Raw genomic sequence first — 135,905 nt, 5'->3', positions numbered from 1 at the left:
CAAAAGCCCGAACCATGGTAAATATAAAACACGTGCCAAACAAACAGGCGAGGACAGTTAGATATGTCTTGTTCTTCTGATCCTCTGGGGGTAGCTTTGCAAGAAACGAGAGCCACAAGTCTGGAGCAACTATGACAGCTGAAACAAATAACATTAAAATATAGTAGTTGCTGTGAAATGTATCATGTGATCATTTAGATTTATTTAGTTTGGAGACTACTCATCCAGGTTAGCTCTTACTATCAGTGCAGGTTAATGGTATTTTTGCAAGTGTCGCAAAATATGAGCTAAGAGTAGGTAGCCAGCCCTTTAATATCTTGTACGAAACTTTACCTTTGATCTCAGGAACTAGTGGAGGCGAGGCAAACGCGAGAGACGAGACATCAGCCCCTCGTCTCGCGCGTTAATCTCTTCTCGCGTTTTCTTCGTGTTTGCTTCGTTCCTGTTCGCAAAATATTGCATCTGTTTTTAAGGCTATTAGCAAGGTTTTTGGGCAGTTTAACTCCCAGGTCTCTCTTCCTCTTGCTTAGTGTTGGTTCAAAATGAAAGTTGTTATTGAGTGCTCTGCACGAAGTAGCAACAAGATGGTTCTGTTCCCTCTTGTAGCTTGACTTTGAGCCAATGACTCAGCTATGATAACAATTGGCTTACGTAAAGAGACATAAACCAACCATTCCAGTTATCATCAAAGGATGCGCTTCACTTCTGAAGTAGTCCCAATACAGCTTGGATGTCACAATTCCGATTGTACGATCCTCCTTTGCCATCTCTAAACCCTTGGCGTCAGCATCTTTGTGTTTCTCTGTATTCTTCCAGACAAAGGTATCAGATGTTTCTTCTTTGTCCTTCAGAGCTGCTGTATAGGGCGAGTCAACACTGGAACTCATTACACCTTCTTCGTACAGCTCAATATAGTGTCCCCTGTCCAGGTCACGCCCTTTGTACAACACAATTACTTCATCAGCATTTCCCATATGCTGTTGCTGATGAGAGGTTAACAGAGCAATTTTGTCACCCAACACTCCTCTGATGCACTTGTTAAAGATATGTTGGCCAACTTTAAAATCGACAGCAATTACTGGATCATCCATTAGATACATATCTCCGTCAGCATAAACTACACGAGCTAAACTTACTCTTGCCTGTTGTCCTCCACTCAGAAGCTCGCCGCGTTGTCCAACAACCGTTTAGTCACCAACCGGTAACCGCTGAGAGTCTTCTTTCAGAGCACAGTCGTCGATTGTTCTTTATTATTTGGACTCATCGAAGGGCTGGCCAAACAGAATGTTTTCTTTTATCGTTCCAGTGAACGCCCAAGCAGTCTAAGGCAAGTAAACGACATTGCCTTGAAAATTAATCGGCAATTTCGCCAGCAATCGCTAGGAGCAGAGTAGCCTTACCACTTCCAACTGGGCCGGTGATGACTTTTAAACTCTTTGAAGGTGCAACAAAGTTAATATACTGAAGAATAAATTCATCTTCACGGTGATTCTTTGCGCAGGTTAGATTTTACACACATAGATTGATTGGCCCTAATTCTGTCGCTGTATAAGCGAGGGAAACTTTCTCCATAATTTTCTTTTCTTTATTTTGCGTAACCTCCACTTTGTTTTTTGGAGGTACCCTTCCCTTGTTGTCGATCTTCTTTGCTTTCAGCAGCCTGGAAGGCTTCCGAAAAATTTTCTAAAAGAAGAAATTCTTCAATTCTTCCAAGTGAAACGTATGCATCGTACGTTCCCATGAAACCATCAAATCCAAGATGTCACAAGTTTTCAGAACACTCATAAACAACAGCAGCACAAAAACATTAGCGGGTGTGAGGGTGTGGCCTGTAAGCACCATAGTAATTACTGACACACAGAGTAGCTAATGGCGTTGCACTGTACAACAAGGCATCGATACTTGACTGAATGGTTGTCCTCTTCGAAATTACGCTGATTTCATTTCTGATGATAAACGTTCATGACACATCATGTTTGTATATTCATAGCGTTTCTCGTTCTCAATGTATTCTCTATTTTATAATTTTAATTAGGGAAGCGCAAGAAAAGCGTCTCCCTTCGATAGTAGATCCCATTGTCCACTTCATCATAGAAGTGCTTGTCTACCGCGACTTTACTACCACGTATAAAAAGCATGAGACAAGTAAATGCGAGTTAGACTGGATGACATGTTGTACCAAATATCATTGTTTTTAGCAGATCAGTCCTCCCGCTGTAAGTATTGGTAATGGGACTAAGTGGATTTGATAATGTTTCCATTCGTTTATCACGAGTATTATTACAGACTGAATTGGACGACGTGAAATCGTCTTATTACCCATTAATCATGGAATTATGATTTCCGAGAAAAGAAGAATAGCCAGGTTATGAAAGAAAGGGAAATCTGCTTTAAAAGAAACCAAGGTTGTGATTTGTTGACTTAAACCACAACTTTGAAAGTAATTGGCGTATCGAACTATCTGAAAACAAAATATCCGATGCCAAACTTTCCAATAACAAACTGTCCTATAATATCTTGGCAAATGAATCAGCGGAAAATACGAGACACTCTTTCGTTATAAAAAGAGGCATTATGGTTTAATGCAGCTTAAACCTCTAAATTGCCTCGAATGAACATGATCATTTACCTTACCTCCGTACGTGTTTTATCTCTCGCCGATATTCGTCCTCCCACGCATGCGTTTTGACCGCGCGAATCCCGGAAACTACTTGATTCATTAGGGAGATTCGCTGATCAGACACTGTAGCTGTGCGCAAGCGCAGTTTAGCACTAGCATAGGACAAGACAGCAAAGTATGGCACAAGAGCACACAGGAGGAACACACCCGTGACAGCCTGCCAACCAATCAGATGGAAGGTAAGAAATATTGCCCCCATAAGCTGTGCGACTGAAAAAATTGCTAAGAAAGAAAACTTGACTGTCTCTTCTTCCATTCTTTTAACATCATTGGACATCAGATCGAATGAGCGTCCTGCAATGAATTTCAGTAAAGTCTGCTTGCTGAGAAGAAGCGTCTTAAAGAAACTAAGGGTTTGCGTCATAGGAGAAATATATTTCAAAAACCATATGAATTAAACTCTAACACTGAAAATATCTGTGACCGCGTTTTGAAATGCAGTGAGATTCCAAAGAGTAACCGAGCCTTTACCAAAAAATCTTACAATGCGTCAAAATCAGTCGACAACCCAGGCGCCACTTTGAATTTGATCAGCAGTGCGGCCGTTTGACTGAGAATTGTGAAAGTAATAAGGTACTTTTATCATCTCGTGCCGACCTAGTTGAGCAAGTAGCGATTAACTATAGCAGTGAAAAGCGCGTTCAGGTTATATTACTGAGTTATTGTGCCCACTATGCTTTCCGAAGGAGGGCCGCAAGCACTTTGTTGCGGTGTTGTGTAAGTCAACAAACCTTCCCCCAAGCCCTTCGTGGGTTTTTCAAAATGGCGGACTATCGTGATGGACCCATGTGACCGTCCGGACCGTCTGTTTATTCGCGGTCTCACCTCTGCACTTCGACATCGCTATCGATTTGAACATTAAGGCTATGTCGTCAAACTTTCTCACATGTGCATTTCATTCTTAACATATCTAACATATTCTCTGAAGAAGAATGTTAATTGAAAGGAAAAATGGAAAAAGAAAAGAAAAGACCCAAAAAGACAAAAATTAAAGTTGATGCGGCTAGGGCTCGAACCCTATACCTCGAAACGAGTACGTACTTCCTTTACGCAAGTCCTCCTTTTGTCAAAATTTTGACCTAGATAAGAGCTGTTCATGAACTCTCTACATTTTACACCACACTGCGTTTTTACTGCAATACTCTACAACTATTTAACAGTAGGCACGTGTAGTCATGGACTCCCTGTTTTTATAAATAGGGGCGTCTGACCAAGGTGAAATTTTGAGGCGTTCAAAGACAATTTTCAAACGTTCAGGTCACTCTTTGGAGCATCTCTAAATATACCATTTGACAGTGGGATAAAGTTAATATGGTTTATGGAGCAAACTTCTCCGTTATATTACTTTGTTTTCTCGTTTGTTGGTGGGCAGGATTGCTTGAGTTTTATAGTTCTCTCGTAAAGGCAGCAATTAGTAATCATGTTTATTACCCTCTCCGCACGCTTATGAAAAACTGCTTTTAAAAGGGAAGGGGACGGCCATACACAGGCTAAGCTTAAAAAGATTTTGTTCCGTAAAGGCGAAATGATGCAGTTTGGATTGTGATTGATAGGTAGAACTCAACCGCACCAATCAGAAACTCCGTTCGTGGGCGAGTGGAAATCTCTAAAAGAACAAAAAACAGTGAGCTCGGGCAGGCGTAATATCTACCCCTTTCCCCTCTCCATCCATTTGACCGTCGCTCACAATCTTAGGTCAAATATCAAATTTCTTTCTCTCCTCAGCCTTCCCCTGCTGTAAAAATCAAAGATGGCAGCTATAATTTTGACCGAGAAAATACGGAGCACTTGTTCGGCAAAACCACGTCTGCCCTGCAAGGTAAATCGCTCGATGACTTGAGTTGATTGCAGTCGGTTAAGGTTTCTGGAAAACAGTTATTTTAGATCGGATAGGTAAAGGTTTTTAAGAGTGTTTGGTTTCGTTTATTTAGTCTAGGCTAACAGCAACGTACACCTAAGTTGGCCCTACGACAAATGGATAGAATACTCTTTGGGATTGTGCCTACCTTGTGGTATATCAGTCCCCTTATAGCGCTTGCTACTTTGATCCCCACGACTTCATATTTGTATAAAGGCTGATAGTTTCTAAAGAAACTGTTTGGGGCTGCGTCGGTGGGGGTAACGAAATAATTTGGATGTATCAACAAAGTTGAAATGGTAAATTGGCCACCGTAACGATTACAAAAGCTGACGTTTCGAGCGTTAGCCCTTCGTCGGAGAGCCAACGCTCGAAACGTCAGCTTTTGTAATCGTTACGGTGTAATCGTTACGTTAGCCCTTCCGACGAATGGCTAACGCTCGAAACGTCAGCTTTTGTAATCGTTACGGTGGCCATTTTACCATTTCAACTTTGTTGATATATCCAAATTACTTCATATCTGTAGTCTGCATGGTGCATACTGAGACCACTGAGACACGTAGCAAATGCGCAGGCGTAGAGACGATAAGTATTCTCTGCCTCGGCTGACATAAGCATAGAGATGAAATACCCGAGAGCTAGTGGAAAGAGAAGGCGACACAATGAAAAACAGCATCTCCCCCGTCAAAATGATGATGACATCCTTGACAGAAAGGATATCAAACATGCTTTTCCAAAGCTTGGGCCTTTTCCCATTGATCTTACAATGATGTTTCGTGCTTTCCCAGCTTGTTTGAAGCTTTTCGGTGACAAAACGGGCAGAGTTCTCGTCTGACAAGGGTAAAAAGTCACTTTGATCCAAAGGTCTTTGACTGCCCTCCTTAAGGACTACGTTCATCCAACGAAAAGAAGAGAAGAGGCAAAACTAGCTTCTTGATCGTCATCGGCGGAGATTTTATTGTAACCGCCTTTTGGTGCCATCGCTTGAGACCTACAAAATATTTAGGAAATGTTCTCATATATTACTAGCCTGTTCAAAGCAGCGGTAAAATGTCTGAGCACGTGTTTTCAGAGTTTCAGAACCAATTCTCCCCCCTCCCTCATGCTCGCCCTCTCTACCCCGCCCCATTTACAAATTTCTTGGAACGTTTCATTTTCTTGGCATGTTTTACGTGACATCAGTTGTATTTCTTGTTTTCCTTTATTTGTTGCGTGGGAATTTCGCCCGCGGCCGGCTACAACAGATCCCCTTGCGCATGCCCAAAGTTTCACCACTCTGTTAGCCTTTTCAGTTCCAGGCTCCCAGGCAGTTATGTGGGGAAACGGCGTTTAGCTAATTCCTCATTCCAAGTAAAGTTCCCTCAATTTTTTTCGCCTGCCTGCTTTTCTACCTGGCTCATTGATCCAAGAACTTGTTGCGCACTTATCGGTTACAGAAGTAAATCCTAGAAAAACAAATTTAGAATTACAATGGTAGACGGAGGGTACACGCCGATGACATAAAAGTATGTTTCAGTGTTCTCCAAGGTTCACTTTTTTGAACGAACACCATTCACTACTTAAAAACATTTTATGAAAGTACGCGCGCTCTCATTGGTCGATAGGTGTGTTTAGGTGGGGGTATGTAAACGCTTTTGTGACGTTACGCCTCCTGTGTTTTCTGAGGAATATTTTATAGAAGCAATATTGGGCTGAAAGAATTCTCGACAGCTATGCAAACGTTCGACGATCTCTTGACTTACCTGATGTAACATCCTTGCAAATGTACGTCTTCGGAAACTGACCACATAAACACGAGGATTCCGTCGGTCAATTGTGGTATTGATTGCAAATCGTAAATATTGGTGTCATTGAATTTGAATATTAAAATTATATATGTGTACTGTGGTTTCATGAAATGTATGAAAGCGATCTTCGCAGTAATTAACCCTACACCCTACTTATGTAGTAGTGAAAATCAGGCCTGAAAAAAATTCAGGTCCGAACAGGGCTTGAACTCGTGACCTCTGCGATACAGGTTCTACCAACTGAGTGAACAAGCCAGTTGGGAGTTGGTCATTATGTTGGTTCGTATTAGGACCTATTAGTCCCGTCGAAGTGATAAATCAATGCATTTTGATACATGAAAATCATATATATGCACTGCGGTTTCATGAAATGTATGAAAGCGATCCTCGCAGTGATGAACCCTACTCATGTAATAGTGGAAATAAGGCCTGAAAAAAACTCATGCCCGTACAGGATTTGAATCGTTATCGATAAACGAACCAATAGGTATCGTATACGAATAATCTCCCAACAGACAATGAATCCCCATTACAATTCACGCTATCTCGCTGCCACCAAAGAAGTTTACTCAAACGCGTCAAGATGCAAATAACTCAATTTTTATTTTACAACTGTGATGCAACGCAATCAGAGTGCGCACACCGCCTGGGCTTTTGTATATGTGTAAGAGCCGATTGTCTGGAGGCAAAGTTGACCCCTGACAGAGAACTTTTTACTATGTTTTTTGGGTAGTCTTGCCTAGCTTGAGGCGTCGTTTGAATTTCAAAAGGCTCTCTTCAAATGTTTCTTTGGAAGAGTGAGTTCTAGGAGATCTTATTGCTTCGCCTTTAAAGAAACCATATTTTACGCCTAAAATCTCACTTCATATCAGTCTCGTATTTCATTTCCATGACAACCCGTATCGAAGCGGATGATTATCAAAATTAATAATAATTGGCCACGAACGACGTCATACTTCACAGCGTGTAAGTATCAATGCCGTAAAAATCCGCATAGTATCGCGTCAGTAATTTTGCTACTTATGGCGCGCCTTCGTCATATTCCATTTCACAGTTGCGTGCTTTGTTGCCAAGCCTTTGAACAGGAATGAGGCTAAGGGTGACCTTGCTATAATACAAACGTTGAAGGTTTTCTAATCATGCTAATTAGATTCTGATCTCTATTACAACAATGTCACTTTCAGCCTCACTCCAAATTAAAGGCTTGGCGACCAAGTACACCATTATAAAATGGCCGATTTGTGAAATGTAGTGTCCCTCACAGTAGAACCTTTACTGTTTTTATTTTACATAAATGACCTGTCAAATCGCTTACTTTTTTCAAAACCTGGAATATGTCACCAGTTTAAAGTTTGAAAATGCTGACTTAAAGTGTATTGATAATTGTTTTAAATGCCATTTAAATAGAATCTACCTGTGGCTGGCTGCGAATAAACTTATACTTAACTTAACAAAGACCGAATTTGTGTTAATTGCATCCGGGCAGAGGCTATCAGGTATCACTGAAATGTCTTGTCTCACGATAAATGACCATCCAGTGAAACAGTTTCCCTCCACAAAATCGCTGGAGGTACATATTGATCACAACTTAAGCGCAGAGTTTTTGTAAAAGATTGCCTCTAACTATGTTGGTGCATGACAGCAATAAAACGATTTTCGCCGTTAGCCGTAAATTGGTCACAATTCTTTTAAGCGTAAGCCATGTTAGTACCAGCTCTTGGTTGTGTGGTTTGATAGTTTGTTGATCCTATGGTATAAAAACGGGAGAGATAAAAATTTTCTTCGATATAGAATTGAGAAATAATGAATGTGATTTCTCTGCACTCCTTCATGGAGGTCACACAATACTATATTTGACCAATTTTGTACCGATACTGGGACTAAAAAAATAAATAAATAATCGACATGTCATCTGTCTATATCTATATTTAAATATATATATATATATATATATATATATATATATATTATATAACTAACTGCAGACAGTACTGTTTCGGCCTTCTGGGCCTCATCAGTGCAGTGTTGATGCTAGGATGGGGGAGAACCGATATGGTCACCCCATAACACGAGAATTTTATTCGATAAAGTTCATTGTAGAAATCTATACGCTTTATTTTCACGTGTGAAAAAAGCCTATACAGCCAATCAGAATGGCGTACAGCTCTTTCACGTGTCGAAGTATAACCAATCGAATTCAGTGCTCGAAAGAACTACACGGGCACTCGCTTGCTCGTGCTCGCAAAATTTTTGCAACTGCTCGCATGGTCGTATTCTCAATTTAAAGTACTCGCAAAATTTGGCCTTTGCTCGAATTGCTTTATTGATATCGTACTTAGATTAAAAAAAACCTTTGTAAGTGCAGTTTTCCTCACTGATTGACTCACTCACTGACGCACTGACTCACTGACTCACTCACTGACTCACTGACTCACTGTTGACTCACTGACTGACTGACTCACTGTTGACTCACTGACTGACTGACTCACTGACTCACTAAATCACTGACTCACTCACTGACTCACTTACTCACTCACTGACTCACAGACTGACTCACTCACTGACTCACTGACTGACTCACTGACTCACTCACTGACTCCCTGATTCACTCACTGACTCACTGACTGACTCACTGACTCACTGACGCGCTTACTCACTGACTCACTCACTGACTCACTGACTCACTCACTGACTCACTGACTGACTCACTGAATCAATCACTGACTCACTCACTAGCTCACTGACTCACTCACTGACTCACTGACTCACTGAATCTCTGACTCACTGACTGACTCACTGACTCACTGACTCACTGACTCACTTACTCACTGACTCGCTGACTCACTCACTGACTCACTCACTGACTCACTCACTGACTCACTCACTGACTCACTCACTGACTCACTCACTGACTCACTCACTGACTCACTGACTCACTGACTCACTGACTCACTGACTCACTGACTCACTGACTCACTGACTCACTCACTGACTCACTCACTGACTGACTCACTGAGTCACTGAATCACCGACTCACAGACTGACTCACTGACTCCCTCACTGACTCACTGACTCACTGACTCACTGACTCACTGACTCACTGACTCACTGACTCACTGACTCACTGACTCACTAACTCACTGACTCACTCACCTACCCACTCACTCACCCATTCACCCACTCATTCATTCACTCCCTCCCAATTCCAATCCAACTTAGAAACAATTAACAAGGCTATCCCCACTTCTCTAGTTGATCGTTACTAAATCCTATCTCATAATCCTCTTTTATTTCTCTTGTTTCATCTGTTTACAATTATAAGGAAGTTGGTACAGCTTCTCTAGTTGATCGAGGGAGTTGTAAATCATTTTTCATGCTACAAGAACGTGCAGATCTTTGATAAAGTATGTTTTCTTTACCGCTGAAATGCAGTATGAATATAATTGCTCGTAATCTAGCGTTGACTGATTAAAAAATGGTAAACACCACAGCGTACACTATTGAGTTATGGTGCACGCGGGAGGTTGCTAAGCACGAAAGAAGCGTAAGAGTCGCTCGAGGCGATAGCCGAGAGTGACTCTAGCTTCTTGAGAGCTTAGCAAACCTCTCAAGTGCATCAATAACTCAATAGTGTACGCTGTGGTGTTTACCATTTGTTTTATAACATAACATTGATACATTGTAGCTAAAGAGTTCCCTTTTATTCAACAAATCTTACACGACCAGAAAAAACAAGCGCGCGCGGAAAAATAGTCTTTGCATTTGCTCACGTCACCAGCGTACACCCATGGGCAAATGGGGGACGCTAAATTGACCAATCAGAGCGCGCGCTTTACTTTGGTTGTGTTATAATACTTTATGACATCACACTCTAGCCTTCTCACAACAGAAGGTACAGGTTGGCTTTTTTCAGTTCAAGGAATAGCATTTGGACTTGTAAATCATCTTTTTAAGATTCTTCACATACTTCTTCCCCTAGAGAAATTTATGTGGTACTTCTAAAACTTAAAAAATCTTTAATTCGTATGTTTGACGTCACAATCATTTGCTAGTAAGCTCAAGTTACAGTATATTAGTAGTATAATAACTGGATTAGATGTAAATATTTATCGAGCTGTTGAACTCCGAAAAATACGATTTTTCGGGAAGATTTCTTTTTGTACTAAGACTTGTGGAATAAGTCAATTCCCTCAAACTGCTGGTCGTCCATTTCTCCTTTCGATATTTTTCTTCACGAAATGACTCCACGGGTGGCAAAAATTTGACAATGGAGAACAGCAAGGTAATTAAGCGTGGCCTTAATGAAACTTTTTTTCTTACCCTATTTGCTGCTATTTTTCAGGATGAGTGCTTTAGTTTGAATTCGTTTGTGTGAACGGTTCAGTAGTACTTCTCACACACAGGTGCATGCAGGTGGCCCATAACTGCGATTTAGAATTACAGTTGCTAAATCATAATTATTGAAACACACACAAAAACTAGGCTCTGTATGTACACGAATCAGCAAAGAAAGCGTGTGTTGAAGTGAAGTCGAAAAAATTTCCAGATGAAACGCAAGCTCAGGAATCTTCTAATTTGCTGCTATTGTTTGTCAATGGCAACTACTTCATCTTTCGCCATGTGCTCCTATATGCACATCTGTCGTTTTCAAACGAAGCAAACTGTTTTTAGACAACTGTCACTTGTTCGATAGTCTTAAAAAATTGCAAAAAAGTTCTCTGCGATAAAATTAGCTTTCCGAAGGAAACACCAGCAAGCTTCTTCTGTAATTAATTATTTATCTACGTGCTCTGAGATAGCTTTTTACGTAAACCGCGATAGCGAAGCTGGTTTTATTTTCCAAGCCCTAAGGGAAATAACCATCAGCTTTACTACCTTGGGTGTAAGTAGCAACATAGCCTGTTGCAGTCTTCAGCATATCTCTGGAGTACGAAATTACGACATTTATTATAAATCGGTAGACTTGATGCTTTTGAAACGCAAGATTGTTTTAACTTTTGAAGTACTGTGTTTGCTAGTAACATACTTGTTTACATTTCTAATTGTTAACATATTTCTTCGAGCCGTCTTCCAAATTTCCAAGGGAGAATACCACATTATTAATTTATTGCTCACAGCCGTCAAACACAGGGCAGGTGTTTCGCTGATGATTTTCACATCCAGTGTTTTTCGGCCTTTACTGGAATATTTTCGGTGATTCGTTGCGAATAAAACACTCGTCACAATCTGAAATCAGATAACGTGTACTTTTGAGGGTTTTTTTTTTCTTGCATTAAAGCTTGTAAGAGAGTCAAAGATGTTGGATCCAACCGTTTAATAATTCATAGCCATATTTATCATTATCCTGCCCAGCGATATGAATAACTTTCCCCCTATCACGGGTAGTTAAATAATATAACAGCGGGATGTATAAGTTCTACCACCAGACCTATTGTATTCCTTCTCGGCCACGTTGCTAAAAGCTTGCATCAAAGTTTTTTAAAACACGAGCAGTTTTTTAAAAATCGAAACGAAATTTCTGCGCTAAATCTCTGGATTTCTTTTACTTAGCTCGACGTTTTCTTTTTTATACATCCCGGACAATAAAACACTAACTAATGCAGGAAACTGGATCTTTGCAGAAGTCAAAACAATTTCGAATTAATGGGCTTCCTTTTCAACTTCGCTAAATGCATCACTCGGCGTGTGGTACAGAAAATTGCCCGTCCGTGTTCTTTACCCGGTGGACAGTTTGTCGCCGACGATCTTTTGTTATTTACACGCAATCCCTCCTCCTTATTCTAGTAATTGTTAGATGAATTTCAAGATAGTTCCTTCCTCAGCATGACGCCGTAGTCTCAATACATCGAATTGAATTCATTTCCTAAATGATCTGTGCGTGTGGGCGACTTAGGGATGTCTTATATCCGCAATGCTTCGAATCGTATCCTCAATTTCCGTTATTTTCCTACTTTTTTTGAAATGGAACCTTGGGTCGAGCCATAAAAATGTTACTTTGGGTTGTGATAGAAATAACTCATTTAGATTTATGGACCGCAAATCGCGCATTTGCAAATTGGAGAGCGATAACATTCGTTTCAAAACTGCACCTGGCAAATCTTTAAAATTCTGTCATGATGCAAGTTTCGATTCCTTGCCATATATGTCACTTGCAATGGTGAAAGCTCAAGTGCCGCACACAAGAAAGACTATCGTTGCCAGACTTTCCGAAGAAACAGCTTTCCGCTCTGATGAGGAAAGTCATGTTAAATTTTACACCGAGTTTAACCGTTTCGATTTAGATCTATTCGTGTATAAATATCATATGTTCTTATCTTCTTATTGATTTCTTCGGAATGTGCGCGCGAAACAAATATTAGAATAATGTTTAATTGATTTACGAATAAGTCGCTCTGTGCTCTGCCCCTATATGACGTCATCTAGTTTGTAGTCAAATATCTTCGCTATAATAAAAATTTTTTGTCTTCTTCATAATTCAGCAGCATAACCATAAAAAGAAAAAAAAAAAAATTAGCGTTTTTTTCTCTCTTCATGATTAAATTTGATTATCATCAGTTTCGCAATTTATTTTAGTTCAGTCAGAATGCCATGGTGTCGAGTTGAAGGAAACAGAGCGCGCCTTCTTTCTGATCAGGCGTAAGTCAAAACATACAGAGAGGTCCTCTATAGCTAAGTGCTCCCCTCTCTGCAGACGCCGTTTTCCCGTTATTGACAGAATAATAAGTAAATTTGTAGCCCGGTATAACGACTGACTATATTACATAACATACATATTAGGTACACTGTCGCCGCTCAATTTTTAATACAGGCTACAGTTGAAAAGTTGTCCCTTTTTGCATCACAAACCGATTTCTATGATGTCTAATGAGCGTCTAATGAAATGACACGAAAATATAAATTTACCGCACCTACTTATTCACTACTAGGATGTGCGGTTCCCGACTGCAGTATCCGAGAAAGAAAACCACTTTTTTTATTTGAATAAATTCCCTTTCCTTTTGGCACATTTAGTTCAGTTTTAAAGGTGAGAAACCGTCGACCTTAGGTTATCACCTGCCTTGTTAGCAGGCGCCATATGCCAAACCAGCCACAACATAACTTAAATTATTTCACTATGGCTTCCTGACAAAGTACTAACGCTTTTTAAAGTAACGGACACGGTCGATTGGAAAACGAAAAAAAAGATGAAAGACAGAAAAAAAAAGCTTAGAACGGTTAAAGCTCAGAAGAGATAAAGGGACGACCGCAAACATTTGCAAATTATGTAGGACTTTAAACATCAGTCAGACATCTTTCCGCCTGCCTACGAGCGACAGCTGAGTTGAATAGATTTTAGCTGTTGTCGCCTTGACTGAGTTTGATAAGTTTGCAATTAGGCTCGAAATCGGCATAAATTTTGCAATTTGACCAGCTAAATGACCATTCCAAATATGCACTTGTCAGTTTTGTTTCAAGCGCGATATTCCACAATATCCCAAGCCTGGGTTTATATGTTTTGTTGGCGAACCTCGCTATTGAACCTGGCAAAACAAACTTTTTTCAGCTTCTCTAGTTTATATGACAACACGGACACAGCAGAGCACAAAAATTAAAAACTGTCAAAAGTCGACCTCAAAAAGAGTATGTCTTGAGAAAATCATACAAATGGTTCTCTCAGGGCCAAACTAGGAAGATAAATAGCTGCCGGATATTACCTTTGGGAGTAAAATATGAGGTATAAATATTGCGGCGCTAATTACTTTTTATGATTGGGGGTTTCGAGTGTGGCGGTTCTCTACGTATTTCTTTTGATTTCCGCCAAAAAATCAGCAACATAAATACAAAAGATTAAAATAAAAACTATTTTAAACGATAAGATTGTAAAAAGATTAGTGCCAAAGGCGCGATCTTTGTCAGCTTTCGAGTTTTGATTTTTTCCTATTTTGCTAGCGATAAAAAATATACTTTTTTTATGCCCACGCACTCTTGCAGCTATATGCATATACAATTCGGGCTCCTACAGATTCACCGTCATTGTCTTGTTTGTTTTTTCAGCGCAGATTTTTGTTTTTGCACAGTACACTGGCGTTAAAATGAGGTCCAGGATAATCTTGTATTGTTCGTTGTTTATAACCAACGAGTTATCAATAATTTCAGAGGTATAAGTTTTTGAATGGCGAATTACCAATTCGGAGAAAAGCCCGTGTGGAATACAATGGTTTTGCGTTATCTGGTAAATTATATTTTCTTCACTGCCTGAACAAACGCTTTTTATTGGTGCAAACAGCTGCACAAAGACTATGATCGACAAGAACATTTTAACTGTTAAATCGTCAGTTAGTAGGGTATTGTGTTCTTTCGCCAAAGCAATCTGCGACTGAATAGGAAACCCCCTCAAAAGATCGAAAGCTGTTTCATCAAGACAGGGAAACATTTTGACACAAACGCGCGCGGACAGAATAAAGAGCGCTTCAAATTTCAGATCCAGTCTTGACTTTGCAGACAGAACTCGCAAGCTGTTTGCAGCTTAGGGGTTAATTTATTTGAACAGAATGCTGCTCTTAGCTTTTTCCTCTTTGTGAACCTAAACCGCGATAAATTCTATTTTTTCAGATTTTCCAAACAAAATAACCCAGCGCTGTTTGCTGTAGTCGTCACTTTGTGGAATTCTGCTTGATCAAAGAATCATTGCACACGTTAGAGTGTGCCCTCTTTTGTTTTTCAATCCAATTTTTGATTACTGTAACGAAAACTCTTCACCTTTTCTTTATACCTTCCACTTGTATATTTTTTCGATATTGCACCTCGCGTTTAAATGAATTTTAATCTCATAAATACAACCTTTAAACGGACTTTATGAAAAAAAAAGCCAAACTAGTGGGTTTCTTGCCTAATCTAAAACTGAAGCCAATTGTGGATTTTTTTTTCTGAGCTAATTTACCCGGCCGTCGGAAGAGAAAACTGCGATAACAGGAGAGCATTTTGTCAACAATTTCCTCTTTCCTTTGATGTTGACGTAAACGGAACCGTGTTTGGTCCATTTTTTCTCGTTAGAATGAATAGGAAAGTAGAGACATATCACTAACGCTGGGTCAATTTCCGTTTGATTCTTAAAGAGGAAAAGTTATTATTAAAACACAGGATGTAAGCAGTAATGTAGTTTTGTTCTAAAAAATTGTGTTCCATGTCTAATTATGTGGTCCTCACGGCAAAAAAAACTAAGTGGTTCCCCTTTAATTTTTGTTTTTATCGCCCTAATCCCATACTTTGGCTCGGTATCAAATTCAAACTAGCCACCGGGTGTTTCGTAACCAAGCAGAACTCAGAAGTAAAAAAAAAAAAAATAATAATAAAATTCGGCGTAGAAAAAGAGAAATTAATTTTCAATTCTGCCGACGAAAGTAAAGGAGCCTTTAAAGAGATCAAAAGATTGGTGTTGTTGAGTCGACAATCATTTACCGCTTTTTATTGTGTTTTCTACTTATATACGAAAACTAAAATTGCTCCGGATATCCTGTTTTTTTTGCAGAATTGAAACAGCTGGCCTTAATACACGATGGACTTATTTTTGTTTTGAAAAGCCTCAAGTAATTATATGTAATATTTAATTTATCTATTCTTCGCAACGTTAATAACGCTGTTTTTTTATCTTCGCTCGCAGACTTTAATTGGAAAAAAGCTTTTACGCTCGCGTGGCTTCTTTGAAATTGCAGAATTGCACCACGGTGGCGCAAAGGGCTATAACAGTTTGAACGAAGGGGTAAACGTTTTATTTCCCCTGCGCCGGTGAAATGAATTGTCCGTGCTGACACTGTGTCATGTGACAATTCGTTGGGGAGCAGCTGCACAAATTTTGAAAGTCTTATGGGAATCTGCACCTGCTAGTTTGGAAAATAAATACTTCATCAATAACTTTATGAAAGACATCACGGGCGACCCGAATAAAGTGCTTTAGGGCGGATATGTCCAACTTAAAACAAACAAGATTCGTCTTTGCAATTTATTGCGTAAATGTTAAAAAGCACGCTTTAGAGGTGGGCTGTCCTAGCAGCTTCTTTTTTTTGTCTGATCCGCGCGCGCGCGCTTTGCAGACAGATCGTACACCGCTTTTAAGTTTCTTTCTTTTTTTTTTCTATTAGTTTCAGTTCGAAGCAGCTTTCACCGCCCATACACTAATGACGTTCTTGTCGAGTTCACATCAACGGTGTTATCAAACGCGAAAGAACTGAACAGATATCAAAATTGTCTTTTCCGGAAGGCTTTCTTATCCATTCGGCGGCACGTGTAAGGAAAGAAGACATTTTCCCAAACAACTCGTAAACAATTGAGCAGATGTCCGCTGGACTCGAGCGCGAAGTGAAATTGATGGTCGCTAATGCCTGTCCAAATTTAAAAGTGAGCCATTCAGTGAATAGAGGAAATTGTAAATGATTTACGAGAGACTTCGGAAGAGAGATGTTGCAAGAGGGAAAATAAAATCTGTCCTTTTGCAATATCGGCGGCGATGTTTTTTCAATTTTGTCAAACCAATATTCAAAGCAAACAGTACAGCTTAATTTTGACAGAAATATTTAGCGAATTGTGAACTCAGCTGTGTTTGACGTTGCACTGGAAACAGGCTTGTGCAAATCTAGCAGAGATGCGATAAGTTAGCCAAAAGGCAAAGCTTTTATACAAATTTAGTGCTTGTCTGTACAGGTGCAGCCTGTATTTATCATAACAATAGAGCCGATATAAATGTAAAACAAAAATTGATAGCGGGAAATTTTTCATAATTAATTGAAGTATGGCAGCGGAAGCCAAGGCTCGGCAGCGAAATTAGTCATTCAGAGATGCTGCTGCTCTCTGAACGCAGGTAGGTTCTCAAAGATCGATTTGAATCCCTGTAGCTAAACTTTTGGAGTGCCGAACAAGTTTCGAAGCGAAAATAGGCGCCAGGGAAAACTCCGCATCTTTCGCAAGTCTGGAATCTCGTTTGAACGCGCGTCATTGACGTAACACGAGGTCGAGGCTTAATCACAAATGCGATAGCTGGTGTACGGAGCGACTGTGTTGTCGTCGAATGTCCCATGTTTTACTTTGTGTGATCGCGCCGCAGAAATTCCCCATCTTATATGGGACATGGGTGAATGTGGGATGGAAGCATCAGGGATAAATTTGCTCTGAAAGGGCTCGCGTAATGGATGAATTCAACTTCTCAAACGGAGATGTCGTGTTGGCCGAATGGGAAGACAAACTGTTTTACGCGAAAATTCAGAAAATTGACCGAGTTTCTGGAAAGTGTAGTCTAATCTTCGACGATGATTCTGTTGAGGAATGTCCGTTTTCCAAGATTCACAGTGGTTCGTCTTAATTCTTGCACTCTTATTTCTCTATTCAATCAAGGAGAATGTAGCATTTATATCGATAGAATCCGGCCAAGGTTTCTTCATGTATGACACACAGAGTTCTCGGATTTGTTCTCGGTGTCTTCATGTGGGAAGCAATTAGCGAGTTTTTATTTTCTGTCCTGATAAAACTTCCTTCGCGTAATGTTGTAGGAAAAGCGTAATTGGATTTCTTTGTCCTCGCTAACACTTCTCTCTGATTCCTCGCAGTGACAGAAACGACGGCAGAAATTGTATGTATTATTTGCAAAGACGGAACTTCGCTGAGACCAAACGAGATCGTGTTATGTGACAAGTGTGGAATCGGTAAGTACTTCTTCCGTGTATTCTACTTTCTATTTTGTGTTAGCGCATCTCTGAAACGGAAGGGAAGTCAGCTTTCGCAGTATTTTAATCGCTCTCTTGTCCGTACATGTGTGTTATGTGGTGAAGAAAGGACGGCCATTAAACTTCACGTAAATTCCACCTGCTGCTGGAAGCTCTGTTGTTGTGAAGGAAGAGGACAGGTCGCCGTGCAACGTGGATTCGTTTCAACAATGAGAACACAAAAGAGTACAACTTGATCTTCCAGTCTTTACTTGGTTGAAGCGCTTTTCAGCGAACTAAGTCATCTGAGGGTACAAATTATTCAGACTAAACAGAAGTGAATGTTTTCATTTCTTGATAATGACTCGCCAATTCTTTTTTTCTGCATTATTGTAGCCACAAGTACAGGGGATGTTCAGTTAGAAATAAAAGCTACATTTATTCCCTTTCCCTCGCAAAGGAAAAAATAAATGAAATAAAATGGTGAACTGATGTTCTGATAAAATTAAAATAGCAGATGAGATAAAAATTGATACAGGTCTTCTTTTATTTATGTGATTGTATTGATTTCCAAAATAAGAATATTGACGTCGATTCGCAAGTGGTTTTAGTCAAAGTTGTTCAAAAGAACAGATTATTCATTATGGTTACCAAGGGAAAGTGTCAGCGTTCCATACAGAATTCAAGTGAACGACTGTTGCTTCGAAACCAAATGTCTGAGTTATTCTAGCTGACACGATGTACAAACTTGAATGTCTTTCATTTTGCATTGAACATCGGGAGCAGTTTTTAGGGCGAAAGCTTCTTCGAAATACTGAACTTGTCACTAGCCGTGGAATTCATTATTAGGCAGATGTAGTCCATCACCTACTCAGATGATTAAAACACTAGTTTTAGAGTATTTATATTTCGTTTTCGCTAATGGATGTTGTGGTTGTCTCAAATGTCATCTGAAAGTCTTGGCGCGCAAAGAGATTAAAGCTTGGAATGATAAACAAATGTTTTAGTTTCGTCGGAAGTGATCGACTATTCGATCAGAATCTTGAAATTATTTATCGTTAGTGCAAATATGATTCAGGAAAAGTAAAATGAATTTTAACCTTGTATTTTCTTAACGGTATTAAGAAAAACTTACCAAACTTTGTGTTTGTTTAACTCTTATTGATCTTTGTAAAATCTTTGCGGATCTGAACTTTTTGATGTAATTATACCGTATTCAGCAATATTTTAGCTATGCACTTATCGCGCACAGTTTCTCTTGTTCTGTGGATTCATCGTTGTTCTTCTGTTTTCTTGGAACTGTACAAAGTCTCTAACAATCGCTGAAAAGAGCCTTGGGCACTATTTAGACATCTAATTTTTGAGTGCCAACTAAATGCATCGACTTGTTTGGAACCTCTAGGCCTCATGTCTTGTATAGCGTATTTTATCGCAGCTTCTTGGATGTTACATACTAAATACTCAACAAGCTTTTTGCCAATTTTAACATCTGTTTTTCTATTTTTTAACTTTGTTGTACATATTTTAATAGGATCCAGGGATGGGTTGAGATATTTATGCAAAAAGTTCAGATCAACTGGCCTGTTTTTCAACAAGATTTTTATCAACAGAAAGGTTCATTTTCTCACTCTGTAGTATTGGGAGGTGGTCTTCTCTGAACTGGAGAGCCATTGCTCTCACTTTCAATTGTTATCACTCCAAAGGTGATGATGTTGATAAGCTATTTTTGGTTAATTTTCTTGTTAGTGCAACCAGCCACTATGGCAATAGTTCCTAGCACTTAGATATCTGTTCTGAAAATAAATCAAAATGAAAAATATCCACAGGTAGAAAAAAGGTTTTCATAACACATACATTTTGACTGATAATGTTAGTATGGATTGTTGTAAATTTAGAATTTTTCCAGTAGTTGTCATCAAATGCTACTTTTATTTGGGTGGGATTTTTTTTTATTTTAAGTCCTCTTCTGTTCTGTGAAGAACTTTAATGTACCAGCTGTGAAAAAAAATCAATTTGTTACAAAAATATGGCCTTTAAAGTGCTGTATTCTTTATCTGCATACTTCAAAGGCTCAAAAACTCAAAGGGACTGTATGTAGCCAGCAGATGTACTTAACTTGATACCAGTTTTCAAACACTTGTGTCACTTTGACTGCTTTCGTGAAGTTTCTCCTTAAGTATGACTTCTCAAAGTATCATGTTTCTTCTAGGTCATTAAAGAAAATGCTATTATTTTGCAAGTGATGTTGCAAACCACCCTTAAACAAGCTCTTCTGTAATATTTACTTCACCTACCTTGAAGCCATTTTTCTATTGCTCTGACTCCTTTTTCAAGGGATTAAAAAACTTCAGCACACCAAGAACTCTCAGTTTGAACGAAAGCTAAGTTGAACTTTAATTAATTTTTTTTCTGAGTATCTATATTAGAAAAGGTTATTTGAAAATAGCTTTATTCTCATAGACCTTCTGGAGCCAGAGCAAAAAATTGCTTGAAGCGTGCACTGTTTATAAGCCATCCAAGTGTTTTGACTTCAGTAGTGCCAGGTTTTTAGTGTAATTACCATAATTTCTTTTCTTAAAAGTGTTGCATGCTTGTGAACTAGGCAGGCACTAACATTTAAGTACCTGAACAGTATCATGGTAACATATGATTGGTAGTTTCTCCCACTGTTATGGAACATAATGCTTTTACAAGATTCATCAATCAGACAGCAGGTGTCAGCATGGATTAACATGTCCTTTTTACGCAAGCAATAAGGAACCTAATTTCTGATTAATTCTCCCGAGTAAAGGACGCATCCTAAATTCACTTTCTGTTGGGTGTTAAGGATTACATATTTCATTGACATCTTGTCCCCTAGATGAATATTTATTGTCTCAATTTGTTTTTTCTCCATCCTTTAATTGTCATGTTTGGGCTTTGTTGGTCATTTGAGAAGGTCACTTGAAAATTTAAGTGCTGTAAAAGTCTTGAATATTTATAGTGAACCAAAACAGTAAGAGCCCAAACACTGGCTGTATTTTCATCCTCTGGGGTTTTTTGATAGTAGCTGACTCTGGCTTAAATAGTCTGTTTTGGTTTTTACAAGGAACTGTGACCCTCTGAGCAGATCTCTGTAGCACATGGGTGTTTAAGCAACAAACAGGATAAAACTTGATTTTGTTACAATGTTTCATCACACATCATAAGGTGGAGTCTGAAGTTTCTTATGTTGGCTCTTTTGTATTTTGTGCCCTACCATGTTGATGTTTGTGGCTCTCATGTGCTAGGTGTGTCTTGTGAGTGTCTGATTTTAACAGCACATGGAAAAGTTCTGCAATGTATCTCTTCAATGTCATTTCTACATCACACTTTCATCACAGGATTATTGGTTTCATCTGTTTCAGTTTCTCTGTCATGTAAGTCTTTCTTGATGTTTAATTTTTCCAAAATATCTTATGTCCAGGGTTCACATGTCGAAGTTGATAAACATCAAAATATATTTACATATTTGCTTTGTCTGATGGTCAAGGAAAACAAGTCCGAATATTCAATCTTAGTACAAGTTATTGAAGTAGAATTGTCTCCAAATGGCATGGGTTTTTATAAAGTGCTCTTACTCCATTTTTAGTCAAAGCTCAACTAAGGCTGAAGGGCATATACATGTAGTTGTATTACAAATATTAGAACTATGTTTGGCTATGCTGTTTTTTTGTCTGTGAATAAAATCTTGTGGTCTTCTTTCATTAAATATTTGATTGAGATTTTTATTCGATGGATTAATATTTAAGGCACAATTCAAGAGATTATGAATGACATTCTACTTCTTGGGTGGAAATGTTTATGTCAAGCCTTGATAACTTGTGATTGGTTACTCTCAATGTATTTTCACCTCAAAGTTGGAAGCCGTAAGTTCAGGTTAGCTTCTAATTAAAAAAGATGTACTTTTTTAGAGTCAACTAAAAACCTGATGTTAGGAAAGGATTCATGTAATATTTCATCTGACAGTGTTATGAGAAAGTTCATGTGCTGGTTTCAGCTAGTGTTGTACCGTACTGGCATGCTCAAGTTACTGGCCGATATCCTTCACAGTCATAAAAATGATAACCAAAATTTTTTGTCCATCTGGATGAATATGCAAAAGAGCTGGGGGGAGGGGGGAGAGGGGAGCGGAGGGGGAGGGAGAGGGGGAAGGGGAGGGGAGAGAGACAGGGGTGGGCATGTATATTTGTTACTTTCTCATTCAGGGTCCTTAACCTTATTACGATCATATTTACTCCACGATATTAATCCTTCATACCCTAAAATCAGTATCCATTTTCTCCTTACTGTTCTCTATACATTTCCTGTGGTGCTGACAAGGAGAGTTTATTTAACAATCAAAGCTTCTTGGGTTGCCGATCATTTCCTTTATTCTCGCGATCTTGATGAATGATTCAGCCTTATTACTGTAAGGAGAAATTAGATGTTGGTCACTATTATGGTTTAAAAGTTAAGCTAACCAGCTGTGAAAGAGTAAGTCATATATACATGACGCACTTTTGTACACACATGCAGTTTTTCTAGTCTGATTGATATAACTACTCAATATATTTGAAACTCTTGCAAGTTTTCAAGTTGTTCTTAGCATACTGCAGGTTTGGAACAAAGATTTTTAAGTTGCTGATAAGCATTTAAATGAATAGATTGCCGTAAATAATTCAAAGTTTCTCAAACTGGTTCTGTTGAGCAGCATAGGTGATACCTGTTAGGTGACCATGTTATATTTTTAGACCAAGAGCAGATTTTGGATGCAAATCTTTCTGTTCAATAGCAAGGTGTGAAAGGTTAACAAAAACAGTAAACTAAATGTCTTTAAGAATTTATAGACACCTGCAGTGACCACGTGTTATTCATAATTAAACGTAACATTTCTTTTCATGTATTGTTGAGAAAAGCAAGAAGAGGATTTTTCCCGGTGTTAGCGAATGTGTAGTCAAGTTGTTTGAAGTAACCTTTCATATGTTGCCATGTATAAAATGTGCAAATCAAGGGAACAGGGCAAAAATCTGAAGATTGACGACGATACCTGTCTTTACTGCTAAATTATCGGCGTCTGATTTCTGCTGTAAGAGAATTTTGGATGACGTCAGAAGGAGAAGTCTTAGGTTTCTGCCAGATTTGAAACTTGACGTGTATCAAACATATGTCCACAGATCTTACACTGAAATGTTCAGGATCAAAGTACTTTGATACTCGCCTTAATACTACGGCGTTTGAGTTAATATCGAGAAATGTATCAGTCCATATGACGTCATATGCATATTTTCCTAAACTTGACAAAGTCATCACGTGGAAGAAAATACTGAAGATACTGCCAAGGTGTTTGTATTTTTCCCTAATTATCCTCAAATTACCTTTATCGTGGCTTGTAGGACGAGGCTATGAGAACTAGCGTGGTGACTGAGTGACTTCAGAGTCACCCTCACTCGAATGGTCGTGTGATGCTTCTGTCAGCGATTTCTTTTGCATTTCTTTTGCATTACGGGAAAGGTTTTTGGTGTCGCATTAAACGAACAGCACCCTCGCTCATCCGCGTCCTGGGCGGTTTTTTTTAATTCGAAATTTAAAGTATGAATGTTGTTTTCGAGTACTTTTAAAACGCAAAATATGATGCTGCACATGAAATATATATGAAGTGCTTTGCATCATTTCTCTAAGTTTTTTTTTTTGTGGAATTTAAGTGCCACAAGATTTATCGATATCTAATGTGAAGGAATCGGAAAAATGTTTTCGTGTAAACCTGACGAATCTCAACACGCCACAAACGGTGAATTTGGTATCCGGAAAGATCTCTCGCAAACCTACGCGATAGTCTTTAAGTTCCGTAGCGCGAAAGTGTTCAAGAGAGATGAGGGGAAGATTGGCGCACTCTCCATCCCCCTCACCCCTCCCTTCTACGGAAATTTCAACACGCCACAAACGGTGAATCTGGTATCCGAAAAGATCTCTCGCAAACCTACGCGATAGTCTTTAAGTTCCGTAGCGCGAAAGTGTTCAAGAGAGATAAGGGGAAGATTGGCGTACTCTCCATCCCCCCCACCACCCCTCCCTTCTACGCAACAAAGCCACTATCGCTTACTTTTTTAACTTGAAGCTACTACTACGAAGGGTACTCAGCGCTTATGTCTATCATCCTTAAATGGTTGTAAGTCAAGCCAGTCTTGTGAATAGTTTACAGGGGAGGGTCGTGCGACTGGCGGTCCAAATTCTGGCGGAAATTTAACAGAAAATGCGTCAAAGGGTCAACTCGCTGTCGGTTATTTTATAATCTCACTGTCGCAAAATTAGTTTGACTCAACAGTAAACCTTCCGTCTCGGATGAAGTCCGTCGTCTGAGAACAGGCTTAAATTACGGCTCAACGCAAACTTAGTTTTAAGCTAGTTGCGTTAGGGTCGTTGACCATAGACTTGACCTTCTTTTTATCGCGTTCATGAATTATTGAATTACGAGGAAATGTCCCTTGTTAATTGACTGTAATGGAAATACGTTCAAAGGCAATTTTGTTTTTATGGCTAGAATCTTCTTAATGGGGGTAAAAGGAGCAGTGCATTTTGAAAGGTTTTGAGTGGACGATGGTTTGACACTCAGAGAAAAAGACGCCATATAGAAGCTTTTTCTCTTACTGTACAGGACTAAAGTTTGGAGCCCGCTTAATCGCACCTGGAAGTTTACAGATCCCTTTTCACAGGAACGCTTTATAAAAGAAAAAAAACTTGGTTGCATACACTAAGAATGATTCTTTGCACTGGTTAATTTGCCTTCGACTGCTCTGTTGAATGAAACAGTTTCGGTAACTGAATGATTTCATCTTTGTACACTGGATGACGTCTCAAGGCTCGGTGTTGAGGATTTTCGCCAGGTGAAAAGCTGTTGTGTTCTTTTGTTTGACAAAACACAAGCACGACGCGCGGTGAACCTGTCCTTTTGTGGTGCTAGGAGGAACACAAAGAAACTTATTGCTACTAAGCGCGTTGGCTATTCATTTTGTTGTCAACTGACCAGCGCGCGCGTTGTTCAACAAAAGTCACCCCTTGTGAAAGACAGACCACGATAACCGTGATACTGTCTTTGTGCTCACGCATTCAAGGGAATTAAAGTTCTTTTGGAGCAGTACCGTTGGCATGGTTATTCACCCAGAAGAAGACTATTTTCACACAGACGTTTGCTATAGTGTCGTGGTTTTCTTTGAGGGGCTCAGCTGCACAGATAAACAACGACTACAGTTCAATTTAACCAAAGACCCACATACTCTGGCCGAATCATTGAATCAAAAGGTTGGCTAAAGTTTCCTTCCTATTTTCGTCGTTTTGTTTTTGTTTAAATTGAGTGTCGTTAGAAAATCTCTCTAATCGGCGGCGTTGCTCTCGTTCAACAATATTCGTGTTTTGTTGGTCTTCCTGGATCTGAAGCAGTGCTTTCAGATGTTTGCAGTTATTAGCTTTGTACGCTTATACTTTACTCCAAGGTTGTTAGCTGTTTGCAAAGAAAGCGGCACTGAATTCGGCTGTTTTCTTGTCGAAGTCGCAGAGGAATCGGAAATTTTCATATAGATTCGACCAGAATAACGCTAAATCAGGTATACCGTATACATTTGGTTAAGAATGCAGGAAAGCGCGTTTTCACACAGATATTTTCTTTTTCGTTTTTGGTAGCAAAGTGTATTAGCAATATCTTCCTCAAATTTCTCAGATATGTTTGCATAAGCGCCATGCCGTTTTGTTGCCAAACATGTGACGCGAATGTTGACAATGACTTATCGATCGCTATAACAGGTCATTTTTTTGACAGTTAGAATAATATCTTATGGACAAGGGTTTGTGCCTTTAACTGGTCCATAGCTACCCATTACTCTTACACAGTGCTTAAATGTGAAAATTTTAGTTTTGATTTTGAACTAAAGGCCTTCACGATTGCGACTTTCGCGTTATGCGTTTACGGTCTTCCTTCTATTTATTTACATTTAAGTGGGAAATATTTTAGCTGCTGTAGATGATGTTTTTAAAAATATACCTGCCCTCCTTGTTACAGTTTCAGCCGAATATGTCTAGTAACAGACAGACAGTAAAAAGCAGGTTGTAAATGCACATGGTATAATTAAATGCAATCTTTCCTCATGTTTCAAGCTACTTGGTAATGGTGATGGTTAGCCAAAAAAAATTAACCGGAATGACAAGTGAAAACATACTTACCAAACCGATTCATGTCGTAAACAAGAAACTAAACATGGGAACGTGTTTGCCAAGCAGCCATTTTACAGGCCAAGCATAAACTTAAGTAAGATAGCTCATTTACGCTTTTTTTCCGATAACGATCGCGATTTGTAGCCCAAACAATCTTGTTTGTGTTTTTTTCCTCTCTCTTTCCGCTCTGTACACGATAGCTGTACTTGATTTAACAGGGTAGCGTGTCAAGAGACCATGTTCTGATGATATTTCCTTGGGCTTATACAATCATGCCAGTGGATAACTTAATCAACTTTGTGGACACACGCTCCTTGAAAGAGGTTCCGAATTGATACAATTATGGCTGTTATCTGGTACATGTTTGCTGTGACTCTTAACTTTTGGAACCAATGCGAACATTTTACAGGCCTGAATTAATTTCAGGCTTTATTTTCACTACCGCTCATAGTGTTTGTTACTGCGAACATCGCTTTGATATTCATTTTTTTTTCTTTGGTTTCGGAGACGGAGCTCTCCCCTTTTTTTTTTTTTTTTTTTGCGTCATTAAGAACTGTTTGCATGAGGTTCAAAATTGGCAAAGAAATGCATATTTTTGTCATCTGTTTGCACCCCTTTGTGATCAGAAAACAACCAAGGTGAGCAACATTCCACGAGAGAGGATTGTGTTGCTACCCAACGGACCTAGCGACGGAACTTAGCGCGTTACTAAGATACAATCACGTACTAATAGAAAAAAAAAAACAATGATTTAGCAGTGAAAAGGTTGTTGAAATCAAATGATATTAGAGTTTGCGTGTTTAAAAATATACTTACCATTTTTTTCTTTTCGATCTCGAACGCTTCGAGTACGTTTCTTTTGTGTTATGAGAGGGGGGGGGAAAGGCTGATTAAAATGTTTTGGTCACGTGTACTTTCTAAATTATCTCTGTGATCTGAAGGGAGAAAGTCCATTCTTTACAAAGAAAGCTCTCGTCGTCTGACTTAAATAGATATCTTTCCAGCTGGGAATATTAACCAGATTAGTCAGAGGTTTTAATTTTTTTTTTTGACCGAAATATTACGTCAAACTTGTTAAACGTGCTTCACCTTGCTACACCAATTGGGTCAAGCTTGTTGAGCTGGTTTAACCATGACGTCAAAGTAGGGAAACTAGCCAACTATGTTTTCCAGTAGGCCGAACCGTTAAAGGACTCGCCGTAACTCACAAACCGTTTGGAAACAAGAAGCATTGCCTGACACTGTTGAGTTAATTCAATGCAATTAATTTTGTTTTTATTCTTCGGGTGGTTTCAAATCAACTAGTCTGTTTAAAAAGAAAGTTGAAGGAGCCAGGCTAAATTTTCTAGGTTCGTTTGTAATCTGTCTTCATCTTTTTTATCCTTAACCCCTCTTTCTGCCCTCTTGGGGTTTTGCTGTCTCTCCTACATTTCTCCGCATGTCACCGAAATTATATTTTTTATGAAATAAATTCTGTGAATAAATAAATCTCCCTCTTGGAAATCTTGATCGCTTTCCAGTGTAAGAACAGGCAAATTTTCTTGGTGGCCGGAATAAAATAAAAACACCTTTTTCACCGAAGATTTTTCAGAATAGTAGGAAATCCCTCAGACTTTTTTTTCGTAACTAAAGAAGGTCACTGCACAATATGCTTCATTTCGTAAGCTAGGTCGAATAAAACGTTTTGTTTTAGTCAGCTGTGTTGCCGCAAACTAAAGGACCGAGGCGCTTACGGGATAAATTCAACTCTATGTGAAAGGAACATGCTTGTTCCATTCCATTATGTTTTCAGAAAAATCTTAGGGTTTCTTTTTGTGGGAAATTCTCTTCAGTTTAGTCGCCCAAAGTGCCCTGCCTTACGTCACCTTTGATCTGTTGCAGCTCGAGTTTTGCGAATCAAAATTTATCCAAACATTTACGGCGACCGACAGTTTATTGGCGTTGTGTACCCAATGCATACATGCATGTAATGGCGAAGGATTTCACAATAAAAGCTTTCAAAAAGGGACTCTAAAGATACATCCCACACGGAGCTTTGAATAATAAACAATGAACGATAACGAACGTGAAATCCAAAATCATGGTTCTTCGTAATCTACAATACAATTTGGTTTTTTTTTTCTTGTCTTGGAGAGAAGAAACGTTGAGGATGGTAGCGTTTAATGCCAATAGTAGTAATAATGATAAAAATAAGATAAGAGTGATGGTAATCATTTTCGTTATTTTTTTTGTGATCGTCATTAATAACGATAATATTAACTCTAATAATATTAATGACAAATGACAAATTTCGTAATGTAACATTCATTCCTGTTATAGCCCACAGGTCATTAAATGGCCTAAAGTTCTTTAGTGATCACTTTCGGTGTGAAAGATAAAGATTTCTTTGTCAAGTGTGTTCATTTTTTTTCATGTAAGTTCGACAGACCTGGTGATAAATTTCATGTCAAATTCGTCCGGTCTTGTTTTTTCCAAACGGATGATCTTAGTCTGAATTTTCCGGTTTCATTGGCAGTTCCTCCGAAGTGAATATGAAATTTAGCTATTATCCTATCAAATATCGTCTCACTTAAGGTGTCAATTTAACTTTTTTTTTCCGTTTTCAATGCTATGTTTACTAATTGATTTTAGGGTGTTTTGCATCAGGCTCTCAGATTTTTAAGTTGTGCTGTTGCGTTCATTTTCCTCTTTTAATTCTTCTTTCTGTGAGGGTGTTTAACCAAACAAGGACACACCTTGTTTTGTGCAAACTTTGCTTCTCGGTGTAAATTAAAGAAGCGTTGTGTGGCTAAAGTGGGGCTGTAAAACTCTTAATTTATCTTGTGTGTGCTTGAAGTCAAGCTAAAGTTTACATAGCTCGCCAAGCGGGGAAATATTTAATATTTCTGTCAAAGAGAAAGTGACAGCACGCACGTTCTTTGTCGGAAATAAATGACAGTTTGGAGGCAGGTGAAATGGCGGCTGAAGTTTTGTATGAACAGACTCTTTTCTTGTAATGTTTACGCCTAATCATGGAGAACAGTTTTTTCAATTTTTTCTTCCTTTGTGAAAAACAAACAAAAGCTGAGAAGTTGTGGAGATGTGGTGCCAGATGGCAGCAGAGAAAGTCGCAGTTAGCGAGCTCGCAGTGGGAGTGTGTTGTTATTACTTTACTTATAAACTTCTTTTCTTCAAGAAGAGACACACAGACCTTAAAAAACAAAGGCACACTGGGGATTCTCTTCTGAATTAACATTCTTTGTTGAAATTTCTTGCTTATCGATTCCTCGCGAGACTTTTTATTCCGGTTTGAGAGTGCGTAACTACTGTTTTCTGTGGTCCACAATTTTGCCCGTTACTCACTCGAAATTTTGTCTTTTTGAGCATTTTCCGGGAAGGTTATTATAGAATAGGATCAAATTGATTCCTAAATCTGTTTACCGTTAGTGAAGCAGTAATCTTTCTTATCTTTAACCATACAAGCGTCATTTTTGAATATTATATTTCAAGGCTATAAAAAGGTTATCTATCATAACTTGAAAAAGATTCAATCACCTCGAATGAGCGGAAGTCTAAAATGGCTGTTAGTTTTTAGCAATTTTTCACCTTGGTGGCTAATTTATCCTGGTGGGAGGGAATTCCTTGTTGTTGGTTCAGGGAGAATTCTACAAATTTGCTTTATATGCCGTTGATGGACAAGTTCTTCTGCTTTTGAAAGAGTCATGGCCCATGTTGGTTAAACTGAGAGATGCTTGATGATCACGTAACTGTGTGAAATGATCGCGAGGCCAGGCCGGCGGGCGGGCAGTCGGGCGCTGTAGACATTTCATGAGTTTGAATTAAATTTTGCACTTTTGTAGTCACGGCTGACATTCAACGGAAACGAGTTTCGCAGCCAATTTCCTGTGTTTTAGTTGTTCGTTGATCTGTAAGCGAGCACCTGACAAAGGGGCACAAACACAGGTGAAACTGATTGGTTCAGTTGTGTGTGTTGTGTTGTGTTGTTATTACCATGTATTACTGAGAATTCCTCGCTTCCTTGACAGCTCATAAGAAGTCTACTCTCTTTCCCTTCATTTTATCTGTTTCTCCTGCAAACACTTCACTTTTGGAATAATTGCCGCTGTTTACTCAGTTCTAGCCCCGCCATTGTTCTGCAAATGGCCATTAATTGAACGAAATTATCTTCAAGCGAAAGTTGGTTTGCTGTTTCTTCAGCTGCCTCTCCAGTGCTGTGTTGTTCGCATCGCAGACGACGCTTCTTCTTTCCCAGACTTCGACACGTAAGGACCAAACAATATTCAATCGCTTTTATGATCGCGCAACATTGGACAGAAATTTCCAAGTGAGTTTGAAACTGAAAACATACGGAACTCGCTGCAAAAGTAGGGTTTTTTAGATCAATTTTTGCCGCTCTTGTCTGTCTAGTATTTTTTTCGTGTATACGCGAAAAAAAAGTTAGCTATAATTTATTCTTCTCTTTACTTTTGCCTCTAGCTCATCAGCTTTGCCCAAAGCGCGATGTTCGCCGCTATTTCGACCCGGAAACTAAGTTTCGGATTCAAGGTTCGATACCTTATAGCGAGGAGTTGCGCTGTTAATTTGTGTCGTTTGTATATTTTTCAGAACATTGATAATACTGCACTTTTTCTCCCACGTGGTTTCGTATATTTCGCCGCTTTTGGCTAGATTTTGTTTTGTCGTTCGAACAAGGTGCGGAAAGATGAAATGCGAAGCACGAGTGTAAGTACCTCTCGCCTAGAGTTTCTCGGCGACGAGCAAACATAACGAAGCGGAAGGGTCACTCCACGATAGCGTGAATACGCACCTATATTTGAAAAAATTGTTCAGCCAAGATGGCGGGCAGTATGTGTCTGTTGAATGCAGGTGGTGTTGAAGCGAAACAACTGGTTTCAGCTAACATCTTAGCCTTTGTGGATCAGCTTCGTTCGCTTCAACGTTCAACAAGTTCTCTGTTAGGTTGTTGAATGTACATTGTGGGGCAACTACGAAATTTTAGTTTTTCGTGTCTTGTTTTGACGTAGTCTGGCCGCAAAAACAATAACTTTTCTCTTAGTCTATCACGGTTGAATTTTTTTTCCGTGTTTTGATCGATATGACTTTTCACCGACCGCAGATGCATTCAAAGTAGGTTTACAAAAGTTGATTGATCGCACGAAAGTTAGAATTGATTCTCACTTTTGAAACTAAATTTTAGAGAGTAAACGTTAAATTGTTGCCAACAAGAAGTGATTAAATGAAAGGTTCCTAAACGGAATTACACCTTGGACACTTGAAGGTCAAATTCAATTTAAGTGAATTCCAGGTTTTATATTTTTAATTTTTGTATTACTTTCAGGCTACCATCAAGAGTGCCACCACCCCGCTATACCAGCAGAAGCTTTAGAGTTTGATGCGCCCTGGATGTGCGTGTATTGTACAATCGGCGCATTTTGTCCATACCTGGAGAATCCATTTGAATCCAAACCTGCTAGGAAAGGAGTCAGAAAGACCAGAATCCACACGGTAAAACGATCATGCTTTATAGTGGCAATAATCAGCTAATTTACCTAACGTAACTAGCTGCAATGTTCGTTTTCAATAATTTCGTTTTACTTTCCGGAGTCGCAAGATTAGTATAGTTGATTGATTTCGAAAGACTCGTTCTCGCAGCCGGATATTAAATGTGTTAGCGAATCATATTATATAGAAGAAAAACAAACAGTGCCTTTCTAGCCCACAAAAGATACCTATCTTTCTTGGCGCAGGTTAAATTTTCACCTAAGGTTGCAAGGATGCCTAATAAACTTTATTATTATCATTATTATTATTATTATTATTATTATTATTATTATTATGCAATATACACGTTTGGATGCTAGTGAGCTAAGCAAGATAGGGCGGAAATTCGTAACCTATCTGCATGACAGGACTGTTAACTATAATAATATCTAATACTACTTAAATATAAATGATCAATATAAATCGATAAAAGTGTCAATTGGCCCAATACTAAGATAATTTTTTTTTTTTTATTTTTTTTATTTTTTTATTTATTATTATTATTATTATTATTATTATGATTATTTTTTAATGTTGTTTATTTATCGTGTTTTTTTTCTAACATGTTTGAAATCCTGTCAATTTCTCAGTGGAGAATTGGCACCATGGTAACCGACACGTAAATTGTTACGGGCTGCAAGTAAGATTTCCTCCTCAGTGTTTCTTGACGACATCGTCAGAAAAAAAAAAAAAGAAAACAGATAGCAATGAAGAAATTCTCGCTTTTCATTGCTTTCTCTCCCTAATACATGTAAAACAAAATAGCGGTCGTTTGATAGATGCTAAATTACAGTTAAAAGTAATTGCTTTACAGCCAGCACCCAGTTGCTACGTCTACTCTTTTGTAGCAAATTTGGTGGAATGCCTTCCATAACGACTCAACATCGCGCTGATATAAGAGGGCAAACTGAACACGCCATAACACTTCACGCTTCGTTCAGGGAAGAAAACTATTTGGAATTAGTTTCCGGTTTTTGTATCAACATTAAGGCAGATGTTACCACCGGTGCCATGGGAACACAGTTAAGTTGCTTCTAAAAGCGCACAAAAGTTTTCACAACGCCAAGAAATGTGACAACCATACCTGACTCCAATGTAAACACAGATTTTCTCTCTACAGTCCTCGTGGATTTGTATCAACAGTTCTTATACGAATTTGACTGTCGATCAGCGAAGTTTATTTTGTTATCTGTGTATTTGCCTTTTTTCTTTTGATTTTATCATTGATAAAATGTTGAGTTATTAATCTCTGTGATAGTCAATGTTTACATTTTGAGACGAATCGTGGGCTAAGTAACGATATTTCCGTGAAGATATTCAATCAATACGTACATTCGACCATCAGAGTTTGATAAGCACGGCCTTGTGTTGTGTGTTCCATTTTAAATCACTCTTCAGGTATCCTTGACTTTTATTTCAACGACTTGGCCTCATTAGTGAATCCTCTTATATTTTGAATGGCCTTTTAATTTGCGGTCTGAATTATATCACCGTAATATCACTTCGGGATCGGTATAAGTCTGTTCCAACGTGCCGCAGTGAACTATACCAAAAGCATTTCGCAATAATCCGTAATTTCTTCTGTAGGTACAATACATCGAATAGAAACATTTTATCAAAACTCAGTTCCGTTTTGACGGAATCGCGAAAATAAGAACCACTGTGGCCAGAAAAATAAATAAATCCTTATACAATCTTTAGCAGAGGTCCAATATTAATACAGTCAGCCTGATATAAGCTTGATGTCTTTGTTGTTAGTTACCAGCAAATGTAACGAAATGATGTTGAGCCTCTGTATACCTTTATCGTATGTTGAGCCTCTGTAGGTCATTACTGTATTTTTGTCCTAGAGCTGTCAATGTGAAAATGCCTGCCACACTTTTTTTCGGTTTATCGCTTGTATTTTGGTCAAATATTGTAATTTTTTAGAAAAATTTTTAGTTAAATTTTGGCTGAAATCGCTCTAATTTTTTCAATGGTCTTTCGTTGCGTCGATGCATACTTGGTCGTGTTGCAAAGGCTCAGTTTCATTCACTTCATAAATATTTTACAAGTTTATTTATTTACTTTTTTATTCAGTCGGCCATCCATTATTTATTCGCTTTTTGTATTGATTTATTTGTTTGTCGACTGTGTTAGTTCTCGTTATTGACTTCGTGAAACAGAAAGGTGTTCCCAAAGAAACGTGATTGTGCGTGCCCACGCGTGGTCAACGCGGGATCACGCATGCTGCAGGAATTACGTCAATAGCATTACTTTCTGAGAAGAAAAGTTGAAGTAGCTTTGGAGGGCTGACAATCCTTTAGCCTGAGGGCTCTGAAGAAGGTTAATTTTAGTTCAAAGGGATTATATTTGATGTGGACATTAGACGGTCGTGAAAATTAATCCTTAGACGAATTTTGCCAAAGTATGTTGGATCAATCGGTCCGCCACTTAGTGAAGTTAAAATCGCCGCCCATCTAATCACGAAACGTCGCGACTGAATTAGAAAGTGAGTTGAACAGAAAGTGAAGAAAAGAGAGTGAACCACAGACTGGCTGATACTCGTCTGAAAGTTTCCTGAAACAACTACAAAAAGTAAGGTATTATTTCTTCATTCTACCCATAGTTGTGGAGATAAGTATTTCGATCAGAAATTTCCTTGCCTTGAAAGAATCGCTTTTTTTTTGTAAGCGACTGCCTGTTGAGTTCTTGTTTTGTTTAAACGGAAGAAAGAATTATTCTAATGCAAGCATCAGCGCAGAGGACATTCCATATACAGGAAATCGAAATTATTCGAAATAACACACTGAAGCGATTAGATTTCTGGTGGAAAACTAGATATCGAAGGTTGCTTTAGTCTGGAAACTAGAGCTTCTTCCCTAAGACTTAGTCTCCGATGAATTACATCGTATTGATTGTGGCTAATACCAAGTTCCTTGAATGCTTTTTACGGATCTCTGTAGATTCGCTGAACGTGTTCGTGCGGGGTACCAAATTAAACTCTTTGTGTTTGGAGGACGGTCGATAAATCACTTAGCATTCAACTTTACTTTGCGAATAATTTATAGCCAGAGGATCGGCTCAGTAGGCCAATACATCCCGGAAGAAGGTCAATATATGATATGTTATGTGCGGCGCCACGATTCTGCTCTGCGGAGGTCTATTTAAGGCAACTATACACACAAGTTGAAGGGTCATTTGACCCCGTACGTGATGTGTTGTGTGTTGGAGTGCTTTCAACTTTCATGGATTCAGTTTAGTAGCTTTCGCTGAATAGCCCTTAAGCGTGTTCTGGGCGAGTCACGTTCACTTGGCTACGAGAACAATAGATGGAACAAAGGATAGAAATATGTTACGTAAGATTAGACAAGAACACAATCGCTTGCTTTTGTCTGATCTGTCTGATTCTTGTTTATTTTCTGCATAAGCTGGTCGTTGCCGGGTTTTAGCTGTTGCTCTCCTGTGTTATGCCATGACAGAGGTTTTAAAAATAGATTAGTTAGAAACTGTCAGTAATTGTTTGTTGAAAGGTTTGACCCATGGTTTAATGTTCCGCTAGAGCGCGCTGGAAGACGCTCTTGTTGTTCCACGTCATCTCTCAAAACGAAAAAGTAGTCCTAATAGCTGAAGGATAATCATCTTATATTTGAACAAATATGACTCGGCATACCAGCCGGATATGTTATTTACCACTGAATGTATATCAGTGCATGAACACGGGCCGATCTTGAGGCGAAAACGCTGCCGAATATTGCGGTATTGTTGATAAATAATTGAAGTGGATGGTATCCGCTTACTGTATTTGTTCTACACGCCAGTATTGCGCTATTAAGCCCCACTGATAGTGCGTGTTTTTACGCAATGTAAGTAATCTATAGTGGGTCGAAAAATAGCCATTTCCTGATGGTCGACTTGAGCGAAGCGCGTTTGATAAAATGGAACCCATTCAAGAACAGGATATCGTTGTGCAGGATTTGCTGCTGTTGTGGTAAATTGACCGCGTTTAAGGTAATACAGTTGTGAACCAGTTTGTGGTGTTTGGAGTTTCTTCGTTTTATTTAACGGCGCCAGTAGCTTGATATCGGTATATTCCTGAAACAAGAAACGTGATATTGATAATACGGCATCTCAAGTGGCACTTGATAGTGATATTGATCGAGGGCACAAACTGGGTATTGAAGGCTGCCATTACTGATAGAGGCAGTCGTGAATTAAATAGTTGTGTTTTCTATTATAATACTTAATCTAAAAAACAACATTGTGTCGTGTCACTCGGCAGAGCTTTTCGGTATCTTATGGCTGTGGGAAGATTAGTCTTTAAATCTTGTAAGGGCGAGATTTTGTGGCTGTTTTTAACAAGATTTTGACCGGTTAGGCAGCAGTAACATGTTGTTTGCCCGAAATTTCTTTCATCACAGCACGCTAAGTCAGGTAAAAACTTTGTGTTTAAGACTGACTAACTGTGAGTCGTCGGGAAGTGACTCAGCAGTAACTAGGCGCAACAGATAAATATTTCGTACTAAATGGAAATACAGTCTGAGTGGTTTTCTTTAATTTTTTTACAGCTTAAGTCCGGAGAATCGTGCGTGAGCTCAGGAAATTCAACAGAAGACGAGAAAGATTTGCCCGCAAGGGAGAGTATTAAGGCAAGCGAGGTGGTCTCGCGCGGGATGTCGAGCTATTACTTTTCCTCGCACATGCATCCACGCGAAGGAGCTAAGGTACGAGGGAGGCCAACGTTCGGTCACAAGTCCAAATCATCCGGTGGGGATAAACGCGCGCGAGGGAACAGCAAACCCGCCGCGCGCTCGGGTGTGCGGGAACGTGACCAGTATTCGGATAGAAACTCTGAATTTGACTCAAATCAGCAACGGAAAAGCTCGCATCATTACCAGAGACATGGTAACGACTTGCCCGCCCGGCATTCAGGACGTTATGGTTCCCCTGTACGGAATGTAAGGCTTTTGGAGGATTCTGAGGGAAGGAAACTGTCACCGGCTAGAGAACAGGGAAGCAAACGATACCAACAAACCGAGGAGAATAAAGCAGCCAAAGTGATATCTTCTCACAGGCGCGATGCGCCGCGGGAAAAACAAAGACTAACCCAGGATTTGGCACGACAGAAGAGATTATTAAGCGAAGATATTGCTCGGGCAGAACTGTTGCAACGTGAACAACTTACCAAAAAATTTGTAGATATATTTGACAACAGGAAAGAAAGTGTTGGAACGGAATTAGCAGCCGTTGAAACGGATGGCGAGAAAGCTTCGACAGAAAACATTCACGATCAGATTTGTAACGAAGGAGAGAATGATTGCAATCATGGAATGTATGAACGGTGTTACGGAGACCACTCCCCCGAGTACAATAGTGAACATGATAGCGACGATGTTTGTAAACTTTCAGGCGAGCGAGAGTCTTTGTTTGATAGATTCTTGCGTAGAGGACCTGTGCAGGAAATGAAAAATATCGAGTTTGTGAATGAGAGTAAAGTTGAGGTAAAAGGATTGCGTTACAAGAATAACTTGTTGGAAAACTCTTCGTCTGGTGGGAGGCAGTGTGAGGCAGATACCATCACCAACTCTGAAGTTAGAAATACGCTTGAACTCCAGCTTGAAAACGTCTCTGATGACGACGAGCTACCTTTCAGTGATGCTGATAAGGAAGAAACTCTTTTGGAAAACAGAAAGGTTTCTACCAATGGACTCAACTCAAATGGCGGAAGTCCAACGTTTGCGGAGAACACGAGCCCGGTCGAAAATGGATTAAATTCAACGTCTGAAATAAAATGTAACGGCTTAGAGGAAAAACGCGACTCGGTAGATTCGCCATTGAAAACTGACTTAATCAACAATCTTGGCTACGCGCCTTGCGAATGCTCAAGCGAAGGAGGAACTTCGAACTGTGATGACAAAGCTATTGATGGCAGCTTTGCATATGACAACATAGAATGTCTACCGCCTGACGACCCAGATCACAGCAGTATCAAAAGTTCAAAAATTGCGCGCCTTATGGAGGAGCCCGATATGCAGTGCGAGCATTCCACTAAGAATGTTCACGATTGTGAGGAAAACGAAACTCTTGAAGTTTCCTCCTGTGGCGCTTTCAACAAAAATGACGATGAAAATGGCGATGAAAATGACGATGAAAATGACATAAAAAATGGCGACACTGATGCATGGATCGGTCGCGTGAGATCATCGGAAATAAATGTTACAAAGTCGAATGAATCGAGTGAAAAAGAATGGCATGAAAACGAGTTTAACAGCGAAGAATTAGCTCAGAAGGCAGAAACCTCTGATCAGCAAATCATAGATGAAAACGCTGAAGTCATGGAAATGGAAGGCTCTGTGAAACAAGAAAAAGAAACGGAGCAGAACGGTTCGTTCAGTACCGAACAAAACTCTGAGAATGTTACCAACGAATCTGAACTTTCAAACGTGGAGGGTATGTCGGATGCGGGTGAGCTCAGTGAACCAGAAAATCTAACCCCACCGGCCCGCGGGAAAATAAAGAAGAAGAAAAGGAAGAAGTCGAAAACTAACAAGAACGTGCATAAGCTAGTTTCCCATAACCCACGGCGGAAAGCCAAAGGAGGGAAAGCTCGCTCTGCTGTTAAAGACGCTTCAACGAGTAAGAGCGTTAAACAAGTTGATTCAGAAAGCGACGATGATGCATCACAGAATAAAAACAGAGATGCATGCCAAATAACAGTGCAAGCGGAGGAAGATAAAGGGCTTGTGAGAGAGACTCCAAACATGGATGATGACTTTATGACCTCAGGAGGCTCCCCGACCCACCCCTCTCTGGACAACGAAACCGAGTCGGCCAGCTTCAAAGAAAGTTGTCAGGTTGAAGAAAATGATGATAACAAACGGTGCAGCGATGGGCGATCGCTGTCGCCGAACGAAGAACGCTTTAGCGCAGACGCTTCAGAAGAAATCTTTGCCGTGGGGACTGCTGGTTCAGATAATTGCGATAGCGCTCATGAAGCGAGCGCCCTTTCAGACTCACAAAGAAGTTCAGTGGAGGCAAGTGGAAGGAAAGACATAGGAAGGAAGGAAAAAAGAATCGGAAAGACCAAAAGAAAAAGTGACGAGAAAGACAAAGATAGAGAAAGATCAACTCCACCTCATCTTATCAGTCAAAACCGATACGCACGTGATCTGCCGAGGCATAACTGGCTTGTGGAACGGCTGCTGCAACAGAACAAACTGTGCGCTGAGGATACTGTGCAGTCTGCAAAAGATGCAAAGGAGGAGCAAGGCAACGAAGGTAACCAAATCATCAGAGAGAACGAGCTCTCTCCTTCTGGCGAAAACGAGAACGCTGTAGATAAAGACATCGTGAGAACGTCGCCGGTTCAGTTATCGCCCGAAAAACCCGAAAAACCAGAAAACCGTAGCGCATTTTCTCCAAAACAACTCAGCGATCATGAAGATCCCACAACTTCACCGAAGGACGACTTTCAAAATGAACTTCGTCAGAGTTTCTTGCGAAGAAAATTTCCACCAAATGTACCTAAAACGTTGCCTCGACTTAAACCATCCTCACCTGAATCCACCGGCGGAAACGAAAGTGGTTTTAAACCAACGGATAACAAGCCCCCCCCACCTCCATTGAAACACACCTTACCGTCTAAGGAAGCTTCTGGTTTGGAGCCTTTACCAAAGCTCCGAAAGATTGTACCTGAAAAAGAAGTTTTCCACGAACCGCTCCAGGATAAAGAGGGATTGACGTCAGGGACCCCAAGAAATAGCGAACCAGCTTCGACTGAAACAGAGCAACAGCGTAAGGTTATCAGCCCCATCGAGATTCTCGACGATGATGATGAGAAAAAGAAACGTGGACTGGAAGAAACACGAGAGGTTAGTCATAGCTCAAAATCAAGCTATGAGCAGTCCAGCACCAAACATAACGATTCAAGCCAAAAGGAAGGACACAAATCACCTCCAAAATCAATAAGCAGTTCTCCCCCTGATAAAGCAGTGCCTTACTCTTCGCTAAAGAAGCCTTTTGGTGCTGTGACTCCTACCATTCCTGGAAGTATGAAGGAGAAATTCAGCCGCCCTATGCACGTGCCACCCCATCGCGCCGCCATTTTGATTCCTGTTGTCCCGATGCATGATGGGAATGGCATGCCTATTTCACCAGGTCTCGGTCCAACCTCGCCCCATTTAAAGAGTTACTCACCCAGAACGTTCACACCGCATCTTCTAACCCACAGTGGAGCCATACCTGGGCCTGGAATGTTTGGTGGTCCTTTGTCACAGGCAGGTCGATACCCCGCAACCAACTGTGGACACCACATGCACGGAAACATGAAGTCAGGAATACCTTGTAAGCGGGACGTGAACTGCCCTTTCCATGGCAACAGCCCTAGAGGTATGCACTTGGACATTCCTGGTCATCATGGCCCAGTGCGCGCCTTTGGCCCTCACAGCCACGACCATTTGTCTGCAGTTATGTCACGTGATCGTCGTGAGTGCGACAAAAGCCAATGCCGACAACCAGAATTTCAGGCGTACCAGCCGGATAAGCAGTCCCCACCCGATAGAGACACTCTAGGGGACAAAGCAAACCTCCAGACACCCAAAGTGGTAAAGCCCATTGCGCATGTCCCAGGAAAGCGCCCTCCACTGATGCTGTCCCATCTTCAGCAAATTGGGAAGCATTCCCCTGCAAGTCTGAGAGAACTTGAAACTTTACATGACGATAAAGTCCGCCGCTTCGGAAGCGATCACTTGCTTTCTCCCCATCAACTCCAGAAGTCACCTGAAAGATCTCCCAGGGAACGCGTGGTACCTCACATGACCTCACTGTACGAGCGGAGACCCCTCCATCAGCCTCTCACTTTGTCTGATCTAAATCGCAGAAGAGAAGAAGAAATGTTACGGATAAAGATTGACGAAGGCGTCAAGGTGCATCCAGGGGAACTTGTTGTCTCTGGCCTCACTTCTCCTTCCCGCGGACCGGCCAAGTTTACAACCCCTCCGCATTCAAAGGATTCTACCTTAATCTCTCCCGGGCGGGGACCGAGCTCGACTTCCATTTCGCCAGTAGACAAGAGGGATCAGGCCGTTTCATTGAGACGTCTAGTAGACGAAAGGAAGCCTGGCTCTATCACGGGTGAATTTATCAAGCCTGGACCTCCACGTCTTCGACCATTGGATGAAGCAGATGTAAGAGTGTCCTCTGATAGGCAGAGGCGTGAGGAGTTGAGTAGAGGATATTCGTCACCATTGCTAAGGATGCATTCAGCCAAAGAAGCAAGCCCTCGAGATGTAGAAATCTTAGAACATGCTGGTCGACTGGAGAGAGAGCGAAACGCCGATTCTTCGCACGGCAATTCTAGCATCACAAACCCAGGCCTTCGACTGTTGGATGAAAAAGTGAGACAAACTAGTAATAAAGAAGAACGTGCAAGAGAAGGCCTCAGTCCCGAAATGGAACACAGGCTCCGCTTAGAGCAATCAGGAGAGCTCAAGGCAAGAGGCACAAATTTAGAGCTGTTTCAACTCAAAGAAAAAGACCCAAGAATGGATTTGAGAGACAAAGAAGGCACCAGGATACCTGTCTCCGAACGAGAGCGCCCTGAAGACCTCTTACTACTCCGTGCTGGAGATAGTGGGAAGAGGTCGAGAATGCCATTTAATATCTCGCCTCCTCTCCGTCAGAAAGCTTATCCAGACAGACCATTTCCGATGTCTTCTTCTGTCCAAGGAAGGATGGACCCTAGAGTGGATCCCCGGATGGCAGCTCTACATGAGTTAGAGATGCATAGGCGTGGTGAAGCAGTCAGAGGGTCGGAAACGTCTCATCGCGAGCTTCTCAGTCGGATGGCTTCATCCTTGCCTATGAGTAAGGGCGGATCCCAGAGTGCAAAGTCCGTTTTTGTCCGACCAGATGGTTCGTTGGAGCGACGGGGGCCCGAATCCATTCGATTGCCCTCCGATATTCACATGTATTCCCCACCCAGTTCCCTTGTTTCTCGGGAATATGGTCTCGTGATGAACTCACGTCAAGCCATGGAACGTCTGGCTGCTGCAGCTGGGAAGCCTGCGGGTCTCTTAGCAGAGGTTGGTAAGAATGTGCCACCTCACATCAGACAGGTGAGTGCAATAATAAGAGAGCAAATCTACCTTGCAAATCTAAATGTCATGTATACATTATATAGTTGAAAAAAAAAAAAAACAAAAAAAAACAACAACAACAAATAAACAAAAGCTGATTATTATGAGTATAATGTAGATCATCGTTTCAAAAATTTTCCTGATTTCAGATTTGAATTAGTCAAGTGAAAATGTACTTTTAAGGTAACCGCGATAGTTTCCACCTATCAAAAGTCCTTGGAACAGTCCATAGCCACAGTAGCTTTACAGGCAATAGAAACGTTTGAACTGTTGGACGGTGTATTAATTAGATCTATTATTTGCCACTACCTTGATAGGACATTGAACGCGAGAGAGAGCGGGAAAGACAACGACTGAGTCTGGAGCAAATCGAGGCCAACAGAAGACTTCTTCATGCAGAGCTCAAAGACAAAGTTAACCCTCTTGTGTTCAGCAAAGAACATCAACTGAGAATGGAACAAAAGCGAGATCACTTGGACGCAATGAGAGCGCGTGAGAAACGAATCACAGATCACGAACGCCTTCTCTTCATGGAAAGAATCGCAGAGGAGAGAAAACGAAGATTCAGTGAAATCGACTGTCAAGGTGGAATTATTATGCGGCATCCTTCTCCCCCACAGTTCAGTCACGTATCGGATCGCGAGGAGTACGAGAGAGTGAAAAGACTGAAACTCATGGAACGTTCAATTTCTCCGTCCGCTCAACATTCCAAGCACTTGAGCTCCAGTGCAAATGTGCTTAATCTTGAAAGGAAAGACCGACCTGAGATCGCGAGTCCCAAAAACCTTATAGGGAACTCTTCTCAAGTAAGAGACAAACTGAGTGAAGCTGGTGACGTCAGAGTCAGTCGTCCTCTGGAAAATGAACATTTGAGAAAAGCGGCAAACAGTGCGATGTTTGAACGGGATTCTCTGTGGCATCGCAATCGTGACCAAGCAGTGAGACCTAGTCAAGCAGTTATTGATCGTAAAAGAGCTGAAGCGCACATGAATGCTCCTTTACAGGGGCTCATGGCCTCCAAGGCAGGTCCCCTGACATCTCAACGGGAGGAAAATAAAGGCACCGGGAAGGCGGAACATGATGGAGTTAACCGCTGCTCAGTGTGCAAGCGTGAAGCGTCGTTCCTGTGTTCTGGCTGTCAGGCGGCTTGGTACTGCAGCTCAGAGTGTCAGGTAAGAAAGCTAATCACGCCTTTGATTTTAGTATCAAAATTAGCGTGTTGGTTCTCTTCGCAATATAATTAGTAATACATTTTCCAAAAAGCAATTCATTAGAATCGTTCCAGATTCCGGAAGGTCTGAGGTTCGCCTGTTGTAAGGAACATCTTCCTTTCTTACTGAGTAATGTTATTCAACCCAAAATTTTAGTGTTTGCATTATTGATCTAATTAACAAATAGATTCCATATTGCCGCGCGTCTGCGCAGTAATAGATCCCATAAGACTGATGTTCTTACCTCGTTTTGACGTTTACTGTAATCTTACCTCGTTTTGACGTTTACTGTAATCTGTTACTGTATAGACAAACGACCTATTATAGCTTTATGATGAAGGAGCAAAATGCTCTGAATTATGTCGTCCTTTATGCCTCTGTCCTCCAGAGTAAGAAGGAAGAACCAATCAAGAAGCGCGTATAATTCAGCTTATCTTATAAAATAGAATAGTGGCATGCAGTTAGCTTATGAAAAATAATATTTTTAAACTTGCAGCTCTCCGCGTGGGGAACACACAACAGGGAATGTAACCAAAATAAACGTCCGTAGTTCACTTCAAGCTCCATATCTTTTCATCGTACCTCCTTTGCACGACTCAACACATGGTGTTTTGAACATTATTGCGCCGGACAGTTCAGCTTAAACGATTGTTAAATATATATATATATTTACAGCACCTTGTTAGTCTTAAAAAGAATGTGTTGACGAAAACTGGCTGAAATAATGGTTGGTTAACATACACGAAGAAATGCAGTGAGTTGAAGTGTTGATATAAGCCTCATATCAGTGACAAGTCGAGGCCTGTGAGCAGGCCGTCATTATGAGCGCTTTAGCACGAGTGTTATCTTCTCCCGCGGGAATGTATGAGATCTGGAGCCACGCCAGCTGGCGAGATGACAGCAAAGGCTCAGGCACTAGTGCTAGACTTCCAGTAAGCCTACCCCTGACTCGTCTCAAGTCTTCCAGCAGGCGCAGAAACGCGCGACCTCCAGCGCTGATAATGAGGGCCTGGCCGTAAGCTAAAGAATTTTAAACCGAGTTTCAGCGACGGCACAAAAGAAGATGACATGAATATAAAAAGGATTTAATTAACAGTTTAGGCTTAGTGCAAACCTACTATCTTGGGTAGTCAAGGCTTATGGCTGTTTCTGAATTGCGTTGAAAGAATGACGTATAAACCGTTCTCTAGACACAGATTTCTAACCTTACAGGCGGTTTCCGTTTATGAAGACAATGTTTTTTTCATTCATTCTTTCTTCCAAGCCCATGTGTTGTATATAGCTTTTTTTACCGAAAAAAAAGAAACGAATTTGGGTTTCTATTTAACCCATAAGATGGCGGCCACAAGTTAGCGCTGAAGATGTTAACTTGGGGGAAAACTTCATAAATTTGTTCACGCGAAATTCACGGCGAGTGAGATTTCCTTAGATTTTATTCATCTAAAAATTAGTAAAAAGTAACTCTACGTTGAAAACGAAGAAGGAAATACGATTTGTTCAAAGAAATGTAATCGGTAGCTTCACCTTCATCACGTCTTTCGCGGAGTTTTATTAGTCATACAAACGTAGTACGTATTAGTATCCTTGGAAATGTCCCCACAATCTCGTTCGCAGACGTCTATTGCTGTATCACGCAACGTGTCACGCAACTTAGAGGAACTTTGCGTGAGAAACCAAGGATTGGCTGCGTAGGAGACAGGAATTGCTAGTAAGGACCGCTCCTCTGGCGTCTTGAATATTGGTGTAAACTAAAATTTAAAACGAATTTCAAATCTTTAATTTAATTTATGTCAGACATCTATTTATGTATGTAAATCTTAAATTATGTTGGATTAGAAGTGTAGAGTTTTTGTAAAATGTATTTATTTCTGGATATAAATCTGTGTCCATGTATAAAGAAAAAAGATAAATGTCGTTTTAAGAAATAAAATGCTTTGCATTTAAAGCATGGTTTGTCAAGAGATTTCTAGCAATCATACATCAACGTAGACCTTAGATCCTTCGAGCACCCTGACTGGTTAAGAACTTACTGTTCCTTTGTTAAACCGAACTCGTGACTCACTTTTTTCGTGTTTTTCCAACATTCCGCGTGGGTTGTTACGCCGGTGAACTAATAGAGAGTGCGTTTCTTATTGCTTAATTAGATTTCTCCAGATGCCACGTGTTCTTTGAAAACTTTCTTTCTTAATTGGGCTTTTTCAGTAGCGTAATGTAAATTTTGATAGCGCTTCGGTCACGGTATGACAATAACTTCTGATTTGTTTTCTTTAATTGAAAGCTCCGTCAGTGAAAACGAGAGAAATCTTTCAAGGTTTTACGTCCACATCAAGAAACTATATCACAGTCAGGAAATCTGTTCTTTCATCATATGCTTGGTCCAGTTGTAGCTTTCGAGGGATGCATTTTCCTTTATTAATCTTATATGTTCCATTGTTTCTCTGTTTCACTGCTCCACTTCTCCATTGCTACACTGTTCCACTCACTGCTCCACTGCTCCATTGCTCCACTGTTCCAATGTTCCACTGTTCCAATGTTCCACTGTTCTACTGTTCTACTGTTCTACTGTTCTACTGTTCCACTGTTCTGCTGTCTCACTGTTCTTCTCTTCCACTGTTCCACTGTTCTACTGTTCTACTGTTCCACTGTTCTATTCTTTCACTGTTCCACTGTTCTACTGTTCCACTGTTCCATTGTTTCACTGTTTCTCTCTTTTACTGTTCCACTGTTCATAATTCACTTTTGCATCGTCCTCTTAACTTTAAGGAACCCTGGGTGAATAACAAACTGAATTCAAAATTTTAGATGCCTGACTACCAAAATAATCAACAACAGGAACATCAACAACAAAGACAATGGAAGAGGACCTGCATATCTACATCTCATACTCGTTTTGCAAAGAATATTGCATGGCCACGCGTGGATATACACTTTGTCCTTGAAAAGATAAATCGTTCGAATGAACGTGTACATGTAATGCTCTGTATATTTTGAAAATATATATTCATAAAATATTTAGGTACTCCTTCATCGCCTCCCTAGACAGTGTAGTTGTTGACATTTTTTGAGAGTGCTTTTGAAAGAACTCTTCCTTGAGTCACTGGGATCTCCACCAGTTTTGATAGTGGGTACATGGTGAAATCCTTCATACATGCATCAATACAGAAGAACATATGGGAATACATGGTCATTTGCATTCATTAACATACATTATTTTTTTTTCTGGTCTGATTTTCGCTATTGCATAAATAGCGCTCTCTACTGCGAGAATCTTGTATTATACGTATACATTAAGGATTACACCAAAGTACTTACCGTTTGGATGGCTTTATGTCCGATGACCGCAAGCTGCGATTTACGTGACCTGGCGTCGACCGTGACGAAAAATCGATCAATCGTGACCCACAATTCTCTTCGAACGCGGGTTCGACGGTCACAGTATAACGTACGTGCTTAGAATGTCTTGTAAAGCATGCGATGAGTTGTTTGACATTCCTCCACATGTGTAAGGCTTCCACCATTACAAATCTCTCTTGGCCATGAGTGTGCTATTTACGGAGGAGGAAGTACAGCAGACAATCGAATTCTTGCGTCGATTTGTGGCGCTTCGACCCGACGCTTTCGGAGAGGACGAACCGCTACCATTTCGAGTTACCCCTCTATCAATTTCTATCAATGAATTGGAAGGAGAGAGCATTGAATGGTGCACGCAGTACCTCGATAAAAGGTAAGGGCTGTCTAAGATCCTAGTAGATTGATAATTGAGCCATTTTGGCGTGAGATAGCTGTGTTTACTTTCGAGTGGAAACTGTCCTTCGTGTTGTGTGTGTTTACATATAGGTTTGAATACTGCAACGGGGATTGGAATTCAAAAACCTTCTGTTTGAAAAATTAAAATGATTTATGACCCCTGTCGTTTTGTAAAGAAAGAAACACTTTTCACGCTTGAGATTGGTTTGTGTGATTGTGGTCTCGGACGAAAAGAAACCAAAGAATTTGATTTAACAAGCTTGGACGGTAATAGAATTTATTTTTTAAAGCGATTTTCTGCCCGAGGTGGGATAAGCTCGTTCAGCAAAGTTAATTGCATCAATATTGTTTTATTTTGAGCGTGTTTTGAGCAAAATTGCTTCATTATGTTTAAAGTAACAGGTTTGAGTGCGTGTACGTGTAATAAGTTTACCATCGCCTCAAAGTTCAAAACGTGTCATTCTATCGCCAATATTTTGGTTGTCAACGTAAGTCGCCGATATCTTTCAGATATAGACAGTATATGAGTTACAGATCGGACAGTCTATATTTATCATGGGTGGGTGTTGATATTATCTTTTCGATAAAAGCTAGGTCAAACGAAAAAAAATCATTAAAAGAATATTGCAGGGTCAGGGCGCTTTATTATTGTACGAGAATTTTCAAAGCGTACGGTACAGTTAAAAGTTTATGATTACACGTACATCGTTTCGAAGGAAAAATAATTTCTACTTGACTAAAATATCAGCACATATTTGTTGCATACTGAATAAACGTAAATTCAAGTCATTCTTATTTTAGTTGCCATCACTACCCTGCTGAGAGAAAACCTGTATTTGATCATATTTTTCTGACAGAAGAAAGACAACTTTTTATTTTTTTTAAAACAAAAGCTTGAGCTTAAAAACCAATGCCTAGACTTTGATAAGAATGAGGTGACTGTATTAAGAGCTGTTCTATAGTCCAAGGGTCAATAAAAGAAATTTTATTTGCTTATTCGTAATAAGACTTGCATGTAAATATGCTTAAAGGTAAATTGGTAAAAAGTCCAGGGCTGTGGTCTAACAACACCCAGTGGTCCCTGGTGCCTTACTTTTGCTCTTGGGTGACTCAGGAATCTTAGTTTTTTTCATAAAAAGCATATGCTGGGCACCCTGGATTTCACAGTTTTGGAGCACTGGGCTCCCTTCAATTTTTCTAAGAGCACAGCCTTGAAGTCTCTAACCCTTTCATACTAGCAAAACATACCTGGTGTAACTGAATTAAATTCAGAAACAAAAAACTGAAAAACAGGTATCAGGTAACTGTTAACATTTCTTTTCATTGTGTGCTGTAAAGTAGAGACAACGTCGTACCATTGAAGACTGAAGGTTTTAATAACAGGATTCGTACATATACAAGTACAAAAGTGATATACAAAAATGAATAAATAAGCTATATTAGCCATTAGACACAAAAGATGTACATGAAACTACACTGTATTTAAACTTAAATTATGCAGATTCCAAGTTTGCACCTGCCATAATTAAAGAGAGTTCTATGCTTGAAGTATTTTAATCACATGTTGCATCTACGGGATATATACGGTATATGTGCAACTTTTAAAGTTGACAAACTTTGGTTCAAGCGGCTTCAGTGATGCTAGCAAGTCAGCATGAAGTGACCAAGAGTATTGTGACTTGTGGGGTGCCTCTGTCCCTCCCTCCCTCCCTTTGCTTCTTTCCTCCTCCCAGACAGGTTTCCCAAGTAGTTTGTTGGTACACATCCATACATGTACTCCAGGGTGGAGAGGCTTAGCAACAATATGGTATCTTGCTTAAAAACATAGCATGGTGACCAGGCTAAGGTTTAGGCCAGTACCTTGTGAGCTATTTAAGAGTCTATTCATCCATATGAATTCTAACTCAGTTCTCTGACTATGATGTTTTCTTTTAAGTGGAGCTCCTGAAGCTGTTGCTGCACTTATAACTCGTGCAGCCATTAATAAAATCAGCGCAAAAGATCTTTCCATTTACAAGCAAGATGAGGGAGAAGATGCTTGTGAGTAGATACAGGATGCATGTGCTCCTACTTTATTATAGTCAACCTGTATTACTTGTAAGTGATCAGTTGTTAAAGTCCTAAAATGGTTTCCCCTTAACCCTTTAAATCCCAGAAGTGATTAGCCCGTAACTTCTCCCTATAATATCCATACATGATCCTACAAACAGGTAATGAGAATACTTAAACTTATCAGGTAGAAGTTGTTACCTTGATTGAACACCAAATTCTCATGATTAATTTACAAGGAAATGTGTAGCAGCTAGAGGGGAGAATTAACTATCAAATCTTGGGAGTTAGAGGGTTGGATACTGTAATTTCTACTTTTACTAAGTGGTCATGGTCACCTTTGACTGAGTCCCAACAGCCTATTTGTGACCTTCTTTGGGAAAATGTACACCAACGATATTCCGTTAGATGGTCTAGACCGTTAGCTATCCGTTAGTCATCCATTAGATAAATAAACGAAAACCGTTAGAGGCATTAGTCAATTCGTTAGCATCTTATCCATAACCGTTAGAGCATTAGTTGAATTTGTTAGAGCGTAAGTTGAATTCGTTAGAGTGTCAGTTGAATCCGTTAGAGCATTAGTTGGATTCGTTAGAGCGTTAGTTGAATTCGTTAGAACGTTAGTTGTATCTGCTAGAACATTAGCTCTATCCATTAGAGGGGTTTTGCAGTCCGTTACTCGTATCCGTTAGTGACGTTAGTAAATCTGTTAGTATCCTGATCTTTACTTGTTGGAGCGTGAGTCGTATGTATAAAGCATAAGCCGATGTATAATTGATTTTTTTCTCTCTTACCCTCTTGTTATATGGACTGTTGCATGAACTGACTAAAAAGTTCAATGTAGGATTCAGCTAGGGAACATTAATACCTTGCCGAGCTGTGTTGATGAAAATTCTTGATATTTGGTGTGCTCATGGCCTTCAGATCTATCGAAGTTAAACACTATTATTTTATTTTTGTGGAAGAGATTAAAAAATTATCCACGCTCTGTTCGCAATGTTTTCGTTCTTGGCTCCAGGCTTCCTTAAGGTTGTTACCCTGGTAACGGATAAATTCCAACTTAAAAAACACCAAGCTTTCAAAATTCTTGATTTAAAACTCGAAGTTCTCAGTATACCGAACGATATTCTTCAGCCAGGCAAAAGTTACAGTAAATTGTATGGAATAGAACTTCGATTAAAAGAAACTCGATATAATGAAATTCTCGTTATAACGAACGCAATTGAGGATCCCAAACGTAATATAACAAAAAATTATACCCCGGTTTAATAAAGTAGAAACGTGTATGGTGAATGCATTCGCAATTGCCGGATACTCTGTTTGGCAAATGCTGGCAGGTCACGTACGGAAATTTTCAGAATTCTCAGCACAGAAATCATCATTGTTGCAAAAAGTACGGTCTCTAGAATTATACGGTGCTCTAAGGAAAAGGAAGAAGGACTGCAAAAAGAAGACCGGTGCAGATGTCCATCGGATGTCCATAGCAGTTGTTTTGCAGAACGTTGATTTGCCCGTCTGAAGAAGACTTGATTCGCCTGATCATTGGTGATTTTCACAATCGTCAAAGCGGACTCTTTCTGCGTTAAAATCCTTCAGCCAGTTACCTGTTTTCAAAAAGACTTTGCAACACCATTTTACACTTCCTTGCTCCGTACTTTTTTCGATCGACTGCTTGTACCATTTTGGTGAACCATAAGGAGGAAAGTGAAACAGGCGGACCAACCATTAGTGCAGCAGGACAAACCGTTAAGACGTAGGGACAAAGCGTTAGAATGTTTGGATTAACCATTAGAGCTTTAGGACAAACCGGTAGAGCGTTAGGACAAATCGTTTGAGCGTTACGACAAACTGTTAAAGAGTTAGGACAAATCGTTTGAGCATTAGGACAAACCGTTAGAGTGTTAGGACAAATCGTTTGAGCGTAAGGACAAACCGTTAGAGTGTTAGGACAAATCATTTGAGCGTTAGGACAAACCGTTAGAGTGTTAGGACAAATCGTTTGAGCGTTAGGATAAACTGTTTCAGCATTAGGACAAACCGTTAGAACGTCTGAAAAGCCGTTAGCTATCCGTTAGTTTTCTAACGTTTAACGGAATATTGTTAGTGTACGTTTTCCCAAAGAAGGTCACATTTGTTTTGTTTTCACCTGTACTGAATGGTCACTTAAGTGGAGCCACCAAATTAAACCAAAAATATTCTCTCAAGGCACTTCACTTGAGTTCAATTGTCAGATTATCTTTCTTCTCAGGACTTTTAGGATAAAATGGTATCTCTTTTCAAGTGTTTGACCCCTATTCTGTGGAATCTGTATTTAGTGGTCAACCTGTATTAAGTGATCACCCCTCCATTTCCTGAGGGTGACCAGGGCTTGACACTAACTTTTCAACTTACTAGCCAAGCGGTTGGGAACAACTTAGATGTTACAACCATTTTTGTTTGTTTATTTGCCAAATTAGCTAGTGGAAACCAAAAACCACTGGCCAAAACTGAATTTCTTCTAGTCTGTGGCTAGTTGGCTACTGTTAGTGTTGAACCCTGGTGACTGCTTAATTCAGGTTTGACTGTATAGCAAATTTATGCAGGTGTGTTAACCCTTTCACTCACAAGATCAGAGTATCACTTCTCTTCACTGTGCTCCGTACCATTCTTACAATTTTGGCTTTGAGAATTTGGGGTCAAATTAAACAATATAATCCCAAATTTTTATTTTCCTTTCTTCTCTTCGAAAATGTATAAATATTATAAGAGATTTTAATTTTTGGTCACCCATGTTAGTAAAAGCATCAAGGAAGTATTAATAGTAACAGGAGAAAAGTAACAGGTGATTTTTCTCCATGTATCAGTTAACCCTAACAGTCCCAGCAACCAAGACACAATTTCTCTGGATCAATATGTCACTATCTGTGCAACTGTGAACCCCCCTCCCCTCCCCTAGTCCAACAACAGTCACCTGATAACAAGTGAGGGTTTTAGTTGGGTTAGGGAGGGGTAGGTAGTGACATTGATCCAGTTTTGCTTTCAGTATCAACACACTGTCAGGTAGGCACAAGAGGAGAAGAAAGAAAAATATGAAAAAAGTCCAAGCTTAATTATCTGAATTTCTGCTGCTTCAACTTCAACCAGAAGCATGATTACATAATTCTGCCTGAAGTGAATATAATGAGGTACGTACCCTGGTCCGAGAGGTTCTCTTCTCTCTAAAAAAAAAATAGGATAAATCTCTTCTCGCTAAGAAACTTGGCACCAAGCGGTGACAATGAGCTGCGAAGCAGTGAGCAGTCGAGAGAACCTCTGGTGGAGACTGTTGAGAACCTCACTTTGGTGCATTCAGCTGTTTTTGACAGCTGATCAAATCTATCACTTTTCAACAGCCAATAGGAAATGTCAGTATCAAATGTTGTCGGCATTTAGCGCTGATTTTTTTAGGGAGAAGAGCTTTATCCTATTTTTTTTTTTTAGAGAGAAGAGAATCTCTGGGACCAGGGTAATAATGAGGAACAGTTGTTATCTAATGGATGGTGCAGATATGTAACCTTTCAATGTTTTGTCTTTTTTTGGTAGTACTGGACTCCTCCAGAATTGCCCGAGATGCTATAAATAAAGTTATAGAAGTTTGTAGGCAATGGAACAGTGAGCCACCCTCCTTTCAAAAGTCAAAGATGAAGTATGAATCATGTGCACATGCCATTAAGAACACCAGAAGAAAAATGGAGGACAGGCATGTTATCTTGCCTGAATTTAACAGTCTCTTTGGATTTCCACAGGTAATTTTGTACTCTTAAGATTGTGCTGAGGATGTCATTGAAATTTGTTCCTCTGTTTCCCCTAAGCTTTTATGAATCCTTTACACTTCAGAGTATGCAAGTTCTCTACACTGTTTTCTGTTATTTCCTATTGTTAAGAAGAAAATTTGTCTAACCGTCAACATAATTTTTAAGTTTACGATCCTTTCCTTTATTCTCAAGACATGAGTAATACTGTTGTAGAAACACAGGAGCTTATCTCTTTTGATGGCAAAAGGGTAAATAATATTTCTGATCCATGACCTGATTTGAATGGTTGTTAAACCTGTCATTCTCAGTAGAGATGAAATAAAACTTTCTCCCTACATTATCAATGCATTTTCCAGCAGAAAGGAGATGAGAAGAAGGAAGTACACAACCTAAAGGAAATTGAAATGATATCTTTCACTGACCTTGCCTCCCTGAATGTTAATATCGTGATTTGAGATTTCTTTTTTTGTCTTTTAATAAGGACTGCAGCAATCAAGCATTTTTCGCTGTATATGATGGTCACAGTGGAGTTGATGCTTCCAATTTCTCTGCTACTCACCTTCACTGTCATCTTGCAAGGAACAAAAACCTTGCTACTGATCCCAGACTGGCTTTGAAAGAAGCATTTGAAGAGACAGATGAGTGCTTTGTAGCAAAGGCAAAAAGAGAGGTAACATTTCTAGTCTGACAACAACAAACATATGAAACATATGAGTGAACTGCGGTTATGAGACGTATATGAGAACGATTCTTCGCAGTAAAGCACTCATATACATTTCTAGTCTGGCTGTGACTTCACTTTATTGCTGGTCAATATGAAATTTTTCTCCTCATTTTCAACTCCGTATTTTTACTGTTTGCTACGCTCATTTGTTAGATACCAAGTTGAACACAAGAAGAGAATTAATTAGCTATGCACACCTTTGTGTTATTCTCTATTTAATTGCCAATGTTTTACTTGTTTGCTTGTTCTGAAATTAGAACTTAAGGGATGCTGTGTGGTGAAAAAGATTATTTAGTATTGGAGCTTAAAAGTATGGTTTGTGTTTGTAAGTGCATCGTCCAAATCAGGATTTCTCCAGTTTCCAGAAAATTCCCCCCTGCCCCCCACCACACACACAAACATGAAATTGGTGCTCAGGTGCAGGATTTCAGGTTTTAGGAGTATGTAGGACTACCGGTATTTTATGAAAACTCATGGGTAACTTGGCTAAGCAAAGGGAGATCACCTCCTAAATTTTAAAAGTGTTCTTTGCAGTATATCCATATAAATAAAAACTTCTCTTCATAATGTAAAATAATATGGCCAAGCAAGCAGTTTAAGAGAATGACACCAGCTGCATTGTATTGTGTTGCCAATATTCATTAAATTTGTAGACCTTAACCAAGGATAACGTGGTGCTTTCTTAACAAATTTTAAGTTTGTCTCTTTTAACTCCAAAACTTTTAGGGTCTTCGAAGTGGTTCTACTGGCGTAGCTGTATTTATAAAGGGTGAATCACTTTATGTTGCATGGTTAGGAGATTCACAGGTCGTACTGTGTAAAGCTGGACAGCACCATCTCCTCATGGATCCCCATAAACCAAATAGAGAGGTATGGTGTAACACTAGTAACTTGGTTGAGTAGATAGACAGTGGGCTCATTTGTTGCAAAAATATAAACTGCTTTCTAAGGCCTGGTTCAGATGCTGCTCCCCTCATGTGTGAAACCTAATTCAATCAGGTTCGACTTGTTGATCCAGTACCAAATTTTCTGAAGTAATGTTCTAAGAACTAAATGGCAGACAGTAAGAAGAATTACATGTACAACTGTGATCTTGTGAGTGAAAGGGTTAATAAGCAAGAGTGGTTTGGTGGAAGTTCTCCTCTGTGTTTTCTAGCACAGCAACTAGTGTGGACTATATTCAGCAACATGTTTAAGTTTTTGAAATTGTTATTTTTTACTTTTTTGGATACAAATGTTTACAAAAAAGATAAATTTCTTCTAGGATGAAAGACAGCGTATTGAAGCTCTTGGAGGTTGTGTTGTGTTCTTTGGTGCTTGGCGAGTAAATGGAAGTCTTTCAGTCTCAAGAGCTATTGGTGATGCTGAGCACAAGCCTTACATCAGTGGAGAGCCAGACACAGAGGAATTGGATCTTGAAGGTAACATACATTATTACACGACTCGGGCAGTCAGAGGGCCAATAACTAAAATTAACCAATCAAAATGCTCTATTGCCGGTCAATATTCTCTCAGTATTGGACTGGGCACCATCCCGAATGGTCCCGAATGGTCCCGAATGATACTGCACTTGTGTCCCTTTGAACTTCAGTCGTATAATAATTCTCTTATTAACCAAGCTTGCTCGGGACCGTACTGGAAGAATATCGGCCCTCAGTCTTTTTTGTACGAACCGAGCTGCACTCAGTCTGTACTGTCAAGACCTCAGGCTGATATTCTCCCAGTACGGCCCTCACGCTTGGTTAATAGGCTATATGTATTTCCTCAAATAAGTGCCTTGGGGGCTTATTTAAAATTTCAGCCAAAGAGGGGGGCTAATCAGAGGGAGGTGCTTTATTCTTGTCCATGATCTTCGATCCTGTTTTTAGTTATTTAATAGATCTACTTATTATTTGTATTCTTACAGAAATTATGTTTTATTTCTAATTGTACATACATGTACACGTTTTAACGAGAACTTCTGTACTCCTAGGTGTCACGTGTTTAAATAAAGGATTGATTGATTGATTGATTGAGAGGGGTGCCACATAATTGTTCTCCTGTACAGTAGAATCTTGATTTAACGAACCTCTATATAATGAAGTCCCCGGTTTAACAAATGATACTTTTCAGCCCGGCTAAAGTTACGGTAAAATGTATGCGACAGAACCTTGATATAATGAATCTCCATATAACGAAATTCTCATCATAATGAACACAATACAGGAGCCCAAGCATATACAGATACCCTGCTATGACTAACAAATGTCAACATGTGACAGACCAACAATCAAAATCCTCATTGGATTAACAACTCTAGTACAGTAGGCAGAACAGTGCAGTACTATACAGTAGTGGTCTGTTGTTTTAATGCTGGACACACTGTTCATGTTCATTATGATATTTGACGAGTCAGGCACAAAAGAATGGAAATTTCTGTGCTCCTTCTCTTCAATGAAAGATGCACTTTAATGCAAGACAAAATGTGAGACAGTTAGAAAAGTTTTTTTGGTTAAGCATCTTGATTAGCAATTTTAATTGTAGAGTAAAGATTGACAAAAAATGAGGCAATTTCATTGGAAGAATTTTTGATTGGGTATCGCGATGAGCAATTTTGGGAGTAAAGTAAGGTGGTTTTCTCTTGTTTAAGTTAGTTTTCTGTTCGGTTGTGCTATTCATTAACCTTTTCATTAAGACATTTGACAAGCCAGTCGCAATTGTTAAAATTTTGTTGAATTGTTTAGTTTCTGGTGCTGTAGCTATGTACAGATCTGTACAGTGTACTGTAGCTTCAAAGAGACTAAAGCACAACATCACACACACATACACACACACACACACACACACACACACACACACACACACAAAAGAGACAATTATTTACCATACCTCGAATAACGAGCATTTTGCTTTTTTTTTCTGTAAATTCATTAAATTGAGGTTTTTGGTATAACAAACCCTTGACATAACAAACCAGTTTCCCCAGTCCCTTGGCACTTCATTAAATTGAGCTTCCACTGTATTGATTCAGCTGTATTTTAAGCTTAAACAGTTCAAATTAAATTGGCAATAAAAACTGCTTTTCCTTGTTTCCCTGCTATTTAAGATCCTATCAAATACCCTTTCTCCTAGTGAAGCAGTCATACAGTAGTCAAGTAGGTCATTCCTCTAGTAAGCCCTCTCCCCACCCCCCCTAAAAATTGTTTGTAACAAAACAGACCCTTGAGATGCTGAAAAGGGAGAATGTTAATAGGACAAGTGTCTTAAAAGAAAAACTTGGTGCAAGGTATTGTTAGTGTTAAATAACATGTTCATATTACTAGCACTCCATTGTATCTTGAAATCTTTACTCTTTTAACTTTCTGCACAGGTGATGAAGATTTCCTAATCTTAGCCTGTGATGGATTGTGGGATGTAATTAAACCATCTGAGGCTGTGAATGCTGTGTGTCAGTATCTTGCTGAAGGGGGAGATAGAGCATCTGTAGCAAAGTGTCTTGTGGATGGTGCTAAAGATGCAGGCTCTAATGACAACATTTCGGTAGTTGTTGTCTTCTTAGACTCTCACAAGAAAGATGTCTGTGAACAAGAAGTTTGTGACAGTGTTTCCAGGTTATCATCAAGCAGTGCAGATCAACACGTGCCTTTTACCAAGAATGGTAGTAATTCTTCTGAAAATGGCACCAACCAAGAAACTAATTGTGGAGACTTGGGTGAAAAATCATCAGCACTACCTTGTAAACTCTCACCAAAATCACTCAAGAAATCCTGTGAACCATCATCTAAATCTGCTGAGGATGGAGGTCCAATAAAAGAAGAGAATTCTCCAATGACATGATATTAAATCAGCTCTACAAACCACATCAGTCGCCTTTCATTCTCTTTTATAAAATATTTTTTAAAGAGAAATTTTTATAACATCAAATTTTTGAAGATATGACTACAATTCCTACAAAAAAAAAAGTTTTCACCATAAAACAGTGGTGGCCAATTTCTATCAACTATGCCAGTGCTTTAAGTCACTTTATGTGTTAATGAATGTAAAAGAAAAATGAAATGCTCAGTCATCTGTAGGAAAGAGGTTCATCGAGGCTGAGAAAAATGTTTTTAAGAACTTATTTATTAATTTATTAGAGATGCTCCCTTGAAATACAGTTGGACAGACTCAAAGTTTTTTTGCTGTAAGTTGAAGTGAACAAAATTGTGGTAATCCAATTTTGACCAGGGAATATGACTTATTAGTCCCTTTTAGACATCACAACTGTTTTGCAAGAGATCTGCAACATGATTTCAAGACAACTTCAAACAATGAATTCTCATAGATCCATCTCCACTTTCATTATTTGCATGTTGTTTAAAAGCTTGTAACAATCACCAAACTTTGTGTGTAGCAGTGCTTATAATTGACAAATATTGTGGATTAATTAGTGCATTCATTGAAATGCAACTTATTGAAGGTGCATTAAGAGGGAATCACCTTCATGACAGCAAATCATATAGAATAATGTTAAACATTAATTACCATGTATTGTTGTTAATGCAAGTTAACCATATGTAAAGTTAAGCCATGTGTAAAGAAATATCTGTTAATAATTTTTTTGTAATTAAAAACTGTTTACAGTAAATTAGCCCTTTGGCCCCTGACAGTGACCAGCATCTAATTTCTCCTTACAATATCACCCCTGAAACACACTTTAAGGTCCTGAGAATAAAGAACATGATCATTAACTAAAGAAGCTGTAGATTGTTAAACAAATTCTCCTTGTTAGTACCTTAGGAAATGTATGGAGAATTTGCACACTGATGTTAGGGAGTGAAGGGTCAAGTAAACAGAACATTGTTAGATTATGATTACAATGGACGAGGAATTTTTAGTAAAATATTTTATCAATGTTATTAACTGAGAAGCAAGATATTTAACTGATGCATATTACTATAATACATTTTAAACTTATATGGAAAGGTATGATCTGTGGTGTGTGAGATCATTCTGTGACTTTGATTAATGTTGGGTAGAAAAGTGGCAATTTTATATGATTCACATGACTGGATATCAAAAATTATTCCTATAACTCTTGGAGTAATCAGCATCTTATTTCTGCCTTGAGATCACGACAATGAAGTAAATTATCATCAACCCAAGAAGCTTTGTTTGTGAACGAAATTCTCCTTGTCAGCTGTCACGAAGCTAAGAGAAGATTCCTGTTCTCCACTTAAAACACTTTATTACTCATCTTAAACTTCTGAAAACCTCACAAAATCTTACGATCTCGAACCTTACTCATAGTAGCCGATTACGTCATACCATTTCTAAAATACTATTTTTAGCAGTACGAACATTGTAGACGCTAATGATATATCCTTAAAATAAGTCAATAGAATGTTCCGGAATATGGAGAAGTTTCTAGCACAGCTTATAAAAATAGCGATGTGGTAAATCAATGTTCTAAATTGTTCCCTTGATTTCTGGAAACTTCGTCACACAGTACCTGAGGAAATGTTTAGAGAACAGTTGGGAGAGTATGGATACCGATGTTACGGTGTAAAGGGTTAATAAGACTTACCAGAATTTGAGATATTTTCACCCTTTATGAGGAATTTTTTTTAAAGAAAAACAAGCATCATAAACGGCCCGCATCCTCAAATGTGATACATCTACCGAAAAATGTAATGTATCAGGATACTACTCGAGTTGTTATTTAAGCGTTAAAAGGTTTGGAAAAAGAACACATTAAAGTTTTTACTTTTGTATTTTACCTAGCCATAACCCACCCATTAATTTATGCGTGATCTTATTGACTACACTATATTACGTGGCGCAAAATCACCGGGCAGTTATCACGCATTTTAACCCACCATTAATTTTGGCGCGATTTTATTGGTCACTTTACGTCACGTGGTGCAAAATCATAGGACAGTTATCACGCAATAATCCACGTCGACATTTGTCCTCCGATTTTTTCCGTGAAAAAAAAAACATAGTCAACACAAGAGTTTCAACTTTTCCGTTCTCCTATTTACATGGAAGGAAACCAAACTGTTTTTTTTTTGCTTGCTTGCTTGCGTCAATCACGCGCATTCGCCATCAGATCACCACTGGCTTTTTTACTGTGTTAACGCGCAGTTTAATTGCGATGTGAAAATTAATGGGAGGGTTATAAAATATATAGATCCCATTCTGGCTTGCTGGTATGTCGGCTGATAATGTCCTTGGCTGAGAGATTGTCATCAAAATTTCATTTATGCCCTCGAAGCTTCGCTTGTCGGCCAAATATTCATTTTTCGGACAATCTCTCAGCCGCGGACATTATCAGCCGACATACCAGCCGCCCGGAGGGGTTTATTTACTAAACAACACCTGTTTACGTCGATATTTGTCCTCCGATATTTGTCCCCTTTTCTCCCCTGCCCCCGGGACTATAAGGTTCGGATGGCAGAAAGATTACACAACCATTCTCTTCTCCCGTCCTATCAGGGGCCCGCCCTTTTTGGAAATTTCAGCCTCTAGAAATTCAGTTTAAGTTAACAAAGCGACGATAAAATAATGGCGATGTAATTATGACGTCAGCCAAATAGACTGATGCTCTTCTATCACGAGCACACACTCGTGGTCACTCGGGGTCAGTAGTGTGTACTTTTTTCACGCTTGGTCAAGCGTAAACATTACTTATGCAATACACATATAACCACAGTTTCTGCTCCGTTTCCCCCAAATAAATAAAGCTCTCAAAAAACGCGCGTTCAGTAAATAAATGGACCGGCTTTACTTTGCAATCGGTGGTTGGTTACATGTAGTTGAACTGAGTAACGCAAATGATAAACTGCTCGTAAGTTGCTTTTCAGCGTGTAATTGTAAGTAGCAGTTTTGTATTTTGGCTTTTCTTTTTTAAGAAAGATTGATTTCATTTCGAGCGTTGCCAATGAAGATGAATTCTTAAGCTAATAAAATAGTTTGAAAGTTCTTAAAACCATCGAACTGACTTCATATCTTCTGCATCAAAACAAAAAGACACCGCGACGCTCGCTTAGATCCTCGATTCCAAGCTGCGATCGGGCAGAGAACAGATTCAAAATTGGCGCGAAATAAATTCATCCGAAACTTATCATTCAACCGCAAACATACAGTACAAAGAAGCCCTATCGTTTATCTAATGATATGCGGTATTTAGAGAGCGGTCTCTACAAGATTGGTGCGGAGTCTGAAAAGTTTTCTTGCTCTTGGTAAGTTTATCAGCATCACCATATCATTTAGGAGCGCTCACCAATGAAGATTACAGTCGTATACAACAATCAAAGGTTGATTAGCGCCCCGAAAGCTTAGCGTCCTTGGTTTGTGCGGTTTTTGCAAACTGAAGACACTTCACTGACAAAGTGCATCCCAACACTAGCAGGACAGGGATATCTGTGGTATGTCAAAGAAACCTCAGGAAAGGCTAAATGTAATTATCATCGCATTTTTTTGTTTCAAATTATTGCAACGCTCTGGAGGTTAAGAGTTTTTGCGAGTTCTTACAAGGCAAACTTAGAGCGAATTTTTCTTTCATTTTATTTATTATTTCTGCTATTCACACATAAAATTAGTTTGACGGCTATTTAAGGTTCAGTCTACTATATTCAGGGAAAAATGTGGACAGGATTTTAGACTATAAATGAATGATTTGCCGGACTCAGTTATCTAGAAACGAAAAGAGCCTGTGGAGCGGGAAAATTCGGATAACAAAACTTGTTTACTAATGAAATTCGTGCTCCGGTACACTCTCCATCGAACAGATTTGCAAACAGCATTTCCAAATTATTTCTAACTAAGCAACTAACGTTTTCTTACTTACTGGAAAATAGAAAAGAACGCAACGAATATTTTGCGCTGACAGTACAACGGTCAACGGCGGCGAAGACACTTGTATGGACTCATACTATGAGCTTAATTGTCCCGCCAAAAATATTTAAACATTTTTCATGTCATCGGTCTCGAAAAGCTCGAGTGTTGTTACGAACTCGGTGTTCGCCCTCATTTTAAAAGTGGAGCAAGCGTTTTCAAATTAATTTATTTTGAACTGTGTTTTCAAAATTCTCAGGTCTTCCTTCATGCAGCCTTGAGAAGACAGGGCCCTAGGTAAGATCAAGATTCAACAATAATAATACCAATATTACGATTTGTAATATATTCTAAAAGTAACTTAATCTCGAGCTTAGGATCATTTAGGTTCGTTGTCGGCGAAATTGCTCGACAACCATATCGCAAACATGGAGCCCAAGTGACCCTGGGAGCTCGAGATTACAAGTGACTAAATTTCGAAATTGTTATGAACAAGTAGTTAGTGTTCAAAGACGAAAAATCGTCGAGGATTTGCAGTAACGTTCGAGAATTTTCTAGCCTTCTTGAGTTTTAAGTCTTCTATTTAATTTATGAAATATTTCACAGAAAACACAGAAGGCTTGACGTCACAACCGTGTTTACGTACTCTCACCAGTAAACACTCTTTTATCTAATGGCAACACCCATTATCAATAGGAAGAGAATCCTACGTTTTGATTGGCTACTCGAGCGGGCAAGATGGGCTCATGTTGCCTGCTTTAATCCTGCTCAATGAAAAAAAAAAAAAAAAAAAAAAAAAATGAGAAAGACGTGAAATAAACGTGTAACTTCGTAATTTTTGAACAATGTCGGCGCTGGAGTCGTCAAAAGCGACAGTGACAATCAAAACAAAGGAAACATGAACGGTCCTTGTTGGTTTATCGTTCTACAACAATTGGCTTTCTTTCCCATACATACATACATACATACATACGTTAGTTGACCACTCCCTATGGGGGCTTTTCAGGGCCAATTCCCACCCATCCCACCCCAGGGGAGAACATCCACAACACAGTAATCTCGTGCGTGGGAAATTAACGTCTCCTACCCCTAACCCTGCAGGAGACGGGGCCTACGGTTTATTCGTCCTTGTCCGAGAAGACTAGAATATCTATCCATTTCTTGATTATAGAAAGGTAGCAAATTTTCCTCAGTTATTTTAAGACCATGGGTATCGCTCCGGCCGGGGCTCGAACCCTCGACCTCCCGCACAACACAATCCGGCGCTCTAACCGATTGAGCTAACCGGGAGGCTCTAGAAATAAGTTATTCTTAATTTCATCAAAGCGAAATATTTTTGCTCTTTAACGAATCCTTTATTGACCAAGCTTGTTCGGTCAAGATGGCTAGACTTAAGCCTCATTCTTTTTTTCACGCCCTCGTTTTTATGCTCGAATTCGTCTCGGTTCGTAAAAACGCAACAGAGAACTCGGCTACTATCTAGCCATCCTGGCCTCCCGCTCGATCAATAATACAACTGTATCGACCAATGAGAGCGCGCGTACAGTCTTAAATGTTTTTTTAAGAAATGAATAGTGTTCAATTCCAAAGCTGAGCCTTGGCGGAACTTGAAAAGGATTTTGGCAAAATGTTGTTCACCCGCTATTTTGTCTTCATCGAAAGGGATGGTCTCGATTTCTCTATCGAGATGGAACAGGCTTACAACTGTCAAGTTACCTGTATCGGTTATTTGGGGCGGAAATTCCAACGGGGAAATTACAACAATCACCACTGCTACGATTGATGATGCACACAATGAAGTAACAACTTGGAGAAAAAACACTTTCTTAGTTCCATACGGTAAAAATGGTCGCGACTTTATCGACTAGTTAACGAAGCACATCGACGACTGGAACAATGGATCCTCTATGCAACACCTTGCACTAAAAGCCGCTATTGTTCTTCTCGCTGTTGCGCTACAAAAGCCTGGTCAGAGATCGAAAGCAAAGGAACATCAAGAATGTCTTGAGAAACGAGTAATACTGTGGAGAAATGGCGAGATTGAGTCCCTATTACGCGAGGGGGGAATAATCCAACGGCGCTTATCAAAGTCGAACAAGAATGATCCATCAAATAAAGCGCGCATTTTTGCAAAGTTGGTCATGGAGGGCCAGATTAATTCGGCCCTGCGATATGTCAGTCAGGATTATAGCGGAGGAGTATTACCGCTGACGAGCGATGTTGTGAGAGAACTGAGAGAAAAACACCCTGATGCGCAGAGGGCCAAGCTAGGGTCGATGTTGTTTGGGCCTGTGGAAGATATACCTGACTTGGTGTTTCAAGGAATTAATGGAGAGTTTGTGAGAGAAGCTGCATTAAGAACTAAGGGGTCTGGCGGCCCCTCGAGTGTGGACGCCAATGGCTTCAAGAGGATCTTGGCATGCAAGTCTTTTAAGAGATCAAGTATCAACCTATGTGAGTCTATAGCTACACTCACAAGAAGACTGGGCACGGAATTTGTTGATCCGCTGACCATTGAACCTATCGTGGCCACTCGCCTTATTCTGCTTGACAAGGGTAACGGTGAGGTGACAAGGGTAACGGTGAGGTGCGCCCGATTGGTGTGGGCGCGGTGATTAGAAGAATAATTGGCAAATGCGTCACAAGAGTCACAAAACAAGATGTGATCAACGCTAGTGGGGCCATGCAGATCTGCGCAGGTCAGAGGAGCGGCGAGGAAGCCGCAATACATGCCATGCGCAATATCTTTGAAGGCGATGAAACTGATGCCGCCTTACTAGTTGACGCCTCTAACGCCTTCAATTCACTAAACAGAGCGGCCGCGCTTAATAACATCGGAGTGCTATGCCCATTGATCGCCATCTATGTAACTAACACTCATCGAGTTCCTACGCGCCTTTTTGTGGTTGGTGGTAGTGAGCTTAAATCTGCAGAAGGAACCACACAGGGAGACCCCTTAGCTATGTCAATGTATGCAATTAGTCTACAACCGTTAATGTCGTTACTTCAAAATCGAAGCACTGCAAAACAATGCTGGTTCGCAGATTACGTTACTGGAGCAGGATCCCTGGAAGAGGTTAAGCAATGGTGGGATGAGTTGAGAGAGGCTGGTCCGACCCTTGGATACTATTCTAACTCCAAGAAATGCTGGCTTGTTGTTAAGCCGGAAAAGGAAGGCCACGCGAAGGAAATGTTTGCAGGGACTGGTATCAACATCACCACCGAGGGACGCAAACACCTTGGTGCTGCTCTGGGCTCTCGGTCCTATCTTGAGCAATATGTGGATAGCAAGGTAGATGAGTGGGTGAAAGAAATGACGAGGTTGACGGAGTTTGCAAGATCTCAGCCACAAGCTAGTTACGCTGCATTCACATTTGGAATTCGACACTGGTGGACGTACTTTATGAGAACACTGCCGGATATTGAGAACCTACTGCAGCCCTCAGAGCATGCAATCTCGGATGTACTTATACCGTCGCTCATAGAACGTAACTGTTCTGAAGAAGAGCGTAGTCTGGTAGCATTACCAGTGCGTATGGGAGGCCTTGGGCTCATTAATCCATCTGATACTGCGGATGCGGAGTATTCAGTGTCTGTTAGGGTAAGCGCTCCACTTGTAAGCAAAATAGAGGCGCGATCCCATGAGACCCCAGAAGAGGCCGAGATACAACGACTGGTATACGTCACCCGGAAATAAAAGGATGGTACACTAAAAGAAAAGCTCGAGGAGGTGAAGGCCTTATTACCAGGCAAGACACAGAGAGCCGTATACCTGGCCTGTGAAAAAGGCGCATCCAACTGGCTTACAGTTATTCCTCTCAAAGACATGGATTTTGATCTCAACAAGCGTGAATTTCGGGACGCTGTGAGGCTTCGATATGATTGGCCAATACTCGACAATCCATCAGTATGTGTTTGTGGGAGCTTGTTCACAATGGATTACGCGATGATCTGCCAGCGTGGAGGCTTAGTCATTCAGCGTCACAATGAAATACGCGATGTACAGGCCGAGCTACTCGACATGGTTTGTTACGATGTGCAGGTGGAACCGGCCTTACAACCTATTACAGGCGAAGAATTTCCCAGAGGGACTAATCAAGCCCCTGACGCACGCCTCGACGTCTACTGTAGGGCTTTCTGGGAGCGACAGAGGGCTGCTTTTTTCGATATAAGGGTGTGTCATCCAAACGCAGACTCATTCAGAGATCTTAGCCCCAAGCAGATTTACAGGATTCATGAAAATGAAAAGAAGCGAAAATACAACTCCCGTGTAACAGAAGTAGAGCAAGGCACTTTCACCCCACTGGTATTTACAATGACGGGGGGGATGGCAGACGAATGCCTGAGGTACCACTCAAGATTAGCCGAGCTATTATCTGCCAAAAAAGCAAGAGAGCTACGCCACAACAATTTCATGGGCCAGAGCGAAAGTGTCCTTTGCAATTTTGCGGAGCGCGCTCCTATGTCTAAGGGGATCTAGAACCCTGAGAAGGAGGAACTTAGACATTAAAGACAGGGATCTGGAAGTAGAGAAGGGTCGAGCAAGACTTCCTTAAACTCATCAGTTATAAATTATTTTTATTGTTTTTATAGTAAGTTTTTCTTATTTTTTTGCGTTGAACTTTTGCAGACTTTACATTTCCTTTGTCAAGAGACTTAAAATTACTATCATTAATTGTTATCACTATAATCATTTTTATTATCATCATTTTTATCATCTTTATTATTATCGAAAAGCTCGAGAAGTAAACGTAGACGAGGTGTGTTTTTCTCAGATGGACATTTTAAAGTGTTTTTCGATTTTTAGGGTTTTTATCTACGTTTGGTAAATACTTTTGGTGACTTTAAATAAGGCTTACAAAGTGGTGAAACATTGAGCATGCGCAAAGAATCAGTTTTTGGCGGCCGCGTGCAAATTTCCCGCGCAAAGAAACCGCGACGTACTGTCTTGTGAGTTGTGAAACCCTGGGAATGCATGCGTAGACGTTTTACTATTGCGTTGAAAAAACTAGTTAGGAATGAGAATATTTTCTAAATATTTTATAGGTTTAAGTGATGACATCAAAAGGCGGTTACAGGAAAATATCCGGTGGTGACGACAACAAAGTCAGTTTTGCATCTGCTCTCTTTTTTCGTTGGATGAACGGAGTTCTTAAGCAAGGCAGTCAAAGACCTTTGGATCAAAATGACTTTTTACCATTGTCAGACGAGAACTCTGGCCGCTTTGTTACCGACAAGCTTCGAACAAGCTGGGAAGGCAAAAAACATCATTGCAAGATAAAAGGAAAAAGGCCTAAACTTTGGAAAAGCGTGTTTGATATGCTTTCTGTCAAAGATGTCATCATTATTTTGACAAGCAATATGTTGTGTACAACTTCACGTTTTCTCTTTCCATTGTTTCTCGGGTATTTCGTTTCTATGCTTATTTCAGCTGAAGCAAACAATACTTACCTGATCTACGCCTGCGCATTAGCTTTGTGTCTCAATGGTTTGATCGGTGGTCTTGGTCTACACCAGCAAGACTACAGATGTGAAGTGTTGGGGATCAAAATAGGCAGCGCCCTGAGGGGACTGGTGTACCACAAGGTAAGCAGGCTGATCCCTAAAGAGTATTCTATTCCTTTGTGGTGGGGTTATTAATTTATCTATCCAATCTGAAATTATAATTTTCCAGGAAACTTAACCATTTGCAATCAACTTGTGCTATAGTGAGACCTAGAAGGAGAGGATCATTGAACATGATTACTGGTTGCTGCTTCTACGAGACAACTGTAGAACTCGAGCGATCCTTCCCACCAACAAACAAGCAAATTAACAAACACTAACTCAGTCTACAGTTGATGGCATTTTCAAATGGTTGATGGTATATTCAGAATTGTAAACTCTTACGGCTTTCGAGCTTCCAAAATGTAACCTTATCATTGGAAAATTTTCTTCAAAAGTGTGTTGATAAATCTCCATGGTCAGATACAACGCGCCTGACACAAAACTTTTCTTCTATAGCTATCGCACAGAATAATTATTTAAGTCAAGAATAGCTTTATGTGTAGCTCCTTCTTGTTCGGGTAGATTCCCTTGTGATGAAAAAAGGAGAATGTTATTTTCATATGTCACTTGTGAACGGCCACCCTGCTAAGCGAGATTCAAACTGGCGACTGAGTTGTCGCATTATGGACACATTTGAAGATACTTTAGTAAAATTTCGATTATTCTCGTCTCGAAACACGGTTATGGCTATATTAAATGGCGGAGATTAAAATCTTATAGGTTTTGGCTCTTCAATGTCAAATCTTCACTCTCTTTCAGACACTTCTTCTCAGCAAACAGGTGTTACTGGAATTCACTGCAGGACGCTTATTTGACCTGATATCTAATGATGTTAAGAGAATGGAAGAAGAGACAGTCAAGTTTTTTTTCTTGACACCTTTTGCAGTCCTGTCGTATGCAGGAACAACATTCCTTATATACAATCTGATTGGTTGGCAGGCTACAGCGGGAGTGTTTCTCCTGTGTATTCTCATGCCATACTTTGCCGTCTTGTCCTATGGTAATGCTAAGCTGCGCTTGCGCACAGCTAAAATGTCCGATCAGCGAATCTCCCTTATGAATCAAGTAGTTTCCGGAGTCCGCGCAGTGAAAACGCATGCGTGGGAGGAAGAATATCAGCGAAAAATAGAAGATATACGAAGGTAAGGTAAATGACCATGTTCGGTCGGAGGTGGACTCCAACAACCATGCGGTGTGAGCCGCATTAAATATATATGCCTGAACTCATTTAAACTTACTTGTCATATCTCTCAGTTAGAACGCGCGCTATGATTGGTCGATTTAAGCGTCGATCAACTTGAAGCTTCAACATTCCCCTCAGGCAACCCCCCGGGTATTTGACCTTTTCAACATCGGTTCGTTTAAACTCCTCCCCCTCCCCCACCAGGCTAATGAACGGGGGCTGAATTTCAAAATGGCTGTTTTTCATTGTTACCGAGGAAGGAATTTTTGCTGTCATATTCTAATGGGAACTGGCTGTTTATCTTGACATAAGTTATCAAGAACTAAGTGTCAAAAAACACGCAAAGTTTTCTCTATTTACAGAATGGCGTCAACAACAGAGTGAATCTGCAACAGATTTCGAAAGCACTTGAGCAGTTATACTAAAACAATCATTCGCCTCAGGCTCACTGAATGTTTTTAATAATTCCCTTGACTTTGTCCGAGGGATTTTCAAATGTATTCACTTCACTTTCGTAATATTTGTTAAATCATAACTGATAGAACATTTCATTGAGCCAAACTCGTCTTCCGTGCTGCCTTATTTTTCATACATGGTGCTGGGGTCATGGGAGAATGGCACTTGCATGACGAAATGGACGATGAGAAATTTTTCAAAGGAAGGGTACACTTCTTGCGCTTTCACCTCATCAATATTTGATAGTAGAGAAGATTGGGGACAAGTAGGTTCGAGAGAATGCCCACATAACTTGCAATTATCTTTCTTCCGCTTCAGGAATGAAATCAGCGTCATTTCGAAGAGGACAACCATTCAGTCAAGTCTTGACGCCTTGTTGTACAGTGCGACGCCATTAGCTACTCTGGTGTCGGTAATTACTATGGTGCTCACAGGCCAGACCCTCACACCTGCTAATGTTTTTATGCTGCTGTCGTTTATGGGTGTTCTAAAACTTGCTGGCATGTTTAATTTGACAAATGGTTTCATGAGAACATATGACGCATACGTTTCACTTGAAAGAATCGAAGAATTCCTTCTTTTAGAAAATTTATCGGAGGCCTCGAAGGGTGATGAAAATAAGGAACACCAACAAAAGGTCGAGAGTACCTCCATTAAACAAAGTAGCGGATACTCAAAAAAAGAAGCCGAAAATATGAAGAACATTTCATCCTCTTTTGAAGTAACAGAACTAGGGCCAACTGATCTATGTGTGTCAAAGTTAACCTGCGCAAAAAGCCATCGTGAACATGAATTTATTCTTCAGGATATCAACTTTGTTGCACCTTTAAAGAGTTTAACAGTAATCACCGGGCCGGTTGGAAGTGGTAAGTCCACTCTACTCTCAGCGATCGCTGGTGAAATTTCCAACAGTAGTGGGACGATTTTGTATCGAGGCAATGTCATTTACTTGCCTCAGACTGCTTGGGTGTTCTCGGGAACAATAAAAGAAAACATTCTGTTTGGCCAGCCCTACGCAGAGTTCAAGTACGAAAGAATAATCGACGTCTGTGCTCTTAAAGAAGACTTTCAGCGATTACCTGATGGTGACCAAACAGTTGTTGGAGAACGCGGCGAGGTTCTGAGTGGAGGACAACAGGCAAGAGTAAGTTTAGCTCGTACAGTTTATGCTGAGGGAGATGTTTATCTGTTGGATGACCCACTGAGTGCTGTCGATTTTAAAGTTGGGCAACACATCTTTAACAAGTGCATCAAAGATCTACTGGCTGATAAAACTGTTCTGTTAACCTCTCATCAGCAACAGCACATGGAAAATGCCGATGAAGTGATTGTGTTGTACAGAGGGCGGGTACTGGATAAGGGACGCTTTATTGAGCTGTACGAAAAAGGTGTACTTAGTTCAACTGTTGACCCGCTCTATAAAGCAGCTCTGAAGGACAAAACAGAATCATTGGCGACGTTTACCTGGGAAAATACTGAGAAACACGTCGATGCTGAAAAATGCCAGAAAACACATTCTCTGCCTAATGAAGCGAAGAGTTTGGAGATAGCAAAGGAAGATCGTACAATTGGAGTTGTCACATCCAAGCTGTATTGGAACTACTTCAGAAGTGGAGCACATCCTTTGATGATAACTGGAATGGTTGTTTTAATTCTCATTACTCAAGGTAAACTTATTGTTACACTGAGTTACTAGCCTTGGGTCAGGCCCTAAAAGGGAATACAGCCGTATTTTTCTTATTATGTGCAAAGCATTCGATTGCAACTATCAATTTAAACAACAGTATGCGTTAATAATAAAAAATGGAAATTAACTTGCATTAAAACCTTCCTTAAAGTCTGCAAAATAAGCGTCTTTTTTCGCGGTTTTCTGCAGTGCAGGAACGAGCGTGAGACACGCACGAGGACAATGCGAAGGATGAGAGACGTGCGATTGGAGAAGCACGTGTTTAGCCGTTCTCGTTTGCCTCATGCTCGGCTTGCGCTTACCTCCACTCACCTCAAAAACAAGAAAGAGCCGGCTGTTATGTTGGCTACCTTACTAGCATTAAACTTTCGAGGGCAGATTTCTTTTAATGTAAACCATGGTTAACCTATTCATCTATCCACACATATTCAATTATTACATCCTAATGGTGTTTCTTTCAGCCATCATTGTTGCTCCGGACGTGTGGCTCTCGTTTCTTGCAAGGCTAATCCCAGAAGATCAGAAGAACAAGACTTATTTATCTGTCTTCGCCTGTCTGGTTGGCGCGTGTTTTATATTTACTATTATTCGGGCTTATGGATTCCTCCTACTTTCTCTAAAGTGCGCCGAGCGTCTTCACGATAAAATGGTTGTGGCCCTTTTACAAGCACCTGTCCTGTTCTTTGATTGTAATCCAGTGGGAAGAATCCTAAATCGCTTCTCGAATGATATTGGCTGCGTGGATGAGTTATTACCCAAAACATTCCTGGCAGCAATGCAGATGCTTTTGATGACATTTGCCCAAATTCTGGTAACAGTTGCCACAAATGTTTGGCTCGTGTTTCTCGTTGTTCCAATTTCCGCGCTGGTCGTTGTTCTTTCCAATTATTACTTGAAAACGGCCAGAGAACTAAAGAGGCTGGAGTCGATATCTCGTAGCCCGGTGTTCGCTCACTTTTCGGAGACTCTGGTTGGACTGGACACGATTCGTACAAGAGGAAGACAGACAGATTTTGTGGACACACTATACAGGTACGTTAGAAACATAGACTCAGGATGTGCTGCAAGAGCTGATTAATGTAAAGAGCACGGATGAGTTCTTATTGACACTATTTCCAACTTACATCGCCAGAATTTTGTCGTGTCTTTTGAGATTCTTACTGACTTTTGCCGAGACACTGGGTGACACTTCCGAGACATCGAGTGAACCTTTCCTTGCGGGAGTTTTTCGGAGAGTTGCGCTTTTTTTGAAAGGAAGGGAGAGGAATTTGTAGGAAGGCTCCATTCTATTATCAGGCGTATTTCTCTTCTATGAGAGCTAACTGTGATAAATACGCCTCCCTCCAGATATCAAGATGTTCATAATCAGGCATACATTATGGTGATGGCCAGCGGTAGATGGCTCGGTACACGTTTGGATTGTCTCAGTTCCCTGTTTGTTGGTGCAGTTGCTCTGGCTGCAGTCTTGGTATCTCAAGATGCCGGTAAGCTCAAGATTCTTAGTAACGTTTTTGAGTCTTATTATTTATCACGAATCTGTATGGTCGTGTATTAACACAGCATGCACTATTGAATAACGATAACACAGGTAAGACTATGCGCCCACTGTCATTGGTTGATAGGTGTGTACGGGTCAGAGTTGGGACATTTTTAGATTCGCAATAGTGCTTGGGAAATATTTTATGAAAGTAAATTGATGGAGGACTTTTTCCGTGTCTAAATAGCGTCATCTAAACCTGAAAGTGATTGGAAGAGTAGTGAATCTGGAAGTTATGCAAACCCATGTGGCAGTCATAACCTATCCACGGGTGGTTTTCAAACATGACAGAAAGTCGTGTGGCTTAGGAGCTCATTAAACTTTCACGTGTCTTTTATGATTCACCAGTAAATTTAGGTTGTCAACCTTAAAACAAAGAGCTAGTATATTATACTACTAATAATAATAATAATAGTAATAATAATAATAATAGTAATAATAATGATAATAATAGTAATAATAATAATAATTGTAATAATAATAATAATAATAATAATGTAGAGATGAAATAAACAATTCCTAATATAAGAGAAAAATCGAGTTTCCAGATGGGATTTGAACCCACGACCCTCACGGAGGGTCGTGGGTTCAAATCCCATCTGGAAACTCGATTTTTCTCTTATATTAGGAATTGTTTATTTCATCTCTACATGCTCACTTTGGGGGCTGGTTGGCTGCATGTGATGCTTTAATGCATGTGATGCTTTGATGTGACAGCGTGATGCTGTTAGTGAGCTTCTATGCGCTAGCTGATGTTTGGCTGTGTAGCCGCGTGATGCGGTTCCAGTCAATACCCACTAATTGACCCTTGCTCACCAGAGAGTCTCCTGTAGCTCAGTGGTTAGAGAATCCGGCTAGATCACGGAGGGTCGTGGGTTCAAATCCCATCTGGAAACTCGATTTTTCTCTAATAATAATAATAATAATAATAATAATAATAATAAAAGGGTTTCTATCTTTGCCATTAACTGACTGCCAGACTGGTCTGGAATTGATAGGATAAAAGTCTACTTTTCTTTTCAGCTTCTGCAGGTCTCGCTCTTGTTTACGTCATCCAAACTCTGAGCATCACTCAATACGCAGTTAGAAAAACCTCTGAAATGGAAAACTACATGACCTCAGTTGAACGAGTTGTGACCTACACCAAACTCGACGGGGAGCCTGGATACGGGGAAGAACGACAACCCCCAAAAGACTGGCCTCAGAGAGGAAGTATTATATTCAGAGATGTATCTCTGACTTACTATCCGGGGGGACCTCAAGTGCTGAAGCAAATCAATCTTAGCATTAAAGGGGGAGAAAAGATCGGAGTTGCTGGCCGTACGGGAGCTGGAAAGTCATCTTTTGTGGCAGCTCTTATGCGCATGCCTGATGCTGATGGAAATATAATCATTGACGATGTTCCAGTTAACGAGATAAGCCTCCAACAAGCCCGACGAGGTATCTCGGTTCTTGGCCAAAGCCCCGTTCTTTTTAGTGGATCGTTGAGAAAAAATCTCGACATCTTGAACAAGTTTCACGAAGCTGAATTATGGCAGGCTTTGGAGGATGTGCAACTGAAAGATTTTGTTGAGAGACTTGAGGCCAAGCTCGATCACGAACTACTGGAACATGGCGCTAATATCAGTGTCGGAGAGCGGCAGTTAATTTGCTTGGCTCGTGTGCTGCTACAACGAAGTAAAATAGTTGTCTTGGACGAGCCAACTGCGCATGTAGACCCAAACACAGAGCAGACGATATGGAATGTAGTGCGAGATAAACTGAAGGAGTCAACTGTCATCACCATAGCTCATCGTTTGAACACGATAAGAGACTGCCACAAGATTTTGCTGTTGAAAGATGGAAAAGTTGATGGTTTTGACAAATTTGATTCAATGGTAAAAAGTAACTGAGATGCGCTCTAAGGCGAAAGACCTCAATTGACAAGTCACATCTGATCCTGAAGAGGTCAAAAGATTGAAAGTTTAAAGAGCTTGCAGAGCTCTAATTCTGCACGTTATGTAAAAGAATAAAATTTTCTGCTTCTTGTTCGGTTTTTGTTCCTGTAGAGTATTCATAGGTCAAGTGAACGCTCTCATTCCTCTAATTCAACTGTACTTTATTCAATGATCAAGACAATATATTTCCAGTACAACACTAGTCATCAGTTATTTTATTTTTACTTAGGATAGTAGATTTACGGCATGATTGGAAGTTACTTAAAGTGGTAACGCTATATTACCATATGTAACGCAATACACCACAGCATCGTGTTTCTAGGTGTCACGCAACATCTATTTATCCGTGAGTCTGTTCAGTAATTGATCACAGATAAAGTCATTATATGGTAAGAAGAAAAAATGCGGCACACTAAAATCACTGCTCTCTTACCATTCTTTGACGCCCTCTGTGATGTTTTATTGAACTTACCCACCGTGACGTAGAATCTGTTTGCTTTATATTGTGACGATAGGTTTTCGGCTACAACTGAGCTCTCACAGGACGGGCAACAGCAACGGGGGAGAACTCGCTCGGTAGAGACAACTTAGTAATGTGGACGGAAACTCGTCAGATTTCCTGGTACACGGAGATCTACTTCAAGCGAGCTTGTACGAACGTCAAAGACTGACACAGCGTTTGGTTCCGCAATAGTTGATTATTCGATCATAGCACCAACCGACATGACCTCTAGCATGCACGACTTCGAAATAGAATGTGTAATCGCAGGATGTAATCGTGGGATGTAATCGAAAAGATTTTTGAAAAGGAGTGGAGGGGGGTGTCCACGACCAGAGAGTAACAGTTTGTCATATCAAAATTCACGTCGGGTATAGAGTTAATCTTCTCGGTTGAGCAGAAAGAATGAAAGGAGATACAGACCTACGAGACAACTGCATAGATGAGATAAATTTCCCCGGATTGAAAGGTTCGGCTGACAGGTAGCAGGAAGATTACACAACCATTCCCTTCTCGACTCTCCCGTAGTATCAGGGGCGCGCCTTTTTGGAAATTCAGCCTCTGGCAATTCAGTTTAAGTGAACAAAGCGACGATAAAATAGTGGCGATGTAGTCATGACGTCATCCAAATATACTGATGCCTTTCTATCACTAGCAGTCACTCGTGGTCAGTGGTGTGTACTTGTTTCACGCTTGGTCAAGCGTTAACATTACCAGAGAATAAATAAGGCTCTCAAAAAACGCGCGTTCAGTAAGTAAATAAACCAGCTTTACTTCGCAATCGCTGGTTGGTTACATGTAGTTGAACTGAGTAACGCAAATGATGAACTTTTGTTAAGTTGCTATTAGTGTGTAATTGTAAGTAGCAGTTCCGTATTTTGGCGTTTTTTTTTGTAAGAAAGATTGGTTTCATTTCGAGCGTTGCGAATTAATATTAATTATTTCTTAAGTAATGTTTAAAGAAAGAGCAGCAGTGTTTTATCCAAAAAAAAAAAGAAGCACGAGGCGGAGCCGAGTGTTTTTAGATCCGATAAAGCACGTGCTGCAAGTTTTTTGAACGGCTTCAAAAACCCTTGCCTCTCTAGAGGTTTAGATAAAAGTGAGAAAAACACGTGCTGCGAGTTTCTTGAACGGCTTCAAAAACTAATTCCTCTCTGGAGATTAAGATAAAGGTGACATGAATGCATTAAAGCTTAATTATATTCGGGTGGTAAAAGTGCTCCATGTTCGGCTACTTTTAAAGTTTCAGAGAGCTTTTACTTGAAATGCTGCATAAATGCGTGTTTCGAGAACCAAAAAGTTATTACTTTTGTATTTTACCTAGCCATGACCCACCCATTAATTTATGCGTGATCTTATTGACTACACTATGTAGCGTGGTGCAAAATCACCGGGCAGTTATCAATCATTATAGTTCAACACTAAATTTTCTCCGGTTCTTATTGGTTTGAATCGATCACGTGACGCGATGGTGTTCATCTGTGGAGAGACACTATCAGCCCATAGTGCCCGCACGCGGAAAATACCCAGATGGATAGTGCCCGTCCGCGGAAAATACCTGGATTGATGGTACTCATCTGTGAAAAGTTTTGAATAGTTTGACGGCCGCGAAGTTAGGCAGATCGGAAAAACAGTGACTTTTCAATTCTGACAGGTATAACGTATTATTTAGCCAATGTACGGTTGCGAATTATTGACATTTGTGACAAGCTGTAGGCGCGGAAGAAAATTTAGTGGTGAACAATAAAAACAATAGAGTATTTATGTCTCGGAACTATCGGTCTGATAGTTGCCTCTTGGAAATTTAATGTTCTTAAAACAAGTATATTTGCCCGAGAAGCGAAGCTTCGAGGGCAAATATTTGTTTTAAGAACATCAAATTTCCGCGGGGCAACTATCAACCGATAGTTCCTCGACAGAAACACTCTCTTGTTTAAATAACACCTGTTTACGTCGATATTTGTCCTCCGATTATTTCTGTCGAAAAGAAAAAAAAAAGCCAGCTCAAGACTTTCACATTTTTATCCTTATTACTTAACATGCAGGAAAAACCGACTCGTTTTGATGGGTCCAGTGCTCTGGCTGGAAAGTAAAAACAGTTACTTAAAATTTGCTGACAGCCGCCTTGAGGGACAAATTCACTGTGTATTTGGTACAGCTCTTTACAGCAATTATAGAGACCTCTAAGCTTGAGGCCCAATTAAGAAGAGGGGTGTTGGGCCGTATCCCGTAAATTCCGATTCGATTTTCTAAAATCTCTATTTTAATTATCCCGTACCCCGATAACCCATAATAGGGAGCCTCAAGCCTTACCTTGGGGGAGGGGGTTGTCGAGATTAAGGGTCCAAGACCAGAGAGTAATAGGTTGTCATATGAAAATTCTCGTCCGGTATAGATTTAATCTTCTCGGATGAGCAGAAAGAATGAAAGGAGATACTGCATCGGATGAGTTAAGTTCCATGTAAGATGAATAACTTTGCTGTAGTCTCATTCAAACATATTAACTTAAAGAAGGGACTATAAGGTTCGGATAACTACAAGGTTCGATGGCAGGAAGATTACACAACCATTCCCTTCTCCCGTCCTATCAGGGACCCGCCCTTTTGGGAAACTTCAGCCTCTGGAAATTTAGTTTAAGTTAACAAAGCGACGATAAAATAATGGCGATGTAACTATGACGTCAGCCAAATATACTGATGCTCTCCTATCACGAGCACACACTCGTGGTCACTCGGGGTCAGTAGTGTGTACTTTTTTCACGCTTGGTCAAGTGTAAACATTGCTTAATATGCAATATACATATAACCGCAGTTTCTGCTCCGTTTCCCCCGCATAAATAAAGCTCTCAAAAAAAACGCGCGTTCAGTAAGTAAATGGCCGGCTTTACTTTGCAATCGCTGGTTGGTTATAGGTAGTTGAACTGAGTTACGCAAATGATAAACTGCTCGTAAGTTGCTTTTCAGTGTGTAATTGTAAGTAGCAGTTTTATGTATTGGCTTTTCTTTTTGTAAGAAAGATTGATTTCATTTCGAGCGTTGCCAACGAATATTAATTCTTAAGCTAATAAAATAGTTTGAAAGTTCTTAAAACCATCGCGCTGACTTCATATCTTCTGCATCAAAACAAAAAGACACGTGGCTATTTCACACTATTGTGTGCGTCGCTCAGTTATAAAGATGTCATCTTCGATTCCAAGCTTCGATCGACCAGAGATGAGATTCAAAATTGGCGCGAAATAAATTCATCCGAAACTTATCATTCAACCGCAAACATACAGTACAAAGAAGCCCTATCATTTATCTAATGATATGCGGTATTTAGAGAGCGGTCTCTACAAGATTGATGCGGAGTCTGCAAAGTTTTCTTGCTCTTGGTAAGTTTATCATCATCACCATATCATTTAAGAGCGCTCGCCAATGAAGATTATAGTCGTATACAGCAATCAAAGGTTGATTAGCGTCCCGAAAGCTTAGTATCCTTGGTTTGTACGGTTTTTGTAAACTGAAGAGCGCTCGCCAATGAAGATTATAGTCGTATACAGCAATCAAAGGTTGATTAGCGCCCCGAAAGCTTAGTGTCCTTGGTTTGTACGTTTTTTGTAAACTGAAGACACTTGACCTTCACTGTCAAAGTGCATCCCAACACTAGCAGGACAGGGATATCTATGGTATGTCAAAGAAACCTCAGGAAAGGCTAAATGTAATTATCATCGCATTTTTTGTTTCAAATTATTCCAACGCTCTGGGGGTTAAGAGTTATTGCGAGCTCTTACAAGGCAAACTTAGAGCGAATAAAATTAGTTTGACGCTATTTAAGGTTCAGTCTACTATATTCGGGGAAAAATGTGGACAGGATTTCAGACTTTTAATGAATGATTTACCGGACTTATTTAGAAACGAAAAGAGTCTATGGAGAGGGAAAATTCATGCTCTGATACACTCTCCATCGAACGAATTTGCAAACAGCATTTACAAAGTATCTCTAAATAAGCAACCAACGTTTTCCTACTTACTGGAAAATAGAAAAAAACGCAACGAATATTTTGTGCTCACACTACAACGGTCAACGGCGGCGAGGACACTTTTATGGACTCATACTATGAGCTTAATTGTCCCGCCAAAAATATTCAAACATTTTTCATGTCATCGGTCTCGAAAAGCCCGATATTATACAGAAAACACAGAAGGTTGACGTCACAACCGTGTTTACGTACTCTCACAAGTAAACACTCTTTTATGTAATTTCGATGGCAGCACCCGTGGGCAATAGGAAGAGAATCCTACGTTTTGATCGGCTACTCGAGCGGGCAAGATGGGATCACGTTGCCTGCTTTGATCCTGCTTATTGAAAAAAAACAAAGAAAATGAAAAAGACGTGAAATAAAGGTGTAACTTCGTAATTTTTGAACAATGTCGGCGCTGGAGTCGTCAAAAGCGGCAGTGACAATCAAAACAAATAAAAAATAAACGGTCCTTATTGGTTTATTATCCTGAAACAGTTGGCTTTCTTTCCCAGCTCTAGAAATAAGTCATATTGATTTCATCAAAGCGAAATATTTTTGCTCTTTAACGAATCCTTTATTAACCAAGCTTGTTCGGTCAAGATGGCTAGACTTTAGCCTCATTCTTTTTTCCCCTCGTTTTTACGCTCGACTTCGTCTCGGTTCGTAAAAACGCAAAAGAGCACTCGGCTACCATGAATACCCATCCCTCCCGCTCGATCAATAATACAACTGTATCGACCAATGAGAGCGCGCGTACAATCTTAAATGCTTTTTTAAGAGGTGAATAGTGTTCAATTCCAAAGCTGAGGCTTGGCGGATCTTGAAAAAGATTTTGGCCAAAGGTTGTTCTCCCGCTATTTTGTCTCCATTGAAAGGGATGGTCTCGATTTCTCTATCGAGCTGGAACAGGCTAACAAAGAGGTAAAACGTTGAGCATGCGCAAAGAATCAGTTTTTGGCGGCCGCGTGCAAATTTCCCACGCAAAGAAACCGCGACTAACCGACTTGTGACTTCTGAGACCCTGGAAATGGGGCATGCGTAGACGTTTTACTATTGCGTTGAAAAAGCTAGTTATGAATGAGAATATTTTCTAAATTTTGTCTAAATATTTTATAGGTTTAACTTAAGTGATGACATCAAAAGGCGGTTACAGGAAAATCTCCGGTGATGACGACAACGAAGTCAGTTTTGCATCTGCTCTTTTTTTTCGTTGGATGAACGGAGTTCTTAAGGAGGGCAGTCAAAGAGCTTTGGATCAAAATGACTTTTTACCATTGTCAGACGAGAACTCTGGCCGTTTTGTCACCGACAAGCTTCGAACAAGCTGGGAAAGCAGGAAACGTCATTGCAAGATAAAAGGAAAATGGCCCAAACTTTGGAAAAGCGTGTTTGATATGCTTTCTGTCAAAGATGTAATCATCATTTTGACGGGAAATATATTGTATACAACTTCGCTCCTCCTGTTTCCACTGTTTCTCGGGTATTTCGTTTCTATGCTTATGTCAGCTGAGGCAGAGAATACTTACCTGTTCTACGCCTGCGCATTAGCTATGTCTCTCAATGGTTTGATCGGTGGTCTTGGTATGCACCAGCAAGACTACAGATGTGAAGTGTTGGGGATCAAAATAGGCAGCGCCCTGAGGGGACTGGTGTACCACAAGGTAAGCACGATCCTAAACAATATTCTATTCCTTTGTGGTGGGGTCAATAATTTATCTATCCGAACTAAAATTATATTTTTTCAGGAACCCTAACCATTTGCAATCATCTTATGACATAGTGAGACCTAGAAGGAGAGGATCATTGAACATGATTACTGGTTGCTGTTTCTACGAGAGAACTGTAGAACTCATACGATCCTACCCATCAACAAACAAACTATTAAAAAACAGTAACTTAGTCTATAGTTGATGGAAAAGTATACTCCAAGACCATAAACTTTTTTATTCAATCATGAAAAAGTATATTCAGAATTGTAGACTCTTACGGCTTTCGAACCTCCAAAAGTAACCTTATTATTCGAAAATTTTGTTCAAAAGTGTGCTGATAAATCTCCATGGTCAGATACAACGCGCCTGACACAAAACATTTCTTCTATAGCTATCGCACAGAATAATTATTTAAGTCAAGAATGCCTTTTTGTGTAACTCCTTGTTCAGGTAGATTCCCTTGTGATGAAAAAAGGAGAATGTTACTTTCATACGTCACTTGTGAACGGCCACCCTGCTAAGCGAGATTCAAACTGGCGACTGAGTTGTAGCATTATGGACACATTTGAGGATACTTTGGTAAAAGTTCGATTATTCTCGTCTCAAAACGCGGTTATGGCTATATTAAATGACAGAGATTAAAATCTAATAGGTTTTGACACTTTAATGTCAAATCTTCACTCTCTTTCAGACACTTCTTCTCAGCAAACAGGTGTTACTGGAATTCACTGCAGGACGCGTATTTGACCTAATATCTAATGATGTTAAGAGAATGGAAGAAGAGACAGTCAATTTTTTTTTCTTTACACCTTTCGCAGTCCTTTTGTATGCAGGAATTCCAATCCTTATATACAATCTGATTGGTTGGCAGGCCACTACGGGTGTGTTCCTCCTGTGTATTCTCATGCCATACTTTGCCGTCTTGTCCTACGCTAATGCTAAGCTGCGCTTGCGCACAGCTACAGTGTCCGATCAGCGAATCTCCCTTATGAATCAAGTAGTTTCCGGAGTCCGCGCAGTCAAATCGCATGCGTGGGAGGACGAATATCGGCGAAAAATAGAAGATATACGAAGGTAAGGTAAATGACCATGTTCGGTCGGAGGTGGACTCCAACAACCATGCGGTTTAAGCCGCGTTAAATATATATGCCTGAACTCATTTCAACTTACTTGTCATACCTCTCAGTTAGAACGCGCGCTATGATTGGTCGATTTAAGCGTCGATCAACTCTGGGTATTTGACCTTTTGAACATCGGTTCGTTCAAACTCCTCCCCCTCTCCCACCAGGCTAATGAACAGGCGCTAAATTTCAAAATGGGTTTTTTTCATTGTTACCGAGGAGGGAATTTCTGTTGTCACATTCTAGTGGAAACTGGCTGTTTATCTTGACATAAGTAATCAAGAATTATGTATAAAAAACACGCAAAGTTTTCTTTATTTACAGAATAACGTCAACAACAGAGTGAATTTGCAACAGATTTTGAAAGGACTTGAGCAGTTATACTAAAACAATCATTCGCCTCAGGCTCACTGAATGTTTTTAATAATTCCCTTGACTTTTTCGAAGGGATTTTCGAATGTATTCACTTCACTTTCGCAATAATTGTTAAATCATAACTGATAGAACATTTCATTGTGCCAAATTCGTCTTCCGTGTTGCCTTATTTTTCATACATGGTGCTGGGGTCATAGGAGAATTGCACTTCCATGACGAAGTGGACGATGGGAAATTTTTCAAAGGAAGGGTACACTTCTCGCGCACTTATCTCATTAATATTTTATATTATTAAAAACTGGATCATTGGATAATGCAATTCAAGTCTTTTTATTGGCTTAGCCATTATGGTATATGAGCCAATATACCATAATCTACAAATATGGTCAGCGTACGCGTCAGCTTAAAATCAAATTAAAGGGAACTAAAAAAGTCGTTTTCTTCCTACAAAATAATGATTTTTTGAGAGCGTTTTTAACAAACAATTATTATATGACTGTGTCTCACAAGGACTGGGAACTACAGAATTCACGAATTTGATTGGCTGAAATCAATATTAAAGGCGGTCTAGATTTTCCCATCTAGACCGGTTTAGAAATAAAGGGTACAAAGAATATAAAAAACTGGCACATCAGTTACAGCCATATAATAAACATCTTATTAACCGAGCTAGGTCGGTCTGTAATGGGAGAATCTTGACCTAGGTCGCTGATACAGATCTCACTGCATTCGGTCTGTACTGGCGACCTCGGTCAAGATTCTCCCATACAGACCTCCCGCTCGGTTAATAAGGACTAAGTAGAGAAGATTGGGGACGAGTATGTTCGAGAGAATGCCCACATAACTTTCGATGATCTTTTTTCTTCAGAAATGAAATCAGCGTCATTTCGAAGAGGACAACCATTCAGTCAAGTCTTGATGCCTTGTTGTACAGTGCAACGCCATTAGCTACTTTGGTGTCAGTGATTACTATGGTGCTTACAGGCCAGACCCTCACACCCGCTAATGTTTTTATGCTATTGTCGTTTATCGGTGTTCTAAATCTTTATGGCATGTTTAATTTGACAAATGGTTTCCTGGGAACATATGACGCATACGTTTCACTTGAAAGAATCGAAGAATTCCTTCTTTTAGAAAATTTATCGGAAGCTTCGGAGGATGATGAAAATAAAGAACACCGACAGAAGGCAGAGAGTACCTCCACTAAACAAAGTAGCGAAAATATGAAGAACATTTCACCCTCTTGTGAAGTAACAGAATTAAGGCCAACTGATCTATGTGTGTCAAAGTTAACCTGCCCAAAAAGCCACCGTGAAAATGAATTTATTCTTCAGGATATCAACTTTGTTGCACCTTCAAAGAGTTTAACAGTAATTACCGGGCCGGTTGGAAGTGGTAAGTCTACTCTACTCTCAGCGATCGCTGGTGAAATTTCCAACAGTAGTGGGACGATTTTGTATCGAGGCAATGTCATTTACTTGCCTCAGACTGCTTGGGTGTTCTCGGGAACAATAAAAGAAAACATTCTATTTGGCCAGCCCTACGCGGAGTCCAAGTACGAAAGAATAATCGACGTCTGTGCTCTGAAAGACGACTTTCAGCGGTTACCAGATGGTGACCAAACAGTTGTTGGAGAACGCGGCGAGGTTCTGAGTGGAGGACAACAGGCAAGAGTAAGTTTAGCTCGTGCAGTTTATGCTGAGGGAGATTTTTATCTGTTGGATGACCCACTAAGTGCTGTCGATTTTAAAGTTGGGCAACACATCTTCAACAAGTGCATCAAAAATCTACTGGCTGATAAAATCGTTCTGTTAACCTCTCATCAGCAACAGCACATGGAAAATGCCGATGAAGTGATTGTGTTGTACAAAGGGCTGGTACTGGATAAGGGACGCTTTATTGAGCTGTATGAAAAAGGTGCAATTAGTTCAACTGTTGACCCGCTCTATAAAGCAGCTCTGAAGGACAAAACAGAATCATCGGCGACGTTTACCTGGGAAAATACTGAGAAACACGTCGATGCTGAAAAATGCCAGAAAACACTTTCTCTGCCCAATGAAGCGAAGAGTTTGGAGATAGCAAAGGAGGATCGTACAATCGGAGTTGTGACATCCAAGCTGTATTGGAACTACTTCAGAAGTGGAGCACATCCTTTGATGATAACTGGAATGGTTGTTTTATTTCTCATTACTCAAGGTAAACTTATTGTTAGACTGAGTTACTAGCCTTGAATCAGGCCCTAAAAGGGAATACAGCCGTATTTTTCTTATTACGTGCAAAACATTCGATTGCAACTATCGTTTTAAACAACAGTATGCATTAATAATAAAAAATGGAAATTAACTTTCATTAAAACCTTGCTTAAAATCTGCAAAATAAGCGGCTTTTTTCGCGCTTTTCTGTAGTGCAGGAACGAGCGTGAGGCACGCACGAGGACAATGCGAAGAATGAGAGACGTGCGATTGGAGACGCACGTGTTTAGCCGTTCTCGTTTGCCTCATGCTCGGCTTGCGCTTACCTCCACTCACCTCAAAAACAAGAAAGAGCCGGCTGTTTTGTTGGCTACCTTACTAGCATTAAACTTTCGAGGGCAGTTTTCTTTTAATATATACCATGGGTAACCTATTCATCTATCCACACATATTGCAGTGCTTACAGAAATATCCTCAACCTGCAAATAGAAATATTTAATCTAGGCGGGTAGTGTATAAACAATGTTCAGTTAAATGATGACATACAAATACATTACAATTACTACATCCTAGTGGTGTTTCTTTCAGTCATCATAGTTGCTCCGGACGTGTGGCTCTCGTTTCTTGCAAGGCTAATCCCAGAAGATCAGAAGAACAAGACTTATTTATCTGTGTTCGCCGGTCTGGTTGGCGCGTGTTTTATATTTACTATTATTCGGGCTTATGGATTCCTCCTACTTTCTCTAAAGTGCGCCAAGCGTCTTCATGATAAAATGGTTGTGGCCATTTTACAAGCACCTGTCCTGTTCTTTGATTGTAATCCAGTGGGAAGAATCCTAAATCGCTTCTCGAATGATATTGGCTGCGTGGATGAGTTATTACCCAAAACATTCCTGGCGGCAATGCAGATGCTTTTGATGACATTTGCCCAAATTCTGGTAACAGTTGCCGCAAATGTTTGGCTCGTGTTTCTCGTTGTTCCAATTTCCGTGCTGGTCGTTTTTCTTTCCAGTTATTACTTGAAAACGGCCAGAGAACTAAAGAGGCTGGAGTCGATATCTCGTAGCCCGGTGTTCGCTCACTTTTCGGAGACTCTGGTAGGACTGGACACGGTTCGTACAAGGGGAAGACAGACAGATTTTGTGGACACACTATACAGGTACGTTAGAAACATTGATATTGAGGATGTGTTGCAAGAGCTGATTAATGTAAAAAGCACGGATGAGTTGTTATTGACACTATTTCCAACTTACATCGCCAAACTTTTGTCGTGTCTTTTGAGATTCTTACTGACTTTTGCCGAGACACTGGGTGACACTGCCGAGATATCGAGTGAACCTTTCCTTGGGGGAGTTTTTTCGGAGAGTTGCGCTTTTTTTGAAACGAAGGTAGAGGAAGTTGTAGGAAGGCTCCATTCTATTATCAGGCGTATTTGTCTTCTATGAGAACTAACTGTCATAAACACTCGTCCCTACAGATACCAAGATGTTCACAATCAGGCATACATTATGGTGATGGCCAGCGGTAGATGGCTCGGTACACGTTTGGATTGTCTCACTTGCCTGTTTGTTGGTGCAGTTGCTCTGGCTGCAGTCTTGGTATCTCAAGATGCCGGTAAGCTGAAGATTCTTATTAACGTTTTTGAGTCTTATTATTTATCACTAATCTGTATAGTCGTGTATTAACACAGCATGCACTACCAAATAATGATAACCCAGGTAAGACTATACGCGCACTGTCATTGGTCGATAGGTGTGTACGGGTCAGAGTTGGGACATTTTTAGATTCGTGATAATTCTTGGGAAATATTTTATGAAAGTAAATTAATGGAGGACTTTTTCCGTGTCTAAATAGCCTCATCTAAACATGAAATTGTTTGAAAGAGTAGTGTATGTGGAAGTTATGCAAACCCATGTGGCAGTCATAACCTATCCACGGGTGGTTTTTAAACACGACAGAAAGTCGTGTGGCTTAGGAGCTCATCAAACTTTCACGTGTCTTTTATGACTCACCAGTGAAATTTAGGTTGTCAACCTTAAAACAAAGAGCTGGTATATAATAATAGTAATGGTAATAATAATAATAATAATAATAATAATAATAATAAAAGGGTTTCTATCTTTGCCATTAACTGACAGCCAGACTGGTATGGAATTGATAGAATAAAAGTCTACTTTTCTTTTCAGCTTCTGCAGGTCTCGCTCTTGTTTACGTCATCCAAACTCTGAGCATCACTCAATACACAGTTAGAAAAACCTCTGAAATGGAAAACTACATGACCTCAGTTGAACGAGTTATGACCTACACCAAACTCGACGGGGAGCCTGGATACGGGGAAGAGCGACAACCCCCAAAAGACTGGCCTCAGAGAGGAAGTATTATATTCAGAGATGTATCTCTGACTTACTATCCGGGGGGACCTCAAGTGCTGAAGAAAATCAATCTTAGCATCAAAGGAGGAGAAAAGATTGGAGTTGCCGGCCGCACGGGAGCAGGGAAGTCCTCTTTTGTGGCAGCTGTTATGCGCATGCCTGATGCTGATGGAGATATAATCATTGACGATGTTCCAGTTAACGAGATAAGCCTTCAACAAGCCCGACGAGGTATCTCGGTTCTTGGCCAAAGCCCCGTTCTTTTTAGTGGATCGTTGAGAAAAAATCTCGACATCTTGAACAAGTTTCACGACGCTGAATTATGGCAGGCTTTGGAGGATGTGCAACTGAAAGATTTTGTTGAGAGACTTGAGGCCAAGCTCGATCACGAACTACTGGAACATGGCGCTAATGTCAGTGTCGGAGAGCGGCAGTTAATTTGCTTGGCTCGTGTGCTGCTACAACGAAGTAAAATAGTCGTCTTGGACGAACCAACTGCGCATGTAGACCCAGACACAGAGCAGACGATATGGAATGTAGTGCGGGACAAACTGAAGGAGTCAACTGTCATCACTATAGCTCATCGTTTGAACACGATAAGAGACTGCCACAAGATTATGCTCTTGAAAGATGGAAAAGTTGATGGATTTGACAAATTTGATTTAATGGTAAAAAATAACTGAGATGCGCTCTAAGGTGAAAGACCTCCGTTGACAAGTCACATCTGATCCTGAAGAGGTCAAAAGATTGAAAAGTTTATAGAGCTTGCAGAGCTCTAATTCTGCACATTGTGTAAAAGAATAAAATTTTCTGCTTGTTGTTCGGTTTTGGCTCCTGTAGAGTATTCATAGGTCAAGTGAACACTGTTATTCGTGTTATTCAACTGTACTTTATTCAATGATCAAGACAATATATTTCCAGTACAACACTAGTTATCAGTTATTTTATTTTTCCTAAGGATAGTAGATTTACGGCATGATTGGAAGTTACTTGAAGTGGTAACGCTATATTACCATATGTAACGCAATACACCACAGCATCCTGTTTCTAGGTGTTACGCAACATCCATTTATCCGTGAGTCTGTTCAGTAATTGATCACAGATAAAGTCATTATATGGTAAGAAGAAAAAATGCGGCACACTAAAATCACTGCTTTCTTACCATACTTTGACGCCCTCTGTGATGTTTTATTGAACTTACCCACCGTGACGTAGAATCTGTTTGCTTTATATTGTGACGATAGGTTTTCGGCTACAACTGAGCTCTCGCAGGTAAGGCAGCAGCAACGGGGGAGAACTCGCTCGGTAGAGACAACTTAGTAATGTGGACGGAAACTCGTCAGATTTCCTGGTACACGGAAATCTACTTCAAGCGAGCTTGTACGAACATCAAAGACTGACACAGCGTTTGGTTCCGCAATAGTTGATTATTCGGTCATAGCACCAACCGACATGACCTCTAGCATGCACAACTTCGAAATAGAATGTGTAATCGCAGGATGTAATCGTGGGATGTAATCGAAAAGATTTTTGAAAGGGAGGGGAGGGGGGGGTGTCCACGACCAGAGAGTAACAGGTTGTCATATCAAAATTCACGTCGGGTATAGAGTTAATCTTCTCGGTTGAGCAGAAAGAATGAAAGGAGATACAGACCTACGAGACAACTGCATAGATGAGATAAATTTCCCCGGATTGAAAGGTTCGACTGACAGGTAGTAGGAAGATTACACAACCATTCCCCTCTCGATTCTCCCGTAGTATCAGGGGCGCGCCTTTTTGAAAATTCAGCCTCTGGCAATTCAGTTTAAGTGAACAAAGCGACAATAAAATAGTGGCGATGTAGTCATGACGTCAGCCAAATATACTGATGCCTTTCTATCACTAGCAGTCACTCGTGGTCAGTAGTGTGTACTTTTTTCACGCTTGGTCAAGTGTGAACATTACCAGAAAATAAATAAGGCTCTCAAAAAACGCGCGTTCAGTAAGTAAATAAACCAGCTTTACTTCGCAATCGCTGGTTGGTTACATGTAGTTGAACTGAGTAACGCAAATGATGAACTTTTGTTAAGTTGCTTCTCAGTGTGTAATTGTAAGTAGCAGTTCCGTATTTTGGCGTTTTTTTTGTAAGAAAGATTGGTTTCATTTCGAGCGTTGCGAATTAATATTAATTATATCTTAAGTAATGTTTAAAAAAAGAGCAGCAGTGTTTTATCGGGTTTAAAAAAAAAAAAAACATGAGGCGGAGCCGAGTGTTTTTAGATCCGATAAAGCACTTGCTGCAAGTTTTTGAACGGCTTCAAAAACCCTTGCCTCTCTAGAGGTTTAGATAAAAGTGAGAAAAACACGTGCTGCGAGTTTCTTGAACGGCTTCAAAAACTAATTCCTCTCTAAAGATTACGATAAAGGTGACAAGAATGCATTAAAGGTTAATTATATTCAGGTAGTAAAAGTGCTCCATGTTCGGCTGCTTTTAAAGTTTCAGAGAGCTTTTACATGAAATGCTGCATAAACGCGTGTTTCGAGAACCAAAAAGTGCCGAGGAAGAGAAGGAGTGCTTAGATAGTTGTATTCGAAAGTCTACGCGGCATGCCACAAAGTGGGCTTACAAAATGTTTGGCGAGTGGCAAAGTTCAAGAAGAAATAAAGACGCTAACTTTGGTTGACAAAGTTTGTCGCAGAGGTGTGTAGAAAGTATGGAGAGCGCTTTTCTCCTAGAAGTTTGTATAGTATCTGCTGTGTATTGCAGCGTCATTTCGAAGACTCCAATGGAAGAGAAGCCATTAAAATTTTATGCTTTTGAAGATTTTTTTCATTAGATCGTTTATTAAGTCTTACTTGTAGAGGATTACTCACCATGATGTCCTCCCCATTTTTTCGGCGCATGGGACTGAAATCAGAGTCGTCAGGTCTAAAGAGTCATGCACGTGCTGTTTTGGCGATGTTTTGATAGGCTGTTAGCCTCATTTATTATTAACGAATTTTTGAAGCTATTAAATAATTTGAAAGTCCCTAAAACCATCGAACTGACTTGATGTCTTGTGCATCAAAATAAAAAGGTGAGTGGCTATCAAAGTGTTTTTTTTCCACATCATTGTGCGCGTTGCTCACTTGTAAAGATTTCAGCCTCGATTCTAAGCTGCGATCGGGCTGAGAAGAGATTCAAAACTGGCGCGAAATAAATTCATCCGAGATGAGTTTAATGAGATTAATGAGTTTAGTGATATATCACAATGATATATTACAATATTACAAAAAAAATTACAATATTACAATATTACCATATTCCAAAAAAAAAATAAAATAAAAATAAATATGCACTGCCCTCAGTTAGTAAAGGCTAGTCGAGGCGGGCCGTGTTTAATACGTATATTATAAAATATAAAATAAAAAGATTTACAGAGCAAGAGATTAAAAATTCTAGACAAATTAGAACTGCATTAATACATTTAAGATACGGGAAGAAAACAGAACAAGCTGGGGTCTTATAGTTGTGCTGTTAAGGTAGATAAATCAATATAATCGTTATATTTTTCGGGTCTCTGGAGGAGGAAATCATGAATTTTACTCTTAAAGTTGTATTTTGATAGCTGGCGCACTTCACAAGACAAGCTATTCCAGATTCTAACACCATTTCTTGAAAATGCCCTTTTTTGTATATCTAATCTTGAACTTTCAACAAAATAGTCGCCTCTTGAAGATGATCTTGTCTTATGGGGATGAATATTAGCTTGATAAGTGAATAAGTTAGAGATGTTAGAAGGTGACAAATTATTGGATATGTCATGTATCATGATGGCAACTGATTTAAAGTAAAGCATATTCAAAAGAAGAAAACGAGAAGAAACAAAAAACGGGATTGCATGAGATCTGTAGTCATCAAAGTACATTAAGCGAAGGGCTCGTTTTAGAAGGATTAGAATTTTATCTCTCTGAATTTTTGCAGCTTGACCCCACGCGACTATGCCATAGAACAAATAGGGTTGGATAAGTGACCCGTAAATGTGGTTTAGAGTACTAAACCAAATTGAAACGTATCATTCAACCGCAAACATACAGTACAAAGAAGCCCTATCGCTTATGTAATGATACGCGGTATTTAGAGAGCGGTCTCTATGAGATTGCTGAGGAGTCTGCTAGGTTTTTTTGCTCTTATGGTAAGTTTATCATCATCCCCATTTTATTTAAGAGCACTCGCCATAGTGAAGAATGTATTCGTATACAGCAATCAAAGGGATTAATTAGCGTGCCTAAGGTTCGGGGTCCTTGGTTTGTTTAGTTTTTGTAAATTGAAGACAGTTCACTCTCAAAGTGCATCCCAACACAAGGGAGGACAGTGACATCTATGGTATGTCAAAGAAACCTCAGAAAAGGCTAAATGTAATTATCATTGCATTTTTGTTTCAAATTACTGCAATGCTTTAGAGGTTAAGAGTCATTGCGCATTCTTGCAAGGCAAACTTAGAGCGAATAAAATTAGCTTGACGGCTATTTAATCATATTTAAGGTTCAGTCTAATATTTCGAGGAAAAATGTGGACAGGATTTCAGACTTTTAGTAAAAAGTTTGCCAAACTTATTTAGAAACGAAAAGAGTCTATCGAGCAGGCAAATTCAGATAAAAAGCAAAATTCGAAAATTTGAATACATATTCACAAATAAAATTCATGCTCTGGTACATTCTCTGCAGGACAATTTTGCAAACAGCATTTCCAAATTATTTCTGATAAGCAACCAACGTTTTTTTATCAAACTGGAAATTAGAGAAAAAAAGGCAACGAATATTTTGCGTTCGCACCGCGACGGTCAACGGCGGCGAAGACACACATATGGACTTATACTATCAGCTTAATTATCCTGCCAAAAATATTCAAAAATTTTGTGTGTCATCAATTTCGTAAAACTCGAGCTTTGTTATCAACTCGGTGTCCATCCCCATTTTAAAAGTGAAGCAAGCGTTTTTAAATCCACTCATTTTGAACTGCGTTTTCAAAACCCTCAGGTCTCCCTTCATGCAGTCTTGAGAAGACAGGGCCTCAGGCGACATCAAAATTCAACAACAATAACACCAATATTACGATTTGCAACTTATTCTAAAAATTCCGAAAATATACTGACTAAGTGTGTTGTAGAAGGATGTAGCAACGTGGGAAATTTGCAAGAGGGTATCGCGCTTCATACATTCCTCATACCACACACCTAGTCGGGATATTTCGGACAATATCGACGACAACCGTCCTAAACAAGTGAAAATGTGTGAAATGCAGACTTTCGTGTTTTGACGTCACATTACCCGCTAGAGCCAGTCCTCTTTAAACTCGGTCGTGGGGTAAGATGGCGGCCGATTTTCCGTATTTTGACTGGGCACAGAAAATTAAAGATTTGAGCAAATTAAAAAGTTTTTGCACAGAAATACTCCAAAAAAAAAAAAAGCTTAATTCGTTAAGCCAAAAAAAAGTTTTGGGTTTAGGTGCACTTTAATCTCGAGCCCAGAGTCATTTGGGCTTGTCGGCGAAATTACTTGACGACCATATCGCAAACAAGGATCACTATCCAGCCACCCCGGCCTCCCTCTTGATCAATAATACAAATGTATCGACCAATGAGAGCGTGTACGTACAATCTTAAATGTTTTTTAAGAGGTGAATAGTGTTTAATTCCAAAGGTAAACCTTAGCTGACTTTGAAAAAGTCATTTTCCCATATAACCGCCAAATGTTGTAGACCCGCTATTTTGTCTCCATCGAGAAGGATGGTCTCGATGTCTAACAAAGTGGTGAAACGTTGAGCATGAGCAAAGAATCAGTTTTTTGGCGGCCGCGTGCAAATTTACCGCGCAAAGAAACCGCGACTTACTGACTTAGGAGTATGTTTATAACTCTTAGATCACAACTTGGTTCTGAAACCTTGGAAATGCACGCGCAGACGTTTGACCCCTGCTCTGAACAGGCTAAAAATGAATGAGAATATTTTCTAAATATTTTATAGGTTTAAGTGATGACGTCAAAAGGCGGTTACTGGAAAATGTCCGGTGATGACGATGAAGAAGTCAGTTTTGCATCTGCTCTTTTATTTCGTTGGATGAACGGAGTTCTTGAGCAAGACAGTCAAAGACCTTTGGATTAAAATGACTTTTTACCGTTGTCAGACGAGAACTCTGGCCATTTTGTCACCGACAAGCTACGAAAAAGCTGGGAAAGCGAGAAACATTATTGCAAGATAAATGGGAAAAGGCTTAAACTTTGGAAAGGCGTGTTTGATATGCTTTCTGTCAAAGATGTCATCATTATTTTGACAAGGAATATGTTGTGTATAACTTATCGCCTTCTCTTTCCACTGTTTCTCGGGTATTTCATTTCCATGCTTACGTCAGCTGAGGCAGAGAGTACTTACCTGATCTACACCTGTGCATCAGCTTTGTGTCTCATGGTTTGATCTGGTTACTCTATAGTAGTATACATTGAACCCTAATACGCAACAGTTACTTCCATACGTCACTGGAAAACGGCCGCCCTGCTGAGCAAGATTAAAACTGGCGACTGAGTTGTCGCATTATGGACACATTTGAAGATACCTCGGTAAAAGTTCGATTATTCTCGTCTCTAAAAGCGAATATAGCTATCTTAACTGGCGGAAATTTAAAATCTGATAGGTTTTGAAATAGACTTACTCTTCAATGTCAAATCTTCACTCTCTTGCAGACGCTTCTTCTCAGCACGCAGGTGTCACTGGAATTCACTGCAGGACGCTTATTTAACCTGATATCTAATGATGTTAAGAGAATGGAAGAAGAGACAGTCAAGTTTTTTTTCTTGACACCTTTCGGAGTCCTTTCGCGTGCAGGAACAACATTCCTTATATACAATCTGATTGGCTGGCAGGCTACTACGGGTGTGTTCTTCCTGTGTATTCTCATTCCATACTTTGCCGTCTTGTCCTATGCTAATGCTAAGCTGCGCTTGCGCACAGCTACAATGTCCGATCAGCGAATCGCCCTAATAAATCAAGTAGTCTCTGTGATCCGCGCAGCCAAAACGCATGCGCCGGAGGACGAATATCGGCGAAAAGTAGAAGAAATACGAAGGTAAGGCGAATGATCATGTTCAGTCAGAGGTGGACTCCAAGAACTGGGTGTTGTAAGCTACATGAAATATATGGATGAACTCATTTTCACTTACTTATCATATCTCTCAGTTAGAACGCGCACTATGATTGGTCGATTTAAGCGCTGATCAACTCGAAGCTTCAACATTCCCCTCGGGCAACCCCCGGGCATTTGACGTTTTGAACATTTGTTCGTTCAAACGAATGTTCCTAAGCTAATGAACGGGCGCTGAATATGAAAATAGCTGTTTCGCGTTTTTTTTCAGTGTTACTGAGGAAGGAATTTTTGCTGTTATATTCGAGTGGAAACTGGCTGTATATCTTGACATAAGTAATCAAGAAAATTGTATAAAAAAACACACAAAGTTTTCTTTATTTACAGAATGGTGTTAACAACAGAGTCAATTTGCAACAGAATTCGAAAGAACCTGAGCAGTGATACTAAAACAATCATTCGCCTCTGGCTCACTAACTGTTTTTAATAATTCCATTGACCTCGTTTTGGGGATTTTTAAATGTATTCACTTCGTCTTTGAAATAATTGTTTAATCATAATTGGTAGAACATTTCATTGAGTCTAACTCTTCTTCAGTGCTGCCTTGTTTTTCATACATGGTGCTGGAGTCGCAAGAGACTAGCACTTCCATGACGAAGTGGACGATGGGAAATTTTTCAAAGGAAGGGTACACTTCTTTGATTGTCCGTGCGCAACATTGAAGCATTCCTTTTCAGCCAATTAGTTGGTCAAAATGTTGGAAAGAAGATTGTCAGAGAGACAATAAACTTGTGAAGATACCTCTTGCACAATATATTGGTTTTATGTTTTGTTTTAGAATGTGTCGATTGCGATTGGCTCCGATGAAATAATCGGAAAGGAGTGTTCTTTTGTCTTCTTTTCAGTTAGGTTACTGGAGATATCTACTGTTTGCCTACCTTAGAAATCCAAGCATAAATGGGCGCGAATTGGCCGCCCGAAACTAGAAACTGTATGTGGGGTAATGTCTGCCTATGTTCGCACCTCAGCAACTGCCACTTCAACGATACAGTCGTCAACAAATGTGGCATCTGTCACATTCCCACCTTGCGGAATAGCTTGAACGGCTCCTTTGTCGCTGCTGAGCTCTACCGGCAGGTCTCCAGACTTAAAATCGTTCCTTCGTCCCACCAACAAGTCCACTTTGGTGGAATCTTATTTCGTGAAGACGGCCGGTGGAAAAGCCCCTGCCGTGTCGTTGTTTGTTTCCTCCCAAAGTGTCCTTTGTCCAACGGACGATAATTCTCCACAAATTTTTTCAAAGGACTTTCAGTCTCGGGGTTGATCTCTTCTGTTTGCATTTTCAAACTCCATGCTGCTCTGAGGGACATGATAGTAGGATTTTTCATGAGTAAAATACTTGGTTTCCCATTTAGTTACTCTCTTCAACGACTCCTTGGTAATGATTCCAGAGTCTTGGGAATACTTAGATGCGGTGAAGGTCTCATGCCTTAAAATGGGAAGCTGCGAAAAGATTCTCCACAACTGTTGTGTGTAATGTGCACAATCCAATGTCTTCGAGATAATCGTTATTGATTGAGCTATGCTGTTGTGAAGGCGGCGCATTCCTTCTTCGAGATGTTTAATTGAGACTTGAGTTTTATTAGAGATATTTCCTTCAGGGTCGTTGGTTGCTGTGGTTTCCTTTATACTGCGCCGCTGTTTCACCTTATAAACGGTCTTTAAGATGTTGTCATTTACACACAATACTTAGTCTACGGCATCTTGAAGAGAAATGTGTGCTTCCTCCATGCTTTGGACCCTGATATCAAATTGTTATGGAGACATCCAAGGACTTGTAAGAACGACACAGCACCACTGAGTCTCGATGATAGTTTCATGCAACCTGTAGCAACATCCCATACGGATAGAGTCTTCTCTATAGATAAGATGCCATGAACTTGCGCAAAGAACAAGTTTTATCCGTTCCACCACTTGCTCCTTTCTGACAATCGCCCATCAAGGCGACGTTTTCTCAGAAGGACAGAAGAACTTTACCTTTCGATCTGCCGAGCTAGTAAACGCTATCCCGTCTTAAAATTCACAAGTTCTTTTGATTTCTTTACAAATTTCCTCCGAGTTATTCTTTAGAAATAGGTCAGTTAGCTTGAAAGGTTGCAAACGTAAAGACCAGTCTCGACCGACTGCTGCAAAGTAAGCTCTCTGTGTGAGAACGTTCATAGATATGACATTCGAAATAGGAATGCAGCTTCTGTGACGCTCAAATGCCGTTTCCGAATCAATTCGATAAAAGCTTACAACAGCCTTTAAAATACCAGCATTGACTTCTATAACGTAAGTTGACGATCGAGTTGAGTATCAAAGATCATATAACCGACATGTTACACATGACCGTGATGTGGATGATCCATGCGGTAATTATTAACGAAATATAACACTCTGGCGTACTTCTACTGATATGTAATATGAAAAACTAAATCAAATGTCCTTATTTCACATCCAGATTTTAGGATATTTAGGGCGATGCGGTCTTTTGTCAGCTATCAGTAAAAGCCCACCACAAATGTCACTTGCCAGTTAGATTTTCAGCGATTTTTCAGTTGTCAGTTAAAATTTTGGCCATTTGTCAGTTGTCAGTTAACCCCATCTAGACCCTCTGTAGTATTAAATTATGAAATAAGTGAGACTATACGCGCACTCTCATTGGTCGACAGGTGTGTACAGATGAGAGTTAGGGTATTTTAGATTCGCGATAAATCTTAGGAATTATTTTGTGAAAGCCAAGCAATAGAGGACTTTTTCCGCGCCTAAATAGCCTCATCTAAACACTAGAGTGTCTGGGAGAGTAGTGTACTCGAAAGTTATGCAAACCCATATGGCAGTCAAAACCTATCCACGGGTAGTTTTTAAACACGACAGAAACGTGAGGGGCACCTGGGCGGCTCAGGAGCTCAGCAAACTTTCACTTGTCTTCGCAAGTGAAATTTTGGTTGTTAACTTTAAGAAGACTAAAGCAAAGAACTGGTATATAATAATAATAATAATAATAATAATAATAATAATAATATTAATAATAACAATAATAATAATAATAATGGAAACTTTATTTGTGTTTTTAAATGTACAATTGTAAATCTCACTACGTATAGGCAATTTATAAATGCTGCTTGAGATTTGATTATTCAACACACACGCACACAAAAAAGCAAAACAAACCAAAACAAAACAAAAATCAAAATTGCATTAAGTCTGGGTTGTCCCAATTCTTATTTTTGCAACAAAAGTTGTAATATGTTGCTCTAATGACTATAGATATCATTTTCTTGATTATGTAAAGTTGCTGCTTTTTGTCAATGCCAATGTTATTCATCATGTTTAAGAACATAGAGCATTCATCGGAGAAAACGCCAAGGGAGCTCATGGAGAGATTTACAAATTTCGCACATCTGAAAGTTCTACTCATTTCGTTAATCAAGTTCCGATATTTTTCTTTTTTACGCACTGGATCGTTGTTTAGGTTAGATTCGAAACCAACTGTTAATTCTAGAACATATAGGCACTTGGACTGGATTAGGAAAGATAAGATCTGGACGATAATTTTCCCCAGTTATTATTGAGGGATTCAGAAAACCATTAACATCTGCATAGAGTGAGGAGTAAACATTAATTACAGGTTGAAGTGACTTGGCAATGAAGTTAAGGATTGAGTCGTGTCTCCAGGTAAAGCCATCAAGGCATTGTTGACAACTAGTGACAGCATGAAGGAGTGATTCAGGATTAAGGCAAAAGGAGCAATCAGAACTTTGTGATAATCCCCGTCTTACCATATTCTTATGTGTAGAAAAAGAGTTTTTGATGTAGCGGGTGGTGAAATTGTAAACTATGATGTTCTTTGGTAGATAAGACTGGGTTTACATAATAGAGTTTACAGATGACAATTAATACTTGATGACATTTGAGAAGAAGAAACCTTGAGATGTTAGGTGGTGTTGGAGTTTATCCTCTTGATTAGAACGGAAATCTTTAAGAACTTCCTTAGTGGATTTGTACACATCATATTGAATATAAGTGTGATAGCTTGACGATTTCCAGAGAGCTTTTAAGGAATCATTTGGTGTCTCTTTTAATGAATTTAGGAGAAGTGACTGGTACTGAGTAAATTTAATAGAAGGAGGACAAATATTAAGACCAAATTTATTGCGTTCTAGGAAAACATTGTTCAGTGTTCCAGATATCGGAATATCAAGCCATTTTCGGATATAGCCATTCACTACAGAGTCGAGATGTTGCGCTATCCAGGTTTTGGATATATTGGCTATGGTGAAATGCCATGAAAATTTTGATAGGACATAGCGGCTGTACAGAAGAAGTTTGCGTTTAGAATGCAGTGGCTTTAGAGTCATTCATCAAGTTTTATACAAGAAAGGACAAATCAGTAATGATAATAATAATGACTCAATACGAAGCTAGAAAAAGACCTCTGAAGTAAAAAACTAGATGATGTCAGTTGAACAAGTTATGACCTACACCGAACTCGACCGGGAGCCTAGATACGAGGAAGAGCGACAACCCCCAAAAGACTGGCCTCGGAGAGGAAGTATTGTATTCAGAGATCTCTGACTTACTATCCGGGGGGACCTCAAGTGCTGAAGAAAATTTATCTTAGCATCAAAGGAGGAGAAAAGATCAGAGATGCTGGCCGCACAAGAGCTGGGAAGTCATCTTTTGCGGGGAGAAAAGATCAGAGATGCTGGCCGCACAGGAGCTGGTAAGTCATCTTTTGCGGAAAAATGAAATACTTTATGATCTCTTGCGGAGTTCTAATTCTGTACATCGTGGAAAAGGATGAAATTTGTTGCTTGTAGTTCAGTTTTGATAGAGTCATTATATGGAAATAAGAAAAAATTCGGCACGCTAAAACCCCTACTGTTCTTACCACAGTTTTATCTAACTGACCTACTGTAACGTAGAATCTGTTTGCTTTATATTGTAACGATAGGTTTTTCGGCTACAACTGAACTCTCGCAGGAAAGGCAACAACAACGGGGGAAAACTAGCGCGGTAGAGACAACTTGGCAGCGGAAACGGAAACTGGTCAGGTTTTCCTGGTACAGGTAGATCTACTTCAAGCGAGCTTGTACGGACGCCAAGGAGAACACAGAGCTTGGTTCCACACTAGTTGATTATTCAATCATGCCTACAACCGACATGACCTCTACTATACACTACTTCGCAATAGAATGTGTAATCGCAGGATGAAATCGCGGAACGTAATCAAAAAAGCTTTACAAAGTACCTGCTTTGGTACGAACTGGTTTGAAAATTACAATATCTGAATAAGACATAGAAAAGAGTAAAAAAAATGCCTCTTTGAAGTTAGGCGATTCCTACCTAAATACTCCATCGGTTTCCCACGACGGAATGAATTTCAAAATCAAGAAAGCGGATGCAGTATACTCAAGGCCAATAAGAAAAACAAACCGCCGAGGCAGGTTGCCCGGTCTTTCTGCCAAGCGTAACCTTGTCGATCAAGTTACAACTCGCTATGTAAACATATCAAGGTGGAGTTAACTGCCTAGCCGGGTTCACGTTTATGCTACATTTCAAAGCGCCTCAACAACCTTCAGAAACTTCACCCCGGGACCCCGGGGGTGTAAGATTGTATGTAAACGCGGGCTATTTTTTAACCACGGCTAAGCGGTTTACCAAACCTACCTGGGGCCACCACCCTCATGTAAACAGACCTTTAATTAAATAACTTAGACATACCAAAAGGTAGCACCAATGGCATCAGGAGTGCCCTAGTTCACGCAAATTCGCGTCTAGTTTTTCCAAAAAAAAAAAAAAAAAATCAAATGAGTAAAACCAATCCTCTATAAAACCCAAGAGTGTGTTCTTTTGGGATCCAGCTAGATCATGACTTTTGAAGCAAGATCAGTCGGATCCTGTTGCAACAAACATGGGAGCGGTATTTAGTATCAGCAGGAGCCCATTACCCGGAGCTTCCATCTCAGTTGTACCCTTGAGTCAACCCTGTCCCGTATATTTTTATTTTTAGAACTGAGATATTTGCGGGGGTTCTTTAAACTTTCGGCGCTTTCCGCCATTACTGAAATAATTTCGTGCGGCCTGCAAGTGACATAATAGAGACGCAACACAATAGAGACGACAGCTCTCTTATGATTGGCTATTATAAAAACACCCGCGAAAACCGCCGTGGGAGGTGCTTAGGTGCTTCTAAAAATAGAAAGATACGGGACATGGTTGGCTCAGAGGGTCAGTAAGGAAGATGGAAGCTCCGGGTAAATGGGCTCCTGTTATCAGGTACTGTAAGAATGGGCGTGAAATGTTAGCGTGTGCTAGAGTGGGATATACTCGAGCAGTAATTTGGAAACTTGAACAAAAACATCATTGCCGCTTCGTGTGGGGCAATTTTTGCTTTTAGAGGAAGTCGGTAAATTAGAAATTGGTCCACAATTAATAAACAGAGAGAAGTCACCAGAATTAAAAAGAAGAATAACTTGTATTGTTTTCATTTGATCAGAACGCATTAGGGATAAATGTAGGTTAATGGTTGAGTAGATCTTTTGTTTTTTTGACGACATTCGTGGTAATTTGCACATAGCCTGAAGCAGCTCCGGGGTGGAAATCATCACAGGAATCTATTTATTTGGAGTGCTGTCTAACAAAGTTTGATGTGAAGTCTCGGCAAAGTTTGCCTTCTTCTGGTAAGCTCATCTGCATTATAATTCTATTTTTAAGAGTGCACCCAAAATGGAAAACTAACGGGACTGGCTCTTGTTAATCAATATTTATTTCAAAGCACGCTAGTTGTCCAGCTGTAATGTTTGCTTTCTTACAAATTACATACCAAAATGGTTTGGATGACTCCGGAGACAATTTTCTTATGCGGTTGCTTTCGTGGTTTTTGCTTTCTCGCTACCACTTGTAGAACTTCTACTCGGTATGTTTAAGTAAATCATGATAGATCAACTAATTACAAGTTTTTTCTTATACATTCATCGCGCGAAAATTGCCAATGCGAAACGAAGTTTGGCAAGATTTCTGCGCAGCCCCAGAGTTCATTATGCATACAGTTCTCGAAAAAAGACATCAACAGCGAAAACGATAGTTTCGGCTTAGTTTTAAAAAAAGTATGGGGAAATGTTTTACAATGAGAATTTCACCATGTATTTGCATGATTTGTAGACGACAGTGTTTTTGTTCAATCAGCACGTAGTAACAGGGAATAATGAAAACTATACATCCTACACGCATCGAATAGTAGACTGTTCGTAAACATTTCAGCCGCGCTTTGCAAAAATATTTGAAGGTCCCAAACACAATCGCTTCCCTTTGGTGCGAAAATATGCTTGTACTTTGTCCTTGAGCATTCCGCTACCTGTTATAAATTGTCACGAATAGAAATTTGAATTAATTTGCCTGAAACGAAAAAGAATACATGGAGCGGAACCGTGATTCAGATAACAACCGGGGTGGAAAATTTGTCACGAACCATTAATTTAAGTCATGCAGTGGTCCATTCTACATCGGACAAAATTTGTAGAAAGCATTTCCAAGATATTTCTGTATAAGTAATGAACGTTTTCCTACCAAACTGGAAAATAAGTTAAAACGAAACGAATGTTTTCCGCTCACAGTACAACGGTCAACGGCGGTAGAGACACATGAAAGGGCCTGAATCATGTGCATAACATGAGCTTAATTAAATCGTTAAAAAAATTCAAAGAGCATTGATGTTATCGTTTTCAAAAAGCTCCGTTTGCATCTCCGCGTTTTCCGTTCCCAGAGTTTTAGAATTCATTCATTTTAAAATGTTTTGTCGAACTCTCAGGTCCCCTTTCATTCGGCGTGAAGACAGGGCCCTGGGGAAAAGCAGGAATGATCAAAAGTAACACCAATATGATAATCTGCAATTTTATTTTATGAGTGACTTAATTTCGGAATTGTTGTGAACATGTAATCAGTGTACGAAGACGTAAGTCTGTAAGGTCTTTGCAGCGGATAAGTTGATACGCAATCGAGGGTTTGCTTTCGAGAATTTTCCATCCCGCTTACATAAAATGGCTCATCCTCGGTGTGAAGGTCACGAGTGACGTAAAACAAAGACAACAAAACATTATAAACAATAGCGTACAGTGGGGTTATATGGTACTCTTGCCAAATATTTCGCAGAAAGCACCGAAGACGTAACATCACAACCGTGTTTACCTACTCTTATCTAAACAAGCCTATCGGACGATGAGAGCGCACTTATTATCTTAAATATTCTTAAGAGATATATAGCGTTCATTCCGAAACTAAGCCTTAGCGGAATAGGTGGTTTGCAACCAATCTCTAGAGACACAGGTAACAATGGTGAAAGGAACAAATGCTGGTGGACGAACAAAAGAAGCTAATGAGATATCCATTGTTTACGTCCACCAACATGGCAGCCATGACGTAACGTGTAAACTACCTATACATTAGGAATTGATTTTTGTAATAATTTTTCTTAAATCTATGACAAGTTCTTGGTCAAAGGAGACAAGTAGGAAAGCGAGCTGGCGAAAAATTGTGGAAACTTCATTCTGAATGAAAATTGGTTCCCTAACGCTTTCTCATGTAACTGCAAGATATTGTACATCTTTCAATTGGTCTCCACCGAGAGGATCCCAGAACTCAGCAAGCTAACCCAGCATGCGCAAGGGGATCAATTTTTGCCAGCCGCGCGCAAATTTCCCGCGCAAAAATTTTAACATAAACAATGGTACCAACTGCTGTCACCCAAAATATGTCAAGAAAATTAAACGTTCATAGAAATCTGTAAAAATGGAAAATTTTGGGTAAAGAAAACTCGATGCTTTCCAAGCATAAAGGTTATTTAATAAGGGATATCCTGATTATTTACCATTTTGTTTTAAGTATCGATAAAGTCAAAAACGGCTGTACAAAATACAGTGACTTACTGGTTTCTAGGTGGGTTTATAATTCTCAGATGACAACTCGATTCTGAAGTCTTGAAAATACATGCACAGACGTTTGAACTGCGTTGGACAGGCTAACAACGAATGGGAACATTTTTCAAAGCGATGACATCAAAAGGTGTTTACAGGAAAATCTCCGGTGATGACGACAACGAAGTCAGTTTTGCATCTGCTCTTTTTTTTCGTTGGATGAACGGAGTTCTTAAGGAGGGCAGTCAAAGACCTTTGGATCAAAATGACTTTTTACCATTGTCAGACGAGAACTCTGGCCGTTTTGTCACCGACAAGCTTCGAACAAGCTGGGAAAGCAGGAAACGTCATTGCAAGATAAAAGGAAAAGGGCCCAAACTTTGGAAAAGCGTGTTTGATATGCTTTCTGTCAAAGATGTAATCATCATTTTGACGGGAAATATATTGTATACAACTTCTCTTCTCCTGTTTCCACTGTTTCTCGGGTATTTTGTTTCTATGCTTATGTCAGCTGAGGCAGAGAATACTTACCTGTTCTACGCCTGCGCATTAGCTATGTGTCTCAATGGTTTGATCGGTGGTCTTGGTATGCACCAGCAAGACTACAGATGTGAAGTGTTGGGGATCAAAATAGGCAGCGCTCTGAGGGGACTGGTGTACCACAAGGTAAGCACGATCCTAAACAATTTTCTATTCTTTTTTAACATAATGATCATAATACGTATCGTCTGATTGGCTCGGGATTCATAAGCTTTCCTTGTATCCTCCCAACATCCCGCGTGGGGACTGGTGTACAACAAGATAAGCACGATCCTAAAGAGCATTCTATTCTTTTGTCGTAAAGTTAATAAACCTTTATCTATCCGATCTAAAACTTTTTTTTTTCAGAAACCTTAACCAATTGCAATCAACTTGTGCTATAGTGAGACCCAGAAGGAGAGGATCATTGAACATGTTTACTGGTTGCTGTTTCTACGAGACAACTGTAGAACTCAAGCGATCCTAACCATCCACAAACAAACAATTAACAAACAATAACTTAGCCTATAGTTGATGGAAAAGTATACTCCACAAGATATAACCCTTTTATTAAATCATGAAAAAGTATGTTCAAAATAATAATAACAATAATAATAATAATAATAACAATAATAATAATACTTTATTTACCCACGTATCACCTGAGAGCTAATAGCTCGTTTAAAACATGAACGTGAAACTAATTACAAATAATAAGCTAATAAGAACTAATATCAAAAGATGAAAATATTGAAAAGCTATATATTGTCTAATTTGTATGTACTATCTAATAAATAAGCGAAAGTTGTTAAAAATCGAGTTAAAGCCTTGCCATAAACGACTGCAACGCGCGCCTAAAGGCAGCCAAGTCCGGACATTCCCTAACTCTAGAAGGCAAACCATTCCAAAGCTTAGTAGTTAAATATGACCATGGCTTGTGCATGTATTCTAAGTAGAACGATGGCAGCATAAGGCGTGTGCTAGACCCCCTTAGGTTGTAATTTACATTTAAAACGTTAAAAAACTTACTAAGATATTCCGGTCCCTGTCCTGTTAAACATCGCGAATTTTTAACCCTGACGGCTTTTGAGCCTTCAAAGAGTAACATCATTCAAAATTTTCTTCAAAAGTGTACTAATAACTCTCTACGGTCAGACAGATCGCGCCTGACTCAAGAAATTTCTTCTATGGCTATCACACAAAATAATTATTTAAGTCAAGAGTTCCTTTTTGTGTAGCTCCTTCTTGTTCAAGTAGATCCCCTCTGAGACGAAAAAGGAGAATGTTACTTTCATACGTTACTAGTAAACGGCCGCCCTGCTGAGCGAGAAACAAAATGGTGACTGAAATGTCGCATGCTGGACATATTCGAAGATAATTTGCTAAAAACTTGATTATCCTTGTCTCTAAACGGGGTTATGGTTATTTTTTTGTGGTTGAGATTAAAATCTTGCCAGTTTTGAAACATACGTACTCTTTAATGTCAAATCTTCACTCTCTTTCAGACGCTTCTTCTCAGCAAGCAGGTGTTACTGGAATTCACTGCAGGACGCTTATTTGACCTGATATCTAATGATGTTAAAAAAATGGAAGAAGAGACAGTCATGTTTTTTTTCACGATATCTTTTGGAGTCCTTTCATTTGCAGTAACAATATTCCTTATCTACAATCTGATTGGTTGGCAAGCTGTTACGGGATTGTTTCTCCTATGTATTCTTATGCCATACTTTGCCGTCTTGTCCTATGCTAATGCTAAGCTGCGCTTGCGCACAGCTACAGTGTCCGATCAGCGAATCTCCCTAATGAATCAAGTAGTTTCTGGCATCCGTGCGGTCAAAACGCATGCGTGGGAGGACGAATATCGGCGAAAAATAGAAGATATACGAAGGTAAGGTGTACGATCATGTTCAGTCAAAGGTAGGCTCCATCAAATAAGGGGTCTAAGCTGCATTAAATATATGTATGAACTCCTTTAAACTTAATTACTTATCATATCTCTCAGTTTGAATGCGTGATCTGATTGGTCGATTTAAGCACCGATCAACTCAAAACTTCAACATTTCTTCCCTCGCAACCCAACAGGCAAGTGTCCTTTTGAGCATCGGTTCGTTCAAATTCCCGACCCACTCTGGGCTAATCAACGGGCGCTGAATTTCAAAAGTACTGTTTCGCGTTTTTTCATTGCTAACGAAGAAGGAATGTTTTGCTGTTGTATTCAAGTGGAAACTGGCTGCTTATCTTGATGTAAGTAATCAAAACAATTGTATCCAAAAACACGGAAAGTTTTCCAAATTTTTTTTGCGACAGAATTCGAAAGCACCTGAGAAATTATATTAAAACAATCATTTACCTGTGGCTCATTAGATCTTTTTGAGTAATTCCCTCGACTCGGTCTTCGGGATTTCCAAATTTATTCACTTCGCCTTCGGCGAAATCATAATTGGTAGAACGTTTCATTGAGCCTAACTCGTCTTCAGTGGTGCCTTACTTTTCATAAATGGTGGTGGGGTCGCAGGAGACTAGCACCTCCATGACGAAAAGGACGATGGGAAATTTTTCAAAGTAAGGGTACACTTCTCACGCGTTCACCTCATTAATATTTCATAGTGGAGGAAACACTGAGGACGACTAGGTTTGAGAGAACGCCCACATAATTTGTGATAAACTTATATCTTCAGAAATGAAATCAGCGTCATTTCGAAGAGGACAGCCATTCAGTCAAGTATCGATGCCTTGCTGTACATTGCAACACCATTAGCTACTCTGGTGTCAGTGATTACTATGGTGCTCACAGGCCAGACCCTCACACCCGCTAATATTTTTATGCTGCTGTCGTTTATGGGTGTTCTAAAACTTACTGGCCTGTTGAATTTGACAAATGGTTTTATGAGAACATATGATGCATACGTTTCACTTGAAAGAATCGAAGAATTCCTTCTTTTAGAAAATTTATCGGGAGCCTCGGAGGGTGGTGAAAATAAGGAACATCAACAAAAGGCCGAGAGTACCTCCACTAAACAAAGTAGCGGATACTCAAAAAAAGAAGCCGAAAATATGAAGAACAATTCACCCTCTTGTGAAGTAACAGAACTAGGGCCAACTGATCTATGTGTGTCAAAGTTAACCTGCCCAAAAAGCCATCGTGAAAATGAATTTATTCTTCAAGATATCAACTTTGTTGCACGTTCAAAGAGTTTAACAGTAATTACCGGGCCGGTCGGAAGTGGTAAGTCTACTCTACTCTCAGCGATCTCTGGTGAAATTTCCAACACTAGTGGCACGATTTTGTATCGAGGCAATGTCATTTACATGCCTCAGACTGCTTGGGTGTTCTCGGGAACAATAAAAGAAAACATTCTATTTGGCCAGCCCTACGCGGAGTCCAAGTACGAAAGAATAATCGACGTCTGTGCTCTGAAAGACGACTTTCAGCGGTTACCAGATGGTGACCAAACAGTTGTTGGAGAACGCGGCGAGGTTCTGAGTGGAGGACAACAGGCAAGAGTAAGTTTAGCTCGTGCAGTTTATGCTGAGGGAGATTTTTATCTGTTGGATGACCCACTAAGTGCTGTCGATTTTAAAGTTGGGCAACACATCTTCAACAAGTGCATCAAAAATCTACTGGCTGATAAAACTGTTCTGTTAACCTCTCATCAGCAACAGCACATGGAAAATGCCGATGAAGTGATTGTGTTGTACAGAGGGCGGGTACTGGATAAGGGACGCTTTATTGAGCTGTACGAAAAAGGTGTAATTAGTTCAACTGTTGACCCGCTCTATAAAGCAGCTCTGAAGGACAAAACAGAATCATCGGCGACGTTTACCTGGGAAAATACTGAGAAACACGTCGATGCTGAAAAATGCCAGAAAACACATTCTCTACCCAATGAAGCGAAGAGTTTGGAGATAGCAAAGGAAGATCGTACAATCGGAGTTGTGACATCCAAGCTGTATTGGAACTACTTCAGAAGTGGAGCACATCCTTTGATGATAACTGGAATGGTTGTTTTAATTCTCATTACTCAAGGTAAACTTATTGTTAGACTGAGTTACTAGCCTTGAATCAGGCCCTAAAAGGGAATACAGCCGTATTTTTCTTATTACGTGCAAAACATTCGATTGCAACTATCGTTTTAAACAACAGTATGCTTTAATAATAAAAAATGGAAGTTAACTTTCATTAAAACCCTGCTTAAAGTCTGCAAAATAAGCGTCTTTTTTCGCGGTTTTCTGCAGTGCAGGAACGAGCGTGAGGCACGCACGAGGACAATGCGAAGGATGAGAGACGTGCGATTGGAGAAGCACGTTTTTAGCCGTTCTCGTTTGCCTCATGCTCGGCTTGCGCTTACCTCCACTCGCCTCAAAAACAAGAAAGAGCCGGCTGTTTTGTTGGCTACCTTACTAGCATTAAACTTTCGAGGGCAGTTTTCTTTTAATCTATACCATGGGTAACCTATTCATCTATCCACACATATTGCAGTGCTTACAGAAATATCCTCAACCTGAAAATAGAAATATTTAATCAAGGCGGGTAGTGTATAAACAATGTTCAGTTAAATGATGACATACAAATACATTACAATTATTACATCCTAATGGTGTTTCTTTCAGTCATCATAGTTGCTCCGGACGTGTGGCTCTCGTTTCTTGCAAGGCTAATCCCAGAAGATCAAAAGAACAAGACTTATTTATCTGTGTTCGCCTGTCTGGTTGGCGCGTGTTTTATATTTACTATTATTCGGGCTTATGGATTCCTCCTACTTTCTCTAAAGTGCGCCGAGCGTCTTCACGATAAAATGGTTGTGGCCCTTTTACAAGCGCCTGTCCTGTTCTTTGATTGTAATCCAGTGGGAAGAATCCTAAATCGCTTCTCGAATGATATTGGCTGCGTGGATGAGTTATTACCCAAAACATTCCTGGCGGCAATGCAGATGCTTTTGATGACATTTGCCCAAATTCTGGTAACAGTTGCCACAAATGTTTGGCTCGTGTTTCTCGTTGTTCCAATTTCCGTGCTGGTCGTTTTTCTTTCCAATTATTACTTGAAAACGGCCAGAGAACTAAAGAGGCTGGAGTCGATATCTCGTAGCCCGGTGTTCGCTCACTTTTCGGAGACTCTGGTTGGACTGGACACGGTTCGTACAAGGGGAAGACAGACAGATTTTGTGGACACACTATACAGGTACGTTAGAAACATTGATATTGAGGATGTGTTGCAAGAGCTGATTAATGTAAAAAGCACTGATGAGTTGTTATTGACACTATTTCCAACTTACATCGCCAAACTTTTGTCGTGTCTTTTGAGATTCTTACTGACTTTTGCCGAGACACTGGGTGACATTGCCGAGATATCGAGTGAACCTTTCCTTGCGGGAGTTTTTTCGGAGAGTTGCGCTTTTTTTGAAACAAAGGTTGAGGAATTTGTAGGAAGGCTCCATTCTATTATCAGGCGTATTTCTCTTGTGTGAGAACTAACTGTGATAAACACTCGTCCCTACAGATACCAAGATGTTCACAACCAGGCATACATTATGGTGATGGCCAGCGGTAGATGGCTCGGTACACGTTTGGATTGTCTCACTTCCCTGTTTGTTGGTGCAGTTGCTCTGGCTGCAGTCTTGGTATCCCAAGATGCTGGTAAGCTCAAGATTCTTAGTAACGTTTTTGAGTCTTATTATTTATCACTAATCTGTATAGTCGTGTATCAACACAGCATGCACTACCGAATAATGATAACTCAGGTAAGACTATGCGCGCACTGTCATTGGTCGATAGGTGTGTACGAGTCAGAGTTGGGACATTTTTAGATTCGTGATAATTCTTGGGAAATATTTTATGAAAGCAAATTAATGGAGGACTTTTTCCGTGTCTAAAGAGCCTCATCTAAACATGAAATTGTTTGGAAGAGTAGTGTATCTGGAAGTTATGCAAACCCATGTGGCAGTCATAACCTATCCACGGGTGGTTTTTAAACACGACAGAAACTCGTGTGGCTTAGGAGCTCATCAAACTTTCACGTGTCTTTTATGATTCACCAGTGAAATTTAGGTTGTCAACCTTAAAACAAAGAGCTGGTATATAATAATAATAATATTAATAGTAATAATAATAATAATAATAATAATAATAATAATAAAAGGGTTTCTATCTTTGCCATTAACTGACTGCCAGACTGGTATGGAATTGATAGGATAAAAGTCTACTTTTCTTTTCAGCTTCTGCAGGTCTCGCTCTTGTTTACGTCATCCAAACTCTGTGCATCACTCAATACACAGTTAGAAAAACCTCTGAAATGGAAAACTACATGACCTCAGTTGAACGAGTTATGACCTACACCAAACTCGACGGGGAGCCTGGATACGGGGAAGAACGACAACCCCCAAAAGACTGGCCTCAGAGAGGAAGTATTATATTCAGAGATGTATCTCTGACTTACTATCCGGGGGGACCTCAAGTGCTGAAGCAAATCAATCTTAGCATTAAAGGGGGAGAAAAGATCGGAGTTGCTGGCCGCACGGGAGCTGGGAAGTCATCTTTTGTGGCAGCTCTTATGCGCATGCCTGATGCTGATGGAGATATAATCATTGACGATGTTCCAGTTAACGAGATAAGCCTCCAAGAAGCCCGACGAGGTATCTCGGTTCTTGGCCAAAGCCCCGTTCTTTTTAGTGGATCGTTGAGAAAAAATCTCGACATCTTGAACAAGTTTCACGAAGCTGAATTATGGCAGGCTTTGGAGGATGTGCAACTGAAAGATTTTGTTGAGAGACTTGAGGCCAAGCTCGATCACGAACTACTGGAACATGGCGCTAATATCAGTGTCGGAGAGCGGCAGTTAATTTGCTTGGCTCGTGTGCTGCTACAACGAAGTAAAATAGTCGTCTTGGACGAGCCAACTGCGCATGTAGACCCAAACACAGAGCAGACGATATGGAATGTAGTGCGAGATAAACTGAAGGAGTCAACTGTCATAACTATAGCTCATCGTTTGAACACGATAAGAGACTGCCATAAGATTTTGCTCTTGAAAGATGGAAAAGTTGATGGTTTTGACAATTTTGATTCAATGGTAAAAAGTAACTGAGATGCGCTCTAAGGTGAAAGACCTCATTTGACAAGTCACATCTGATCCTGAAGAGGTCAAAAGATTCAAAAGTTTATAGAGCTTGCAGAGCTCTAATTCTGCACATTATGTAAAGGAATAAAATTTTCTGCTTGTTGTTCGGTTTTGGCTCCTGTAGAGTATTCATAGGTCAAGTGAACACTCTCATTCCTCTAATTCAACTGTACTTTATTCAATGATCAAGACAATATATTTCCAGTGCAACACTAGTTATCAGTTATTTTATTTTTACTTTGGATAGTAGATTTACGGCATGATTGGAAGTTACTTAAAGTCGTAACGCTATATTACCATATGTAACGCAATACACCACAGCATCGTGTTTCTAGGTGTCACGCAACATCTATTTATCCGTGAGTCTGTTCAGTAATTGATCACAGATAAAGTCATTATATGGTAAGAAGAAAAAATGCGGCACACTAAAATCACTGCTCTCTTACCATTCTTTGGCGCCCTCTGTGATGTTTTATTGAACTTACCCACCGTGACGTAGAATCTGTTTGCTTTATATTGTGACGATAGGTTTTCGGCTACAACTGAGCTCTCGCAGGAAAGGCAACAGCAACGGGGGAGAACTCGCTCGGTAGAGACAACTTAGTAATGTGGACGGAAACTCGTCAGATTTCCTGGTACACGGAGATCTACTTCAAGCGAGCTTGTACGAACGTCAAAGACTGACACAGTGTTTGGTTCCACAATAGTTGATTATTCGGTCATAGCACCAACCGACATGACCTCTAGCATGCACAACTTCGAAATAGAATGTGTAGTCGCAGGATGTAATCGTGGGATGTAATCGAAAAGATTTTTGAAAGGGAGGGGACGGGGGGTGTCCACGACCAGTGAGGAACAGTTTGTCATATCAAAACTCACGTCGGGTATAGAGTTAATCTTCTCGGTTGAGCAGAAAGAATGAAAGGAGATACAGACCTACGAGACAACTGCATAGATGAGATAAATTTTCCCGGATTGAAAGGTTCGGCTGACAGGTAGCAGGAAGATTACACAACCATTCCCTTCTCGACTCTCCCGTAGTATCAGGGGCGCGCTTTTTTGGAATTTCAGCCTCTGGCAATTCAGTTTAAGTGAACAAAGCGACGATAAAATAGTGGCGATGTAGTCATGACGTCAGCCAAATATACTGATGCCTTTCTATCACTTGGAGTCACTCGTGGTCAGTAGTGTGTACTTTTTTCACGCTTGGTCAAGCGTTAACATTACCAGAAAATAAATAAGGCTCTCAAAAAACGCGCGTTAAGTAAGTAAATAAACTAGCTTTACTTCGCAATCGCTGGTTGGTTACATGTAGTTGAACTGAGTAACGCAAATGATGAACTTTTGTTAAGTTGCTATTAGTGTGTAATTGTAAGTAGCAGTTCCGTATTTTGGCATTTTTTTTTGTAAGAAAGATTGGTTTCATTTCGAGCGTTGCGAATTAATATTAATTAGTTCTTAAGTAATGTTTAAAGAAAGAGCAGCAGTGTTTTATCGGGTTTAAAAAAAAAAAACAGACGAGGCGGAAACTAATTCCTCTCTGGAGATTACGATAAAGGTGACATGAATGCATTAAAGCTTAATTATATTCAGGTGGTAAAAGTGCTCCATGTTCGGCTACTTTTAAAGTTTCAGAGAGCTTTTACTTGAAATGCTGCATAAACGCGTGTTTCGAGAACCAAAAAGTGCCAAGGAAGAGAAGGAGTGCTTAGATAGTTGTATTCGAAAGTCTATGCGGCATGCCACAAAGTGGGCTTACAAAATGTTTGGCGGGTGGCAAAGTTCAAGAAGAAATAAAGACGCTAACTTTGGTTGACAAAGTTTGTCGCAGAGGTGTGTAGAAAGTATGGAGAGCGCTTTCCTCCTAGAAGTTTGTATAGTATCCGCTGTGTATTGCAGCGTCATTTGGAAGACTCTAATGAAAGAGAAGCCATTAAAATTTTATGCTTTTGAAGATTTTTTTCATTAGAACGTTTATAGTCTTACTTGTAGAGGATTACTCACCATGATGTCCTCCCCATTTTTTCGGCGCATGGGACTGAAATCAGAGTCGTCAGGTCTAAAGAGTCATGCACGTGATGTTTTGGCGATGTTTTGATAGGCTGTTAGCCTCATTTAATATTAACGAGTTTTTGAAGCTGTTAAATAATTTGAAAGTTCCTAAAACCATCGAACTGACTTGATGTCTTGTGCATCAAAATAAAAAGGTGAGTGGCTATCAAAGTGTTTTTTTTCCACATCATTGTGCGTGTTGCTCACTTGTAAAGATTTCAGCCTCGATTCTAAGCTGCGATCGGGCTGAGAAGAGATTCAAAACTGGCGTGAAATAAATTCATCCGAGATGAGTTTAATGAGATTAATGAGTTTAATGATATATCACAATGATATATTACAATATTACAAAAAAAAAATTACAATATTACAATATTACCATTTTCCAAAAAAAATAAAAAATAAAAAAAAATAAATAAATATGCACTGCCCTCAGTTAGTAAAGGCTAGTCGAGGCGGGCAGTGTTTAATACGTATATTATAAAATATAAAATAAGAAGATTTACAGAGCAAGAGATTAAAAATTCTAGACAAATCAGAACTGCATTAATACATTTAAGATACGGGAAGAAAACAGAACAAGCTGGGGTCTTATAGTTGTGCTATTAAGGTAGACAAATCAATATAATCGTCATATTTTTCGGGTCTCTGGAAGAGGAAATCATGAATTTTACTCTTAAAGTTGTATTTTGATAGCTGGCGCACTTCACAAGACAAGCTATTCCAGATTCTAACACCATTTCTTGAAAATGCCCTTTTTTGTATATCTAATCTTGAACTTTCAACAAAATAGTCGCCTCTTGAAGATGATCTTGTCTTATGGGGATGAATATTAGCTTGATAAGTGAATAAGTTAGAGGTGTTAGAAGGTGACAAATTATTGGATATGTTATGTATCACGATGGCAACTGATTTAAAGTAAAGCATATTCAAAGGAAGAAAACGAGAAGAAACAAAAAACGGGATTGCATGAGATCTGTAGTCATCAAAGTACATTACGCGAAGGGCTCGTTTTTGAAGGATTAGAATTTTCTCTGAATTTTTGCAGCTTGACCCCACGCGACTATGCCATAGAACAAATAGGGTTGGATAAGTGACCCGTAAATGTGGTTTAGAGTACTAAACCACATAGAAACGTATCATTCAACCGCAAACATACGGTACAAAGAAGCCCTATCGCTTATGTAATGTTACGCGGTATTTGGAGAGCGGTCTCTATGAGATTGATGAGGAGTCTGCTAGGTTTTTTTGCTCTTATGGTAAGTTTATCATCGTCCCCATTTTATTTAAGAGCACTCGCCATAGTGAATAATGTATTCGTATGCAGCAATCAAAGGGATTAATTAGCGTGCCTAAGGTTCGGGGTCCTTGGTTTGCTTAGTTTTTGTAAATTGAAGACAGTTCACTCGCAAAGTGCATCCCAACACAAGGGAGGACAGTGACATCTATTGTATGTCAAAGAAACCTCAGAAAAGGCTAAATGTTATTATCATTGCATTTTTGTTTCAAATTACTGCAATGCTTTAGAGGTTTAGAGTCATTGCGCATTCTTGCAAGGCAAACTTAGAGCGAATAAAATTAGCTTGACGGCTATTTAATCAAATTTAAGGTTCAGTCTAATATCTTGAGGAAAAATGTGGACAGGATTTCAGACTTTTAGTAAAAGTTTTGCCAAACTTATTTAGAAACGAAAAGAGTCTATCGAGCAGGCAAATTCAGATAAAAAGCGGAAGTCGAAAATTTGAATACATATTCACAAATGAAATTCATGCTCTGGTACATTCTCTGCAGGACAATTTTGCAAACAGCATTTCCAAATTATTTCTGATAAGCAACCAACATTTTTTTATCAAACTGGAAATTAGAGAAAAAAAGGCAACGAATATTTTGAGTTCGCACCACAACGGTCAACGGCGGCGAAGACACACATATGGACTTATACTATTAGCTTAATTATCCTGCTAAAAATATTCAAAAATTTTGTGTCATCAGTTTCGAAAAACTCGAGCTTTGTTATCAACTCGGTGTCCATCCCCATTTTAAAAGTGAAGCAAGCGTTTTCAAATCCACCCATTTTGAACTGTGTTTTCAAAACTCTCAGGTCTCCCTTCATGCAGCCTTGAGAAGACAGGGCTTCAGGCGACATCAAAATTCAACAACAATAACACCCATATTACGATTTCCAACTTATTCTAAAAATTCCGAAAATATACTGACTAAGTGTGTTGTAGAAGGATGTAGCAACGTGAGAAAATTGCAAGAGGGTATCGCGCTTCATACATTCCTTATACAACACACCTAGTCGGCATATTTCGGGTAATATCGACGACAACCTTCCTAAACAAGTGAAAACGTGTGAAATGCAGACTTTCGTGTTTTGACGTCACATTACCCGCTAGAGCCATTCCTCTTCAAACTCGGTCGTGGGGGAAGATGGCGGGCGATTTTTCGTATTTTGACTGGGCACAGAAAATTAAAGATTTGAGCAAATTAAAAATTTTTTGCACAGAAATACTCCAAAAAAAAAGAAAAAGCTTACTTCGTTAAGCGAAAAAAACGTTTTGGGTTTAGGTGCACTTTAATCTCAAGCCCAGGGTCATTTGGGCTTGTCGGCGAAATTACTTGACGACCATATCGCAAACAAGGATCACTATCCAGCCACCCCGGCCTCCATATTGATCAATAATACAAGTGTATCGACCAATGAGAGCGTATGCGTATGATATTAAATGTTTTTTTAAGAGGTGAACAGTGTTTAATTCCAAAGGTAAGCCTTAGCAGATTTTGAAAAAGCCATTTTCCTCTAATACGCCAAATGTTGTAGACCCGCTATTTTGTCTCCATCGAGAAGGATGGTCTCGATGTCTAACAAAGTTTTTTGGCGGCCGCGTGCAAATTTACCGCGCAAAGAAACCGTGACTTACTGACTTAGGAGTATGTTTATAACTCTTAGATCACAACTTGGTTCTGAAACCTTGGAAATGCACGCGCAGACGTTTGACCCCTGCTCTGAACAGGCTAAAAATGAATGAGAATATTTTCTAAATATTTCATAGGTTTAAGTGATGACGTTAAAAGGCGGTTACTGGAAAATGTCCGGTGATGACGATGAAGAAGTCAGTTTTGCATCTGCTCTTTTATTTCGTTGAATGAACGGAGTTCTTAAGCAAGACAGTCAAAGACCTTTGGATTAAAATGACTTTTACCGTTGTCAGACGAGACCTCTGGCCATTTTGTCACCGACAAGCTACGAAAAAGCTGGGAGAGCGAGAAACATCATTGCAAGATAAATGGGAAAGGCGTGATTGATATGCTTTCTGTCAAAGATGTCATCGTTATTTTGACAAGGAATATGTTGTGTTTAGCTTGTCGCCTTCTCTTTCCACTGTTTCTCGGGTATTTCATTTCCATGCTTACGTCAGCTGAGGCAGAGAGTACTTACCTGATCTACACCTGTGCATCAGCTTTGTGTCTCAATGGTTTGATCTGTTTACTCTATAGTAGTATACATCGAACCCTAATACACAACAGTTACTTTCATACGTCACTGGAAAACGGCCGCCCTGCTGAGCAAGATTAAAACTGGCGACTGAGTTGTCGCATCATGGACACATTTGAAGATACCTCGGTAAAAGTTCGATTATTCTCGTCTCTAAAAGCGATTATGGCTATCTTACATGGCGGAGATAAAAATCTGATAGGTTTTGAAATATAATTACTTTTCAATGTCAAATCTTCACTCTCTTGCAGACGCTTCTTCTCGGCACGCAGTTGTCACTGGAATTCAGTGCAGGACGCATATTTAACCTGATATCTAATGATGTTAAAAGAATGAAAGAAGAGACAGTCAATTTTTTTTTCTTGACACTTTTCGCAGTCCTTTCGTATGCAGGAACAACATTCCTTATATACAACCTGATTGGTTGGCAGGCTACAGCGGGAGTGTTCCTCCTGTGTATTCTCATGCCATACTTTGCCGTGTTGTCCTATGCTAATGCTAAGCTGCGCTTGCGCACAGCTACAGTGTCCGATCAGCGAATCGCCCTAATAAATCAAGTAGTCTTCGTGATCTGCGCAGCCAAAACGCATGCGTGGGAGGACGAATATCGGCGAAAAGTAGAAGATATACGAAGATAAGGCGAATGATCATGTTCAGTCAGAGGTGGACTCCAAGAACTGGGTGTTGTAAGCTGCATTAAATATATGCATGAACTCATTTTCACTTACTTATCATATCTCTCAGTTAGAATGCGCACTATGATTGGTCGATTTAAGTGCCGATCAACTCGAAGCTTCAACTTTCCCCTCAGGCAACCCCTGGGCAGTTGACCTTTTGAACGTTTGTTCGTTGAAGCGAATGTTCCTAAGTTAATGAACGGGCGTTGAATTTGAAAATGGCTGTTTCGCGTTGTTTTCAGTGTTACCGAGGAAGGAATTTTGCTGTTATATTCGAGTGGAAACTGGCTGTATATCTTGACATAAGTAATCAAGAAAATTGTATAAAAAAACACACAAAGTTTTCTTCATTTACAGAATGGTGTTAAGAACAGAGTCTATTTGCAACAGGATTCGAAAGTACCTGAGCAGTTATACTAAAACAATCATTCGCCTCAGGCTCATTAAATGTTTTTAATAATTCCATTGACCTCATTTTGGGGATTTTTAAATGTTTCCACTTCGTCTTTGAAATAATTGTTTAATCATAATTGGTAGAACATTTCATTGAGTCTAACTCTTCTTCAGTGCTGCCTTGTTTTTCATACATGGTGCTGGAGTCGCAAGAGACTAGCACTTCCATGACGAAGTGGACGATGGGAAATTTTTCAAAGGAAGGGTACACTTCTTTGATTGTCCGTGCGCAACATTGAAGCATTCCTTTTCAGCCAATTAGTTGGTCAAAATGTTGGAAAGAAGATTTTCAGAGAGACAATAAACTTGTGAAGATACCTCTTGCACAATATATTGGTTTTATGTTTTGTTTTACAACGCGTCGATTGCGATTGGCTCCGATAAAATGATCGGAAAGGAGTATTCTTTTGTCTTCTTTTCAGTTAGGTAATTAGAGATATCTACTGTTTGCGTACCTTATAAATCCAAGCATAAAAGGGCGCGAATCGGCCACCCGGATCTAGAAACTGTAAGTGGGGTAATGTCTCTATATATTCGCACGTCAGCAACTGCCACTTCAACGTTACAGTCGTCAACAAATGTGGCATCTGTGACATTCCCACCTTCAGAAGTAGCTTGAACGGCTCCTTTGTCGCTGCTGAGCTCTACCGGCTGATCTCCAGACTTAAAATCGTTCCCTAGTCCCACCAACAAGTCCACTTTGCTGGAATCTTATTTCGTGAAGACGGCCGGTGGAAAAGCCCCTGGCGTGTCCTTGTTAGTTTCCTCCCAAAGTGTCCTTTGTCCAACGGACGATAATTCTCCACAAATTTTTCAAAGGACTTTCAGTCTCGGGGTTGATCTCTTCTGTTGGCATTTGCAAACTCCATGCTGCTCTGAGGGAAATGATAGTAGGAATTTTCATGAGTAAAATACTTGGTTTCCCATTTTGTTACTCACTTCAACGACTCCTTGCTAATGATTCCAGAGTCTTGGGAATACTTAGATGCGGTGAAGGTGTCATGCCTTAAAATGGGAAGCTGCGAAAAGATTCTCCACAACTGTTGTGTGTAATGTGCACAATCCAATGTCTTCGAGATAATCGTTATTGATTGAGCTATGCTGTTGTGAAGGCGGCGCATTCCTTCTTCGAGATGTTTAATTGAGACTTGAGTTTTATTAGAGATATTTCCTTCAGGGTCGTTGGTTGCTGTGGTTTCCTTTCTTCTGCGCCGCTGTTTCACCTCATAAACGGTCTTTGAGATGTTGTCATTTACACACGATAGTTAGTCTACGGCATCTTGAAGAGAAATGTGTGCTTCCTCCATGCTTTGGGCCCTGATATCAAACTGTTATGGAGACTTCCAAGGACTTGTAAGAACGACACAGTACCACCGAGTCTCGATGCTAGTTTCATGTAACCTGTAGCAACATCCGATACGGATAGAGTCTTCTCAATAGATAAGATGCCGTGAACTTGCGCAAAGAACACGTTTTATCCGTTCCACCACTTGCTCCTTTCTTACAATAGCCCATCAAGGCGACGTTTTCTCAGAAGGACTGAAGAACTTTACCTTTCGATCTGCCGAGTTAGTGAACGCTATCCCGTCTTAAAATTCACAAACTCTTTTGATTTCTTTACAAAATTTCCTCCGAGTTGTTCTTTAGAAATAGGTCTTAGCTTGAAAGGTTGCAAACGTAAAGACCAGTCTCGATCGACTGCTGCAAAGTAAGCTCTCTTTGTGAGAACGTTCATAGATATGACATTCGAAATAGGAATACAGCTTCTGTGACGCTTGGCTTTAGAAATACAGCTTCTGTCTCGCTTGGCTTTGCCTTTTGGCTACCTTGCGATTGAGCACTCTACACTGGGGTTGCCATGCACTTAGCCTTCGGGCGAAGCTCATCACCTTAGTTGTGATTTGAGCACTCGCGCATGGCAACGTGTCTGCACTTGGTCCCACAAGTGTAGCGCCCAGGCAATGGTTTATTCCAGAGCTTGGCCCAGTGTATGCACTGCACTGATGAGACCCACATAGGTCGAAACAGTGTGCACTGTCTGCAGTTAGATAGCTCTCGCTTGGCTTTGCCTTTTGGCTACCTTGCGATTGAGCACTCTACACTGGGGTTGCCATGCACTTAGCCTTCGGGCGAAGCTCATCACCTTAGTTGTGATTTGAGCACTCGCGCATGGCAACGTGTCTGCACTTGGTCCCACAAGTGTAGCGCCCAGGCAATGGTTTATTCCAGAGCTTGGCCCAGTGTATGCACTGCACTGATGAGACCCACATAGGTCGAAACAGTGTGCACTGTCTGCAGTTATATATATATATATATATATATAACAACTTTATTTAAATAATAACATGTAACATATTATTATTAAAAAAGGGTTATAGAAGGGAGGAACTTAATCCTCATTGTAAACTATACCCCAGATATAAAAATTTAATACTATGCAATATACATATACATACTGAAACATTTTACATACAGGCATATATCTATATAAATATAAAATCTAAATAAGGAAGACATATCTAAGATAACTATTTTGTTTAAGATTATAACTAAATAATGTATAATACATAGAATATTCGATAAAAGCTTACAAGAGCCTTTAAAATACCAGCATTGACGGCTATAACGTAAGTTAACGATCGATTTGAGTATCAAAGACCATATAACCGACATGTTACACATGACCGTGATGTGGATGATCCATGCGGTAATTATTAACGAAATATAACACTCTGGCGTACTCATACTGATATGTAATATGAAAAACTAAATCAAATGTCCTTATTTTACATCCAGATTTTAGGATATTCAGGGCGATGCGGCCTTTTGTCAGCTATCAGTAAGAGCCCACCACAAATGTCACTTGCCAGTTAGATTTTCAGCGATTTTTCAGTTGTCAGTTAAAATTTTGGCCATTTGTCAGTTGTCAGTTAACCCCATCTAGACCCTCTGTAGTATTAAATTATGAAATAAGTGAGACTATAAGCGCACTCTCATTGGTGGACAGGTGTGTACAGGTGAGAGTTAGGGTATTTTAGATTCGCGATAAATCTTGGGAATTATTTTGTGAAAGCCAAGCAATAGAGGACTTTTTCCGCGCCTAAATAGCCTCATCTAAACACTAGAGTGTCTGGGAGAGTAGTGTACTCGAAAGTTATGCAAACCCATGTGGCAGTCAAAACCTATCCACGGGTAGTTTTTAAACACGACAGAAACGTGAGGGGCACCCGAGCGGCTCAGGAGTTCAGCAAACAGTTTCACTTGTCTTCGCAAGTGAAATTTTGGTTGTTAACTTTAAGAAGACTAAAACAAAGAGCTGGTATATAATAATAATAATAATAATAATAATAATAATGGAAACTTTATTTGTGTTTTTAAATGTACAATTGTAAATCTCACTACGTATAGGCAATTTACAAATGCTGCTTGAGATGGGATTATTCAACACAAACGCACACAAAAAAGCAAAAAAAAACAAAACTAAACAAAACAAAAATCAAAATTGCATTAAGTCTGGGTTGTCCCAATTCTTATTTTTACAACAAAAGATGTAATATGTTGCTCTAATGGCTATCTTTATCATTTTCTTTATTATGTAAAGTTGCTGCTTTTTGTCAATGCCTATGTTATTCATCATGTCTAAGAACATAGAGCATTCATCGGAGAAAACGCCAAGGGAGCTCATGGAGAGATTTACAAATTTCGCACATCTGAAAGTTCTACTCATTTCGTTAATCAAGTTCCGATATTTTTCTTTTTTACGCACTGGATTGTTGTTTAGGTTAGATTGGAAACCAACTGTTAATTCTAGAACATATAGGCACTTGGACTGGATTAGGAAAGATAAGATCTGGACGATAATTTTCCCCAGTTATTATTGAGGGATTCAGAAAACCATTAACATCTGCATAGAGTGAGGAGTAAACATTAATTACAGGTTGAAGTGACTTGGCAATGAAGTTAAGGATTGAGTCGTGTCTCCAGGTAAAGCCATCAAGGCATTGTTGACAACTAGTGACAGCATGAAGGAGTGATTCAGGATTAAGGCAAAAGGAGCAATCAGAACTTTGTGATAATCCCCGTCTTACCATATTCTTATGTGTAGAAAAAGAGTTTTTGATGTAGCGGATGGTGAAATTGTAAACTATGATGTTCTTTGGTAGATAAGACTGGGTTTACATAATAGAGTTTACAGATGACAATGAATACTTGATGACATTTGAGAAGAAGAAACTTTGAGGTGTTAGGTGGTGTTGGAGTTTATCCTCTTGATTAGAACGGAAATCTTTAAGAACTTCCTTAGTGGATTTGTACACATCATATTGAATATAAGTGTGATAGCTTGACGATTTCCAGAGAGCTTTTAAGGAATCATTTGGTGTCTCTTTTAATGAATTTAGGAGAAGTGACTGGTACTGAGTAAATTTAATAGAAGGAGGACAAACATTAAGACCAAATTTATTGCGTTCTAGGAAAACATTGTTCAGTGTTCCAGATATCGGAATATCAAGCCATTTTCGGATATAGCCATTCACTACAGAGTCGAGATGTTGCGCTATCCAGGTTTTGGATATATTGGCTATGGTGAAATGCCATGAAAATTTTGATAGGACATAGCGGCTGTACAGAAGAAGTTTGTGTTTAGAATGCAGTGGCTTTAGAGTCATTCCTCAAGTTTTATACAAGAAAGGACAAATCAGTAATGATAATCATAATGACTCAATACGAAGCTAGAAAAAGACCTCTGAAGTAAAAAACTAGATGATGTCAGTTGAACAAGTTATGACCTACACCGAACTCGACCGGGAGCCTAGATACGAGGAAGAGCGACAACCCCCAAAAGACTGGCCTCGGAGAGGAAGTATTTTATTCAGAGATCTCTGACTTACTATCCGGGGGGACCTCAAGTGCTGAAGAAAATTAATCTTAGCATCAAAGGAGGAGAAAAGATCAGAGATGCTGGCCGCACAAGAGCTGGGAAGTCATCTTTTGCGGGAAGAAAAGATCAGAGATGCTGGCCGCACAGGAGCTGGTAAGTCATCTTTTGCGGAAAAATGAAATACTTTATGATCTCTTGCGGAGTTCTAATTCTGTACATCGTGGAAAAGGATGAAATTTGTTGCTTGTAGTTCAGTTTTGATAGAGTCATTATATGGAAATAAGAAAAAATTCGGCACGCTAAAACCCCTACTGTTCTTACCACAGTTTTATAAAACTGACCTACTGTAACGTAGAATCTGTTTGCTTTATATTGTGACGATAGGTTTTTCGGCTACAACTGAACTCTCGCAGGAAAGGCAACAACAACGGGGGAAAACTAGCGCGGTAGAGACAACTTGGCAGCGGAAACGGAAACTGGTCAGGTTTTCCTGGTACAGGTAGATCTACTTCAAGCGAGCTTGTACGGACGCCAAGGAGAACACAGAGCTTGGTTCCACACTAGTTGATTATTCAATCATGCCTACAACCGACATGACCTCTACTATACACTACTTCGCAATAGAATGTGTAATCGCAGGATGAAATCGCGGAACGTAATCGAAAAAGCTTTACAAAGTACCTGCTTTGGTACGAACTGGTTTGAAAATTACAATATCTGAATAAGACATAGAAAAGAGCAAAAAAAATGCCTCTTTGAAGTTAGGCGATTCCTACCTAAATACTCCATCGGTTTCCCACGACGGAATGAATTTCAAAATCAAGAAAGCGGATGCAGTATACTCAAGGCCAATAAGAAAAACAAACCGCCGAGGCAGGTTGCCCGGTCTTTCTGCCAAGCGTAACCTTGTCAAGTTACAGCTTGCTATGTAAACATATCAAGGTGGAGTTACCTGCCTAGCCGGGTTCACGTTTATTGTTACATTTGACCCCGGGACCCCGGGGGTGTAAGATTGTATGCAAACGCGGGCTATTTTTTAACCACGGCTAAGCGGTTTACCAAACCTACCTGGGGCCACCACCCTCATGTAAACAGACCTTTAATTAAATAACTTAGACATACCAAAAGGTAGCACCAATGGCATCAGGAGTGCCCTAGTTCACGCAAATTCGCGTCTAGTTTTTCCAAAAAAAAAAAAAAAAAAATCAAATGAGTAAAACCAATCCTTTATAAAACCCAAAAGTGTGTTCTTTTGGGATCCAGCTAGATTATGACTTTTGAAGCAAGATCAGTCGGATCCTGATGCAACAAACATGGGAGCAGTATTTAGTATCAGCAGGAGCCCATTACCCGGAGCTTCCATCTCAGTTGTACCCTTGAGTCAACCCTGTCCCGTATATTTTTATTTTTAGAACTGAGATATTTGCGGGGGTTCTTGAAACTTTCCGCGCTTTCCGCTATTACTGAAATAACTTCGTGCGGCCTGCAAGTGACACAATAGAGACGCAACACAGTAGAGACGACAGCTCTCTTATGATTGGCTATTATAAAAACACCCACGAAAACCGCCGTGGGAGGTGCTTAGGTGCTTCTAAAAATAGAAAGAAACGGGACAGGGTTGGCTCAGAGGGTCAGTAAGGAAGATGGAAGCTCCGGGTAATGGGCTCCTGTTATCAGGTACTGTAAGAATGGGTGTGAAATGTTAGCGTGTGCTAGAGTGGGATATACTCGAGCAGTAATTTGAAAACTTGAACAAAAACATCATTGCCGCTTCGTGTGGGGCAATTTTTGCTTTTAGAGGAAGTCGGTAAATTAGAAATTGGTCCACAATTAATAAACAGAGAGAAGTCACCAGAATTAAAAAGAAGAATAACTTGTATTGTTTTCATTTGATCAGAACGCATTAGGGATAAATGTAGGTTAATGGTTGAGTAGATCTTTTGTTTTTTTGACGGCATTCGTGGTAATTTGCACATAGCCTGAAGCAGCTCCGGGGTGGAAATCATCACAGGAATCTATTTATTTGGAGTGCTGTCTAACAAAGTTTGATGTGAAGTCTCGGCAAAGTTTGCCTTCTTCTGGTAAGCTCATCTGCATTATAATTCTATTTTTAAGAGTGCACCCAAAATGGAAAACTAACGGGACTGGTTCTTGTTAATCAATATTTATTTCAAAGCACGCTAGTTGTCCAGCTGTAATGTTTGCTTTCTTACAAATTACATACCAAAATGGGGTTTGGATGACTCCGGAGACAATTTTCTTATGCGGTTGCTTTCGTGGTTTTTGCTTTCTCGCTACCACTTCTAGAACTTCTACTCGGTATGTTTAAGTAAATCATGATAGATCAACTAATTACAAGTTTTTTCTTATACATTCATCGCGCGAAAATTGCCAATGCGAAACGAAGTTTGGCAAGATTTCTGCGCAGCCCCAGACTTCATCATGCATACAGTTCTCGAAAAAAGACATCAACAGCGAAAACGATAGTTTCGGCTTAGTTTTGAAAAAAGTATGGGGAAATGTTTTACAATGAGAATTTCACCATGTATTTGCATGATTTGTAGACGACAGTGTTTTTGTTCAATCAGCACGTAGTAACAGGGAATAATGAAAACTATACATCCTACACGCATCGAATAGTAGACTGTTCGTAAACATTTCAGCCGCGCTTTGCAAAAATATTTGAAGGTCCCAAACACAATCGCTTCCCTTTAGTGCGAAAATATGCTTGTACTTTGTCCTTGAGCATTCCGCTACCTGTTATATATTGTCACGAATAGAAATTTGAATTAATTTGCCGGACCTATGTAGAAACGAAAGAGAATACATGGAGCGGAACCGTGATTCAGATAACAACCCGGGTCGAAAATTTGTCACGAACCATTAATTTAAGTCATGCAGCGGTCCATTCTACATCGGACAAAATTTGTAGAAAGCATTTCCAAGATATTTCTGAATAAGTGATAAACGTTTTCCTACCAAACTGGAAAATAAGATAAAACGAAACGAATGTTTTCCGCTCACAGTACAACGGTCAACGGCGGTTGAGACACATGAAAGGGCCTGAATCATGTGCATACCAAGAGCTTAATTAAATCGCCCAAAAAATTCAAAGAGTATTCATGTTATCGTTTTCGAAAAGCTCCGTTTGCATCTCCGCGTTTTCCGTCCCCAGAGTTTTAGAATTCATTTATTTTAAAATGTGTTTTCGAAACTCTCAGGTCTTCTTTCATTCGGCGTGAAGACAGGGCCCTAGGGAAAAGCAGGAATGATCAACAGTAACACCAATATGATAATCTGCAATTTATTTTATGAGTGACTTAATTTCGGAATTGTTGTGAACATGTAATCAGTGTACGAAGACGTAAGTCTGCAAGGTCTTAGCAGCGGATAAGTTGATACGTAATCGAGGGTTTGCTTTCGAGAATTTTCCAGCCCGCTGAGGTTTTGCTTACATGAAATGGCTCATCCTCTGTGTAAAAACCTGTGAAGCTCACGAGTGACGTAAAACAAAGGCAACAAAACATTATAAACAATAGCGTACAGTAAAACAATACCTCATGAAACAAAGAAAACCTCGTCAGGTTTTTACACCGAGGATGACCCCATTAAATTTTTGGAAAGAGTACCATATAACCTCATACATTAATTATGCATTCCATTTCTTTGTCTTTCACGACAAAACTTTAAAAACAAAGTCTACTAGTCTGAATGCATGGGGTTATATGGTACTCTTGCCAAATATTTCGCAGAAAGCACCGAAGACGTAACATCACGACCGTGTTTACCTACCCTTATCTAAACACGCCTATCGGACGATGAGAGCGCACTTATTATCTTAAATATTCTTAAGAGATATATAACGTTCATTCCGAAACTAAGCCTTAGCGGAATAGGTGGTTTGCAACCAATCTCTAGAGACACAGGTAACAATGGTGAAAGGAACAAATGCTGGTGGACGAACAAAAGAAGCTAATGAGATATCCATTGTTTACGTCCACCAACATGGCAGCCATGACGTAACGTGTAAACTACCTCTACATTAGGAATTTATTTTTGTAATAATTTTTTTAAAATCTATGACAAGTTCTTGGTCAAGGGAGACAAGTAGGAAAGCGAGCTGGCGGAAAATTGCGGAAACTACATTCTGAATGAAAATTGGTTCCCTAACGCTTTCTCATGTAACTGCAAGATATTGTGCACCTTTCAATTGGTTAATTGGTCAATTAGAGGTTAAGAGTCATTGCGCCTTCTTGCAAGGCAAACTTAGAGCGAATAAAATTGGCTTGATGGCTATTTAATCATATTTAAGGTTCAGTCCATTATCTTCGAGGAAAAATGTAGACAGGATTTCAGACTTTTAGTGAAAGGTTTGCCAAACTTATTTAGAAGCGAAAAGAGTCTATCGAGCAGGCAAATTCAGATAAAAAGCGGAAGTCGAAAATTTGAATACATATTGACAAATCAAATTCATGCTCTGGTACATTCTCTGCAGGACAATTTTGCAAACAGCATTTCCAAATTATTTCTGATAAGCAACCAACGTTTTCTTACCAAATAATTTGAATATATTAACAAAGTTGAAATGGTAAATTGGCCACCGTTACCATTATAAAAGCTGGCGTTTCGAGCGTTAGCCCTTTGTCGGAGCGAATAGAGGAATTGTGGGTTGTGTGTGCTTTTAAAGGCAGAACAAGGAGCTTTCCCACCAATCACGTAGCTCCTTTTTCTGCCTTCAAAAGCACATAATCCACAATTCCCCTATTCGTTGCGACGAAAGGCTAACGCTCGAAACGTCAGCATTTATAATCGTAACGGTGGCCAATTTACCATTTCAACTTTGTTGATATATTGAAACTACCTTATTTATAGTAGCCGATTACTTCATACCTATTTCTAAAAGACTATTTTCAGCAGTAAGAACATTCTAGACGCTAATGATGACATATCCTTAAAATAACTCAGTAGAATGTTCCGGAATATGGAGAAGTTTCTAGCACAGCTTATAAAAATAGCGATATGGTAAATCAATGTTCTAAATTGTTCCCTTGATTTCTGGAAACTTCGTCACACAGTACCCGAGGAAATGTTTAGAGAACAGTTGGGAGAGTATGGGTACCGATGTTACGGTGTAAAAGGTTAACAAGACTTACCAGAATTTGAGATATTTTCACCCTTTATGAGGAATTTTTTTTAAAGAAAAACAAGCATCATAAACGGCCCGCATCCTCAAGATGTGATACATCTACCGAAAAATGTCATGTCTCAGGATATTAATGGAGTTGTTATTTAAGCGTTAAGGTTTGGAAAAAGAACAAATTAAAGTTATTACTTTTGTATTTTACCTAGCCATAACCCACCCATTAATTTATGCGTGATCTTATTGACTACATTGATCTTACATTGATCTTACATTGATCTTACATGGATCTTACATTGATCTTATTGATCTTATTTAACCGCCGCCTGGTTAGCTCAATTGGGAGAGCGCCGGACTGCTGTGCGGGAGGTCGAGAGTTCAATACCGGCCGGACCAACACTCAGGGTCTTAAAATTAACTGAGAAGAATATGCTTCCTTTCTTTAACATCAAGAAATGGTTAGATATTCTAGTCTTCTCGGATAGGGACGAATAAATGGAGGTCCCGTCTCCTGCAGGGTTAGGGGCAGGAGACGTTAATTTCCCACGCACGAGATTACTGTGTGATGGATGTCCTCCCCTGGGGTGGGTTGGGTGGGTAACAGGACCCCCGTTGATACCAGTGTTTACTACACTGAAGGGGCTATCCTGTATAAATATAGATGTCTGTCTGTCTGTCACTATGTAACGTGGTGCAAAATCACCGGGGAGTTATCACTCATTATAGTTCAACACTAAATTTTCTCCGGTTCTTATTGGTTTAAATCGATCACGTGACGCGATAGTGTTCATCTGTGGAGAGACACTATCAGCCCATAGTGCCCGCACGCGGAAAATACCCAGATGGATGGTGCCCGTCCGCGGAAAATACCTGGATTGATGGTACTCATCCGTGAAAAGTTTTGAATAGTTTGACGGCCGCGAAGTTAGGCAGATCGGAAAAACAGTGACTTTTCAATTCTGACAGGTATAACGTATTATTTAGCCAATGTACGATTGCGAATTATTGACATTTGTGACAAGCTGTAGGCGCGGAAGAAAATTTAGTGGTGAACAATAAAAACAATACAGTATTTATGTCTCGGAACTATCGGTCTGATAGTTGCCTCTTGGAAATTTGATGTTCTTAAAACTAGCATATTTGTTTTAAGAACATCAAATTTCCGCGGGGCAACTATCAACCGATAGTTCCTCGACAGAAACACTCTATTGTTTAAATAACACCTGTTTATGTCGATATTTGTCCTCCGATTATTTCTGTCGAAAAGAAAAAAAAAAAGCCAGCTCAAGACTTTCACATTTTTATCCTTATTACTTAACATGCAGGAAAAACCGACTCGTTTTGATGGGTCCATTGCTCTGGCTGGAAAGTAAAAACAGTTACTTAAAATTTGCTGTCAGCCGCCTTGAGGGATATATTCACTGTGTATTTGGCACAGCTCTTTACAGCAGTTATAGAGACCTCTAAGCTTGAGGCCCAATTAAGAAGAGGGGGGTTGGGCCGTATCCCGTAAATTCCGATTCGATTTCCTAAAATCTCTATTTGAATTATCCCGTACCCCGAAAACCCAAAATAATCCTAAACAATATTCTATTCCTTTGTGGTGGGGTCAATAATTTATCTATCCGATCTAAAATTATATTTTTCCAGGAACCCTAACCATTTGCAATCATCTTATGATATAGTGAGACCTAGAAGGAGAGGATCATTGAACATGATTACTGGTTGCTGTTTCTACGAGATAACTGTAGAACTCAAACGATCCTACCCATCAACAAACAAACTATTAAAAAAAAGTAACTTAGTTTATAGTTGATGGAAAAGTATACTCCAAGACCATAAACTTTTTTATTCAATCATGAAAAAGTATATTCAGAATTGTAAACTCTTACGGCTTTCGAACCTCCAAAAGGTAACCTTATCATTCGAAAATTTTGTTCAAAAGTGTGCTGATAAATCTCCATGGTCAGATACAACGCGCCTAACACAAAACATTTCTTCTATAGCTATCGCACAGAATAATTGTTCAAGTCAAAAATGCCTTTTTGTGTAACTCCTTGTTCAGATAGATTCCCTTGTGATGAAAAAAGAAGAATGTTACTTTCATATGTCACCGGTGAGGCCCAATTAAGAAGAGGGGGGTTGGGCCGTATCCCGTAAATTCCGATTCGATTTCCTAAAATCTCTATTTGAATTATCCCGTACCCCGAAAACCCAAAATAGGGAGCCTCAAGCCTTGCCTCGGGGGAGGGGGTTGTCGAGATTAAGGGTCCACGACCAGAGGGTAACAGGTTGTCATATGAAAATTCGCGTCCGGTATAGAGTTAATCTTCTCGGATGAGCAGAAAGAATGAAAGGAGATACTGCATCGGATGAGTTAAGTTCCATGTAAGATGAATAACTTTGCTGTAGTCTCATTCAAACATATTAACTTAAACAGGGTACAATAAGGTTCGGATGACTACAAGGTTCGGATAGCAGGAAGATTACACAACCATTCCCTTCTCCCGTCCTATCAGGGGCCCGCCCTTTTGGGAAACTTCAGCCTCTGGAAATTTAGTTTAAGTTAACAAAGCGACGATAAAATAATGGCGATGTAACTATGACGTCAGCCAAATATACTGATGCTCTCCTATCACGAGCACACACTCGTGGTCACTCGTGGTCAGTAGTGTGTACTTTTTTCACGCTTGGTCAAGTGTAAACATTGCTTAATATGCAATACACATATAACCAAAGTTTCTGCTCCGTTTCCCCCACATAAATAAAGCTTTAAAAAAAACGCGCGTTCAGTAAGTAAATGGACCGGCTTTACTTTGCAATCGTTGGTTGGTTACAGGTAGTTGAACTGAGTTACGCAAATGATAAACTGCTCGTAAGTTGCTTTTCAGTGTGTAATTGTAAGTAGCAGTTTTATGTATTGGCTTTTCTTTTTGTAAGAAAGATTGATTTCATTTGGAGCGTTGCCAACGAATATTAATTCTTAAGCTAACAAAATGGTTTGAAAGTTCTTAAAACCATCGCGCTGACTTCATATCTCCTGCATCAAAACAAAAAGACACGTGGCTATTTCACACTATTGTGTGCGTCGCTCAGTTATAAAGATTTCATCCTCGATTCCAAGCTTCGATCGACCAGAGAAGAGATTCAAAATTGGCGCGAAATAAATTCATCCGAAACTTATCATTCAACCGAAAACATACAGTACAAAGAAGCCGTATCATTTATCTAATGATATGCGGTATTTAGAGAGCGATCTCTACAAGATGGATGCGGAGTCTGCAAAGTTTTCTTGCTCTTGGTAAGTTTATCATCATCACCATATCATTTAAGAGCGCTCACCAATGAAGATTATAGTCGTATACAGCAATCAAAGGTTGATTAGCGCCCCGAAAGCTTAGTATCCTTGGTTTGTACGGTTTTTGTAAACTGAAGAGCGCTCGCCAATGAAGATTATAGTCGTATACAGCAATCAAAGGTTGATTAGCGCCCCGAAAGCTTAGTGTCCTTGGTTTGTACGTTTTTTGTAAACTGAAGACACTTCACTGTCAAAGTACATCCCAACACTAGCAGGACAGGGATATCTATGGTATGTCAAAGAAACCTCAGGAAAGGCTAAATGTAATTATCATCGCATTTTTTGTTTCAAATTATTGCAACGCTCTGGGGGTTAAGAGTTATTGCGAGTTCTTACAAGGCAAACTTAGAGCGAATAAAATTAGTTTGACGGCTATTTAAGGTTCAGTCTACTATATACGGGGAAAAATGTGGACAGGATTTCAGACTTTTAATGAATGATTTACCGGACTTATTTAGAAACGAAAAGAGTCTATGGAGCGGGAAAATTCATGCTCCGATACACTCTCCATCGAACGAATTTGCAAACAGCATTTCCAAATTATTTCTAAATAAGCAACCAACGTTTTTCTACTTACTGGAAAATAGAAAAAAACGCAACAAATATTTTGTGCTCAAACTACAACGGTCAACGGCGGCGAGGACACTTTTATGGACTCATACTATGAGCTGAATTGTCCCGCCAAAAATATTCAAACATTTTTCATGTCATCGGTCTCGAAAAGCCCGATATTATACAGAAAACACAGAAGGTTGACGTCACAACCGTGTTTACGTACTCTCATAAGTAAACACTCTTTTATGTAATTTCGATGGCAGCACCCGTGGGCAATAGGAAGAGAATCCTACGTTTTGATCGGCTACTCGAGCGGGAAAGATGGGCTCACGTTGCCTGCTTTGATCCTGCTTATTGAAAAAAAACAAAGAAAATGAAAAAGACGTGAAATAAACGTGTAACTTCGTAATTTTTGAACAATGTTGGCGCTGGGGTCGTCAAAAGCGGCAGTGACAATCAAAACGAATAAAAAAAAAAAACGTTCCTTGTTGGTTTATTGTTCTGAAACAGTTGGCTTTCTTTCCCAGCTCTAGAAAGAAGTCATCTTGATTTCATCAAAGCGAAATATTTTTGCTCTTTAACGAATCCTTTAATTAACCAAGCTTGTTCGGTCAAGATGGCTAGACTTTAGCCTCATTCTTTTTTCCCCTCGTTTTTACGCTCGACTTCGTCTCGGTTCGAAAAACGCAAAAGAGAACTCGGCTACCATGAATAGCCATCCCTCCCGCTCGATCTCTAATACAACTGTATTGACCAATGAGAGCGCTCGTACAATCTTAAATGTTTTTTTAAGAGGTGAATAGTGTTTAATTCCAACGCTGAGCCTTGGCGGATCTTGAAAAAGATTTTGGCCAAATGTTGTTCACCCGCTATTTTGTCTCCATTGAAAGGGATGGTCTCGATTTCTCTATCGAGATGGAACAGGTTAACAAAGTGGTAAAACGTTGAGCATGCGCAAAGAATCAGTTTTTGGCGGCCGCGTGCAAATTTCCCACGCAAAGAAACCGCGACTTACCGACTTGTGAGTTCTGAAACCCTGGAAATGGGGCATGGGTAGACGTTTTACTATTGCGTTGAAAAAGCTAGTTATGAATGAGAACATTTTCTAAATTTTGTCTAAATATTTTATAGGTTTAACTTAAGTGATGACATCAAAAGGCGGTTACAAGAAAATCTCCGGTGATGACGACAACGAAGTCAGTTTTGCATCTGCTCTTTTTTTTCGTTGGATGAACGGAGTTCTTAAGGAGGGCAGTCAAAGACCTTTGGATCAAAATGACTTTTTACCATTGTCAGACGAGAACTCTGGCCGTTTTGTCACAGACAAGCTTCGAAGAAGCTGGGAAAGCAGGAAACGTCATTGCAAGATAAAAGGAAAAGGGCCCAGACTTTGGAAAAGCGTGTTTGATATGCTTTCTGTCAAAGATGTAATCATCATTTTGACGGGAAGTATATTGTATACAACTTCTCTCCTTCTGTTTCCACTGTTTCTCGGGTATTTTGTTTCTATGCTTATGTCAGCTGAGGCAGAGAATACTTACCTGTTCTACGCCTGCGCATTAGCTATGTGTCTCAATGGTTTGATCGGTGGTCTTGGTATGCACCAGCAAGACTACAGATGTGAAGCGTTGGGTATCAAAATAGGCAGCGCCCTGAGGGGACTGGTGTACCACAAGGTAAGCACGATCCTAAACAATATTCTATTCCTTTGTGGTGGGGTCAATAATTTATCTATCCGATCTAAAATTATATTTTTCCAGGAACCCTAACCATTTGCAATCATCTTATGATATAGTGAGACCTAGAAGGAGAGGATCATTGAACATGATTACTGGTTGCTGTTTCTACGAGATAACTGTAGAACTCAAACGATCCTACCCATCAACAAACAAACTATTAAAAAAAAGTAACTTAGTTTATAGTTGATGGAAAAGTATACTCCAAGACCATAAACTTTTTTATTCAATCATGAAAAAGTATATTCAGAATTGTAAACTCTTACGGCTTTCGAACCTCCAAAAGGTAACCTTATCATTCGAAAATTTTGTTCAAAAGTGTGCTGATAAATCTCCATGGTCAGATACAACGCGCCTAACACAAAACATTTCTTCTATAGCTATCGCACAGAATAATTGTTCAAGTCAAAAATGCCTTTTTGTGTAACTCCTTGTTCAGATAGATTCCCTTGTGATGAAAAAAGAAGAATGTTACTTTCATATGTCACCGGTGAACGGCCACCCTGCTAAGCGAGATTCAAACTGGCGACTGAGTTGTAGCATTATATGGACACACTTGAGGATACTTTGGTAAAAGTTCGATTATTTTCGTCTCAAAACGCGGTTATGGCTATATTAAATGGCAGAGATTAAAATCTAATAGGTTTTGACTCTTCAATGTCAAATCTTCACTCTCTTTCAGACACTTCTTCTCAGCAAACAGGTGTTACTAGAATTCACTGCAGGACGCTTATTTGACCTGATATCTAATGATGTTAAGAGAATGGAAGAAGAGACAGTCAAGTTTTTTTTCTTGACACCTTTCGCAGTCCTTTTGTATGCAGGAATTACATTCCTTATATACAATCTGATTGGTTGGCAGGCTACTACGGGTGTGTTCTTTCTGTGTATTCTCATGCCATACTTTGCCGTCTTGTCCTACGCTAATGCTAAGCTGCGCTTGCGCACAGCTACAGTGTCCGATCAGCGAATCTCCCTTATGAATCAAGTAGTTTCCGGAGTCCGCGCAGTCAAAACGCATGCGTGGGAGGACGAATATCAGCGAAAAATAGAAGATATACGAAGGTAAGGTAAATGACCATGTTCGGTCGGAGGTGAACTCCAACAACCATGCGGTTTAAGCCGCATTAAATATATATGCCTGAACTCATTTCAACTTACTTGTCATACCTCTCAGTTAGAACGCGCGCTATGATTGGTCGATTTAAGCGTCGATCAACTCTGGGTATTTGACCTTTTGAACATTGGTTCGTTCAAACTCCTCCCCCTCTCCCACCAGGCTAATGAACAGGCGCTAAATTTCAAAATGGGTTTTTTTCATTGTTACCGAGGAGGGAATTTCTGTTGTCACATTCTAGTGGAAACTGGCTGTTTATCTTGACATAAGTAATCAAGAATTATGTATAAAAAAAACACGCAAAGTTTTCTTTATTGACAGAATGGCGTCAACAACAGAGTGAATTTGCAACAGATTTTGAAAGGACTTGAGCAGTTATACTAAAACAATCATTCGCCTCAGGCTCACTGAATGTTTTTAATAATTCCCTTGACTTTTTCGAAGAGATTTTCGAATGTATTCACTTCACTTTCGCAATAATTGTTAAATCATAACTGATAGAACATTTCATTGAGCCAAATTCGTCTTCCGTGCTGCCTTATTTTTCATACATGGTGCTGGGGTCATAAGAGAATTGCACTTCCATGACGAAGTGGACGATGGGAAATTCTTTAAAGGAAGGGTACACTTCTCGCGCACTTATCTCATTAATATTTTATATTATTAAAAACTGGATCATTGGATAATGCAATTCAAGACTTTTTATCGGCTTAGCCATTATGGTATATGAGCCAATATACCATAATCTACAAATATGGTCAGCGTACGCGTCAGCTTAAAATCAAAAGGGAACTAAAAAAGTCGTTTTCCTCCTACAAAATAATAATTTTTTGAGAGCGTTTTTAATAAACAATTATTATATGACTGTGTCTCACAAGGACTGGGAACTACAGAATTCACGAATTTGATTGGCTGAAATCAATATTAAAAGCGGTCTAGATTTTCCCATCTAGACCGGTTTAGAAAAAAAAGGTACAAAGAATATTAAAAATTGGCACATCAGATACAGCCATATAATAAACATCTTATTAACCGAGCTAGGTCGGTCTGTAATGGGAGAACCTTGACTTAGGTCGCTGGTACAGACCTCACTGCATTCGGTCTGTACTGGCGACCTCGGTCAAGATTCTCCCATACAGACCTCCCGCTCGGTTAATAAGGACTAAGTAGAGAAGATTGGGGACGAGTAGGTTCGAGAGAATGCCCACATAACTTGCGATGATCTTTTTTCTTCAGAAATGAAATCAGCGTCATTTCGAAGAGGACAACCATTCAGTCAAGTCTTGATGCTTTGTTGTACAGTGCAACGCCATTAGCTACTCTGGTATCAGTAATTACTATGGTGCTTACAGGCCAGACCCTAACACCCGCTAATGTTTTTATGCTACTGTCGTTTATGGGTGTTCTAAATCTTGATGGCCTGTTTAATTTGACAAATGGTTTCCTGGGAACATATGACGCATACGTTTCACTTGAAAGAATCGAAGAATTCCTTCTTTTAGAAAATTTATCGGAAGCTTCGGAGGATGATGAAAATAAAGAACACCAACAGAAGGCAGAGTGTACCTCCACTAAACAAAGTAGCGAAAATATGAAGAACAATTCACCCTCTTGTGAAGTAACAGAATTAGGGCCAACTGATCTATGTGTGTCAAAGTTAACCTGCCCAAAAAGCCATCGTGAAAATGAATTTATTCTTCAGGATATCAACTTTGTTGCACCTTCAAAGAGTTTAACAGTAATTACCGGGCCGGTTGGAAGTGGTAAGTCTACTCTACTCTCAGCGATCGCTGGTGAAATTTCCAACACTAGTGGGACGATTTTGTATCGAGGCAATGTCATTTACTTGCCTCAGACTGCTTGGGTATTCTCGGGAACACTAAAAGAAAACATTCTGTTTGGCCAGCCCTACGCTGAGTTCAAGTACGAAAGAATAATCGACGTCTGTGCTCTGAAAGAAGACTTTCAGCGATTACCTGATGGTGACCAAACAGTTGTTGGAGAACGCGGCGAGGTTCTAAGTGGAGGACAACAGGCAAGAGTAAATTTAGCTCGTGCAGTCTATACTGAGGGAGATTTTTATCTGTTGGATGACCCACTAAGTGCTGTAGATTTTAAAGTTGGCCAACACATCTTCAACAATTGCTTAAAAAATCTACTGGCTGATAAAACTGTTCTGTTAACCTCTCATCAGCAAGAGCACATGGAAAATGCCGATAAAGTGATTGTGTTGTACAGAGGGCGGGTACTGGATAAGGGACGCTTTATTGAGCTGTACGAAAAAGGTGTAATTAGTTCAACTGTTGACCCGCTCTATAAAGCAGCTCTGAAGGACAAAACAGAATCATCGGCGACGTTTACCTGGGAAAATACTGAGAAACACGTCAATGCTGAAATATTCCAGAAAACACATTCTCTGCCCAATGAAGCGATAAGTTTGGAGATAGCAAAGGAGGATCGTACAATCGGAGTTGTGACATCCAAGCTGTATTGGAACTACTTCAGAAGTGGAGCACATCCTTTGATGATAACTGGAATGGTTGTTTTAAGTCTCATTACTCAAGGTAAGCTTATTGTTATACTGAGTTACTAGCCTTGGGTCAGGCCCTTAAAGGGAAGACAGCCGTATTTTTCTTATTACGTGCAAAGCATTCGATTGCAACTATCGTTTTAAACATCAGTATGCATTAATAATAAAAAAGGGAAATTAACTTGCATTAAAACCTTGCTTAAAACCTGCAAACTAAGCGGCTTTTTTCGCGGTTTTCTGTAGTGCAGGAACGAGCGTGAGGCACGCACGAGGACAATGCGAAGGATCAGAGACGTGCGATTGGAGAAGCACGTGTTTATCCGTTCTCGTTTGCCTCATGATCGGCTTGCGCTTACCTCCACTCACCTCAAAAACAAGAAAGAGCCGGCTGTTTTGTTGGCTACCTTACTAGCATTAAACTTTCAAGGGCAGTTTTCTTTTAACCATGGTT

At 39.8% G+C, this 135,905-nt stretch overlaps 6 protein-coding genes and 2 pseudogenes across 15 annotated transcripts in view; 7 read left to right on the top strand and 1 right to left on the bottom strand.

The window, feature by feature from the left end:
* LOC148717964 (ATP-binding cassette sub-family C member 4-like) overlaps positions 1–3,521 on the bottom strand; it is a 3,999-nt pseudogene extending 478 nt beyond the window's left edge.
* Positions 3,522–17,161: 13,640 nt separating this feature from the next.
* LOC111333535 (uncharacterized) lies at positions 17,162–45,011 on the top strand. 5 transcript variants are annotated; one of them, XM_022939124.2, is made up of 6 exons: positions 17,162–17,646; positions 17,902–17,997; positions 31,538–31,704; positions 36,288–41,834; positions 42,173–43,027; positions 43,563–45,011. In XM_022939124.2, the coding sequence occupies exons 1-6, from the start codon at positions 17,484–17,486 to the stop codon at positions 43,614–43,616; spliced, it is 6,882 nt and encodes a 2,293-aa protein (XP_022794859.2). In that variant the 5' UTR covers positions 17,162–17,483; the 3' UTR covers positions 43,617–45,011. The 5 variants fall into 5 exon arrangements, with proteins under 5 accessions (XP_022794859.2, XP_022794866.2, XP_088598703.1 ...); XM_022939131.2 differs by lacking the exons at positions 17,162–17,646; positions 17,902–17,997; positions 31,538–31,704 and adding an exon at positions 33,829–34,317; XM_088742577.1 differs by lacking the exons at positions 17,162–17,646; positions 17,902–17,997; positions 31,538–31,704 and adding an exon at positions 33,829–34,322.
* Positions 45,012–46,484: 1,473 nt separating this feature from the next.
* Positions 46,485–58,299, top strand: LOC111333531 (protein phosphatase 1E). Of its 2 annotated transcripts, XM_022939122.2 has the most exons (7): positions 46,485–46,790; positions 48,750–48,853; positions 52,424–52,626; positions 53,117–53,305; positions 54,086–54,229; positions 54,624–54,780; positions 56,709–58,299. In XM_022939122.2, exons 1-7 carry the CDS (start codon positions 46,603–46,605, stop codon positions 57,173–57,175), a joined length of 1,452 nt encoding a protein of 483 aa, XP_022794857.1. In that variant the 5' UTR covers positions 46,485–46,602; the 3' UTR covers positions 57,176–58,299. The 2 variants fall into 2 exon arrangements, with proteins under 2 accessions (XP_022794857.1, XP_088598704.1); XM_088742578.1 differs by lacking the exon at positions 48,750–48,853 and having other exon boundaries at positions 46,600–46,790.
* Positions 58,300–60,512: 2,213 nt separating this feature from the next.
* On the top strand, positions 60,513–65,997 carry LOC148717963 (uncharacterized; annotated as a pseudogene). Its single transcript, XR_015994774.1, has 3 exons — positions 60,513–60,558; positions 61,413–61,450; positions 61,760–65,997. The product of XR_015994774.1 is annotated as an uncharacterized LOC148717963 (transcript).
* On the top strand, positions 61,413–74,997 carry LOC111333517 (ATP-binding cassette sub-family C member 4). The gene is made up of 7 exons (XM_088743522.1): positions 61,413–61,450; positions 66,200–66,739; positions 67,460–67,842; positions 68,658–70,006; positions 70,488–71,058; positions 71,374–71,510; positions 72,587–74,997. Exons 2-7 carry the CDS (start codon positions 66,209–66,211, stop codon positions 73,453–73,455), a joined length of 3,840 nt encoding a protein of 1,279 aa, XP_088599648.1. The 5' UTR covers positions 61,413–61,450; positions 66,200–66,208; the 3' UTR covers positions 73,456–74,997.
* A 2,228-nt stretch (positions 74,998–77,225) lies between these two features.
* On the top strand, positions 77,226–86,702 carry LOC111333515 (ATP-binding cassette sub-family C member 4-like). Its single transcript, XM_088743237.1, has 7 exons — positions 77,226–77,372; positions 79,119–79,663; positions 80,403–80,785; positions 82,076–83,403; positions 83,988–84,558; positions 84,877–85,013; positions 85,586–86,702. Exons 2-7 carry the CDS (start codon positions 79,133–79,135, stop codon positions 86,452–86,454), a joined length of 3,819 nt encoding a protein of 1,272 aa, XP_088599363.1. The 5' UTR covers positions 77,226–77,372; positions 79,119–79,132; the 3' UTR covers positions 86,455–86,702.
* A 12,751-nt stretch (positions 86,703–99,453) lies between these two features.
* Positions 99,454–109,673, top strand: LOC111319252 (ATP-binding cassette sub-family C member 4). Of its 4 annotated transcripts, XM_088743234.1 has the most exons (8): positions 99,487–99,593; positions 100,721–100,777; positions 101,845–102,488; positions 103,847–104,229; positions 105,020–106,368; positions 106,953–107,523; positions 107,842–107,978; positions 108,557–109,673. In XM_088743234.1, exons 3-8 carry the CDS (start codon positions 101,937–101,939, stop codon positions 109,423–109,425), a joined length of 3,861 nt encoding a protein of 1,286 aa, XP_088599360.1. In that variant the 5' UTR covers positions 99,487–99,593; positions 100,721–100,777; positions 101,845–101,936; the 3' UTR covers positions 109,426–109,673. The 4 variants fall into 4 exon arrangements, with proteins under 4 accessions (XP_088599359.1, XP_088599360.1, XP_088599361.1 ...); XM_088743233.1 differs by lacking the exon at positions 100,721–100,777 and having other exon boundaries at positions 99,454–99,593; XM_088743235.1 differs by lacking the exon at positions 100,721–100,777 and having other exon boundaries at positions 99,496–99,593; positions 101,864–102,488.
* Positions 109,674–123,005: 13,332 nt separating this feature from the next.
* Positions 123,006–135,905, top strand: part of LOC148717962 (ATP-binding cassette sub-family C member 4-like) — an 18,002-nt gene continuing 5,102 nt past the window's right edge. Inside the window, exons 1-4 of the mRNA XM_088743485.1 lie at positions 123,006–123,099; positions 131,203–131,747; positions 132,490–132,872; positions 134,161–135,488. Coding sequence (XP_088599611.1) covers positions 131,217–131,747; positions 132,490–132,872; positions 134,161–135,488 — 2,242 coding nt within the window. The 5' untranslated portion in view covers positions 123,006–123,099; positions 131,203–131,216. The remainder of the gene's footprint in view (positions 123,100–131,202; positions 131,748–132,489; positions 132,873–134,160; positions 135,489–135,905) is intronic.

The sequence above is a fragment of the Stylophora pistillata genome, chromosome 13 (assembly GCF_964205215.1).
Source record: "Stylophora pistillata chromosome 13, jaStyPist1.2, whole genome shotgun sequence".
Classification (NCBI taxonomy): Eukaryota; Metazoa; Cnidaria; class Anthozoa; order Scleractinia; family Pocilloporidae; genus Stylophora; species Stylophora pistillata.
This window is presented reverse-complemented; position numbering and strand designations above follow the sequence as displayed.

Coding starts and splice junctions, on each gene's coding strand:
- LOC111333515 (XM_088743237.1), top strand. CDS start 79,133: ATGACATCAAAAGGCGGTTACAGGAAAATCTCCGGTGATGACGACAAC. Junction 83,404..83,987: donor TTTATTTCTCATTACTCAAG/GTAAACTTATTG, acceptor TGTTTCTTTCAG/TCATCATAGTTGCTCCGGAC. Junction 85,014..85,585: donor CTTGGTATCTCAAGATGCCG/GTAAGCTGAAGA, acceptor TTTTCTTTTCAG/CTTCTGCAGGTCTCGCTCTT.
- LOC111333517 (XM_088743522.1), top strand. CDS start 66,209: ATGACATCAAAAGGCGGTTACAGGAAAATATCCGGTGGTGACGACAAC. Junction 66,740..67,459: donor GGGGACTGGTGTACCACAAG/GTAAGCAGGCTG, acceptor ACTCTCTTTCAG/ACACTTCTTCTCAGCAAACA. Junction 71,511..72,586: donor CTTGGTATCTCAAGATGCCG/GTAAGCTCAAGA, acceptor TTTTCTTTTCAG/CTTCTGCAGGTCTCGCTCTT.
- LOC111333531 (XM_022939122.2), top strand. CDS start 46,603: ATGAGTGTGCTATTTACGGAGGAGGAAGTACAGCAGACAATCGAATTC. Junction 46,791..48,749: donor ACGCAGTACCTCGATAAAAG/GTAAGGGCTGTC, acceptor TTTTCTTTTAAG/TGGAGCTCCTGAAGCTGTTG. Junction 48,854..52,423: donor AGATGAGGGAGAAGATGCTT/GTGAGTAGATAC, acceptor TTTTTTTGGTAG/TACTGGACTCCTCCAGAATT.
- LOC111333535 (XM_022939124.2), top strand. CDS start 17,484: ATGGATGAATTCAACTTCTCAAACGGAGATGTCGTGTTGGCCGAATGG. Junction 17,998..31,537: donor ATGTGACAAGTGTGGAATCG/GTAAGTACTTCT, acceptor TATTACTTTCAG/GCTACCATCAAGAGTGCCAC. Junction 43,028..43,562: donor ACTGCAGCTCAGAGTGTCAG/GTAAGAAAGCTA, acceptor TTAAACTTGCAG/CTCTCCGCGTGGGGAACACA.
- LOC111319252 (XM_088743233.1), top strand. CDS start 101,937: ATGGGAACATTTTTCAAAGCGATGACATCAAAAGGTGTTTACAGGAAA. Junction 104,230..105,019: donor AAAATAGAAGATATACGAAG/GTAAGGTGTACG, acceptor TTATATCTTCAG/AAATGAAATCAGCGTCATTT. Junction 107,979..108,556: donor CTTGGTATCCCAAGATGCTG/GTAAGCTCAAGA, acceptor TTTTCTTTTCAG/CTTCTGCAGGTCTCGCTCTT.